Here is a 138,069-nt window from a genome sequence, read left to right as displayed (position 1 = left end):
TGCATTCAACCTGTTAATAATAAGAAATCAACTAATATTCTTTCATTTTATTGGTCTGGATTAGCACTGCTTTCAGAGAGCGCCAAAATTCAAACGAGCCAATCAGATTTAAATATTGCAAATCGCTACATCGAATGACATCATGATTCTTCATAAAAAAATGGCGCTTTTTGCAAAATCTAGGGATTTTTTAAGTATATTTGAGCAAATCTGGGGATTTAGGGATTTTTAGCGAAATCTAGGCATTTTTTTTCTTCCCCGCTAGGGATTTAATATCGGAAGACTGGCTTCCAGTATCGTAGCGTTGATCGTCGCTGATGTCGAAATGGAACCTAATGCCGGACTTACTGTAACACCTCCATTCCTCAATTCCGGTGAGGAATACGTCTCTACCCTTAACTCAATATAAATATACAAATTGATAAGTGAGTGCTTTAGTCTCCTGAAAACAGAATTGCGAAACTTAAAATTGGAGAAAAATGATGAGTAAATGAAAAAATGGAACCAATTGATGGGATATGTCGCATGCCATTCTGACACAAAATATGGCGTCTATCGAATCACCTTAACTAAATAAAATAACCAAATTTTCAACTCTCAAACTATCAACTATCAACTATCAAAATTCAAACTATCAAAATTTCCAACAATGACAAAAATGATTGTAATATACCTATAATGTAATGAAATATACACGCTCTAATCATTTAATTTGTATTACCTTTATGTTATGTACCTACATGTTATACTATTTTTATAATAAATTTTGCCAACATGCTTTTCAATTCAGTCTACAACATTTCATTCCGACGTGGCAATAATGATTTATAATGCCCCTAAACATTAAAATGAATTACAATAGTAATGCCGCATTATAATGTCGTATTATACATCGCAACGATTCATGTCCTACTGATTATTGATTATTGTAAGATGAATTCTGTTTTCTCTGATTGTATGTTTCATACGTGCGAAGCAAGTACGGGTCACTAGAAACGTGGTTCGTACAGGTGGCTGATGAAATTGATCTTCGAATACCTTTTGATGAGCTAGGGAAATGGAACCATCTGCATCTCATGGACAATAAATAGTTGCCGTAATTAAGGTCATCCCGTGATTAAGGTGCCGTGATTTAAGTCATAAATTCTTCATCTAATTCTTGATTCATCTCCAAAATGTCTGCTAAAGCTTTCATGCGCTTCTCCTTGTATGCATGAATGAGCAAATTGGGTATCGAACAAGCGGACACTTTTTGAAAATTTAGATGATTCTGGACAATATCGTACAGAAGTCCACGAGCTGCAGATAGAACCATTACGTCTAGCTCATCAAAAGTTATTCGAAGATCATTCAACAACCTCTTTGACAAGTTGCAAAAACTTTTTGTTAACAATAGTGTCACACGGTACTAGGAATATTTACTATTTAACGAACCTTATATTTCCCTGACTCAGTCCTAAATTATAGAAGTATGCGTTACTTTTCCAGCAATCCAAAAAAAACAATTATACAAAAAACCAATACCTACACTTTCAGATATAAAAATGCAAATTTTTTGCAGCCTCGCTAAACGACTTATCAACCAGAGATTTTTTAGGAAGCGGACCTCCAAAGAGCTTTCAAAATTAAAAGTATACAACAAGTGATAATGCCATGTATTCGCCATATCAAAGCCCAATACACATTTATACACCGGCTACGTAAATCTGCTAAGTTACAAAACATGAATCGACAGTTGTCGGATTGTACATCAATGACAAAATGTGTCTAGGCCCTCATTCTTGACTACAACTACTGCCCCCAGAGCCGCTCTCCGACGCCAATGCGTTGGAGCTTCCTGCTTGTTTTTTCTTCCTCACTCTATTTCCTTCTATTTTTCTTCTTCTTACCATTGTTATTGGGACATCTCGTGTACACAACAAATGTGCCACCGCAAAAACCATTTGACTACTGTTTAAGGGATGATACCACTATTCGATCACGTGGGAGCTCGTGTTGCCTGCACTAAAAATTGAAGGCAAACTTATACGGCGTTAAGTAACCTTTTCCGGTTTAATTAATAATATATTTTTTGGAGAATGTTCCAAGCGAGTGTGTCATTCTGCGAGGGGTTGACCACTTGTCGAATATGAATAATGAAGCAAAAATTGGTGATCATGCTTGCCAAAATTATTAAAACCGTGAAATTGCAGAAAATTTGGTGGTTTCATGGGCGAAGAGAAAGAAAAAAGTATGGGAGTCCAATCCCTAAAATTGAAACAAAAAGGTATCAATCCCTAAAAATTATTCAAATTCGCTGAAATTCGGGGTTCAGGTTTAATTAAATTGCTTTTTTTCTTTATTTTAGAGCTTAATCTCGTCTAATCTGGATGCAAATTCCATGGTAAATTTTTGCAAGGAACACTCTAACCGAGCTATTTCTGGCCGGAAGTCTAGAGACAAAAAGTTCCTCTTCCAGAAATTATTATCAGAATCCGTCGAAAAAAGATGGATTTCAAATATTGAGGGGAATATCTATTCATAACTACACGAAAAAAAGAAAGAAATAATAATCAATAACCTGAAAGCTGACAAGTTTTTACTCTCAGTACTATTCTTCCCACCATTTTACCGATCATCACGCATTCCACCCAAAGAGGTGGGAGCGGTTGATTCTATTTTTATTCCTTATCTGCAGCCTTACAGATCATTACTGCAACCCATTTATTTTCAGTCGAACGGTTCAGAACCACACGGGCGTCGAACTTTTAGTTCGAAGCATTAAATTCCTTGATTTGTATCATAACAAGCGACCAGAGCAGTCTCCTCTTCTTGGCCATTATTTCTACTTCGTTTGCACCAGAATTGACAACACTGCTTGAGGATTAATCAGGATTAATACAGGGTATTTTTAAATACGGGTCGGAAGTTCATATCGGTGCAGCCATCAAACGTTTTTAAGAGGAAAGTGTTGTGAATTCTTTCCTAGCAAAACATTTTTTTGAAGAACTAAGGCTCTTGCAGAATCCTGGGTTGAGATTTTGGATTTAACTGACCTAGCTAACAAAAATAGTCGCGAAACTGAGAGTAATTTCAGGAATGCGCGGCTGAGGGTGTCAACCTTAAGAAGCTATGTCTTACAGAGGAAACTTCCAGGAAAAGCAGGACCCTCAATGCTAGAGAGGATTTTAAAACCTGTCATACCTTGTATGAATGACCATTTTTACTGGACTTTACTTTTGCATAAGGAATCGCTGTTACTAGCTTTACTGTTAAAGCATCTAAATTCACATGAAACAAAAAATGAAAAAAAGGGAGGAAAACGGGAAACAAGCCTAAAAATACAGCACTAAAAACCCCAGACGTTTCAACTCGAAACTGAGTCATGCAGGTCACCAACATTTACGTCTCAGGTGTTTTCATCGATATTTTTCAAGTCTCAATTTATTTTCCGACTGAAAAGGACCCAGTTTTAAGTCGGAACATTTCGGGTTCTTAGTTTTGAATTTTAGTCTACACTGGAAAAAAAAGTAGCTTGGATCAAGCATGATGATTCTTGAATTTGCCGCCAAGAATTTTTTTTATCTTGCTTTAAGCTGACTTTTTCTTGATACAAGACAAATAAGGCTCGGGTTAAGCAAAAAAGTAGCTTATATTAAGTAGAAAAATTCTTGATTTAAGAAGAAATACTTCATGGCGGCAAATTTAAGATTCTTTTTTTTCCAGTGTAGAGTATGGTAAAATCGACCATACTTTTGATTTCAGTGACGGACCATTTCTTAACGATCCATTGGCCACCAGTTGCATGAGTTACGCATTCGCGTGTGAAGGCTTTACACGTGTCTCCAGTTTATCTGGGTCGAAGATTGGGACCGTCGGGAGGCATCCAATCAAAACCGAATGCAAATCGTAGCATGATGGCAATGTGAGTGCCACGTCACCAAGGGACCGTCGCTGCCCACTATTTAGGAGCCGTTTTCACGTTCAGCGTGACGCATGAGGGGTCAGCATGATTGCTTTTCACCCCCACTCGAAGCGAATACTTTATTTCTAAGAAGCAGGAAGTTGAGCGAAAACGGCTGCATAGTTGACAGATAGAGTGGTAGAATCCGTGTTAGGGCCAGTGGCCTGGCGTGCTTTGCGATATATCGATTGATCTGCCATTGAACCTGTGAAAAAGGATCGAAAAACAGGGTGTTCGCAACGAACACCTTAATAATCGATTCTCTACCGCAGTTCCAAATGGGGAAGTATCGATAATCTATCATGACTTCGCCACTGATAGGGCCGTATTTGTTTAGTAACTCCTGAAACAGCTACTCTCCATGGGAGGGGTACCCCTAGCAAGTTCACACGATAAGGATACCTTAAAAATATCATCTTATAGAGGGCACCTTCACGAACCTTCAGTAAAATTCGACAGTGCAAATTTTAAAGTAGGTAGATAATGAGGACACGCAAACTAATACAAAGGATAACAATGATTTGCCTCTACAAAAAATCTGAACTGTAAAATGAAAGAAAAGAAAAAATATTTCAAGTTTGACGAACTTTGAGGTAGGTACAGACCTACCCTCAATTTTTTAAGCCTGGAACAGTTTTTCTTTGGTGCTTTACATTTTCCTAAATGACAAATCATTGTAATCTCTTGCAAGGATTTATACCTAAATTGTATCGTCGAAATTTACTGGAAGTCTGTGAAAATGTTTCTCCGTATGATACAATGCGAGAGTCATCCTTCATCATACTGAACCTTTACGAACATTCAGTAAAATTTGACAAGTTTAACTTTTGAAGTAGATAACAAGGACTAATAAATTACTAACGTCGCACTATTTGGGATGTTTCAGGAACTGCGCTCAGTGTGCGAAAGCCTTGGGGAAATACTTCATGCCACAACCATGCGCTGAATACTGCGTCAGCTTCCCGTTCATCGAGAATAAATTCGACTGTTACAAACTCTCTTCCGTTGGCAGATACCTTCGGCGTCTCCTTGTTTTCTGATCCGATCAGGAGGACAGCGGTAATAACTCATCGGCTCTGACCTCTGACGATTAGAAGACGAATTTTTATCAATCATCTACTTTGTATTTATAGCATCACCCAAAAAGAATGATTGGATTGGAGTCAGACACAACAATAAAAATACTATAGATGGTGGCCTATGAGGATTGAGGAAGCGTATCTAAGATGGACAGGTCGTTCTCTAGTCAAAGTAAAAAGGCGAATTTTTGCGATAAGATTTGGTTTTTACTTCAGTGAGGCGTTTTTCATTTTTGGTTTGCAACCCTGGTTGAAACAGTCGATCAAATCAACTCGCGGAAATTCACCTAAAAACCTCTCGTCATTGGTAGATATGTGTGATGCGCTCCTCCAATAACAGCTCAAGAGACACATAAAGGAGGAGCTCCTTCATTCCATCGTATATGAAATACGCACAACCTTCGAGCCAAACCGTTCCTGAAACAATCTCACAGAACGCATAAAATCACCAAGATTTTATAAGGAGTCAGCTCAATATTACAGTTTAATTAGGAGCTTACGTTTCGTCAGGTCATTAGACTGATTAAATATTGACTTTCTAAAAGGCGTAAATTTTTCAAATGACATGAAGAGGGTTTATGAAAAAACCAATTATTAATACTTAGGATCTAAATAATTATGAGGGGTTTAAGAAAATTTTGAATTTGCATCGATAAAATTACACCTTATAGGGTGGCTGAAACTCTCCCACTTTTGAGTTTCGCTCACTCAAGAAAGAGACAGGGGAAAAAGGAGGAAGCCTAAGGGGTGGATAGGAGTGGGCGAAAGAGGGGAGAGAGACAGAAGTTTGTATTACAGCCCATGTATCAGAAACATTCTGTCTCATCGAAGATTTACTCTTTGTTCAAATTGTACGATTACCAAAATGTTTAGTTTTGCAAACACGTGACTCATTTTTTACGCGAGTGGTTCAGTTCAGAGTTTAATGTTCGGTTATAACATTCAGTTTTTTAAATCAACATGATACGCATTAATTAGATCTGCTCTGTATTTTTAGGGCATAGTTCTAACGGGTTGAAAAAAACAAACAAAAAGGTTTTGATGAAATAAGGGTACTAACCTCGTTTTCTGTCGACGCCGTGATACCGCACAGGAAAGTGATGTGTGATCACATTTGACCAGGTCTAGAGGAAAGTTTTAACAAAGTGTTCAAAAATGATTGAAATAATGTACACATAATCGATTATTCCCTAAAAAGAAACCATACAGTATTTTAACCAGTAATTAAGAAGATAAAATATAGTTTTGTTGCTTCTGAGTATGTATATAATTATATGTATATTTTTTTAAGCTTCCAGTAGGTATTGATATTTCCATTTATTTTTGTAATCCTATAAGTAAGGCATGAATTATTGTTATATTCCAGAAGTTTATTTGAAAGATTGGTGAAAAATTGCACTTACAGCACTCTTAAATTGTATTGATACTAGGAAAAAAAGTAATTACTACAATAATATTGGTGGCTAATGCATAAATCGATGAGACATCATGACCCATACGGATCAGTGGCGTGGCGTGCTTTGCGATTTATCAATTGTTATGCCATTTAAACCTATGGAAAAGGATCGATAATCAGGGTGTTCGCAGCGAACACCTTAATAATCGATTCTTCACCGTAGGTTTAAATGGCATAGCAATCGATATATCGCAATTCACGCCACGCCACTGATACGGATGGTGAAACTCCCAAACCTCGTATCTCGTTTGCGGTGTTTTAAGATCTCTGATTCAATTTCTTTGAGAGAGAACAGATCAACATCATTCCGTGAAGTTTTCACAGGATTATCATGCATAGAGAAGACAGACATGGTAGTTTCAAAGAATCAATGTTGAGAAATCTAATTAGTTTGATTATCGATATGTCATGTACTTAAAGGTATATTTTTGTAAAATTCATTTTAATTATTTCACTGTTGATCTTAAATTACAGAAAAACCACGGTAAAGCTTTATTCTCTTCAAAAATAAAAATTAACTAACCCTGTAAAGGGCTCATTTCAATGACGTCCATAAGTTGTGGGTGATTTATAGACACCGTTTGCGATGACTCAGAATGCAATTTATGTACTCAAGACAACTTCAAAAAGGCTGTCATGTATATTTTGAGTTATATTAAGGTAGTCGGGTAGAAAATTAAGAACAAGTCAAACGAATTTTTTTGCGACCAAGGAATGATGCCGTTTGGACGAAAATATTTTTCCATAATTTTGTTTTGATGTTTGTGGAAAATTAGAAAGTTATACCTTACACCACTTCTCTATTAACGATTGACAGTTGTCCATTTTTTTTTCACTAAACGCTCTTGAATTTGTAAATAAACATCGTTACTTACTCTGAATGTTTCCAACTTTAGACATACTTTACCTTATGCGACCGAATTATTCCCTTTCCGCGTTTAAGTTTTTGATGTAAGGTTTCTCAGTAAAGTTTTTCTTCATGCCTAGCTCACTAATGCAATTCTGAAAAATATCGTGACCTTAACTGCGGTACACTCCAAAATATAATGTCCAGTCAATGAACACTATGGATGGATAAAATATGTAAACAATGTCTTTTGTTGATTGTTAACCATATCATTTTGAAAATGGGATCGCAACTTCAAAAAGTATCAGCGTTATCGAGCATCAACTTTTATGATCTTTCTTGTACTTACATTTTGGCACGTTTTTAACCTTACATCATTATCTCCTAATCGCAAGGAAACTTTGCATCCCAAATTGAGAATCCCATGTTGTATTTTACTTATTTTATCCCCACAAACCTCTTCGTGATGCTTGGTCAGTGTTTTCAAAATTGAATGATGAAACGAGAAAAACTCAAGGTGTTGCATAAAAAACTAAAAAAAAATTTCATCAGTTCGTCTATATCTACACTTATACTTTGTAATAAAAAGTTTGATCAGTTTTTTAACACAATGTCCTGGTTTTTTCTCGTTAATCAATCATAATGGGTACCTGTAGTTCAGAGCCATTGGAATTTAAGAGTACCAATTTTGGAAAAATTGTGTACCTAGTTAACGTATATCTCGATGTACAAAAAAAAAAAAAAAAAGCTTTCGTATGATTTTTAACACCACAGCCGAGGTACTGAGTTTTTAAAGTTTGCAAAATACGCTGAAGCTATCACATGGATTCCCCCCGCGGAATCAGTAAAACTAGATTACGGTTTTCAGGCTCTTAACTACAAGTATACGGTGTCGTTTGACTTGCAACTATTTGAATTTTTAAATGTGGATTGCGGAGTGCACGAGAAAAGGATATTAAAACAGCTTTCTTTGGTAAATTCAACAATTTATTAACTTTATTTGAAATTTTACAAATCTTCATAACAGATTATTTAGTTGTTTTTTTTATCATGTTTTATTATTTTAAGTATATTTATTCTTTTATGAGACAACCAAATGTTCTACGACTTCAAAAAGAAGAAAATTACCATCCTTAACAACTGGAGAAACAAAGAGTCAATGGTCAGCGGTGCGATACTAAAATCAAGACAACACATGTTCATACTGCATTTTAGGAAATTTCTCTTAACTGGGGAAAAGCTGTATAAACGCCAACATTTCTTTCAATAGGTTTTTTTTGAATATTTTAAAGAGTGAAATAAATATATGTAGTTTCCAAAGATTACAAATCGTTGATTTTCCAGTGGCAAAATAAACTGCGCTAAGTTTACAAGTTACAAACTGGGTACATATTCTTTTAGTCCCACTACCGATGCAATGTGATTTTTAGGTCATATATTTTTATTTTAGACAGCTCGGACCATTTAAAGCTTCACGGAGAGATCTGGATTCATTCTTTTGATTTTGAGAAACACAGCGCCCATATGTCTTGGAATTTTGATGCAGTAGGCTATAAGGTGAAATTAAACAAATCCGCCGAGACGGCTTTTACTGAAAATGAATCTACTTTTTTTTACTAATTACGTCAACTTTGTTTCAACATTAATTTTTTAACACAGACATATGATTCCTTACGTGTCCCCTTCTATTATATGGCTATTTCTTAATACACGCTGTTCATTTCTTCAGGTAGGATCTTTGAGTAAGGCACAAGATTTCTAGCAGTTTTCTCAACTTGGGCAATTTTCAGCAAAACTCAGCTGAGTGACAAAATTATCGCAAGTTGATGGCAGTATTTTTTTTTTATGTTCAATTTGATTGTACATGCGTCTCTTGATGATGAATGGGACGAATTTCTCTCAAAATCGATTGTTATACATGCATGTGATGAAATAATGCACTGATGAAATCAACTCGCGCTAATCATCACATTGGTTGTAGCTGTTGATACATCATAAATCTAATTGAATCGCACCAACAGCGGGCTGATTTTTTAAATTGATAGACAGAGCTATGGACAAAGAAGACAAAACGAGTATGGAACGATCCTATTGGTTGAAATGGGTGGCTCCTACAGACTAACGGAAACATGGTGGACTAACTATAAAGCCTCTCGTGGGTTGCCGTTGGTTAGTCCATTACCTCCTTTTTTGTTTGTTGCAACCATCCAATTCCACCAATAGGATCCCTAAGAAGCCCTTTTGTCTTATTTGTCTATACCCTTGTCTATCAATTTCAATGATCAGTCCGTTGGGCTCTTTGGAAATACGGCCGAGCGTATCATTTTAGGAATCTCACTGCGTTATTAGACTCCTTACTTCGATGGTCCTCGCAATTTTTTTTGATGGATTCTGTTTTTGATAGTCTCCAAACGATGGTTATAGGGTTTAATTTGTGGTGCCTCTCAAATTCTTCCCTCTCAAGTGTCGATTGACGGAAACGAGAAACATGCATTACCAAAACACGAGAAGCATTTTTCATTCGAGAAAAACAGCCTGGTTTGGTTGCTTTAAATCCCTCTGTAGATCATTTGAGATCCATGAATCAGTTGCGAATTTATCATATACATGTATGAGTACGATTAAGTCCTACAGCTATAAATAGTGGGCTCTTCAAGCCTGACGTCACTGACGATTTTCTACTCTTCGAATACAGAATACATAATGATTTGGTCATTTGGTTTCAGGACATTTTGTCAACGATTTTTTGTCCGCGCACCTTTTTTGTCCAGTAGTTTACGCCTACACGTAAGATAAGCAACAGTGACTTGGTCCAAGCGTTATATTTTAGTCGGTATGTAAAATTATATTGACAATATGAAAATGAGAAATTGAGAGAGAAGGAGGTGTCATGGTTGCTCATTTTCTAAATGAAATGTTATTACTTTCTCCTTTTGATCATCTTTTTATATTGTCATTGGTGAATATTTGGTTTTATTTCTATCCTTAAAATATTCGATGTACAATATACCTTATATATGTATAGGTATTTCCCCCCCCCTTTTTTTTTAAATTTTTTCTTTACGAAATTATTACTTCATTTTGAAAACATTCATATTTTTAAAACGTGACAAATATTTGTAAAACCTTTTCCAAGCGACATCACTCTCAATGAGCCGCAGCTGTGCCGACAAAAACTGCAAAAATGAATAAAAGAGGAAAATAAAAACCAAGAAGCACGCAATCTTTAGTTTCATCCCATTTGTACATCGATCTTTTAAAGTCAAATACGTCAAATTTTGAGCGTTTGGTTGCGCGTACACCTCGCTGCAGCACAATAAAAGCACAACATGTAAAAGAAAAAATTATAGTACTTTGGAAATCATTAAATTTGACACGGAACCACCGATATTTAAAAAACACACATTATATTATTATTCTCGTTTGATAAATTGATACATGTTTTTTCCCATCAATTTAAATGAGAATAATCAATGCAGAGTGTGCAAACATTTCAAAATCATGAGTTAAAAAGAGCTGACTATGCGAGTAGAAATATTAAAGCCTAACAGAGCGGAGCGGCGTGCTGCCAGCGCGAGAGGCTCACTGTCGCCTACAAACCTAAGTGGATACTTCACGCATCGCACAATGCTTGTAGTATCCACTTAGGTTTGTAGGCGCCGATGCGCGGTTCGCGCTGACCGCCCGCCCGCCGTGCGGCGGCGCTTGAAGTTGCACAATATCATACGAAATTGAACGTATTAAGAATGACAGGCATCCTTTAAAAGTACAGATCTTTCCTCACAAAATAAATCAAGATACTTATCGCACACAGGAAAAATCTAAGAGCCTTTAGCTGAGGCAAATATAGAGGTTTATCCGGTTCAGGTATGACAAGGTGGGAATTTCTTGAAAGATAATGAAATCCTGTTACACCAAAGAGGTGTAGAGAGTTTTAGTAACTTTTGTCTCATGGAATTGACGCTCCCCCATTTTTACCAAAACACTCAACTATATGTTACTCTCCGTTGGACCAAACAGACAAAACAAAAAAACAAGCAAACTCTCATTCTTCCAAGACATTATACATTTTCATCCAAAAACTTCGTGAGCAATAATTTGTCGTTTGTATTTACATGTGGGCCAATTAACTTTGGGTCTCAACTGGCACGTGGACCAAAACTCCCGTGCCGAAAAAACGCGTGGACGTAAATTACTGGAAAAAACAGGTGCGCGGACAAAAAATCGTTGACGAAATGTTCTATAACCGGTCATTTCCAGTCTCTTATCGGGTCAAATACTGGCCTTAACACCGATTTGGGCGAAAAATGTGAATATGTCACCATTCGACCGGAAACCCGCATTTTTCAAAATCGGCCCTCAGAACCACTTTTAGGCCACTATTAGATAGTATATCGCAGGCAATTAGTCAAATCATCAAATGCCCAGGTAGATAGTCAAACTTTGACAGTCTATGAAATTATTTTAATTTATGGAGAGGAGTTCACGTCTCTTCAAAATTTTGGAAAAATAACTGATCAAATCTACGAGCTTTCCTTGTTCCTTCCTCCCCACACTCTTCTCATACATATACGTTTAAATGTTTAAGTGTCAAAAATTCCGTGTTTCATGACGAGCCGAATATTTCAAGATGAATGTTCGTTCAAGATCTAAAGGTCGTTAAAAATACAGTTAAACCATATGCACATTTTGACATAGAATTCTTTCTTACAAGAGTAATATATTATTTTGTCTGAAATTAGAAAAAAACCAGAATTTCAATCCAAGTTAGAGTAACTGACTATTTGCAGGAGCATTTGACAAAATGCCTAATTTTACAATTTGCCTGTGACGTACAGATTGTAAATAGGCAAAAAATCGTTAAGTTGAGGAAATTCAGCTTGAGTTGACCTTTATGGTTGGCCCTCCTTTCTAATGTAATCCTGTTCAATGGCCTATTCTGAAACGTCTGCATCTGACCCAAGGTAAGTGAATCGTAAGTATGCTTTCCCCGACCCTTTTGGCCACTCAACTTTTGTCTCCCGCCGCTAGAGCTGAGGCGCGAAAATTGAATTTCAACTACTTTGCAGCCTTGACCGAAAACAAGAATGACCGTCTACTATATAAATGAACAAATTCATACAAGTATATTCTGTAGGAGTAAAAATTCATTTGCTTTTGGTGACGTGGTTGTTTTTTTTTTTTTAATTTTTAGGAAAAACAGACAGTCATATTTATTTTCGGTCACGACTTCAAAGTTTATTGAAATTCAAATTTAAAGCCAAAGCTCTAGCGTTGGGAATCCAAATCCGAGTTCTAGTCGAAAGGGTCGGGGAGAGCATACTTACGTTTTACTTACGTTGCACCTGACCCATCATATACATATTGGATCAACAATTAGGACTGTTGAGCCCTCCGTGGTCCCTAATTACAAATATACAAGTTATAGAAATTCAGTCTTTAGTTCGAAGTGGCATTGGCGGTTGTGGTCGTGGCGGTGGCGTTGAGGATCGACTCCGTCGTGGTCCTTTGGTCGCGGACGACAGGGTTGATCGAGGTTTCGTTCTCTTCCAAGACCTGACTCTTCTTCGTCACCCGCACCCTCACCCGTCGGGCACCCCGACCGTTCCCTCTGGCTAGATCCCTACTCTCCGACGGCAACAAGCTCATCCGGTCCTTGCCGAAGAGGTCCCGCTTGAACCCTACCGGAGCTCCGTCTTTGTCGAAGAGGTCCCCGTCGAAAGCGTCCTGTTGGTTCGCTTCCTTGAACCCGAACCCGGAGTTCCCGTCCCCTTTCCAGCCGTGCTTCTTGCTGGAGTGAGAGTTCCCGCGGTTGTAGTTCGAGTTGGAATTGCCCGACGCGGAGTAAGAGTTCTTGTTCCGGTAGTTGTGCTTCTTGTTGTAGTTCCCTCTCGCGTTCTCCAATAGGTCCTTCACGTTCGAGGTGTAGCCCTTCTTCGCCTTCTTCCTGCCGAGGGAACTCGAGTACGGGTCGATGGAGGCGTCGAAGTGCGAGGAGTGGAGACCGGACGACAGGTCGGTTTTCAGCTCCGACTTGAGCCCACCGTCCTCGTTGTAAACGTGGCTCTTGACCTGGTCGAGGAAGGTCTGGAGCTCCTTGGAAGACAGCTCGTCGTTGGACGCGCTCGACTCGTACGGCTCCGGCTGCGAGAACTTGGACTTGCGGCCGGTAGATGGCACTCGGTGTCGTGTCTGCGCCTCGATCTCGAGATCAGGCTTCCCGTACGTCACGGACATGAATGACGTGGGCGTCTTGGTGTCTTCGAACCCGGAGTGGCTCGGTTTCGGGAACACGGGCCTGGGGTACTCCTTCGGGAAGTCCGAGGGGAATTCTGACTTCTGGAATTCGGGCTTCGGCAGTTCCCGGAAGGCGGGTTTCGAGTCGTCGAAGGCAGGCCGCGGTCGCTTGAGGTGACTTCTTGGTGGTTTGTAGGGTCGAGGAGGACTTTGGGGTCGTGGACTGGACGTGGCGGATTCTTCTTCGTCGTAGTGACCTACATCCGGGTTGTCGTTCGGGTAGTGGAACGTATACTCGTCGTCCTCCTCCGGCCGGTAGGAGTTCAAGAACTTGGTACCATGCAATTGATGGTACTCTTCCAGGGTCTTCGGCACCGGGATGAACTTATGAGGCGGCCTTGTTGGACTCTCGGGAGGGGGCTGGTAGTAGTGCCCGGTCGGGTACGGCTGTGAAGGCACGAAGCTTGGCTTCCTCGCTTTGTGGACCGGGGGTTCCTCTTCACCTTTATACCCTTCTGCACTGTCACGATCCTCGCCATCCTCTTGGCTGACGTCGTCCTCGGCGGATCTCTCGTAGTCCGGGTTCCGCTTCCGGTCGAAACTGTCTTGGTAGTCGAAGCCCTCTCCTCGGTCCGTCTCCTCATTGTAACTGGGGTTGTAAACTTTAGAAGACCCTTTTTTGTGCGGCTTCGTCAACTTTTTGTAGTAGTCGTAACCGTAGCTCGGTCCCTTCTGCCGGCCGCGCATGTATTTCGGCGGTTTCTTGGGCACCAGCTTTCCCTCGTGGTTGTAGTCCATCTCGACGTACTCGTACTGGGTGTCATGGTTGTCGTGCACGTCTATCAGCTTGGCCGGTAGCTTCTTGGCCTTACGCGGTTTTTCCGGGTAGAATTCCTGCGAGTAGGGGCTTCCGGAGTGAAAGGCAGGATCGGGCGGGAACCTGTACTGGGATCGAAATCTTGTCGGGCGGATAACGAGCTTGTTGTGCGGCATCCCGACGGATTGGGGATGGCGGGTGGAGGTGAGGCTGCTGTCGTAGGGGTACGAGACTCGTCCGTAAGAGAGCGCTCGTGGCGCGTGGACGATGTTGGTGACTATGTGTGCAACCCGCTCCAGCCGTGGGCCGCTCTCCTTGGCTTGGTCTCTCATGATGGCCTGCGTCATCAGATTTGAGTCGCTAGCGTCGATTTCTAGCGGTATGATTTCGATCTTGCCTCCGTCGAATTTGGTGAGCATGATTGGGTTGGAAGGTTTTTTAGGGACCACAGCGACCTCAGTTTTTCGCGGTGCCGATCGCTTCGTGCGGTTCGCTTGGCTCGTGATTTGCTCTGCGTCCTTGTAGAATAGACGCTTGCTCACTATTGACTGGACTTTGGTTGGGTCCTCTTCGATTTGACTTATCTCCATCGAAGTGAGAGGCTCACTCTCGAGGGTGGATTTTTTGCTCTCATCCCAAAGAGTAAAGTTTTGGACCGTGACAGGCGGTGGTTCTGGTCCACAGTTAGTGCATGAGGTCATTTCATTTTTTCCGCCCGTGCTGCTAGAGTTTCCCGTAACATTTACGTCACGAAAATTTCCCTGCAATTTAAAGAAAAAACACATGAAAGGCTATATATTTTACGTGCTGTGTAAAAATTTTCACAGTTGAAACTAAATAGACCCTATATACCCTATAGACCCTATATTGTATACCTCGCACATTGTCTCAAAATTTGCATTCATTTCTTACAACCACTTAGCATCACCGCCTAAAAGAAGATATGTTTATTCAATACTTAGAACGTTAAAAAAATGAGGGATTTTAAAATACATGTGTGTGATACCTCGTGGCGATTTAAAACTAGTGCAAGCGGTAATATCACACATGCACTAAGCTCTTTGACAAGCCGAAACGCCTGCAATATCACGCAAACGCAACATGCATATCCACTGAGTGCGAGTAGATTTCATCCAGGCGTTACCATTAAGATAAGCAGTGCGCCTTCTCTTTTTTGCATGTAACAGGCACAGTAATTTAATAGAATGGTCGCACCCGGATGATGTCATCAAAATGACACCATAACACACAGATTCCCTTAGTGTTCATAGAAAACTTCATGAAAGTGAGGATCAATCACTTCAACTGCACACGATTAAAACGGGGCAAAAACTGATATCTGTGTGATATCATATGACTGATTCCTCTTGATAATTTTAAAGTTAGCCGACTTTAAAAGTAACTTTAAAAAAGAGTCCGAATATTGGCATATTACTTAGAAATGTGATGGATAAATTTAAAAGGAAGCGCATACTTACTTTAGAAATGATGATTCCAAAACTCCAAGAAGCGCGGTTTTGCTGAAGCGTATAATTTACAATATCGATTAATTAGATGACCAAGCTCTACGCTACTTTGGTGGGAGACATGTTTTGTTGTACTCTGCCTATTCAAAGCACATGAATTGCCCATGCACTACCGTTCGTGCATCTGTTTACAGCCTTTGAATCTCAAAAAATATTTATGTACAACTTTGATAGATGGACGCAGGAGCATGCGGACAAAACCGTTTCAATAAATTAAGTAAAACATATAAATTTACACGAAAACGTTCTAAAATTTCTAATGCTTGGTTTTGACTGCCAAAGAGGAAAATAAACATAAGTATATCAATGGCTAAAATCGAAAAATTAGTACTTTACATTGTGCGACTTCACTCATGTCTTTTTTTTAAAATTGTATTTATGGAAAACCATGCAACAGTTTTTATTGACATTTTTTGTGAGTTTTTCCTTTCATTCTAAGGAAAAAGTTACAGATAATTGCAAGAAAATATGTGGATTAGTTTTCATGGAAGAAAATAAAACATAATCGGAGATACTTAACGTTGTACTTGAGGTATGTATTTTCCGCATTTAGCCATCGACATCCGAAAAGTTCATTTCCGCCAAAAAATTCAATATTCTTGATACATGCTAAAAGTTTTTGATAATTAATTCTTTCAACTTTAGATCCATCTGCATTGTGAAACTATAAGAGCGGCAGATATAAAGTGTAATACTTGGTCACAATGAAAAATGACCTTTCCCTTCAAACTTCCCTTGCTTTCTTTTTTCTCCTCATAAAGCGTTGTGCAATAATTCTCCCCGCCTCGATAAAGTTTAATTGAAGTCCAACTCTTGAATAAAATGAAGGAGGAGACGTTGCGTAAAGTGTAGGTAATTAAATTCAAGCGTTTCTTTTCTCACACCCACCTGTTTACAAAAATATCGACGGTGAAACTTCCAAACGACATATTATCTCGGCTCTAGACGTTGTAGACATTCTGTCATATTTTATTTTTTTCAAAGAAAAACTACTCAACGGCAATTCTTAAAAACTGCCGTGCTTTTCTTTCCAGTGCAAAGAAAATTTTGTGTTGATTTTTTCTCCCGAGACTTAAAAGCACCGCGAAGAGAGAGTGCGCTGCCTTGCTAAGGGAAAACGCCGTATGAACCTTCAGGCGTTGCCAAATTTCTTTTGATAAAGCGCGAATTTCCTGTTAAACTTTTAAATATTTTCCTCCAATTTTTCAGATAATTTTGTTCGCAACCTCACCTGAACATTCTGAAAATTTAAAGGAAAAATACTAATAACTTTCCTCATAAAGTAACATTTTATCGAAGGAAATTTGGCAACTCTCGAATGTTCATGCTGCGTTCTTCCTTAGCACGGCACGGTGGTTCGGGAGTTTCGCAGTCGATGTGCAATATCTTTTAGTGATAAAATGTCATTTGAGTATTCGCCAAAAAATTGAATTCGATCAATCATCCATGAAAAATGAGTCACCCTATGACTTATCTCTTCTCGTATAATTTTAGATACGGCCGACTTGTTCTTTTTGACGAAGTGAAAACTCACTCATATTTCAAGTAAGAATGAGTAGAAAGAAAATAAATAATATTAAAAAAAGTTTACAAAATGCTTGATATGGGGACAGGTACTTTTTTAAAGATCAAATCAAGTATTTGTTGTAAAAAAGAAATGCAAAATAAATTTATTCGGTATATTTTTTTAGCATGAACAATGACAAGTGACTTTTACGCAAATCTCAATAATGACAAAAAATATAGGTAACTTGAAACAAAATGATGTCGCGTATTCCATAAAATCACCGTCCACACATGTAAAATCGACAGCCTTATACATGACGCTGCTGAATGCGTCATGCACGATTTTTATTTATGGCTACATGCATTGTGGTTTGGTTTTATGCACTGTTAATCAAACTGAGAAGACATAATGATATGAACTTAGTACTGATACATTTGATCGTCGTGTGACAATGTGTGATAGATGAGCTCCTCAGCATTATTCTCCACACACGCTGTTTCTTGATTATTCGCACACTTCTACAATGCTAGCATAAATAGGGAAAACGATGAGTTCCAATCATTTACTATAGTGTGGATTGGATTACTAGCGCAGTATCATAATACCGTAGAAAATCCAAAAGTTGATAAAATTGGTTGAATAGTTTACATGGTGTTTAAATATTACGGTAAATGAGTTTGCTGAGTTCTTTATTTTGTGATTTTGAGGATGATGGGTTTAAAGTTAAAAAATTACGGCGACGTGTATGATTTAGAAAAATATAGGTACATAGGGGGTTCAAATTGAATATTGGTGCTCTATTTCGGGCAAGTCACGTTTTGAAACTCTTCCTGGAAATCACCAATACCTTCCCTATAATTTGTTTAAAACTGTTGCCCAACAAATTCACTTATCGGAAATTTTTACTAAATCCTTCAAGTGATGGTAAATCACAGTGAACAATTTGTTAAATACACGTATGACCTGTTGAAGTGTTGATATTTTACGTCCCGTTGGTGTAATTTCCAGGCTTTTAATCGGTCAGTCCGCGGACTGGCTGTCCAGTGTCCAGCTCACGGAATGGGCAAGAACATCAGCCAGCCAGTCCACGGTCAGGACAAAAAAGTTGTACGCAGTCTCCGGACTCTGGGAAATTTCACCAACGAAGTGTAACAGATGTATGACATTCATTCTTCGCTGAATTTTCCTTTCATACTTGAAGCAAAGAAAACATATAAAAGTACAAAATTTCCTACGAACGTCAGGACTCTACTGTATACAGCAAATAATAAAGCACTGCAGTCATTAAAATGGCGCAACAATCATGAGCATACAGCTATTGCATATTATGTATACGTCGCATGTGGCAGATCACAATAAACTCAAAGTTTGACTGTACAAAAATAGAGCCTCTGGGAAACATACAGGTAAGGGTGGTCAAAATTGGAACATTTTCAAATTTCAAAAAGAATTTATAATTAAAATGTTGCACTTTGCCCTAAAATTGAAGTCTTCAAAATTTGAGAAGCTTAAGACTCCTCGAATGCGAGTATCGACTAAATAATTCCTTGAGTTATTGCCACTTTTGAGCTTTAATTGAGTGTTTTTTTTCAAATTTTCGGGTGAGCTTTAACCTTCAAGTATCTAATAAATTGATATTTCTATGAACAAGAGCAAATAGGCTAATGTAAAAACACCCAAATGTTATTTTAAGCGTATTTCATATGGGCATAGAAACAGTGATTAGATGCCACAGGAAAAAAATTAACAATTCAACCCACAGTTCTTAAATCAAACCGATCAGCCTGCCTTAACACAATAAATTAAGCTCTCTTTCTATGTATGACAGAAAAACAATTTTTCCCTCGTACAGAATGAAATCATATTTTCTTTTTCTTGTTCTAAAGGCCTAGGATGTTTTAATCAGTCGATTTCACTCAATAATTTATTTCTTCACGACTTGAGCTACTAAAAAAGTTGATAAGATCTAAAAGATAGATATTAAAACATTAGGAAAAGAAATTGTCTAAAATGGTACATAAATGCAAATATGGCAACTAAAATTTCAAGATTCTCCGCCGCATTTTGATTTTAACTTATTGCACTGATACGCACAGGATTTTTGTAATTTTAAGCATAACCAGGTTTGATAAATAAAAAAAAGAAGGAAAAAAGAGCTTTTTGCTGAATCATATAGCTGCTATCCACCTTTCTGACAAAGCTGAGCGAAAAATATAGAAGGACTGTCGGGTCAATGCAAAAGTTATCTTTTATGGGAAGTCTGAGCAGATATTCCATGGTTCATGCAAACTCTTGTAGATGTCAAAACTTGTTAAAGCTCTTAAATGCTTTTCATAATTTTTCTCTGATAATTGATTGGGCGTCTGGAAATTTGTTCATTCAAATTGGTGACGGAATCAGGGAAGAAAAAAAAAAGCGGAGGGGTCAAATTGGTGCGAAAATTAGTTCTTTACATCGAGAAATTGTTTTTGCTTCGCTTTGTAGCGCAAAGTTTGAAAATAATTTTGAGCATTTTCCAAAATTCTAGCCAGCTTTTGACTTTTCGACGCGATCAAATTTTTGCTCCGAGCTAAATATGGTAAGGTCAAATTGTTACTCCGCAGCTTAATTTCCTTTCTACCCGACTCTGTCACGTTTTGATTGAACATTGGTGATCCTCGCAATGTATCGAGTCCTTGCTTTATTTGGCGAGTCAAAAAGCACAACTTTTGGGAAAAAGTTTACGCAGCGGAGAGTCTCACCCGCAAGGTTTATGGCTATAAAATCGTCGTGGTCGTTAATATTCGGACCGACAAAATAGAAATGAAAAAAAAAAAATCATGTGCGAGAGCAACGATATTTTGGCCAGGCAAGCGGAGATCTTGAGGCAGTATTTACAGTACTTAAAAACGACAGAGAAAACTACATAATTTGTACACAATTTCAAAGGTCTAAGGTAGCCACGAGTGAGATCTACTATTTGGCCAGGAATGGGTCGAAAGCAGACTGATCGAAGCTACTCACGAAATCGAAGTGGGAGGAAAGTGGTATCGAAGGGTTGCTAGGTGTGTCAGCCCACTTTGAGAGGTCGATACGTGGTATCATCGCACTTCTGCATGGAACTCGCGGATTTCTGTCAGGAAAGTAATGAAAAAACATTTAAAAAACTATGAAAAAGAAAAAAATATACTCCTAAACTACTTCTTCAGAATCAAAGTAATGTGGATTAAGGGTATAACTTTCCGAGAGAAAGGCGTGCAACATACACAGATTATGTTCTTCTACGTGCGATGCTTAGTATTAGGTATTCACTTACGTTAATTTTCTTGATTTCTTGAATGGGCTTTAAAACGATTACCTGATCTTCCTCTTCAATGAGGATTTTCCTCCGATATATTTTCTACAAATGGCGACAGGACGCAAACATTTTTTAGACGGAGCTAGATGGTTATTTTACTATTCTGCGTCTAATTTGATACGACACTTCGAGACTAAAATACTCGTAATAGAGGAAAATAGTTGCTTCGACCATAATTATTCTTTAGAAAGATCTGCTGTTCGCTGCATCACATAGTTACAACCAATGAAAGAAACAGTTGTAGAAACGTTCTGGGACTAATTTGTCTCGATCTCAGCCCAGTGCAAACTCCTGATTTTCCGTCTTCAAGCTTGGAAAGGTCATGAAAACCTTTTCAAAATCGAATTCACAAGCCACTTTTGTTTACCCGGCCGGGCGGATTAGAGTAGTTAAAATTTAAACAAATCGTATATTAATGTCATGGTGAGATATGTGATAAAGTCAAGGTATCGTGTAATTAGATGTTTGCGAAAAATTAAGTTTAAAGATCTCATACTTACATATCATGGTCTGGTAATACCATTGGGTAAATTTGTATGGTATCGATCAGATCAGTATTATCACAAATGACCCTAGAAAGTTTACTTTTTCTAATTTCATTTAATTGATCTGAAAAAAGAGTTAAAACAGATATTCTTAGTTCACGTGTTAGGAAAGTCATCTCTTCACTTAATAGTACATTTTGAGAGGAAATGTTTTTTTTAAAAAAATTCTTTTCTCAATAATGGAATGAATATTTCAAGGATTCATTGATCTTTTGAGTAAACTCACAGCTATTGCCATCTCGACTCACATTGCAAACAAGTGGTAAGTCCTGATATTCTTTTTTGGAACTTGGTTGATGCAACTTGAATTGCACTACTTAATTCGAATAGAAAATCTCCATTTTTTAATTTTTCTCTACGTTAGAATTTACTCAGAAAATTCGCTTTATTTCGATAAATTAATCAAATCACATGCGAATGAATACAAAAAATGCAAGTTGTATGACTTTTTTATTACGATGGCTATAATTATTTGGTGTCTAATAAACTGAGAGGTATCTTCTAAGAGTAAGGGAAGGAGTGATTACCTAAAGTAAAAGACGAGGGTTGATTTGGTAGCTCGTACCAAAAGCGGTCCCCCCTGCGAATGTAGTTGAGCTGTGTTGCAATGATACATGCAAAAGTAGGGCCCACCATGCTACCAGGCAAAGGCCGCTCTGAAACACCTCCGGACCAAAGATCTACATCTTCTGGGTGTCTGAAATGACGAAGTAAATCAAAGCGCGTGAGGTTACGCGAATGGCAAAGTTAAACTGTAAAGGTTATTTAAACTTGATGGCGATGATAATCTACCAACATGAATAACACATTAAAGTGGAGGTACATATTTTCATTCTAGAGTATAGCTGCGAAATACATTGTTGGTCGACCGTTCGAAAATAGAGAGGAACTTCCAAAATATATGTAGTATATCCTAGGTATATTCTGAACGGTATCCTCGAGAGCACTGTCAAAGTAGGGCTAAGAAAATGATTCCAAATTGAAAAAGTGTACGTTTCTTATGAAAGAAAACTTTAAAAATTTTACCTCGTCCGTCTCAAATTTGGAGACTCATACTGATGGGTGGCGGTAGCCACCTCCGGACAAAGACCGTTCTTTACCCCTTTAAATGTGAAAGCTTCCTAAGGGGGTTTTATGGTTTATTTTTATGCTATCGCTGATGAGAGATGATTTTGTATTTTTGTATAGAATGCTAAACATTTAGTGTTGTGTTATTCTATTGGAACTAGGAGGCTACAACCCCTGATTGCTCCGCGATCGAACCCCCCGAGACGATTCGCGCCTGAGGCGTTATGCGTCACGCGTTATTTCTATATTTCATATTATAGAGTGTGATACGTAATGCAAAAGCCGGTTATCTATATTTGATAGAGAACGGAATAAGTGCAAAATGTAAAACAACAGTTTGAGAGTATACTTACTCATAAATTGACTGATATCGATAGACAGTCGAATTAGACATTGTACCTAACAATTCCTCAAATGTGTTGGCATCTGGTAAACCGCAAAGTTTCCTGGAGAAAAAAGGAACTAATTTTATACAGCAGAAAAATAAAATTATAATCATTGGTCATATTGACCGTCCTAAAATTATCTTCGAAAAGTATTGCCAAAAACTGCTTTCCAGAAGTAAGTAGTTTTATAATCCTCGGTGTTGATAAAAACGGACATTTATCTATTTAGATTTCTCCATTCATTTAACAAAAAATTATCAAGGTCTGCTTTTTGCTTCGCAAAATCAATTACATCTGGTTTCAGTCTGAACACCAACTTTGCACTCAAGCTTGTGACATTTTTGAGTGTTAAAGAAACCTGAGAAATCAGCCATCATCCGACACGTATAAAAATGCTATAAGCGAAGGAATAATTTGCATGCACTGATGAAAGAAAATACGAAACTAAGATTTGATCGGCCTGTAAAAATATTGCATTTAACACGCACTGCCGTTATTTGGAATGGAAAGTCGGTTACAGTCGTTCAATTTTTCCTGACTTATTTTGCCAGAAGATCTTGTATGCGTTTTAACTTGTAGCTCTTACCTTGTATTGAATTTTAAGTGCCTCATACGAGGGTCATCCAAAAAGTAAGGTTCCCTACCTTGTATCTTCCGAACGAAAAGAGATAAATCAAATCGGTAAAAACGTACATATTAGGCATACTCTAAGCTTTAAAACAAGCGCAAGTTTTTGAAAATCGGTTGAGGACTTTGCGAGAAAACTCAATTTTACTGAGACGACCTCCCGTCGTCGCGTGCCCACCTCCGAGGTCAGGATGCGCGGAGACTCCCTTACTTCAGACTCGGCTTATCGCCTCTAAACATCAAATCGAAAAGGAATTTAAAAGATTTTATCAAGTAGGCCTTACCTTACTTTTTGAGATAGTCTCCGCATCTTTTTTGACATTTCTGGTATCATTACAGCAGCTCTTTCATGCCTTCCGCGTAAAAGGTCTCGTCTTGGCTCCAAAACCAGTCATTGCCAGCGATCTGCACCTCTAAATCGGTTGGAAATCGCTTTCCACAGTGGGAGTTTTTCATCTCAGGAATAGATGAAAGTCACCTGAGGCTAAATTAAGAGAGTACGGAGGATTGGGGAAAAATTTTATCACGGTAAGCAACTGATTTGGAAGTGGAGATCGCTGGCAATGACTGGTTTTGGAGCCAAGACGAGACCTTTTACGCGGAAGGCATGAAAGAGCTGCTGTAATGATACCAGAAATGTCAAAAAAGATGCGGAGACTATCTCAAAAAGTAAGGTAAGGCCTACTTGATAAAATCTTTTAAATTCCTTTTCGATTTGATGTTTAGAGGCGATAAGCCGAGTCTGAAGTAAGGGAGTCTCCGCGCATCCTGACCTCGGAGGTGGGCACGCGACGACGGGAGGTCGTCTCAGTAAAATTGAGTTTTCTCGCAAAGTCCTCAACCGATTTTCAAAAACTTGCGCTTGTTTTAAAGCTTAGAGTATGCCTAATATGTACGTTTTTACCGATTTGATTTATCTCTTTTCGTTCGGAAGATACAAGGTAGGGAACCTTACTTTTTGGATGACCCTCGTAGATTTCCGGAAGCACCTAAAACTTTAACTAGTTGAATGATTGATAAACATACAGAGAGGAACTGAGATAGTGTATTATTAACACCGACTTATGGTTTTCTAGTTAAGACCGTATTGCAGACTGGCGTATAAAAGAAACACAGCATGAACAATTTCCTTCGGTTCGTGTCGAAAAAATGGAAACAATTAAACGAAAAGATATGCACGCAATCGCATGACATTCAAAAACTACAGAGGTGCACTCACAGTAGTTTTACCGGTCATTGCCCTCAAGTTGCCCCCGTTTTTGCCCTCGTGCTTCAACATATACTTTATTGCATTCCTCACTCCTAAGGTCATTACCTAGGTTTAATTTTAATACACGATGGCATGGAGGAATCTTTTAATCACAGGAATCGATGCATTCCTGACTTGCGGACGAGCGAGTAGAGTAATTGAGTACTGGGACTCGACTTATTATTTACCTGAATTGCATGTAACCAGGAATGCCGAATTCTCGGCCTCTTTGCATATTGAATGCCACCAGATCCAATCCGAAGCGATTGCCTGGCTTTTTGAGCAAATGATTTGTCACCTGAGGGTAAAGATAATAACAGATTTAATTCACTGAGGTATCCGCATATGCAATGATTTGATGGGGAATCATAATTTGTGACTCAACGCGACACTTTTAAGATAGGTATTTGACTTGGAACTATGAGAACAGGCATTTAAAAAGTTTATAACCGACTTAATATGGTTTTGGAAACAACTGAGACCATTTGAAAATCTTCTTTTCTGAAAAAAAAGATGACCTATTTGACCCAAGTTACTTGACTTCCCATTTTTCATCCTACTCCTATTATCCACCTTTCTCTCAATTTCCGTGAAACTTTTCAACACCAAAATTCCTGTACACATACTATATGAAATGCACACTGGTTTCTGAAGTCTGGAGAACATTGATTGCATCAACCACCAGAATAAATTTTTCATAACCACGCATGTATTGTCAATCCGTGGCCTAACTACTTACACCTCTCACCGCACAATCTTCACCTGAAGAGACAGGTGCAGCTCGTTCCAGTTTTTTGTTTTTTTTTTTTTTTTTTTTTAAAGAAAACAAGGGAAGAATTTCATCCCTTGAAATTTTAAGAAATATATTAAATTTTTATAATTTGAAAAAGGTGACGTAAATAAAATGAAAATAAAGCAAAACATGAGGATTAGTGAATTAACATGTCATCCCATAGCAGTTTGCCTCCTCTGGCTGTAATGTGCCCTATTGCTTTTACTGTCAATGTTCGTTTACTTAAAGATTACCTCTTGTGTGATGGAATCATCCATTGCTTGAGCTACTTGGTTCATAAGTCCCATCAGGTATTCGTCCATGACACCTGCTCTGTAGAGATCGTATGGACGTCTGATCAAGTCTGATAACCGTTTTGACGCTACACAACGAGACAAAGAAATTGAGAGACACAATTAAGGCAAATTAGAGCTCTCAAAATAGGGTTTACAGCACGCTCCGAATTTATTTAGACTTTCCTCTTCGACTTTTCACCAGCATGCAGGTTAAGGTTACCTAAATAGTTTTTGACATTTTTTTTTTCTTTTTTTCTGTAATTAAAAGTAACCTACTTACCTCATGAAATCAAAACTGCCAAATAAGGTGAACAAAATGAAGGTAGATTCTCTTTAGTTGTATTTCAGATAGTAATGACAGAAAATAATCCCATTTTGGTTGATACCTAAACAGCGCTGGTTGCAATATAAGTCACGATCATATGGCCTTTGCGCTAAGTGTTGTGTTTGTTGCCCATCTACTGATTGAAGGGGCTCTTCTAACTGTTTGCTGCAGTTCTTGCGAGTCCGTTGTTACAAGCAGGTCAAGCATCGTCAGGTCATTTCTATATATTGATTAATTTCATTACGAATGCAATTTTTAGTTTTTATCAGTGATTTGCTCTCGGTTTTTTCCGTGTTCTAATTTTACTCTAATTTTTCAATTTTCAAGCGAGTGGGAGTGTATTTTTGACTTTGGCCAGTGGCCCATCAGTATTACTTATACCGGAAATAAAAACTGAAACAAATAAATATTTCTGATAATGTTATATTGCAAGTTATATTGTTTTACGTGCTCAATTATGTCGCAAGAGTACCTATAAATTTGTGTGCTTTGCTCCATCTCTCGACTGCAGTCGGAAGTAGAGAGTGCCCAAATCGGAAGGCGGCTGCTGAGAAGGCGTCCAGGATGTTTGGGTTAATTTCCGGGTCGTAGCCGTCCCAATAACCCTACGAATGAAACAAGTTAGAGTGATATTTTAGGGTAGAATTATTGAGTTTGACTTAATTTAAAATATTGATTCGCGTAGAAATTCTTTTCTTTCTAATTTCTACATGGGCCTCTCACTATAAATAAGTTGAATGAATGCTTATAGTCATGGGTCAGTTACATCTTACCGCCACTAAACCACGGATTATTTCAATGAACGAGTGGCATCTACTGCATTTGGATAATTCGTTCCTTGGCTGACAAAAGATTGTAAGTATACTTTGAGATGAACCCGGTAAAGCATTAAGATATAGGGTTGACAGGGTTAATCGCAAGGTGTACTTAGTTCTTTTTGCTAGGCAAGTAACAAATGTCCCGGAACATACACTGTATCTCTTTTTCATAGGTTTATCACAGTTCTCCCATAACATAAGCAATAAGATAAAATAACAGAATTTTAACGGAAATAATGAGTTTATGATCCTCCCCATAAAAAGGAAACACAGCAGAGAAAACCAGAACGCAGAATGAATTCCTCGCTAAGACTTTATATTAATTGATGGCCGACATGCACATAATAGAGGCGTTTAGTGCAGAGCAATTTCTGGATCATCATATTAATTGAGGACTAATAAGAATCTTTTCACTCTTATATTACTAGGAATGCAACTATTTGGCAAACAATAAAAAATCAGAACTGACAGGTTCGAGATCACAAAACTGAATTGTAAGAGAATGTAATGAATTGTAAAATTGAAAGAGAGACGCAAACTTTAAGTTTCTCAGCCATGAGTATTAAATGACGCTCGGTTCGCATTTCCATCAGTACTCCAGCTTACATTTCGGAAACTAAATTGCAATAGATTATGCAGTTAGCCAAGTACTTACCTCTTTCTCAGTAAGGAGATTGAATTTCTCCATCACTTCTTTTCCTAGGATTATTGGGAGGAATTCATTGTATGTGATGTGCTGGATTTCGGCAATCACAATCCTCCGCGCCTCCTGGAAAAATGAAGTAAAATAAATAATTAATTAGTAATAAGAAATAAGTAAGTAAGTAAGTAAGTAAGTAATAATAAGTAATAAAAGTAAATAATTAATGAGTAATCAAATAAGTTAGTTAAAATGAAGTAAAAGTATTATTTTAACAATCGACTGGAGAAAATGACCTACTTTATCAGGATGGGTTATACACCCTCAGCTGTTAATAGAGAAACTTTTTAAATAGTAGTCGTCCAATAACTTTTGTATGCTTATTTATTTATTTTTATTTTTCATCCTTTTTCCTCTCCTCATTCAACATATGTATCGAAAAATTACATTAATTTATGACGTGAATGCCCGAATTTGCTTCAACATCTAATAAAAAAAATTACAAGGAAACTTTCTTTTCCCCCGGTCTCTAATTGTTTTCTCTTTTCTACTGTTTTTACTTTGAAAAATAATCAAAAAATTTTTGGCTTCTTCTTGATTTAAGATTTGAAAAGGCGAGCCATGGAAAAAGAAGGTTAAAATTTATTTTATATTCTGATATTTTTGATTAACAATGAATTGGTGGTCTTGAGTACAGGGCCGGATTCACCCACTTGCCGTCCATGGGCCGCCTGTATTTTGCCGCCTCCTTCTCATTCGTTTTGAAACATCAATAAAAACCATCAAGTGAACGTGCCGGAGGAGGAGGGGTGCATAAGACGCGTTTACCTGCTTGTGTTGGATACATTTCAAAAGTTGCAAAATTTCACGGAGCTTGACGCGAAAGTTAAGTTCCGTAAACCTATCTGTGGACACGGTCCTCCATTTATAAGAAATGAGCCAAAAAATTATGAAAGAACAAACATAAATGTAGTTTAATAATTTTAACTTCCACCGCTGCGCCGCGCTGATCGCCCTGTGTTTGGCGCAATGCGCGAAGTATTCCTGCAGTCTTGTAGGCGCTATGCGTTTCACGCCAACCGCTCCTGACTGCACTGTGTTTGACGCGATGCGTGAAGTATTCATGCAGTCTTGTAGGCGCTAATATGTGTTACATGCCGACCGCCGCGCCGAGGGCTTGTCCTCTTCATCTCAAGTCCTCGTCATCATTCCTCTCCGCGCTGAGCTCCAGGCCAAATTGCGTGTTTAGTTTTCTCTTAACTCGACTAATTAAAGATACTGTCTTTTGCATCACCGAAAAACGACAAAATTAGAAATTCCTATACTCTCAGAAAAAGAGATTTTGTTTCCTTTTCTTATTGATAATTTTTTTTTTTCTGAATCCGATTTTTTTTATACCTACATTAAAAAAAAATTGCAAAATTTGCCGCCATGGGCCGCGGCCCATATGGCCACCCCCTTAATCCGGCCATGTTTGAGTGAAACCACGAAAAGTCATACCTGGTACAGAGTCTCGTCATCCCAGTGTGGATTAACATCTGCCAAGCCACGAGCAATCTTGTTGTGTTCCCTGGCCATTAGAGTATGCATGCATGTTAGCACAAGTTGCTCATTCACCCGAATTTCACCTGAAAGTAGAAGAAAAAAACCTTTTCAGCTAAACTGGCTTTAGATGGCTTTTAGAAAAGCTATAAGAAATTTATCTCAGATTCACGTTTAATATTTTAAGCTCTTTTAATTGGGATTCCTTTTCTTTATTTCACCTCAAGCCTGAGTTTAAAATGTTTTCCTTCTTCTCTACTTTTGCAGGTCTCATTTAAAATGAAAAACATATAATCTTTCCATTAGCAGTGTATCTTCTTCACAGAAGTCCGGAATGGAGTTTCAGGCATTCTGAAGTAGGGGGAATAAGGCAATAAGGGAGAGTATTCGATAGACAAACGGAGGAGCAAATTAAGTCTCTGAAGAGTCGTACATATTTCTACTGAAGGTAAAATCGGATTTAAGTTCTTGATTTAAACTTCTTGAAGAAAAACAAAATTCGGTCAGAGTTTTGCGAGAGTCATCTTGAAATTACCTAACGTAAGACGTTAACGTTATTAACGTTTTACGTAAGACATTGAGCGCTCTGTTTGTGCATATGAATCTCCATTTCTTCTGATGATCTGAAGGAGATTTGAAGTCAAGGCGGTTTGAGAGAGAGACCTTATTTGACCATGGACGGAACCTTCAAAAAATTAAAAAAAAATTTACTCCACATGGTCTAGAAATGCTCTTGCGCATGTTGGCTTGGCACTACCTGCTTGGACCGCGTAAGTATGTCCCGACCCCGTCGGTAGATTGATCCATTAAATATTAAATTAAACATTTACCGGCTTCGAAGCAAAATTGTGTACTATTCAGTCGGGTGCAGCCCTCGTCAGGATAATCAATCTTTGGCGGAAGAAGATCTTTGAGTCCAAATTCGTCAAATGCAGGGTTCATTCGCAACAGCCCTCCAACTCCCATTCGAAGATGCCTGTAATGAATTGTAATAGTCGTCATTATATCCTTGCCACAGAAAAGGAGTACATATCGATATTATAAAACAATGAAAATGATGTAATATTATAATATGTGTAATATATACGTCAGTGGCGTGGCGTGCTTAGCAATATATCGATTGATTTGCCATTTAAACCCATGAAAAAGGATCGATATGCAGGGTGTTCGCAACGAACATCTTAATAATCGATTATTTACCATTGCTTCAAATGGGGAAATATCGAAAATCGATCATTCACGCCTCGTCACTGATATACATATCATATTTATGTATATTCATGCTGTTTTGATTCATTTTTTAGTATAATATTCCCAAATTATCAAGGCGTTTTCTCCTAAATTACGCAGTAGTACAGTACTTTAAAGTGACTACTTAAGAATTTATTTGCAGATCTAAAACAATATTTTATTTTAGTATAATTGCATTGACAGATTTTTTTCATTACAAACACTGACCTGCCAAATTCTTCGGTAACACCATAAACTGTATTTCCATCGATAACTCCTGTCAAAGTATTGAATGGCACTCGAGAACCTAAAACAGAAAAGACGACAAAAACATTGGGATGAATTAATGTTCTTTCACAGGTATAAAACATCATGAAAATAAATGATTTTAGATTCAGCGAAGATTTTGATTTACTTTTTTTAACGTCAAATATAAGCCAAAGACTTAATCGGTAGAGTATCCATACATACGAGTCGCTGTTATAGCGCTCTTTGGCGCTTTGCGACACCTAATCGCCACAAAGCTCGGTCTTCCCACAGGTTATCAGGGAGTTGACACTCCCTCATCTCACTTAACACCCCCTGTCGCCAACCTCTCACTGGGCGTCCCCTACGCCTCCTCCCAGGAGGAACCCAATCAAGCATCTTTTTTGGCAGCCTCTCTTCCGTCATCCTATTGACATGACCATACCAAACAAGTTGTTTGGTCATGACGTCGAACACGATGTCATTTTCGACTTCCATTATCTGACGCACTCTATCATTACGGACCCGATCTCTCCTAGAAATTCCTGCTGACCTTCTCCAGAAATCCATCTCCGTTGCTCTTAGCATATCCTGTGTCCGTTTCTTCAGCTGCCAAACTTCACATCCGTATGTTAATATACTTTTGACTACAGCGTTGTATATCCTCCTCTTGTTATCTTTGGAAATCCGCTGATCCCAGAGGATTCCATTTAACATCGCTATAGCCTTCCTTGCTAAGGTGTTCCTTTCCCTGATAGCTTGATCCGTCCTTCCATCCTGGGTCAACCGCACTCCCAAGTACTTAAAGTGCTCGCAGCCTTTGATCTGCTGCCCATCCTCCAACTCAATGCTTTGCTGATCACCGCCAAAAGTCATCTTCTCAGATTTGGATATGCTGACTTCCAGACCCCACTTCCGATACTCTTCTACTAGCTTGCGCATCATGTATTCCGCGTCATCTTGATCTTGAGCAACCACCACCTGGTCATCAGCAAAGCACAGAGTAAACAGAGTTTCGAGATCACCCAAGGGGACACCCATACCAGAGCATTTCTTTTTCCATTCTTTCAGCACGCACTCGAGATAAATTTTAAATAATGTTGGCGACAAACAACATCCCTGTTTTAAACCCTTAGTCACATAAAATCCCGCTGACAACCCCCCATGATACTTAATTTTGGTAAAACTCCCTTTATAAAATCGCTTGACAGCATCAATCAACCCCCCGTTAAAATTCGATTTTTCCAAGGCCTCCCAAAGTTTCACCAACGGCACACTGTCATACGCTTTCTGGAGATCCACGAAAATTAAAAGCAGCAGGTAGAGTATCCAATGGCACAAATACTCGTACCACCACGGCCCTTAAGAATATCACATACGAACTTAAGAATGTATCAGTTTAGCACACAAACGAAAAAAGATACAACAGAATACAAAAAGTTAGTGTTACAAAACTACAAGAAAGTTGCAATTGCAAAGACATTCAATCCTCAAATACGGTATGAGGAGTCATGAGAAATATTTCTCAAAACGGAAGTAGTTGACATCAGATATTGCCAAATTCTATTGAAAAACTTATTTGGTTACAAGAGGTCTGTTGTATATACAAAGTCTCTTGAAAATTGTAGGAACTTTGCTTTAAGCCACAGAGATAATTATTTGAATTTTAAACGACAAATCGAGACAAAAAGTTTCTTGTAAAAAAATGTGGCAACAGTTGATGCCATTTTGGTTCTTTCCCGAGAAAAGTGGTCCACTGAAGGACAGCAAATTTGCACGTGCGAATACATAGAAAGTTGCCGTTGAAAAAATCTAGTTCCGCGCATTTTTCAGTATCATGCAGCGATTAATATCACATTAGTCGGTATGCATCTGCGTTGGGTAGGACTGAACTGTGACCCCTGGTCTTGTTGCAATTAGCGCCAGTTTCGTAAGTGCCATTAATCATAGGACAGATTGCAGTGACAACTCAAGTGGGCATCAAAGCTCTTAAGAGCAATGCATTGGCATTTGCACAAGATTCCGTCGAGGCTTCAAATTGAAGCATTTGCGTTTAACGACACGAGGGAACTTACTTTTTTAGTTTTTGAGATGGGCTAAATGGGGACAGAGGGCTGGAGGGGGGCGGGGGGTATAAATTCACCCCTACCCTCTCATGGCCAAGGAATTATCCCCAAAGAAGTCATTTTACGCCGTTCCCAAAAACAGAAACACACGCAATACTGCATTATTACACATCTTTCGTGATATCATAGTATCACTTTGATTGATCACTTTAAGCTTTTTATTGGTAAGTTTGAAATAATAAAAAAGAACTGCAGAGGAATTTCCCGTAAACTGGTGTGGAATAAAATTACAATGACATTTTTGGATTTTGTCACAAAAAGTGCATGAGATACATGTCTTGCGGCACCTCTCAAAATGTTATTCCCCTTTCATCTAGAGACGATACTATCGGATGGGTTTATTTTACATGATGATGAATGAACAACTTGAAAACGGGTCGTAATCTGCATTGTAAGAAAAAAAAAAGCCAAAACAGTTTCTAAGCACGCGCAGGAGAATTCTCGTGTATTTTTGCTGCCGTTGGTCCAAAAGTAACCTTGATTTTCCTGACGCGCATTATTTTTCTAAAACATTAAAATTTTCCATGGAAATTTATTTTTGCGGGAAAATTTCAATTTTCAGGAAAACCACGGTTATGGTAGAACAGTCAGCGGATATATTAAGAACCCAGCGCTAAGAAGGAGCGTAGTGAAACTTCAAAAAGTTGCTACCTTGTGTAACAAGTGAGAAAAATAATACTCAATGGTTTTTTTTTTTTTTCCTTCCCAAGTCACAAATATTCCATGAGTTTGCATCATGCCCACAGAAGCGTGTTACCTAAGTAATTGAAAATGATATGATTCCGGTATGTAAAGTAATCTCCAAGATTTCCGACAAGCAGCTAGGTGACAGTGACAGCCCTATGATACCATAAGATTTAACGTGTCTAAAAGATTGGGAAAACGCTCCGAACACGATTTTTGACGCAAATCACAATCCGCATTCAATATTTTCATCCATCCGAGAATTGAATTAAAACGTGAGTGACAACTGACCAGACACAATGTCCTAAGCCGAGGTGTTCCAAATGGTATTCAGTTTTGGGCATCTTGCCATTAAACCATGAAATACTTGCGCGTCAAAAACATCCGTTGAGGAGAAAATAGAGAATGGGATTTGATACCAACACGGATAATATCGTCACGCCATGAATCGAAACACAGTCAGGATTGCCGAATTATTTTCTCTATTTTATGAACATTCCTGCATGAATCATTTCCGGAAAAACCATGTTCGTTTGACATACGGATACGCAATACATGTAAATATCATGAAATCAGAGAAACGTCCGGTGTTTGAGCGAGTTAATAATTCTCAAGAACTGATTCTTTGTTTCAGCCAGAATTTTTGGTTTAAATAATCGAGTTTGTTTCAGTTGCGACAATGCCAGTCGCACTTGCAATACGCAAATAATTCCATAGCTTGGATCGGAAAGTAAAGTTCATTTTTCAAGAATGCACGAAAAAGCTCCATTGAATATTATATTATCAGTGACGGGCCTCTATGCAAGGTATGCATTAAATCTTCTTTTCCTTTAGGAGCGTAACTCGGCGTTTTCCATGGGAAAACAGTGTTATTTTGTCTAAAAACCTCAAATTTCAACCTGTGTCACTTAAGTCGTTTGAGCACCGGGTAAATATCGTTTTAATTTTTTTTCCTTGCACAAGGCTTCTAATCTATCCACACATCAACATTTAAGACCACGACCTCCTTCGAATTCGAAAATTTAAAAAATAAGAAACACCCTAACTACCATGCTTTGCGCGCAATTTTCATGCGTAAATATGTATCGTTGCGCTTCAGCTCTTATCCTGTGTAGTTGTCCATTCTCGAATTGAATCAGCGCAACAAACTCGGAGGATCAGTTTTTTGCTCGAGAGGCGGCAATGTTAAGACCAATCACTTGATGAATCGACTAATCGCAGTTAATCAATGAACTCTGCCAGCTGACAAACATCGTCGCTCCTGCTGGGTACGGACGTACCTCCATTTTTCTCGTGGGCTTCGGAAAGCATGAAGTTACATGGACTGCAAGGCTCACGTGAAAATAGAGTTACGCTATGACGTCAGAGGAGCAAGGACATGACCGTAGTACCAGCAGAAAAGGGCAAAGACACAAGAGGAAGATACACAGATTAGCTACGAGAGGAACGGACTCGGAGGAAATCAATTTGGAGTCTTTAACGGTCTCTCTCCTTCATCGGAAGCTGTTCGGACCGTCGCAAGCGCGTGATTCAATAGCATTCGGACGTTTCTTACGTCGATAAACTCCGAGCGTTCGCTCCTTATTACCCGGATTAAACTAAACATTGGTAGACAGTAGTCCTCCTCGACCAACCTGCCTGTGGCACAATGGGCTTGGTTGAATATCACATGACAAGAAAATCTCCGAATGTATCGACAGGTCAACTTTAACACGGAGAAAAAAAACTTCGTGCGAGAGGCCCGAAGGTGAGGCCATATGGATCTCTGAAGTTTTCGGATCACGCATCCGAAAACTGGAGGTCCAGCTGCCGAAGTTCGGGTCAGACATCTGAAGTACTTCGGTATGTACCGGAGTGCTTCAGATTCGTCTTCGAGCTGACCCGAACTTCGGCAGCTGGACTTCCAGTTTTCGGATGCGTGATCCGAAAACTTCAGAAATCCATATGACCTCAACTTCGGGTCTCATGCACGAAGTTTTTTTCTCCGTGAAGGGAAGACTATGCTAATTTTCACCTCTTACTTCATAATGTAAAATCATGAAGGTAACGCGTAACGCGTAACGCCTGAGGCATGAGGCGCTCCAGACGGTTAGACTGTGAAGCTGTCAGGGGCCTACACTCTGGTTACAATTTAATTCCTCTATGTATCAGATACGGTCGTCTTCTGGACAAAAGAGCAAACTGAATTTTAAAGTTGCAAAATTTTCGCCCGTTAAACTGAAAATTTCATCTATTTTTCTTCAAAATCAATAAAATTTTGGACAGCACATCGAACTGCACATCGAAACTCTTCAAACAGTCAAACGGTTTTTGGGAACATTTTCCGGTCATGAGTAGTCTAGAACCCCTGTGCAGCCCTCTTTAGGGTATACCACTGACCTATGCCAATAGTATACATGAATTTTCAGTCCATTCAGCTCGAGAACTTTACGTACGGAGAAAAAAACCTCGTGCGTGGGACCCGAAGTTTAGGTCATATGGATCTCTGAACTTTTCAGATTGAGCATCTGAACACTTAAGGTCCAGCTGCTGGGGTTTGGATCACACATCTGAAACTTCAGTTCTTACGTCTGAAGTACTTCGGTTTTCCATGCACATCTGAAGAACTTCGGTTCTCCTTAAGTACTTCAGATGTAGACTGGTTTAGATGCTGACAAAACCTTCAGCAGCTGGACCTTAAGTTTTCGGATGCTCAATCCGAAAACTTTAGAGATCCATATGACCTAAAGTTCGGGTCCCACGTTCGAAGTTTTTTTCTCCGTGTATTTTGGATCTTACACTTCAAATTAGTATGTCTATCACATTCGATCGCAAAAATTTGCGTATCGCTATCTTGGCGGTCTACTTGATCGGATCTAGAGCAAACATACGCTCCCAGTGAGAGAGTGACATTGGCGACCTCGTGGTCCAAGTGCCGACGATGACGGACGGACGAGGGGAGGAGGGGGGCGTGTTCCGGCCGGCGGCGCGGCGGCACGCGCTGCATCGCGTCTTCGGCGAGAGAGGAAGAATTGCCGACTGCCGATTGGCGCGGGTCCAGGCGCGTTGATTAAAGCGTTCGATTACCGGCTGGCGCTCTCGGTCGAGGGACGATTTAATCGGGAACCGGGTCACGGTGCCCCGGCCCGGCGCACCGACCGCCGTCTCAGACGCGGCGTGCGTAATTGTTACGGCCGACCCGGGCAAACCGGGTGCACGCATGCGCGCTCAAGGTCGGCAGCTCGTCGAAGATGCACTCCCGATCCATCGATGCAATAATCCGTGGGGGCTCTTTTAAAATTTCACCGGGATCTAAATGCGGTACTCGCATCCTCATTCTTATGAAGGAGAACAATAGAATTCTCCTGACAGCCAATGGAAGACTCGGATCATGGACTAGATGATGGTAGCACAAGAAGTTCACTGTCAGATAAGGTATTACTCAGCCACCCCCCCCCCCTTTCAAAAATCAGGATGTGACTAATGGACTACACTTTGAAATTCAAAAATACAATTTCTGGCTCATTGGTAAAAACATCATGCGAAAATGAGTCCTTTTCTAGAGGAAAAGATGGAACTGGAGAGCTTCTGCACTTCCATTTTTGAACCCTCTTGGAGCAAAGTATAACAACGTTGAATTTTTGCGTTATGCAAGACCTCCTCTCCTCTTGATTTTATTTATTTAAGGAATGAGAAAGAATAAGAAAAAGCATTTAGAAACTCCCAGTACGCCAACGCGGCGCGGCGATGAACGAGGATATACTTTCTTATCCTGTCGTTTAAGTCTCCGAAGAATTCCATGATCATCGTTTGAACTAGATCTAAATTATGTTCCCAAAACGATTTAATTAATAGCGAACCGTTCAATTGAATCGAAATGAAGAATACTGACTCTATAACTTCTAGATTTTTAGACATTTTTCAGAAACTTTTGAGAATCAGCGCGGTTGAAGAAATTTTTAACAAATAATAGGCGCAGTCTAGGTAATATTAACAAAACATTAAGGCAACTGCAGTAATTGTGTGCGAGCTGTCCTTCGTATCAAAGTCAAAGTATCGGCAAAAACAATACACTTCTCATACTTTTCATTCCCTGATACCGCACCGCGAATTCGAATGCCACGAGCAGTAAAAGGCCCGCCCGCGCGCACCATACATAGCGCCTTCAACATCCTAGAAATACTTCAGGCACTACACCGTTTTACATGCGTGTGCAAATTGCCTATACTGCGCCTGCCAGAGTGTACAGAAAGTGCGGAGTTAGCGAATTAAAATTATTAGAAGCGCATTTTTTCTGCTGAAAACTTTGCAAGTGCGCTTCGCTTTTCATGCAGAGTACTGCTCAAGCACTAATTTGAGGATCAAATTCTCAAATACAAAAGGTGTGGTTTACACAGTGTGGTGTAGCCAAACATTTTTCATGAGAGAGGGAGGGTCTACGGTCAAAATCTCTAAAGGGGGAGGGGGGGATATGCAAACGTAAAATATTCCTAAAAAAAAAAAAAAAGACGTTCTTTGGAAATATTTTCCCGATCCTGGAGGGGGGGAGAGTCTAAACCTTCGGACCCTTTTCTAGTTTTGCTGCACAAAATGCGTCTTAAATTGAAAATCATTAATTGAAGGATACTTTACATCAAATCATCTTTGTGAGAGCTACAGGACCTCCTTAAACGCTCGCATAATTTCATTTCACGGCAGATTGAGGACGCACCTCGACTGAGCGAGCAACGAGTTGACAATGACGTCTCTGTCGCAAGGCACGAATTTTCGGACAATGTGCCTCCGGTGGACGTGGGAGTCTAAACGTTCGATTGTGGAGAAATTAGAACGAGTGACAAAACTGCTACGCTAAGAAAGAACGCCTTATGAACTTTCAGACGTTGCTGAATTCTCCCTAATAAAATATGAATTTTAAGGAAAACTTGTAAATATTTTCCGTACGAGTTTTTAGCTCAGCTCAAGGAAGGACATTACCATATTTTCTCAAAAGTTTTAATATTTGATCATACTCACCGAGCTTGCAGCCGGGCTTGGGTGACGGGAAGGATCGGATGAAATCTTGACATTTGACTTTGTATTTTTGGTAGAAATAATCATCCTCCGGGACCTCGATCTCTAGGCAGTACGGGTGCTTTAGTTGTGGTGGCCGGTTGCAACACTCCTCTGGTTCGTTTTTATTTCGTGGATCTAAAAACAGGCATCGTTGACACTTTAGTCAAAAATAATGTGTCAACGGACCTAATTCCATCAATGAATATAATGGTTCAGAAAACAATTTGAATACAACAATTCAAACAAAATTTGAATACTTTCTACCCTGATCACTATACTCAAGATCACCTCGAAAATTGGATATGATTGGAAAATCGGCAACTACGCTCGGTAACTTCTGTGTTCGCGAATCTGATCTATGACTCTTGCGGCATGGAAAATGAGACAATATTTTGCGCGGGTATTCTGCGGTTCTTTTTTTTTCTCTCAAACTGGTGGTGGGGTCCAGTGATGGTATTTTACATAGTTTCGCACTATGAAATCGCGGCCAACTTCCGGTGGCCAAAATTTTGGTGACCAGTTCGTGGCTCTATAAACGAGAACAAAACGGGTTCACCGCGGGACACTCGGGAACCGTTGCCCGTTGCGCGGGACCGATGCACTCCAAGTATACGCAGTGTCGCAACATTTCACGTAAAAATTTTCAAATGAAATGTATGAATCAGGTCGAGTGCTGCATCATCAAAAATATCAGAGATAAATATCCACAAGAAAACAAAGAAAAAAACGAGTAAGAGGAGGGATGAGAGAGAACACGAGAGAATAATTAAATCGGAGATGTTTAAAAGTAGGTATTAGTAAGGAGTACGAATTATCTCCAAGCCCGAATGTGGATAAAATTTGAAAAATCTAGTTTTGTCTTTTTGTACTCATTGACTCGTCTAATTAAACAATTTTTTTTTAAAGTATGCCATTTTTCAAATAAAAAACGCCAATCGATTTACTTTCGTAGTTCATACTTTAGAGACTCAGAAATTGATAAAGTTATAGCATTTCGTGAAAATAATTTTTGGTATGGAGTGTAAAGTTTATAAACTAAATGTTTTACCTGAATGGGTACCTAAAACTGAAATTAATTTTTTTGAAGGCCAGTCCAATTTTCTTTCCATTTCTCTTTTTGAGAAAACGAATTGCTCTTAACGATGGAAAAAGAATCCTTGCTCCTACAATGATCATAGTAGATTACAAGTCCAACCTGCTTTCTTAGTGTCAGTTACAATGGTATATTTTTGTGGTAACAATGCTTTTTGTCCCGATACAACTTTTAGTGCGAACAATACAAATATTGTTATTCGGACTGAGATTGTATTATTTGGACCAAACGCTTAGTTACCACGAAAATGACATTGTACTTACAACTAGAAAAATATATAGAGACCTAGAATTCGTTAAATGCACTCTAAGGGCAACGACTCTTTCTTTCTCCGTGGAAGTCCTTTTACAAAAAAATGTCTTATCACTCTTTGTCTTTAGTCTAATTGGACGTGTTTATATTAAGTATGTGCCAATAAATTACGTGAAAAGGAACTATCAATGTATCACGCAAATCCTATGCATACACTTCTATTTGATTGATTCATTTTCACGCCATTTCATGTATCATAAATACATCTCTTTCATTATGTGCGACTCTCAGAATGACAAGTTTAAAACCCCAAAAATAGGGACTGTTAAAATACACTGGGAAAAAAACCACATTGGATCTAGAGTCCAGACTCTTAAAAACATCGACAAAAAAAAATACTCTTGATTCAATCGGATTTTTGCTTAGATCAAGAACCAACCAAGCCTCTTAATACGAGCGGATTTTCTTTTGATTTAAGGAAAATTCTGATTGAATCAATAGTATTTTTTCTTGTCAATGTTTTCAAGAGTTTGGACTGTAGATACAATGTGTTTTTTTCCAGTGTACCGCGTGATTCCGCGCAAAAATTCCAATGATTTTTCCGGTGCGATTTCACAGCGCGGCGTGGTGCCGACGTGATGCGTGAAAGCGAAATTCGAGCGCGAACCAGAATCATGCTGCGGCTGTAACACCTCCGTTCCGGCAGCAGCGGCGCGCAGGGCAGCAAATACAGTGTATTTTCTATGGATTTTCCCTGCACTTAGGTGGTTTTGGTTTCGGTACGCCGTCGAGGAGGACGAGACCGTAGTCGAGAGGCCGCGGCCGGTGACATAACGCACAGCTCATAGCGTCCCGGCACTCCTCATTCTTTCGTCGCTCTATTGGCAAAACAGCGTAATAGACCCGCGGTTTTCTCGTCAAAATTGTACGTGAAGCAAGAATTGTGCGGCAAAATTTATTGACAGAAACTCTTGACTAAAAGATAAACGTTTATCGGTGCATAAATTCAAACTTCCCGCTAATATGAAAATAATAAGCTACTTGAGTTGAATAGGCAACTTCAATCTTGACGCTTTGATTCAGCTGTTGCATGTTGTTGGCATTTGAACGATACAGGGCGGGAAAGGAACACTGCTGGATTGAAATGCCTACCAGAACCGTTTTAATGCGCAATGGAGAATTTATAGGTGTCTGAACTGTGTGAATGGGTGTTTAAGTGGAAATCACAGAGTGAACTGAATGCAAGGGGTGTCTTGTTTTATAACAATTATTTGTGAAGATGTGACAAAATGATCTGATCTGCTAAAATGCATGTGTTTAAATGGGAAATGCCGCCAGAGGAAGTCATTAGTCGGTGCATTTTCTCATTTAAAATGTATTCGCATACTATTCTCAAATCAGAAGAAAATCGTGAAAAGTGCTGCGAAATTAGCTCTTAAAGCACTCTTAGATGAAGCAAAAATGTGCGAATTCTCCATTATAGGTTTACATTGACTCTGTTTTTTTTCTTGTTAGCGGGAAATTCAAATTTATCGTAATCGGTTTATTCTAATACCGAGGACTGATTCTCATGACCACTCTAAAGAACGAGATTATTAGGATTTCTTACCTAGAGGCATTCCAAACAAGGTAAAGTCGTGGTCCATGAATTGCCCCCAGGCCACAACCATGACCGTACCAGCGTGGTCGTGGAATCCTTCATCGGGGTGGATGGTCCGCGAGACTACCCTGGCAGAGGGCAGAGGGTTGCCCGAGATCGATACCCGTGGGTCAGATATTCCGTCTGCAAACGCTGGGTATATTAACCTGGAAAGTAAAGTACAGACGTACATCAAACTGTCGAGAAAGAATGCAAAGTAAAATGAGCACATTAGTTCAATTAATGATGTGCATATCCAGAGACAATGTAATGTAGCGACTCCACACTTTTAATTAGAGCAAAATAATCAAGGAAGGCAAAAGTCAAGATGATTGGTAATTATTATTGCTTGGTAGCAGACTTATTGGGCATTTTATTGACCCAGTCAGAAATCTGAATCGAGACAGTCTGATTTAGTGACTCTACCATTCTCACAATATCTGAGATATCGATGTTTGGTTGTTCAAATCACAATAATAGAATATAATCTCAAATCTGAACTTTAAGTGAAATTAAATTTATTAGTTCATTAGGATTTTGCAATGAATAAATCAAATATCATCAATGATGCAAAAAAAATAAAACGTGAAATTTAGATTGCAATAAACACTCAAACGTATTCCATCAACCTGACATGAATACGATAAAGTTATGTGTCTGGTTAACATTGAAACAAGCAAGCAGGAATGTGCAACAGGTGTCGTAGCCATTAAATTGGTTTACTACGGTAGCGTCGTGGAAAGTATAGTACGAGCGCAATGAGAAACAGTTGGAATAGTGGCAAAAAGAAAACATTACCTGAAGAGATACAATTTCATTGAAGTATGTGTCTTACTTCGAGAACCGCGCCAATCACTCTCACCGTCACGATCTATGAAACTCTTCTCACACACGTATGATTTTATCAACGCTTTTTCCGATAATGGCTTAAAAAAACTTACGCTAGTACAACATAGAAAGGAAAACGTTTTCAATGACATCTTGAATTGCTCTAATTGACTGAACGTTTATTTGGGATGCTCCAGATCAAGCGTTCACTCACACGTTTTTAGTATCACGCACGTGACCCTTCACTCTTCAGCTCGAAGGTAAGAGAAGACCGTGGTACGCGGTGGAGAGGAGGAGGAAGAGACAGAAAATAAATTAAGAGATCAGAAGATCAGTTTATTCTCTGGAAGCTTGAATTTTTTTTCCTGGTGAAAAGACACAGTGGTGAAGGCCAAGTTGGCCCGGTGCCCAGCTCAAAGTCCGTGGTTTGAATTTTCGTAGGGGAGCGTTCATAAGTTACGTAACATTCTAAGGGGAGAGGAGGTATATAAGCCTATATGTAGCAATTAGTGGTTCGTATGGAACACCGCTAATAGTAGCAAAGGCAACATATAATAATAGCACATATATCTGAGTGATGGTACGAAATACCTTAGTATACTACGAGATACCTTAGTATGGTTCACAGACCGATCGAGGATCATTAGCTCATTTACCACAATGGAGATGTTGCATGTAAGAGGAATTTGCGATTTGACTGTTGATTCTAATGTAAAAGTTTGCGAGAAACACGATGATGCTACTGTTTTTCTCTGAAATCAACTCCCAAGCTCAAAAAAGCTCTCAAGTTGAGGCCAAAATGGAGGGGATATCCCACCCTACCTTGAGAGTCCACCTCTACATCAAGACAAACTCCCCATGCAAAGATAAGGAACAAATACATTAGCAGAGTTGCCGTGTTTTCAGTTGTGGAGTCCCCAATTAAAGTGGCAGCCCTGTCAATGTATTTGCTCCCTATCTTTGCGAGGTGAGTTTGTCTTGATGTAGAGGTGAACTCTCAGGGTGGATATCCCCTCCATTTTGGCCTCAACTTGAGAGCTTTTTTTGAGCTTGGGAGTTGATTTCAGAGAAAACCAGTATAGCATCATCGTGTTTCTCGCAAACTTTTACAGAAGAATCAACAGTCAAATCGCAAATTCCTCACAAATGCAACATCTCCATTATTAGTGGTGTTCCATATGAGCCACTAATTGGATTATGCCATAGATTTTTCCCCTAGAGCGTCGCTCCTTTTTACAGGGGGTTGGGGATCAGTGCCAGTGGACTTTAACGCAAAGTAAACCACCCTCTTTCCCGTACACCACAGTTTTCCCATATGGCTGAAGTTTTTTTCCTACATCACGTAGCGCCACGCCGCGCAGCATTTCCATCCACGGTCAGGAGACTTTAACGCAAGTTTAGGAGAGTAAGCCATCCTTTCATTCGTGCACCACGGTTTTCCCGTATGACTGCACTCACTCTTCCACATCCAAGCTACCCTGTAACCGATAAAAACAACCGACAACTAGTCAACGGAGGCTCATTCCAGCGAGCTGAGACCTTAACCTTTGTTAATCTCCCGAGCTAGATGTATTAGCCACCGGTACATACTCATCCATTTAGGGTCGCGAAACTCGGCGCCTACTAGTGTCGGTGTTCTCACGCCGGATTAGATTGAATGGCACGACTCACATGCTGAATGCACCGCGCACGGCTCTTAAATGGAGGCACTTCTGTCTGTGTGTTTGTGTTGTGCTTCGAAGGTGACACACGTAATTCGCGCCAGCCCCGCGCCCGCGTTCACCAACACGGGTGCAACTTGTTATAACATTTGAAAGTGAATGTAATTTGCAAATTTCACTCGCCATTTACGGCCTGCGAATTTGCATTGTATCGCCGCGAGTTGCGGGTGGTTAGTCCGTCGCGGGGTTCTGCAACCGGTGACGGTCGTCACTTTTGAATCGTGTAAACGAGACAGATCTCTTGAGGGCTTTTTAAACGGCTCGACCCAAGAGAAAAAAATACCTCATTCGGTCTTTAGGATCAATTTCGTTTTCAGTTTCATTTTACTTGATTTGTCATTAAATAATGTAAATGATTAAGGCGAAATAAAAGTTTTAAGGGACAGTTGATCAGAAAATATTTCCCCCTCTTGAAATGGTAAAAAAATGGTGTTGTTTATTTCAATTCAACATGATTCTCCATGGAAATACTTTGCAGGGAAAACCCAAAATGAAAACATTAAGGACAGTTGCATACACGGCTTTCTTTTTTTTTTAAATTTGGTAGAAAATTAAAAGCCCTCAATAACAGGTTTCCTGCGTAGCAAACCATTTTTTCATGATTATCTTATAAAAATTGGGTTCCGTTTGGAGATTGCATCGCATAATAAAAGTATAGTTCGATGTCCAAAGTTGATTTTCTTTCAGCTTTATCCAAAAGCAGTCAGACGAAGAGTTTTTTCGAGCACTTTCTTTTTTCGGTCCCACAAAGGCTTTCGTCATGGGCACCTGTTTTTCACCATACCATACACGTATTATTGTTCATTGTTTCAACGAAATCAGATTAAAGGGATCTTACAGTCAATGTACAAACCTGGTGTAAGGAGCATTGGTGGCGCCCCAAGTAGGATTGTTGACGTTGTTGCAGAGTCCGTCCAACCGCCTGTACTTCCCTGGTCGACACTCTACGGTGGAGAAAATCGGGGGACAGATCTCTTGGATGAGAGTCCGCGAAGTGTCGATTTGAGGCAGTCCTTTTTCTATGTCATCCCGACTCAGCCCGTACCTGAGAGCATTCATGGACAAAAATGTTGAGATCAAGTCTTAGACTTTGGCGAAGACCATGCAATAAAAGATCCTCAATTGAACTACATTTTGCAGAAAGGCACTATAATTTTATTTTTCTTTAGGAATTACATATCGACATGGTCAAAGAGACAACTCATCTCCGTTTGCAACATTGTAGACTTCCTTTTATAATTTTAGATTTCTTTCGAAAACTAGCCAACGCAATTTCTTGAAAACTCTTTTGGTTTTTCTCCTCTGTTGGCAGAATATTCTCTAAAAATTTCACGCTCTAAAAGTTCCACAAAAAATATCCACAAAAAGAATAGATTTAGTTTGGCACTCATGTCTACACTCGGGTTTTGTGGTGGAAAAATAGGGTCTGGTTTAAAATGCACTTTGGATTTCACTCAAATTTTTTTAACGGTCTAGGTCTTTGACATTCGCCATATCAGCATTCAAACAGGTGACACCATCAACCACGATTATAAGACAAGCCCAAATGATTGGTTAGCAAGATGAATAAACCCTCATTCAAAAAAAAAGAGAAAAAATAGGAGAATGAAAGTCTCTATTTATGTTGCCACACCATTCTCAATATAGACTTATTTCAGTAAACAAGCTCCCTAAAAAATTTGAATTATATTGCCGTAATTGGCAACTATTTTTAAGTCCATTTTATCTTCTTAATCTATACACGATGACCTGCGTAGCTATTGTAATACCCGTCACGTCAAAATTTGCTTCGTAACGGGCGCGACGCTTTCGCACAAGGGATGAGTCTGACAGTGCTAGTTCGCAATCTGCAAATTTTGAATTTTTTATACTTTGTAAATAGAGTAGACCTTTTGCTAGCCGATCTGAAAAAAGATGATTATCACACTAGGAATCAAATGAAACAGGACTGTATTTAAGAATCTTGTATACCTAATCCTTTAATTTAAAAAAGGAAACGCTGAGAAATAATAGTATTTTTGCTCTTAAATTCAGTTCCATTTTGAATTCATATTTGGCGATGAAAGATAAGCTGTCCGTTTGCATGGCATGTGCCCAAAAGTAACATTATATTTATGTTTATTATTTCAAATAATTACTGATGAATATGCTATATCCATGCGCAGTTGACTCCAAGAAATCATTTAGTCATTTCCCAGACTAACTACGAAGGTGCGTAACTACATCCCAAAATTACAAATTTGACTCAAACAGTTCACTTTTCTAATAAGGATATAAGTTTGTAGTCTCTGTCCAAAACTTTGCTGATTTTTGCGCGTAATTATTGTAAAGAGAAAATTCGTTGAAATTTTTGTCAATAATGCCTAAAATAGTTTCCTAATATAAGATACAATTAACAAATGGCGATTTGGCAATGTTGAGATGAAGTTACGTTCTTTTGTCGGGACCACGATGATTTATGAGTGACCCCTGATAAGAGAAGAGCTGATATTTTCAACGTTCAATAATTCCAATCTTGCAACGTTTGAAGGTCTGATTAAGCTGTTGTGAGAGGCAGGACTTGGACACGTAAGCCATCAAATCTGATCATGGAGCAAGGGCAAGGTTGCTAGGTCCAGCGATAATACGTGAAATTTTTCCATGGAATCATATGGGGAAAATTGCAAATTTTTTATTGATATTTGGCAACAATGGATAGGGGACATGGATCAAGCCACGAAGCCACCGAGAACGAAAGGAAGCGCAGGGAACAATCGATGCGAACCAGGACGGACCCGCCAAAAGAAATGCCTATTCATGTCAGTAAACCTATTTCCCTCCCACCATTTAATTTCATCGCTGAGTTCCAAATCAGCGTGTTGCTCAACGGATGAGCAAAGTTTCTTCATAGCGGCGCCAAACAAAAGCCCAAAAATTGGGAGGGAATGGGCTGACAGACAGGGTAAGAATCCATCACCATCAGCTTGAATTCCCGTCAAAATTTCATATGGGATACGGAGGGGACCATTAGAATTTTTACACCCAACTCACAAGTATAAAAAAATAATATGTTTTTGTCCACTTTCTAGGCTACAAAAAACAAAAACCTGAGTCTCCTTACGTCAAATGAACAGCTAAATTGATGGCTCTTTTAAATCATCTGCATGTAATGCCCGCCATTTTCCACCTTAAGGGTCTCATAGGGCATAAGATAAAAGAGCCAGTCAGAAGTGGATCCCCCGGTGCCATAACTGTCATACCAGAGACAAAGAGAGACCCTTCTCAAAACTCTTAACTACAAATGGAATTCTTTACTCTCGAAGATTCAACACTTCCTAATGGATTATCATAAGACATCATCAGTCATACCAGGTGGATGATGAGCCTTGGGTGATATTATGAGCTAAACAAGTTTTCCAAACTTTGGTATGCTTGCAAAACAAAATACCTAACAACGTTGCTCAACATTCACCTACTATATAGGTTCATAGTTGAATGTTGGAGTCCCGAAAGTAAAACTATAGACTGATTTAGTGACTACGTCATTCGATATAATATCGAATCCTTGGTTCCAATGCAAACAAATACAGAACCACGTTTCTGATTCGCACCCCTTGTCCCACGGTGGTAAAATGCGTCCAAGTGTTTCTCCATCACAATCGGAATTTCGCGTGTTTAATGAGTCTTTAATTGATTTATGACCAGTCAATGACTACATTTCGATAAATTAATACAATTTACTCATGAGGGTTTCGTTGTGTTAAGTTTGTTTTGTTTTGAACGAAGAGCACGATATCATATCGAATGACGCTAGTCTGTAGTCACTATAGTCTTTTGCTAAGATAGCAATGGAAGGTCTCTCCTTGTCTCTGGATGAATGTAATGTCTATCTACACAGCTGCTGTGCTAAGGAACAGCGCCGTATGAACATTTGAGAGTTTCTAAATTTCTCCTTTGAAAATATGTATTTTTGAAGAAAGTTATGAATATTTTTCTTTGAAATTTTCAGAATTTTCAAACCAAACTACGAACAAAACTCTGTAAAAATTGGAGGAAAAATATTCACAGATTTCCCTAATAATTCGTGATTTGTCGAAGGAAATTTGACAATGTCTGATGGCTCATACGGCGTTCTTCCTTAGCACGGCAGAGAGACACTCTGTGTTTACCTGTTGTCCAACTTCAGGATATGAAAGGAACGAAGAACTTGGAGAGGAGGAGGGAATTTACTTACGTCCTGGTGAGCTGGGCGGTGATGTCGAGGAGTATTTCTCCGACGGTGGCGATGTCGGGGTGCCGCCACTCCCCCACGGGCTCGGTGAAACCTGGACAGATAAACGGAACACGAATCAAACACGGCTCTTGGCTCTAGTTTAATTTTTACTAATTGCTCTCGCCCCCGCTTGGAGTTGGAGCTCGATGATAAGGCTCGGCGCGGCGCTTGTTAGCAGCCGTGTTTCGTTGAGTAAGTTTCGATACGGAAACATTCCGATTAAAAACCGGGCGCTGATTGTTATTTACAAGCCGCTTTGTGCAATCCTGCCCGAGCAGGGCTTGTTCTTGTGCCGTATTGTCTGCGCGTTGACGCGAGGATCTTGATTGCGACCCGAAATGAGCGCCACCGTTGCGAATTTCGCATTTTCGATTTTGAATCCTCGTCGAACGACCTTGGTCGATGTATCGATGACCAAAGTGCAAAACCACGTGCCTTCGTTTTCGACTTCCTGTTATAAAGTAGAGTCTCGATTTTCCGCGATAATTGGGACCGGAGATACCGCGGATAATCAAAAATCGCGGTTAATCCGAAATTACAAAAGACGGCCGGAAGAAGTCATCGGCAAGACTGTATTTTGAAGGAATCAGTAAAGACTTTTACCCATGCATAAGAAAAAAATATAATTATTAACTAAGATTCAATAAACGTAACCTATTAAACAAATTAAACTTTATTTCTTGAAGAATTTCTCCGTTCGGTCCCGGTCGCTTTCAAGAGAGAAAAAGTAAAAAAAAAATTCCGCTCCACAGACCGCGGATAATCCGAATCGCGGATAACCGAGGCGCGGATAACCGAGACTCTACTATACTCTCTTTTTTTCCTGGGAAAACTTATCAAAGTATTATTGCAATCACAAATCACACATTTTTTTACCTGAGCCGTCGGTATCCACATTTCGCCGTTTTAAAGCAAATAATATATGTATTTTCGAAAGTTCAGTAAGTGAAATGTTTTTCCCTTCGGCATTTTTTGTAGGCACGAACTAAGGATTTCCAAGGGGACATGATGCATTGTTCTTTGGTTCATTTGAACAAACTTTCTTCTGCACAATCAGTGCAGAGTGGGTCATTATTGCTGTCAATCTCCCCGTATCCTTAATGTGATTTGATGGACGCTACATTTTGTGTCAGAACTACATGCGAAAAATCGCATCGATTAGTTCCAGCTACTTGTCATTTTTTTATTAACACACAGGAGACATGGACAGGAGACTAAATAATTCATTTACCAATTTTGACAAACAAATTCAACTTAATAAAGGCATGGTTTTATATGGTTTTAGAAGAAAAAGATCGCATTCGATACTGATATCGAAACTGCGCTCGAATGCGATAGTTTTCCTCTGAACAAACCATGCATTCAATACGTTGAATTTATTTGTCAAAATTGGTAAGTGAATTCTTCAGTCTCTTGACAATAGAATTACGATCTCAAAATTCGAGAAAAATGACGAGTAGCCGAAAAAACGGAACTAATAGATGCAATATATCGCATGCCGTTCTGACACAAAATATGGCGTCTATCGAATCACCTTAATGTAATACCGCTTGTTAAGCTTTTCAAAGACAATTTTCTTCCGTCAAGTATGCGTCAATTCAACCGAAAGCCACGCAGCTGTGAAAAAGCGCATGGACTGGTAGGGAGATAGGAGATAGGTACTGACCGCTGCAATTAAGCGAAATGTAATAGGTGTTTAATGCACCAATAAAATAGACTGAAGTGGCTTCGTGACACTGCAGAAGAGGTGATTACTGATAATCAATGTTGTCATATGTCCATCGTTGGAGAGCGAAAACTGTATGTATGAACCGTTCACTTCAGGCTTTTTTTCAAAATTATTTTCCGAGAAAAAAATTGGATATCTCGGTCATGCATAACTTATGCTATGGACAAGACCTAACCATAAATCCAACCTTACCTAACATAATCTAACGCAACGAGGAAAGTAACGTGTGTTCCTTGCCGAGACACAGTAAAAGTGACAAAACTACTGCCACTGCGCGCAACTATATTCGTGCTCAAAAGCCACTCATTTTGCCATCATAGTTTTTGAAGGCATATTCGGTAGAATGAGCCACACGCAGTTAGCATAGGAACGTGTGTTCCTCCTTCCTTGCCAGGATAGAGCGGAAGTGTCAAAACTACTGTGCGCAACTATTCGTGCTCCAAAGCCTCTCATTTTGCCATCACAGTTTTTGAAGGCGAACCCGACAGAATGAAAAACTTATTTTAAGGAGAGTAATCAACACATGGCCAGAGTCTTCTTACGCATATTCGATTTTTTCATTTACACAGTATTATTATTTAGGAGTAATTAAAAAAAATAACTTCATGCAATTCTCGTGACTGAGCGCGTAAGGGTACGTAAACTGCCAGTCCCAATTGTAGCAGTGATCGTGATAAATAGCGATTTTATCGGTTGATTATCGCGATTATATTGGCAATTTATCGCAATATTATCGAATAAAAAATTGCGATTTATGGTGATTAAATGGCTATGCATCGCAATTTTTTGCTCAATAAAATCGCGATCAATTTTCGTCGATAAAATCGAGATTAAATCGCCATATATCGCGATTTTTGTTGCGATAATATCGCGATAAATTGCCGGGCGATAAAATCGCGATTTTATTGCAACAAGATCGAGGATAATCGCTCACATGTTGATGATCCTAGCGATTTTATCGCCGACAAAATCGCAACAAATCGCGATTTTTTTCCGTTGAAAAATGCTACTTGGGGTTACTTATGCCAAGCTCTTATGGGTTGCTATGCCATAGTTTCCGATAGACCTGTTTGTTCAAGCCCATTAACTGTTTAGATGCTCAAATAATCGCTGCTGGAGCACACCAGGTGAAACGAGTACACCGCAAAGAATCGAACCGCAAACACGTTGAATATTTATACGCTTTACCAGCGATTTAGCTACCTTCTCTCTGCCAGGCTGGTCCCTGGCACGCATACTTCCAAATACATACCATGGCTCATAGATTAATGCAGCGGCTTGATGTTATACAGAAATTGAAAACTTTTATTCAATTCCCAGTGACAGTGATCCCTCCAGGCCGTCTATAAGACTTCACCGTTGCCGTTTGAGTAGGTAAAAATATCTGGGGTCAAAGTTCTTCCAGAAGAACTCTCAACAAATGGTGTAGTCGTGGCCATTTATGGTTATATGTTTATGATATATGATTTATTATATATGATACGTTGGTAATTTTATTACCAGGCTAGTAAACATATTATTCAAAAATAAAAATACCACGATTAACGATGACGGTTACTTTTAAAACATATTACAAACGAGACCCCAATAATCTGCAAATTTTAACTTTAGTTTTTTTCTCAATGTAGCCCACGGATAAAAATTAGTTCCATCACGCCCTACCGGCTGTATAACAGCAAAACGTAATTAATGTATTTGCCCCAGATTAATTTATTATTATATTATAATAAATTATGACAGTTTTATCGAAAGATCATTGACCCTAAAAGAGAAAATTAATGAATATAAAACAATTCTCTGATCCCAGTCTATTAATATTTAAGCCATATCTAAAATCTTCGAGAGAAAAAACACACACAAAGCTCAAAAGCACGAAGGGAATTTTCATTTTTTTATAAAAAAAAGGAAAAAAAGGAGAAGATAAGGAAAACACTTTTTTTTTTTAAAATTATGGATTTGCAAATAATCATTACAGGCGAAAAAAATATATATTTGCTCATAATTTTAAACCACACTGGAAAAAAATACGTTGGATCTAGATTCCAGATTCTTGAAAATATTGACAAGAAAAAGGACTCTTGATTCAATCCGATTTAAGCTTAAATCAAAAGGAAATCTGCTCAAATTAAGAGGCTTGGTTCTTGATTTAAGCTTAAATCTGATTGAATCAAGAGTATTTTTTCTTGTCGATGTTTTTAAGAGTCTGGACTCTAGATCCAATGTTTTTTTTCCAGTGCAGTACGATTTATCCCCCATGGAAGTTTGAGGTCACAAACTTATCGGCACCATCGCTAAATGTATCCGCGATGATATTGATAGATAATGTCTGATCGTGTGGTTTGACTCTAAGGCGAGTGCACTTCCATGCAAAAGCACGTGCGTGGAGTTGCCGCACCGAGATAGAATGCCTTATTTTTAAAGCATTCAAATGAAATTGATTGGACAATGCGGCAAAGCTGACGTGCCCGTGGGTGGCGCATAAATCTGTACGCACGGGCCGATCGATTGGTGCATGGATTGATCATTATCTGGCGGTAGCGCCGCACATGCAAAGACACAGGTTATCCACTTCAGACTCGGAGCCTTTCTTGATTTTTAACCAGCTAATGAAAAACCACGTAACTCTGGTGAAAAACCCCCGTGGTTACGCGCAGGCCCGCCACAAGGGGGGGGATACTGGGTCCTCGATACCGGGGCCCGGGCCCTCGAGGGGCCCGTGACGCAGGTGACAAACCACTACGAATTCATGTGTAACCCTTGTCTCGTAGGGAAAAGTGAAAAAATTACCCTAAAAATTCCGCAAAAGGTGAATAAAGTTTCAAAAACACGCTAGGGCACTATACAATTTTTCTTACTTTTTTAGAGATTTTCAAGATTTTGAGTATATGTAGAATGATATTTTTAGTAACTGTGTTTCATTTTCTTCCGTTGTCGGATGCTAAGAGGCTCCTTTCTGGACATCCTCGACTTCAATGGCTTAACTCCCTTGCCATGGACGTACGAAAGGGGAGTCCAGGGGGGCCCGGCTCCCCATAGAATTGAAAATTATCATCTGCCCCCTCAAAAAAAAATTTATAGATGTTTTGAATGCAACAATTCGAAAGTTTTTGGTGCTGAAAGTAAACAAAAAGGCGTAATTATTCTGCAAAAATTGATGGAAAATCTCCATCATAAGAGCTTCTTAATGCGTCCAAATAGATTTAAAATTTCAAAAATTTCCCGGGGAGGCCCCCCGGACCCCCCCCCCCCCCCCCGTGCTAGGGGCCCGGGCCAGAAAATTGGTACCAGGGCCCGAGATGGGATGTGGCGGGCCTGGTTACGCGTTTTTTTCACTCGGCATGACAGCTTTCGATCAAACGCTCAGCGCCAGCAAGCATTGGTTTTGAGATGTACACCGGAAAAAAAAACACATGGAATCTAGAGTCCAGGCTCTTAAAAACATCGACAAGAAGAAGTAATCTTGATTCAATTGGATAAGAACCAAGCCTCTTAATTTAAGCGGATTTTGTTTTGATTCAAGCAAAAATCCGATTGAATCAAGAGTATTTTTTATTGTCAATGTTTTCAAGAGTCTGGACTCTAGATCCAATTGGTTTTTTTTTCTAGTGTACAGACATAATGGTGATGGAACGATACGATCCCATTAAGGAACGAAAAGGAATGTCAAGCTCCATTCAAAAAATTTAAGAATGTTTTCTCTATCTTTTCTCTGTGCCAAAGCCAATATATTTCAGAAACCGCGCACTAACAGTCCAAGCAATGTAATTGGGTGATACAAAAGTTAGGACAACGCCATTTTTTGATTAGCGATAACTGGTTTGTTTGCAACTTGTAGAGCATGAATTGCGCCAATTGACTGATGAATGTTGGGGTAAGCACTTCACCGGGTGAATTTTTAAAAATTAGACTAGATTTGCTAAAACAAGTGCTGGACTGGCCGATAATTAGACGATATTGAGCGTTGACCCCTGAATATTATACTTTCACACTGTGGTGAAGATAGCACTGTGGGGCCTCTAAAAGTAGTGTATAGTCTCTGGTGCATAGCAGGTATGTAGTCTCTGCATAGTGGGTATATAGTCTCTGGTATATGCTTAGTATATAGTTTCTGGTATAAAGTATAAAGTCTCTGATATATAGTATATAGTCTACAATCTCGTATAGAGTCTCTGAGTCTTGGAGCTTATCGTTGGCAAACCACTCTGCAAGTTGTGTTCATGAGACACTGTATCATCTATGAATTTGCTAAGGTATAAACATTATTTTACCATCCTTACCTATTCGTTTTCTGGCATCAAGATAGGCTTGATTTATTGCATCATATGTGATGCAGGTAGGTGGTGGCTGGTATCCCCTGAAACAGAAAATCACATTTAAATTATCCCTTTGTGTCAAATAAAACTGTTTGCGATTGTACTCTGACTAATCAGAATGAACTTTGTCAACGGCGTGTTACAACTAGAATGGCTACCTAGTTATACATCAACTAGATCCTTTTTAGATAAAACCAGTAAAAAACTTTTATGGTGAAGTATTTGAATGAAATTTTCGAAAGTCAGGCACACTATAAACACTGAAGTTCTGTGTCACTTATGGTTTATTATACTTATCGCATTGATTGCATTATGAACGATCGGGAAATTTTCTGCTTTTTTTTTCTTAAGTGATTTGACCAACGAGACTGAACTACGTCAACAGCATGTTAAATCTAGAGTGGCCTAATTGACCGCTTTCTTCCGAGTGGTGTAAGGTGTAATGCGCCGCACGCTCGCAATTGTGCACCCGGCAATCAGCGAATTGCCTGATCCGGCAAATTAAGCTGCTCATATCGGCGTGACATCCGTCTCGTTACTCTTGTCAGTTGAAGATCATGTGGACGTATTAGGGGTAAAAAGAGGTATAACCATTATGGAATGAGCTCTGTCATGCATGTATTCTTATGGGTCTCAGAGGTCAAGTCACAATGGAGACTGTTCCTTTTGATGTAAATACGTTCACGTCGGAAATGAGGATGTTATGGGAGTTACGGTTACTTCATCCGGAACAGACATATGATGACTCGATAGCAAATCAACGCGCTGGCAGCTAGGAAATCAGGACCTGTCCATAAAAATGACGTCAGATGCTTGGATGTTTGGGACCACCTTACGAACCCTGTTAAATTATTTTGGAGAGGGGGGGAACCAAACATGGGGGGAGAGGGGGGTCGGAAAATGGGACCCCGGTTTGCCCGGTGAACATCAGCTTCAGCATAGGGACCCCGGCTCGAGCCCGGTGCAGTTAGGAACCCCAGCTCAAGGGAGCTGAAGCCAGGCCCACGCGCTCTCGGTAGTTTTCAATCCAAGTAAGGAAAAGTAGGGACTAAGGCCCGAACATTAAGTTCTTGACAGTATCTGCAAAAGAATTCTGTAAAAAAATTATCCCAAGGTACCCAAGTTCTTCTGCTATGATACATTGCTTCCAAAAAATTTAAAATGGCGTTTACGGCGTTTTTGCGTTGCACGGCAGTATGAGACGCGTTTACTCGTGTTGGGCACATTTTTTATGAGAGCCCTGTCAACACTAACAAAAGTTCACGGAACTTTACGCGAAAGTTAAGTTCCGTAAACCCAACCCTGTTTGGACGAGGGCTTCCGTTCAAAACATACGAACGAAAAAATTATGAAACAACAAACATAAATGTGGTTTAATAATTTTAACTTCCGCCGGTGCGTCGACCGCACCGTGTTTGGCGCAATGCGTGAAGTATTCATGCAGTCTTGTAGGCGCTATGCGTTTCAAGCCGACTGCTGCTGACCGCAGTGTGTTTGACGCAATGCGTGAAGTATTCATGCAGTCTTGTAGGCGCTAATGTGTGTTACATGCCGACCACCGCGCCGATGGCTTCTCCTTATTTTCATCTCACGTCCTCGTAATCAATGCTCTCTGCGCCGCTCCGCTCAAGTTCAAAGTGCGTGTTTGGTTTCTCTCTTATTTCGGCTAATTAAAGGTTTTGTCTCTTATATCACCGAAAGACGACAAAATTAGAAATTATTGTACCCTCAGGAAATGAAAGATTTTGTCGCCTTTTTTCGTTTCTAATTTATTTTCTGAATCCGATTTTTCTTCTTTTTTTAGTACCTACAATCAAAAAGATTGCAAAATTTGCCGCCCCCTACATTTTGCCGCCATAGGCCGCGGCCCATGTGCCCATCCCCTAAATCCGGCCCTGCCTGTGCGAAGAAAATTCTGCGAAAATTTCAAGGGATGATGTTGATTTGCTCTCTTTTAAAAGAATAACATAGAGGCGGAGATTTTGAGACACCGTAAACGAGATATGTGATTGCGGACTTACGCCGTCGAAATGCTCTTTACCAAAGTTTCATGACGGTTGAAGTCGATAAAAGAAAGGATAATGAATCGGTACAAATTTCATGCGATTCCAGACTTTACCTGCCAGCAGCTTTGATTTTGACCTTGAATTGTTTCCAAGATCCGTTGGCCCTTGTCAGGAGGAATTGGCCTCCACTTCGCGCCAAACCGCAAAAGCGCTAGAAGCATGCTATTCTGCGACACGACGCAACGCCTCGCCTCGAGGAAACCCATGCATCCGCGGAAAACGACGCGATTCTGCAAACAGCGTTGCCATTTTGTGGAGAACCGTCCAACTTCCACCCGAAGAACCGTGTGGATCAGTCAAGTTCTAGCAACACTGGACGGGAATGAGCGAGTCTTGGAATTCGGTCACCCGCGCTTGTCCCCGATTAAATCGTAGCCGGTCGCGAAATTCAATAAACAGAAAAAAGTCCGCGCTATTGAACTCGAAACGCTATTCCTCGGGTTTTTTTCTATTTTCTTTTCAAAGCGCGATCGCGGTGGATTAAACGCAATGGTCGCGATTCGCAAGGGCTCCGGTAGGCATCGCTCGAGTGGGCCCGAACAGGAGGCACGGTCGGATATACGGGGTTGCCAGGTCTCATAAAGAAATCACTGAGGGGTGGAGTCAGAAATTAAGGATGCAGACCTACTAAAGTAACGTGGGCATTTATATGTACCTTCAAAAAAAAAAATTATAAAGGAAAACCAATAATCCCCAAACAGTCGTCGAGGATCACTGTGATCAATCACCCGTGCAATTCACCATGCAGTATGTCTCAAACTGCTCAACTGCAATATTAGATGCCGGAATTAATAGAGATGTCGGGGGTTTAACGGCGAAACGACTGCAAGAATATCAATGCTGGAGACTTTGGAATACCTTCACGGAGAAAAAAACCTCGTGCGTGGGACCCGAAGTTTAGGTCATATGGATCTTTGAAGTTTTCGGATTGAGCTCATACACACTTTAGGTCTAGCTGTCGAGGTTCGGATCACATATCTGAAACTCCAGTTCTTACATCTGAAGTACTTCAGATGTAAGAACCGAAGTTGTTTGGATGTGAAAACTGAAGTACTTCAGATGTAAGAACTGAAGTTTCAGATGTGTGATCCAAACCTCAGCAGCTGGACCTAAAGTGTTCAGATGCTCAATCCGAAAACTTCAGAGATCCATATGACCTAAACTTCGGGTCCCACGCACGAAGTTTTTTTCTCCGTGTTGTTGGGCTAAGAGAGCATATAAAGTATTGTAGAGTACCGCGAAACTCAGGAATATGAGCAATGTAAATGCGTGCGGCAAAAACTAAAGTCGAAGGTCAACACTACTTTTTGCCTCATGATGAGGCATCAACATCGAATGATCGATAGGCAACTTGTTGAGTGAAAATTTCGCCAAATGATGACTCATGAATATTGGAGTGGGCATTTTGCCAGGCGAGTTTTTCAAATTAGACCAGGATCGCTAAAACTATCACTCAACTCTGAACATCTATCATCCTAAGACGAATAAAGGCGTTGATTTCCAAGAGTACCTTCTACATTCTAGGGAAAGAAAACAGTGCGGGGCTCTAAAATATACTGACTCCGTTTTTGCCAGCAAAGTCGGGCACCGTCGTCGCCCGACTCCGAAGCCGGTACCAATGTCCGATACACATTCATGCTCCAGTGGCGTTTCCTGTCTAGATATTCTTATGCCATTCAATTAGAGTCCTGCGTCTGGCCTGGCCGATTATCAATGCACCTAGATTGACTTGTTTCGTTATTGACTTTGCGTTGACGCTCCGTCGACAGGCGTCTGATTTTCCACGACATTGGCTCCCGGTGCGCGGCCGCCTCTCGGCTCCCCCGTGCCGACCCCCACCCAGCCCCACACCCCCCCGCCGAACCCCTCGAACTGGAGCAAAACGCGGCTCGCGGAGTGAGGAGACAGAACATGACACGCTACAAGTCTCTGTAACATGTAATGAAGCCACGCAAAATGATAAAGTAAGTTACAGAGAGACGATGGATACGGCTAAGGGGTCGACGCGACTGGGTGGCAAGGCATGACGTCATTGCATTCCACTTGTTACACCCGTGACGATATACGTGAAAGGGAACCTCATAATTGGGCGAGCATTACGGCGATGAGCGGGGAGGATCATATTCGTTTGCACAATGCTCCCGTGTTAAGGCAAAACGCCGTATGAACATTCGATACTTGCCAAACTTCCGTCGATAAAACGTTAATTTTTGAGGAAAGCCATGAATAGTTCTCTTGTAAATCTTCAGATAGGATCAAACTGCGAAAAAATTCTTGGGAAAATGTGGAGGAAAATATTGATAAGTTTCCCCAAAAAATTTCGGTTTATTGAAGTAAATTTGGCAACGTATGAAGGTTCATTCGACGTTCTTCCTCATTACGGCAGAATGGGTCTGATTCGCTTGTCGTCGGATCGTGTATTGATAATTGGATCCTGTATAAGCGAATCTGCGGATTGAACGGACTTCCTCATGCAAAAATTTGTGGGGCTTTTCACTGAAAACAAAATTCTCGGCGTTTTTACGAAAGTCCGTTGGTACCTTTACCATCTCAATTTTTTTACCAATTATTGGTAATTTTATCAAGACAGACTGGTAAGCTTACCTAAAAACCTGTATTTTTACTGTTTTTTCCAAGTAAGAATACCACTTTTATTGGTAATCAATTCCCGGTAACTTTGCCATTTTATCTCGGTAGTACTACCACAGTCGATAAAAAATATTGGCGTTTTTACCAAGGTCCAGTAAAATTACCGAGAAGGTTCAATAATTTTACCGAGATTTCTCAGTAAAATTACCAATTTCATAAATGGTAATTTTACCAAGAAAAAACTGGGATCAAATAGAACCCTGAATTCTTGGTAATTTTACCCTTTTCTTAGTAAATACACCGAGATTTTTTTCCAGTGTTTGTAATATTTGGGGAGGAATGATTGTTTGTTAACATTTATGTAGTAACTAAGGTGTGCATATCTGTTGAGACGGAGTGTAACTTACCCAGGCTGCTGTAAAATATTTGCCGTGTAATCGAAAACGGATGATCTGGCAGTGAGGTCAAGCACGAGGGCACAATCCGAAATGTCATCCACCGGCGAATATTGTAGAGAATAGCTAAGGCTGAAGCACATCACCGTGATAAGACATCTCTGTAGTAGCCTGAAACAAAATGAAAAACTGCGTTATGCGTTATCTCGTGATAAACCTAGGTAAACATAAAACTAGCCGAGCGAGCCCGGAGACTAAACGCAGGGGTAGAAAAGTAAACCATCTCATTTTATGACGTGATATTGACTCCGTATTTGCCCAGTCTTGTTGGCCATGGTGAAGAATTTTCCTGTTCAAACACCTTTAATGAGTCAGGGAATACAGAAGAAAGCTTGGAGACTTAAACGCAGGGGTAGGAAAGTAAACAATTTCATGACATGACAACTCCTAATTCGTCCAGTCTATTTGGCCATGAAAGCCATATCGAAAGATTATATTTGCCGAACACCTTTAAAGACGTTTCATTTTCAACTGTAAAAGAAATCTTTTCAGTAAATAATTAAAACATCCTCTTCACTAATTTCAGTTGATAACCTGGGAATTTTTGAAAAATCAAGTTATAAAAACGCTTTTAAAGTGTAAAACAGATGTAATAATTATTTTATTTAATCCTTTCATGATTATTTTTATGGAACTTTTTAGACTGATTTTTGAAATGATTTAAAAATGACTTAAAAATTGTATAAGGACATTGAATTACATTTTAAACATGCTATTAAAATGATTCAACAATTACCTTAAAACATGTCAAAAATACATCCAAGTCAATCAAATTTACCCTCTTGAAGTTGTAAAGTCGTTTTTGAAACACTTTAGTTTATTAATTTGTTGCATAGAAACACTCTCCAGGTATTTTATTGTTTTAGAAATATTTCAAAAGCATCATTAAGCGTCATTGCGCTGTTATAGACCGTTCCTCTTTAAATCCTAGGCACATTTATGTTATAATGTTTATCAGAGGTGTAATGTAAATGACTCTTCTGTTAAGGTGCCTTTTTTGTTCAAAATTTCCGGTATTGATAGACATATTCTATTGGATCCATGTTCGGCCATCTGCAACCGGGCAGTGGTATGACGCACGGTCACGTTATTTCCCGTGTTCAGTGGCGGAAATATTTTCTCTTTTTGGCCGACAAATCAGCCACCTCCTCTTCTCCTGTCCGTCGCCCTTCCGTCAGAGGGCGCTATGCGGATGGCCAGAATGGCACTTTTCGCCGAGAGTTTCCGCGCCACGCCGTTAAATTACCGGCGTCGTAATGTCTCTACTCAAGCCGGACGGTGACCGAATGAGATGTTGAGCGACCAATATAAAAATCCGCGCTCGGCTGAGTGGAGGGCGTAACTCAATTTTCGAGCTAGCCCTAAAAAACACTGTGTTAGATGGACGCCAAGCCTCATCTCAAAGTAAAGTTGGACAACATTTCGCAATTGGAACTACAATTTCTGGCTCATTTTATAAACAACATGAGTGCTGTTAGTTTTTCTATGCATGTAGGTGTTTTTATGTATGTAAACAGAAATTGTGGCTCCTTATTTCAAAATGCGGTCCATTTAGAAAGTAGGAGCTACTATTTCTGGCTGATTATAGAGACAGTATGTGTGACATATATATCCATAGGCCGATACGAGCTTTTACGAATGAGCCAGAAATAGTGGTTCCTCATTGCAAAATGAAGTTCCCTACCTCAGTTGAGGCATAAAAATACCAAGAGTACTCGCGGACACAGTGCAGACAATATTAAACCGCCGACGCAAATGAATCTTCAGACAAACCAAAGCAAATTAAAGGAAAAATATTTGAATGGACTGAATGGACGTAACTAGTGTTGCACCAAACAGCATATCTCTTTGAGGGAAAACTGTGCTCGAATGAGCTTTTTCCCTCTGTATTGAGATTTTCAGCTTTATGCTGAATTTTCAACGCACGTTGGCAAAAAACTCCAACATATTGTTTTACGACCCGTGCGTCCACCGCAATCAGTTTGTGAAAAAGATTCTTTCTCGAATATTTAACACAAGTGAAATGCCAGATTTCATTCTGAAAGTTTTAACATTGCATCTCGGGAGCTTCGACGAGGACATCACCGTTAATGCAGTCTGTAATCATTCTTAGCCTAAAATAGCACTGGAGGCGGCGTCATCGCGAGGAAGAAGAACTTGAGAGGAAACAATCATTCTGCATAAAACGAGGGACCGGATTTGCCAATATCAATTCTGCAAGCGGAAGTTGCAAGTTGCGCAGCGTCGTATAATCATCCCGGAAAATCTCCCGAAGGACTGAAATTCGTCCAGGAACGCTCGCGACTTCACAACTCGGGACGCGGGGTTGCCAGATACCAGCCCGAAATCCGTCTTATCCGTGGGGTGGACGACTCCTATCGCTTCTTTCCGGCAACCCTGAGGGGAGAGTTGAATGGCACCGCTTCGAAGAGCAAGGATCAAAAGGCGTTTGACCTTCCCTGGGGCGGGGAGGGGAGGGGGACTCCGTAAGGTGAACCGTAAGGAATTCTGCACGGGAGACGGGCCCAAAGCCGCAGCCACCCGTTGAGGCTTCATTGAGCAAATGCTCACTCGGGCTGGGTGTCGCGAGCATGGTGACAGTCGTCGGGGAAAAAAATAAACATCGAGAAAAAAACCGAGCTCATCGACTATGAACGAAGGGAAAACAAAACAGCTACGACGCGCGAATCGAGAAACGCGCAATTGCGATGTAAACCCGATGTAGATACGCGGTTTTAGCCCGCGGTCTCCAGAAGATATGACTGTGGGCCCAACGCACCGACGATGACGACTGACATCAGGGTGTAATCGCACTTAGAGATGAGTTCTGACGTCCGAATGACTTTATGCTCTCCGAGGCTCGCGTGGTGATGAGTTACGTCTTTTTGTCGCAGAAACGACTCACCGCGCACGGAAAAATTGAAGCGAAACTGTCAGTTGAGATCGTTGACTATCTTCTTTGTTAGAGAGGTCTTTGTTCAGCTTCTCGAGATCTTCGTGGAAAATGAATCTGCAAGGTTTTCCTCCCCATGGAAAATGCACGTACACAAACTTTGATGAAAAATAAAGTATTTATGCAAGTGTAATGTAGGTAAGTTAGTATTTAAGTTACATAATATGTATAAATGTTTAATGAAGACTAGAAAAAACACTACAAAATGTGGCCCGAACTGTACGTAACAAGGCGGTAAAAAAGTGCTGGGTCCACACTATTTTTCAGGAAAAATTTGCAGGGTTTTTCGACTTTCTGGCATTGTTTTCCCCACAAAATAGTGTGGACCTAGCTCTGTTTTACGACCTTGTTTAGTGAAAATTTAACCAATTTAGATCATTTCACAAGAATGAAAATTAGTTCCCAAGAGAGTGGTAGTTTTTAATTGCCTCGGATTTTTTTTTGTAAAAACAGCTGTTATGTGAAGTCTCTGACTTTTAGGTATGCTTTAGCAGTCAGGTGGCTCCTTATGGGTTATGGGCGTATGTTCAGAGTGTCTAACCGTTTAATGTAGGTCGTGAAGGCCTCTTTTATTTTCAACTCTTAAGCTGTTTTGAAATCAGGAAAAAAGACAATTTTGGCGAAACCTCCTCGTCTTATAAGTTTTAAACTTTTACTTTGGGGGACTTAACTTTTTTCTAGGGATGACAGCGACTGTCGCTTAGCCTTCAGTTGACTGCTGAGTACCTCTTAGTTGAATAATGAACTTCGGAAGATGCAACATGCGAAACAAGTTTACGGAACTTACGAGCTTACTCACAAAACGCATTGCTTGACACATCTGTCAACAGCAAATTAAGAGGTAGGCGAATAGCTGAATGTGCATGGGAGTCGCCACTGGAAAGTGAAGTGCAGTCATAAGTACCATCAGCATTTCGGTTCACGTAAACCTCTCTGACAACCATACCCTTGGTTACATCAAACCGACCTTTTCTTCAATCGAATTATCAAAAACAAGCAGTAAGCTCCAACGCATTCGCGTCGGAAAGCGGCTCTGGCGACGGTAGTTGTAGTCAAGAATGAGGGCCTAGACACATTTTGTCATTGATGTACAATCCGACAACTGTCGATTGCCACGATAGTTGTTAAACGTTTACGGTTTCCTTGGTAACCTTTGTTTGCTATCAGCTGATATCGAGTAATATGCCTAGAAAGCTCCAACCACTGCATTCTTCCAAAAAACCGCGAAAACTTTAAAATTCAAAATTTCAAATTTTGAACGTAAAGTACATTTTTTCCATCACGAGATTAAAGCACAGACAAGTTTTGAATTATTGACTGTATCACCATGATTCCAAAAATACACTACACAACATAGCATTGGCTAACAATAAAACAATATGCAATAAAATAAAGTCATGACAAGGTACATAGTCGAAAATGGCGCCGATTCCCATCAACCAACGCGCGGTCTCTCCAATGTAACATGGTCCATTGATACTCCCCAGCTGGGACCGTCCGGAATAGCAGCTCTAGTGCAAGCACCAGAGCCGCTAAAAAACTCGGTTGAATGAATTGATACGGTCCCTAGAACGCAGAATGCAGTCCCTAGAACCAAGACCGATTTTTTCTCCCTCAATGTGGAAAGTTAAAACTTCCTTCATTGCCGAGGTATCAGGAGAGGGTCTTTATTTCCTTCTGACTAAATACCACGTTGTACATGTGTGTTCATTCAACTCGAGGCTGGACTCTGTTCAGCCATAGCTTTTGTTGTTAAGGCACCGAATTTACGTATCTCAGAATCAAAGTTTTAAATACGCATAACAGTGTGTTTGAATATTTTTTACTTTACAGCTGTTTCTCTGAGGAGGCTATTTGATTGAGAATCAAAGCACGCATGATCACAGACTGTGCCCGGCATCCGTGCGAGGCGCAATTGTCAGCCCGTTTCTCAGCGAGAGACTGGCGTTTTAGAAAGAGAATTTCACGCTTGCTTGAGCACGGACTCATAGTCGATGGGACACCTCGAGTGCTATTGGGTTAGTAAGAGCTTCATTTAGGCCGTTGGACGTTCACTCCATTAACTGCAATCGCAATCGGTGGCGCGGGACTGTCACTGCTCCGACGCCGAAGGAACAGAACCAGGTGACAAAATGCCGAAGAACCTCCAATGTCGAATGCCTATCGGAGCCAGCCGAGGTTTCAGTTCAAAATTTTAATTGAATTAAGCAATAGCTCCGTTCATACCTACGCAGTGTTACGAGACATTATCCGTCCACGTCTTGCAGCTCACAGTTGTGAATAAGCTTACGACTTCCACGTATGACTTTCTTCAACTGGTAGACGCACGATACATAGAGAAACTAGAAATACATATTTTACCATATTTTTAGCTACTCACCCCATTTGAATCTGGACGTGCGAAAACAGCTAATGTCCATTTTTCCAGCCGTAAGTTTTTTTGAGTTCATAATACTTTTGAAGAGTTGACACAACCATAAAAGTGATGAAAAGGCTCGTTTTGGGATTAAGGAAGCCCAGAGACGAGTTTTAACGCCAATTCCGTGGTTGCTACCAACTCCGAAAAGTTTTATGAACTCAAAAAAACTAAAGACTTGAAAAATGGACATAGCGGTTTTCGCACGTCCCGATTCATGTGAAAAGAATATGGTTGGACGGATCGGTTGTTTGTAAGAGCTGTGCTGAAAATTATTAGTTAATTGATGATAATGATACTTGTTTTTTGGCAACATACATCAGTAGAAATTCTGCATACATAATTAGAGTTTTCCACTGATATCCAAAAGCGAAATTCCGCTAATATCAGTATAGAGTTTCTTTTTCATTTCCTAAAATTTTGTTCCTGATCAGGAATCATCTAATTATTAGGTAACATTTGGAAAAAGTCATTATTCGTGCCTTAAAGTTTGATGCGGTGGTTAGATTATGAGATATCAGACGTTGTAGATTCGACGTCTGTCCTGATATCGGCCCGATCTGTACTAATATGAATTGGCTGAAAACGAATGGAGATTCTATACTGTTATTTCTATACTTTTCACTTGAAGCAGTAGAGATTCAAATGAAATCTTCAGAATCTGGTTCAAAAACACTTTCATGCGATGACATTGCGAGAGCAGTTCGGACGCTTATTTTCTTATTCAAATTGCAACAAGGAAGTTAAAAAAGCGAAAAAGTTTTCATTTAAAATGAATTTTGGATTCTTGGTGATTTCAAGAGTTGACTCAGCCAAAGTGTGATCGTATAAAAAATGAAAAATTTCAGGATCCTGATTTTTTTTCTTTTTACGAAATTTTGAAAATGAATTCGAGAAAATGTTTATCTACCAACCCTACTCAATTCGAATGCTCACTATTTAAAATGCAAAGTATGACTTAATAGTTCGACGCTTTCTTGAAGAAGATGACGGAAAGTTTTTCGTATGGAAATAAACTTAAAAATGATATTTCCCCCGTTTGTTTTCTTTTTTTTTTCTCTCTCTCTCTTTCTCTCTAAATTTTTACCTTATAAGCACGCTTTGCCTGAATCCATCATTTTTTTTCTTTTTTTCAACATGCATCAATTGCATCATCATTTCTTTTTCTGTTTTTTGTCCGGGAGGACGCCACTCATGACAAATGCAACGATTTCTCCCGTGCTCGTGCTCGCTATTGCTCGCCTGCCTCGCGCGCGGATTTGCGCGTACGAACGGCGTGTGAACAGATTATTGCCCTCCCGAGAATGCGACAATTTGAGACACCTCCCGGCGGTCCGCCCCGACAGAAATATTATTCAATTAGGTAAAGCGTGAAATCGCGCCAAATGCGTTTCGATTCCAAAGATCGTGCTCACTTTTCCGACGCCAGAGGTCACTCTTCTCGCCGTCTCTTTCGATCATACTCCATGCAATTCAACCGAGGAATTTATCTCATTTTTCAGGTCTCCGCCCGTTCACGGGAAAAGAGATCTTAGGGAAAAATCGGTCATTTGCCCCGTAGCACAGTGTTCATACAGGCCGTGCCATTCGATTCATGTAGCGATACTCTCAGTTCTGCTTCATAGAATACGTAATGCTGAAAATCATATTTTTTAATTCATCCCCACCCGCTGTGCTGTACCCGAGACAAAAACCCGCACCCTTTCTTTCTGTATAATACACTGAGTGGCTACGTCATTCGATATAATATCGAACCCTTGGTTCAAATGTACAAACACAGAATCTTGTTCCTGATTCACGCACTGGAAAAAAAAACCACATTGGATCTAGACCCCAGACTCTTAAAAACATCAACAAGAAAAAATACTCTTGATTCAATCAAATTTAAGCTTAAATCAAGAGCCAAGCTTCTTAATTTGAGCGGATTTCCTTTTGATTTAAGCTTAAATCTGATTGAATCAAGAGTATTTTTTCTTGTCAATGTTTTCAAGAGTCCAGACTCTCTAGATCCAATGTGTTTTTTTTTCCAGTGCGCCCTTTGCGCCATGGTGGTAAAATGCGTCCAATGGTTTCTTACAATCGAAATTTCTCGTGTTTAATGAGTCTTTAATAGATTTATGACCGGCCAATGACTAAATTTTAATAAATGAACATAATTAACTACATGAAGAATTCGTGCATGAGGTAATGTTAGGTACTTTGTTTTGGATTGAACCAAGAGCTCGAAATTGTATCGAATGGCGTAGTCACCAAATCAGTCTATTACATGACGCTTTGTTCGACCCCATCTCTCAAAATGATGCTTTATGATAAAGTTTGGGTAATAAAAATTGCTGTTTCGCGTCAATATTGTGATTTAAATTTTCCAAAAGTCGATGTGGCCTACGTGGCCCTGGAAACTCCTCTGCCTCCTTCAAACGTATTTGCAATTTGCTTTAAACGCCTTTCCCTGAATTAAGTCGTCGGAGCAAAAGTACAAAAGTATGGTCTACGAACAATTTGGAACTTTAAACGCCAAAAAATGTCAAATTGAAACTGAGCTGAAGCTAAGGCAATCGAAAGTTAAAAGGTCAAAAAACGCAGTTTCAAGAAGAAACTATTTGAAATTAGAATCGTGACATGTTCAGGCACCAAAATGCTAAATTATAATGCAATGTTACCCCTTTTTTGAGGTCACAGCTCATTCTCTGAGACATGGAAATGTTTTGAACGAAACCTCAAAAGTCACTTTTTCGAGCACACCTGCGACGATAATCGCTCTACTGAAAATATCGCCTCCGTGGAGTACTGTATCTTTACCTGTGGACGGTAAAAAGCAAAACAAAAGATACATATGATTAATTCGCTCGAGTCCCATTACACAGCAAGCTGCCACAACCTATAATTAGGATACCAAGAGACAATTGTACGTGTTTGTACATTGCATGCATGTAGAAGATGCTCTCTCCCTCCTCGGCAAGGAACATAATCGAGCATGAATAATGGATCGGCCTCATTCTTATGTTCCAATTAAAGGTGACATCACAACTTGGTCAACTAAGCCAACTGCAGATGCAACAAATAACTGTGAATGTCACGAAAAATGGGTTAAATCACACTCAAAGTAAGTAATGTCTGGTGTCTGGTGGAAACGGGCGACCAAAATTTCAGAGAGGTTCTCCGCATTAAATTATCTCCGGGTTAACCGAACCGAGTTTGGTGGAGAAGAATCAACTGTTTTGATAAATTGCAGAGACGACATATTTGACATTGAGTTTTCCACCAGGATAAGAGTTTTATTTCAAAAATGATCACATGTACTTGATATTACGTCTGATTATTTTGAGAGTCTACTTTGATAACAGCGTTAGCGAAAAGTTTCCCTCACTGTGTATAAGTAACTAACAAAAAGTTACTCGCACGAGAGGCCCAAAAGCGAGTCTTAGAGGGTGCGAAGCGTTTTTGGAGGGTTATTTTGTATAATTTTCCGAACATATGGTAACCTCTTTACACCTCTTAACTCTAATTGGTACACAGGTAAGTAAGCAGATTGGTTTGTGGAGTATAATTTAACGTTTTTTCTTGCGGCAGATTTTGATGTATACAATTTTTATTTCATTAAAAAAATTGCTTTTCATGGAATACCTAAATAACATACTTTGAGGTGAAACTCTGTCAGAGTGCTCACGGTGGAAAAATTTGTAAGAATACTTTTTTTTTTAAATTGAAAGGAAAATTTCGTTTAGTCAGAGGGAAATATTTTCCTGCTTTTAAGAAGTTTCAAACTTTAAGTTCTCTAATTTGGAAACTGTTTTATTTGTCTAAAAAGAGGATTTTTTTAAAATACAAATAAAATGTATTAAATTCATGCAAAAGTGAATAAGTCATCAATTACAGAGATAAAATTGCTTACATCAAAGAAATCTCACTCATCATTATCATTATTTCAGAGGAATGAACGCAATGAAGAATGCAAAGGAGGGAGAAGTAGGATTAAAAATCCTTAACCTAGCGAATATTTTTATTTTAATTTGTTCAATTGAGAAGATTTTTTCCCTTTCATAGAATATAAAATAGTTTTCCCAGTATTCTTTAGTGCATACCGACACAAAAGTGTTTATTACTGCCGCTCAGTACGGCAACTCCAGTGCTCAGATTTGCAAATGGATCATAGCGTCAAGCGTGCCTGCATCATGCACAACAGAGCCAGATGGACATTCTACCCTGATAATCAAGAGCCTCGTAACTCCTGTAAACGATCCTCCGAGTTAAAGTGTTTTTTGCTCGGCGCAAAAGAATTGTTCTTTATGCACTGCAGATGTATTTGCCTTCTCGAGTTGATATGCAAAACTCGCCATTTGAACTACGACGCGACGGCGAGCCACACTTAACTGGATCAAATTATTTGATCCGAATCGAAATTGCAATCATTCAAACGTTTGCCACGCCGCTAAAAAATGGGCCAATAGACAATGTCTGATCTACTGAAAAACCTCCTATGATCTTTCTTCCACACCTTACGTAGAAAACTATTTACACCGAGGGAAGGTCGAAAATAATTTCATGAACGGGGCTATTACAAGTATTTTTAACACAGATCAGATGGAAATCGGATCATACGAATAACGCCATTTGTTCGTTTTCCTTGTGAAATTTGAAGAAAAGTTACATTACGTAATGCCTCTATTCATATCTTCTCTACAGACTCATTAACAGACGTTAATATATTTTGCCTACTTATGCGTTCGAAGGGTAACTTTTTACACCATCAATTAACGAAAATAAATCATGTGCCCAAACAATTTGAGTTGCATGGTGCAGTCTATACATTCTCCTTAAATTCCTGTGTTTTCACGACTCATTCTTCCAATCAAAATTTCCCGCATATCACTGCGGGTATGTGAGAGATTATACACGGAGTATAAGTTCGTCTTCTATAATAAGTTCGAAAATCAGCGTAGGCAACACGAGCTCCCACATGGTCGAATAGTGGTATTGTCACGAAACGGGAAAATTATTTGAAAATCGCTCGCAAAGTAACTTTTTACCGAACCGGAAGAGGTTGCCTTAATATGTCAATGTCAGTTTGCTTTCAATTCATAGTGTCGGCAACAAGATCTCCCACATGGTCAAATAGTGTTATCGTCGTGGAATGGCAAGCGAAATAGAGACCCAGTCGAATAACAGCTTTTTACTAAACGAGAAGAATCACGTTAACATCCTGTCACTTCGCCTTCAATTTTTAGTGTAGGCATCACGAGCTCCCACGTAGTCAAATAGTGGTATGATCCCTCATATAATAGTCAGACGGTCTGTGTTGGCGGACTTGTAAATAACCCTAGTAGCATGATTCACTTTCCTCTTCCTAACAAACGTATAAGGAATTAATACCGGTTAAGCACCATTTTAACTAAAGTTTATGTATCGTGTATATAAGTTTTATATAAAATGTCCATGAAAATAATTATTCATATTTTCAGAAGATAACGTTTATATAAAATTTATATAATTGAGGAAGGGTTTTTATAAATTTTCTTTATACGCATAGTATCATTTTGCTTAATTTGCTTAATATAACTGTTATATAAATGACCTGAATGACTTTAACGTAAACCTATCTCATTTTCATGAATGATGATGATCTCATTTCAATGAACACCCTCGACTCTCAGACTGCGTGGGATAGGTATTATTAGAGGTATTAGTGGCTCCGAGACGAGTTAAAAGGGGATATTTCGGCACACAATCCGAGGAGCCCTGTTACCTCAGTTGGTAGCGTGTCTGGCTCATAACCCTGCCCAGTTAGACAGCAATATTTTAAAAATATTTTAAAAATATTGAAATTTAATATATTTTTAAAATGTTTTTCATGTATTTTTAAAATATTTTCAAAAGTACTTTTGAAATACAATCAATGAATATTTTTAAAACATTTTAAAAATATATAAAAAATAAAAAAATTAAAATTTTTAAAATAATATTTTATAATATTTTAAAGTATATCATAATTATTTTTGTTAATATTTTAAAAATATTATTAAATATTATTTTAAAAATTTTAATTTTTTTTAAAATGTTGAAATTAATATTATAAAAATTTAAAAGAAAAAAGGAAATGATAATAATAATAAATAAATAACATAAATACATCGACATAAATTCAAACTAGAAAAAGGCCCAAATAATTAAAACTGGAAAAAGACGCAATAATAAAGTTAAAAAAAATAGAGAGAGAGAGGGTTAAAAAAATGAGAGTTAAAAAAAAATAGAGAGAGTTAGAAAAAATGATAGTTAAAAAACATGATAGTTAAAAAAAACTGAGAGCTAAAAACAATGAGAGAGAGTTAAACAAAATGAAAATGAAAAAATTACATCATGAAATAAAAAACAATAAATAAATAAATAATAAATAATAAAGTCTGGTAAAATATCATAAGAATCCGTCAATAAACAAACATATTACGGACTCAGAGGCCTGCGATAGTTAAGAGATTGAATTTAGGGGCCCATCCATATCAAGCCTGGCTGGTCTGGTGGTAAAGTACTGGACTTCGGATTGCAACTCTATCCCGAGGCGTGGGTTCTAATCCCGACTAGGACGCCGCGGATTTAAGGTAAGTCACAACTCTACGATGATCCACCACCTGGTAGTAACGCATATGAAAACTTGCACACTTCAAAACTAGAGTGCGCTACCAGCCAGGAAGAATAATGAAAATTCATTTTATACACTGTTTGAATTTGGTTATATAACTTTTATACTAAGGGTTACATAAAAAGCTTATTAATAATGTAAACTTTTAACTAAAAAACTTTACATCCATTACATAAACAATGAATATTCTTTAGCTTGTGGTTATTTACGGTTTATACTTTTAAAAACAAATTTTTTATTTAACTCTGCTACTAGGGAAGATGTGAAATGAAAAAAAGATCAGAGAAGTAAGAAGGAGTCAAAAAGGAAAAAGAAGATAAGATGAGGTAAAAGAAAAGAGTGAGAGACGAGGAGACGAAGATGAATAATAAAAAAAGAGAAAAACAAGTACAGAGTTAGGAAAATAAGAAAAGAAAAATAATAAAATGAAAATATAAGTAAAAATAACAAGAGTCGAATAAAACAGATAAATATAAATCGATTGACATGGATTCGATCAAGAAATAATAGAAAATCAGGATTGTCTTTATGTTTCGATCGAAACAATCCCAGTCTAAATCTTCCGGTAAATTCGAGTAAAATATTCAACTCATGAAGTGAGTAATTATTATAGTTATAATTTTTGGTGAAGCATCTAAACCCGTGCCTTTGGTCACGAGCTATTCGCTAGTAATACAATAGATACATAATAGATTTCCTGGACTAAAATTAGAGTTGCCAAGTCGTGAAAGTCGCGGTTGTTATTTTTCGAGTTGGGTGGACTGGGGAGCAGAAAGCCCTGTCGGTACTCTCCGGGCGCCGGACCCGTTGCGACGGATGCGTGGGTTCGGCGTCACCCATTTTTTGCACTTTAAACCCACGTACTCATGTCCCGAGGAGTGTGCATTACCGTTTATTCCCGCGGAATCATGTTAATTGCTTTTTTCTCCGGCGGCCCGTAATGGACTTCGTGTGCAGCTTGCATCACGGCGCACGCGGGGTTGCCTACCCGCAAGGCTCGATCCCTCCCGCGCCTGGCGAAAAAACGGAGTTCCGCACATCCTGGAAACTCAGCGTCGGCGAAAATGTATCGCATCTGAATGTCAAAGCCGCGGATTGCCGGTTGGAGACTCAAATTTCCCGCTTTTACCGCTCGCGAACGGGGAGGTAAAGCTCCTTTTTTAAAGTTTGGTGAGGCTGGTCATCTCGATAACGTCGAGGGGAGGCTGCGGGCGTACGTTTCGGGGATGATGCATGGCATAATTCCGCCGGAGCGCACTTCGATTTTATGGGATCAGACATGGCCGCTAACATGTGCTCTGCGATTTTTTGCGCTCGGGAAGTGGCGGCGCCTCTCGTAACAATGGTTATGAATGGATCCTTGCCACGTTGCCGGCTCCTCGATTTTTGAACATTAGAACGGCTAGCACAGAGTGTTGTGCGGTAAGAAGCGCGTCCTGCGCTGTTGAAAATCCCATGAGTCGGAGGCGCAATGTTACGGTATGAGAGGAGTTAGGAGCTGTTGAGGACTAGCTAGGGTGTGATGGGTGCTGATCCATTCTCTGAAATATGGGTAACAATTCCTCAAAGTTCTTCAAAGTTGTCCGTCACGCTTTCAGGCATTGAAGGCTAAGACGAGCAGGCCCGCCACATCCCATCTCGGGCCCTGGTACCAATTTTCTGGCCCGGGCCCCTATCACAGGGGGAGGGGGTCCGGGGGGCCTTCCCCGGGAAATTTTTGAAATTTTAAATCTACTTGGACGCATTATGAAGCTCGTATGATGGAGATTTTCCATCAATTTCTGCAGAATAATTACGCCTTTTTGTTTACTTTCAGCACCAAAAATTTTCGAATTGTTGCATTCAAAACATCTATAAATTTTTTTTTGAGGGGGCAGATGATAATTTTCAATTCTATGGGGAGCCGGGCCCCCCTGTACTCCCCTTTCGTACGTCTATGGCAAGGGAGTTAAGCCATTGAAGTCGAGGATGCCCAGAAAGGAGCCTCTTAGCATCCGACAACGGAAGAAAATGAAACACAGTTACTAAAAATATCATTCTATATGTACATATACTCAAAATCTTGAAAATCTCTAAAAAAGTAAGAAAAATCTTATAGTGCCCTAGCGTGTTTTTGAAACTTTATTCACCTTTTGCGGAATTTTTAGGGTAATTTTTTCACTTTTCCCTACGAGACAAGGGTTACACATGAATTCGTAGTGGTTTGTCACCTGCGTCACGGGCCCCTCGAGGGCCCGGGCCCCGGTACCAGGGACCCAGTATCCCCCCCCCCCCCCCCCCCCTTGTGGCGGGCCTGAAGACGAGTAACAGGCTCATCCTGGAGTATATGAGTATTATCTGGCTACAAAATATGACACAAACCTTCGATTTTTCATCTTACTCTTTTACCTTTTTGACGAGGGCTAGAATCCTGTTTGTCCAACGTCCAGCCTCTATCTCACTCAAGAAATCTTCGATGTTCCAGGTATAAAAGGCAGCTCTGCGATCGGAAAATAATTGAAAGAGACTCAAATTCTCATTCTTACAATCTTTACAAAGACGAATCGGATGCAATATGGTCTCCATAGAAAGATAAGTCTCATCAATATTTTTCGGACAGCGTGGTCCATTCAAATTACGGCAGCCATGGAGACAATCACTGGAAAAAGTTTCTGCTCGCTCCAATCGACTGTCTTCCATAAAATAATTCCGATTGCCCCGAAATATTCCGGTTGCTTGAAAAAAAACATTATTTAGGGCAAGGAATCTCTTTTAAACAACTAGATTTTTTAATGTGAATTTTGTTTGAGTGATTTTCTATTTTCGATGATAAATCTCGATTTCCTTCATTGCCTTCGATTATAGATCAGTGTGAGATCACCCAAGCTGAAAGGCCTACAAAAGTCGCTGAAAAGAGACTCAGCATGGCTGCGCCGCCGGCCGAGGCGAACTGCCACCGGTGTCTGGTGCCATTTGCGGACGCCTCGGCCATAAAAAATTTCAGTGAGCTCCACCGATCGCGGAACGTGCACGGGCATTTAAAACGGACGACTTACTATCGGGATGCAAACATCATAAACCGCCGCGCCTGCGGGTCAGAGGGGGGGGGGGGGGGGTCTGGGGGGGCATTTTAAATTTATTGGCGTGCGAGGATGAAAACCTGTCAGCGGGTTCCCGTTGTCGATGCCGCGTCGCTCGTGGTGACCGATGATTTTCGGAACCGATGGCCAGCTAAAGAAATTTTACATTTTGAAATTCTGAAATTTCCTGAAATTTTACATCTTGAAATTACGCAATTTCCTGAAATTTTACATCTTGAAATTCCGCAATTTCCTGAAATTTTAAATTTTAATATTTCATGGTTTTGTGTTATTACAATGAGGCAGAATAACAACATCAAAAGAGGATTATTATCTGAAACAAGAGAATTCCATTATGGCGCAAAGGTGTACATTTTTATTGTACTTTTCTTTTCTTTTTTTGATATTTTGAAACTCCCATCCTGTAACCTTTTTTGTCTTTCTGTGTATTATTTCCGTTTGATTCTTTTCATTATCATTATCGTTAGCGAGCGAATTGCGCGGTGCAACCAATATACGGCCGAATACATTTTACATCATTTGTGATTGTTTTACATTTTCTAGAACCAATAACACTGTCAACAAGGAATGGCTGGTCAAAAAGTTTGAAATTGATTTTTGGTGATTTTTAGGGCTAACTTGAAAAACTACCCCCATTTTCCTGGATCCATTGGGTTTCCCCCGGAAAAATCTGAGTTTTCCCTAAAAAGTACGCTAATCCAGAGAAAATTGAATTTTCCGGGAAATCTGAGTGCACTGGAGAGAACCCAAAAGAGCTATTTTTGGATTTAACAGCTGAAAATACACAAGGCATTATACATTGAATGTTTGTTAAAATTTTCTGTCCGTTCCTAATATCGAGGTATCTCCGGTCAGATAGCCCCTTATGCTTAAATACCATCATGTAAAGCTCATCTCATTGTATCGCGACGGAGAAAATGTGGTAAATCCATTTTTCCGGGTTTTTGACGAGACCACTCATATCCAATTTTCGCCACTGAAGCTGAGAATTTCCTTAGTTTTCCTGCAACATCTTTGAAAAACAAGACTGAAAAAAGGGGGGCTTCCGAACTGAAAAAAACATTTTTTTAAAAATAGGAATGAGATTTTTTGGAAATCTAGTGGATGTTGGACTTAAAAATAAGATCAAGTTTGGTTTCAGCGGCAAAAATTGGGTGGAAAATATTGCATACTTAATAAATAAGTAATAATGAAAAAGTAATGAATATCAATGGTTATTAAAAATAACTCACTGGAAAGGAAAGCCGCTTGGATCTAGCGTCTACTCTTAAAAACATTGACAAAGAAAAAAAAAACTTTTGATTCAATCGGACTTTTTGCTTGAATCAAAAGGAAATCTGCCTAGATCAAGAGGTTCGGCTCTTCGATTCAAGGAAAAATATGATGAATCAGGAGTATTTTTTCTTGTCAATATCATTAAGATTCTAGACTCTAGATCCAAGCGACTTTTTTTCAGTGCACCTCAATTTTTTTTTCTTTTACAATGTTTTTCCTGGTCAGTTGCATTTGGTATTGTCTCCAATCCTTCCTGCGGCGGCTCCTTCGCCTAGGATGATTACTTCCTGAGTCGTTGTCCACCGGTCATAGACGTTAATAACCGGAGTGGGCGACCCGAGCTAATGGACTGATGGCAAGAACGGGGGTGGCCTTAGAGACAGTGGGTGCCGTTCTCGGTAGAAATCGCGTATCGACACGTGATCGATACATCGCGGTTGCGCGTTTATTTCCGTGCGCAGAGGAGTGAGTGGGTGCCGCGGGTGGTCAGGAGCTCGGCTCATAACTTAATTAAAGTGAAAGGTTCTGTCATCTCCGGACGAGAAAAGTCTCGCGACGTGATCCCAGACGCCGCGCCGCACAGTGGACCGAGTCAATCAGAGAGGTCGTACACGAAATTTTTTACTAAAAGTGCAAATTTTGATATTTATTTCGTCACATTTTAAATTTTAAGGGGTGGTTCTGAAAGATAATTTCACGAAAAATCCAATAGAACCGCTCTTAAGACCTCAAAGTTTTGTATGAACGGAGTTGTAAAGCTTTTAAATTGCCCAAATTTTGTCCAACTTCTCCCGTTGACTCGATCCACTGTGCGCCGCCGCATTCCGAGCAGGTGATCGCGGTTCAATTAAATTCCTCTGGTTTCTCGTGGTGAAGCGCGTGAAACATCGCAGGCATTTTCATAATCGAGATTCGACGATACATCAACGGTGACGCAATTATAATACAAGCACATCTCGGGTTGTGTAACTCACTTTTAGGGGAGAAGGGATAAAAGATTGCGCTACGAGCGGGATTTTACCGTATCGTGTTTTATCGTATCGTGTTTTATCGTATCGTGTTTTATCGTATCGTAGATTTTACCGTATAGTAGATTCTACCGCGCCGTAGCAGCGACGACTATTTAAAAGCGCTTTTCAAAGAGCCATAAAACTTACGAAGAAGGGAAACTCCCTTTGTTTTTTTTTCAACGCCTCGATGTTATTTTCGTAAAGAAAAGACAAACATCTCTGAAAACTGGTACTTTGTTCAACTATTTTTAAGAATTTTTAGCGTCCTTTTTTGCTTCATTCACATCTTTTGAGAATACTTAAAATACAAAAAAGCAATGCCTGCTTCGCTAATTTTAATTTTTTTTTTAAGTCGCCTCTTCCATATTTCTGAGCTTCATTGACTGTCGCTGCTATATCAGAATAATTTTCCAGTGCGATTCTGATTAAGGAATAATATTTGGTTTTTAGGGCAGATTGTTATGTTAATTGCATCGAAGTTTCTGATTATTGTTGAAAAAATCGTTTTTAATTGGTATATATACGCGGCTTAGAGTCCTGGTTGAAAATTTTAAAACTTGAACCAAATTTTTTATTAGAATTCTACAGAGACTTAAACGCTTGGATAAGAAAGTAGACTAATTCTGTTTGAAAAACCTAAGCGCCCTCTACAATCAGGTACTGAGCTAACCGAGCCTTCCCAAATATTTTATGACTATACTGCAAACTCATTGATTTCTCCTAGAAGTGCCCCTTTCGTGATCCATTTTTTGCAAAGGCCTTATTTTGTTTATATTTCATATATTTTATTTTATTTTTTTTTTCAAATTTAAAATAATGCTCAACCCACCATCCCCATGAAAGAAGACTCAAAGGCGGATTCAATATTTACAAACCGTTATTCTTTTGAAAGAAAAGCGCGAATACATTTCAAAGTTGTGTTGTTTTAGTTCTTAATTACTGGGCTACAAATGTCACTGATTTTTCCACTCATTGCAAGCAAACTTCAGCACAACTTTGGAAAGGAATTGCATAGTCATGCTGAGATAAAAAATTGAACTGTTTCAGTAAATTTTGCAACCTGGAAATGGAGTTGCGGTCCCTCGTCTGGGCTATGACGCACAGTGGATCGAGTCTATAGGAGAGGTCGGACAAAATTTGAAAACTTTAAACGCTTATAACTCCGTTTATACAAACTATAGGGTTTCAAAATTGGATTCATTGGTTTCCTTATGAAAGTTTCTTCCAAAAAGACTCCTTAAAATTTAAAATGTGACTAAATAAACATCAACATTTGCAGTTGGTCAAAACTGGTTTGGTCAAAAATTTCATGTCCGACCTCTCTAACTGACTCGATTCGCTGTGTGACGGCAGTATTAACCGAAGCTAAAAAGATCATTGCAACACGAGTACTCCGTGATCAATGGACAAAAGATGCTCAGCTCCAATAAACCGAATTACTTCAGTGCTTCCTCTGTTGTCCAGCCGCGGCTATGGCACGTTTTAAATTTTCACAATATTCCATCCAAATCCTCTCCTAATTGCAAAGTCACTAAAGACGGAAGCTTCTTCAAGTGGAGTGAAAAAGATGCGAAAAATAGTTAAAACTAGATTGATTAGAGCGGAGCAAAACAAACATTTGGCTGAGACGTTTCAGTTGGTTTCTTGGCCATAACCGATCGAGGAAAGAAAATCGAAGAGCCAAACGTAAAATAATAAGTTCTGAGCGAGAAAAACAAAAACAAGCTGCTGGTTCCAACACTACTGTGTTGGAGAGCTCGCCTTCGTGAAACTATTAACATGACAAATTTTTCACACCGCAATAAATAAACTGAATCATTAATAAAACAGAAGATAAGACTGAGATAAGACAAAATACAATAGAAAAATGGTACAACGAAATGGTGCATTTCAGAGTTTTCCGATGCGCTCATCGTGATTTTTGAGGCATTATCTATAGGAAACAACTCTTGTTTTGGCTCTAGCAAAAGTTTGCAACAGGCCCATTATTAGTCAATGTAACGCATATTTGCTCTGGTTATAAAATGTAAAACTCGGCAAAAAACGTACATCAACAAAAATTCTGTGACCAGCGCATTATCAGATCCAAAAATTTGGCAACATTGTTCTTTCCTCATTTAAACATATGTAAATGTATCGATTCCAGGAGGGGCCAGGTGCTCCGCCAAGAATCGATTATTCAACACAGGTTTAAATGGAAGGAAGGCAGTGTTGCCAAATTGCTGAATCCGCTTTTGAACTAGCCCATTAATATGAGTACATATTACCTTGTACAATCTAATTTTTCAACAAAACTCAACACGAGTCTTTCACATAACAAGTAAATTTGAATCTGTAAACTATAAACCTTCTTTTCCTGCGGACAATCATGTGTAAAATTCTATCACATTTATTCTTCGTCTTTCACAAAACTAGTAAGATTTATCTGGAAAGTAAGTATAGTACTTCGTAAAAAATAGGAAAAATTCAGGATGTCACTGTCTCATCGGAAAAGAAGGATTTTCCATTACACTCTGTAACCGAGGAAACTGGAAGATTCTCTAATAAGATAGCATAGAGATAGCAGTCAGCTGATAATTTTATCGCAACGGAACAGCAAAAAAATAGGACTTCAGTTTTTGAAAATGTGAACGGAAAATAATACATATAAATAATTTAGCATAAAGGTGAACACATACACAAACAAATTCGTGTTGGTGTGAGTCAAGTCTGCTCGGCCACCGGAAAGTGCTGCTCTCTAGTGTAGCAAACGAGGAACAATTAATCCTCAGTTGAATGAGGGAACGGAAATGTTCGACGGAGGAAAACTGTAACCCGCGAAAATTCAACTTTTAGACCTTGAAATCAATGGGATTTTGGCCGTTCCTCCGACGGCAACGAGAACCATCCATTTGTCGCCACGGACACTACCAATGCTAAAAGAAATCGATCGCAAAGAGCTCTCCCGAGTGGGCGAGCTCAAAATAACTAAAGTAGAGTGTGCAGCATCAATATGCTCATTTTTTTATTTTTTGTTTGTGACTAAAGCCTTTTTTCTTTTGCATGGTCACATTGCGTCGTTTCCGAGAGGAATGAAATTATTTTCATCCCAAGGTTGCAACATCTACTTACACAATTATTTTTTTCATACAAAAATGTCATCGCTAATTCTATTACATTTTTAGCGGATGTATGACCTGACCGTAGTCCAATCAAAAACCGGCGAAATAATAATACATTCCCATTTCCAAGCAAAAATAAAAATTGCGTGTGAAAGTATGGTCTTTTCGTTCGGAAAATGACAAATTAATTGAATTTACCACCAGAGAGGAAGCATATTTTTCCTTTTAATTCTAAACTGATAATGGATGGACGCTTACAAATCGAAGTAAGAACTGTTAGCAGTGAGCAACATCAGGTTAAATTTTAAGGGAGTTACGACGCACGGCAGTGGGGTCTAAGAGCGTCGCTCTTCTGACATAACGGCTTATCTCAATTTCCACGTGAGCCTAGAAATCATGCGTTCATATGTAAAATACGGCTCATGAGGAAATTAAGATACGCCCTCACGACAGAGGTGCGACGATAGGTGGCCGTAAATACGCCGATCGATGATGCCCTTTTAGGGTCAAAAGTCTACGGCCCGCAGCTAATTATGCCGGAGCGCGCTGCAACGCGCGGCCACCTTATCCGATCATTAGGTGCGATAATTTCTAGACTCTCGCTTTCCGAGGAGCCGAGAAACTCGCGCCCACTCTAATGGAGCTACTGTTCCATCCATGTTTTTCATCATACAAACGCGTTCATGGAGATGTAAAAAATGGATGACTTTTTCACGCGGACATTTTTTGCATTTAGTAGAGGCTCGTTGCATGATGCTACCACCTGACGAGGTAGTGTCAGGTTATCGATGCATCGTAGCGCTACAATATGTACAAATTTCTGGACAAAATGCAACCTTTGGACCTCTGAGGGTACATAAAATGAACTAAACCCCTCATGACCTATTTTTTAGCAAGAGGAACCAATATAATAGAATAAAGAATAGCGGTATATAATATAATATAACTTTACCTCCTTGAACTACGTTTCTTCACCATCGACAATCACAAATCGATGGTAAAATTTCCAAACCACGTATCTCAGTTTGCAATATTGCAGACTTCCTGCCATACTTTATTTTTCAAGTGGAAAACTTCTCTATCTTGAAACCTTCAGTGATTTTCCCTCTCGGTGTGAAGAGTCCTCCGGGAAAATTTTAAGCAATCAAGTTTGGCGGCTCTCTTGTAAGAAAATGAGAAAGGGCGGAGATTTTGAAACACCGCAAACGTGGTTTGAGAGTTTTAACGTCAAAATGAGGAGTCTAAGCGTCATTATTAAAAAAACTCAAACGTTCAGTTATTTTCCGAAAACCGAATCCAGATGCACCATGAAAATTAATACGCTTTAATTCCGTCTGATGCAATACGCCTTATAGAATCAAAACAAGAAAGCTCAGCAGCGTAATAAAACATGACACGAGTGTTCCACGTCATTCTCGTCACAATTTAATCCGCCTGGACCTCACTGACTCTTTATGCTGCTCTTGCGATGATGGTCACTGGATCGTGGCCGTATCTTTCTTTTCTTCCTTCTCAAAAATATGACATGATCCCCACCGATTCGTAAGTTATTACTTAAGTAGATGAGTGAGCTGTCTAGTTTTATACATGTAGCTACTGAAATATTACAAAATACTTGGAAAATGAAGTTGCGGTAGCTTTTGTCGACTAATTTACACTTGTACACTTGTTCTTGCGCTGCTTTGCCCTTTGTATTTTGGGACTCCAAAACTGAAAACACGGCAACCCTGCTAATGTAGGTACTTGCTCCCTATCTTTGCATGGAGAGTTTGTTTTGATGTAGAGGTGGACTCTCAGGATAGCGTGGGATATACCCTCCATTTTGGCCTCTACTTGAGAGCTTTTTTTGAGTTTGGGAGTTGATTTCAGAGAAAACCAGTGGCACCATCGTGTTTCTCGCGAACTTTTACACAAGAATCAAAAGTCAAATCGCAAATTCCTCACACATGCAACATCTCCATTGGTGATAAGGAATAATCAATATTATTTTGGTGACTGAATAAAAGGAGCTAATGCCTAAGTTCTTTTTTCTTCTTTTTTATTGTGATTTCAAGCTTAGAAGGTAGGCTTACGGGCTAGGTTAACTCTCCTTATCCAATAACAAACAAGTTACGCGGTTTGGTTTCATTACAAGGAGTAAGTGTATTCATTTCATCGAATAATTTGATCCAAGGCGCAGATTACATTTCTCTTTGAGCACAAAAGTTCAAACGTTCCTATTTAAACATTCAACATGAGCACTTGAGGATGTTATACTGTTACACTGACCCGCTTGAAATCCATCCTTCACCCATCTTTCACTGGGTGAAAACGAGAGGGTTTGACAGAAAGGGGGCTACAACGGTTACATATTGCACGTGCTTAAGTAACAACTCCGTGCAATGCCGATTTCAAAACCAGTGTAATCTTTGAATACTTGAAAAATGAATTCTAAATTTTAGAGTCTAAATATTGTAAAATAGGTTCAGAAATTAATTAATTGATCTATTATAACCTACGAAGAATCATTGATATTCCATCGGTGATAATGGAGTTGAAAATCTGATTTTGCCGTTATGTGCGCACAAATCATTCGACGGGGGTGATTATAGGTGATGATAATACCTATTTATTGATAGGTATGATATTTCACATTACAAACATTGCAAGCAGGTCCAAATTAACTACTAAAAGACCGTAAATATTCTCTTGTTCTATTTACATTCTCTTCAAATCAGTAGCCTTGCTTTTCTTACGTTTTCTTTTTTAATATAAATTTGGAATACATACACCCTTTATGTCTAATGAAATGCGAATGAATTTGAACAAAGAATGAATGGGAAAATGGTGAAATGATGGAGTTTATTGAGTATTTATTATTATTTGATATACCTCTTGTTTTTCTTTTTAAAGTAAATTTTGCACCCTCTAAAAGTCTCCTAATCACAAGGAGGTATACATGCAATAAATCAAAATGTTAAATTTCAGTCTGAGATTGAAATTTTTAAGAAAAGAAACTTCTATATTTTTTTGGAAAACTATGCAATTAGGACTGTAAACTTCCTCTTCACTCAAAAAATCAAATTGTTAAAAAAATTCGTGAAATATTCACATAGGCAAGTGTTGTTCCCGTTGTATGTCACGGACAAATCAAACAAGCAAGGATGTCATCGAGCATTTGATGATCAAGTCCAATTTTCTTTTTCCTCTTTTCCTTTCTTCTTTTCCCGCTATTTACTCCTCTCCTCCTTACTTAACTTCGCTACCCATAAAAAGTTGTCTAAAATGCCACCATTAACACATTCATTACACACGACCTTTTCCGTCAACGACAGTATCCAGTCTTGCAACAGTGGGAAGGACAACTACAATGACTCCGTTAATGGCAGCAGAAAGCACCCGGGACTTGGTTAAAGCAATTGAGGGGAAATGCGAAAAAAGTTATTTACAGTCCTCAAGACGGGTGCATCGTGACCATTCCGAGCTTGCGTGTACTATGTTGACATCCCGCACGGAAATCAGGTATTCTGAACTTTAAAGTCAGTACAGCTTGCTGAAATTTGACAACATTAAGGAGTAATTAAGTCATCCGAATAAATCACCAGTGGCCGTTTAAAACAATAATAGCAGGTATTTAGATTTGCAAATCCGGGTCAAAGGTTGGCAATAGACATAACCGACGAGGTATAGCTTCTGCTGTGTCTCTATGCAGGCCTGCACGCTTGATTTTATCGGACAACTGGGATACTTTAAGATTTCTCTATCTCTGCGCACGGAGTTAGCTACATACATTAGAAAAAAATTAGGATCAATAATCTTGGATTAGCAAAAAGTGTATACACAAGCTTTAATGAGATTCCTTTTTACCGCAATTTACATTGTTCTAAGACGAGAGATTGAGTGAGTACCAAGACCACTTTTGAAAAAATAAAGTTAAACAAGATTTCACTCAGCAATCATTCTACACATAGATAGGCGTAAAATGGACCAACCCGGATATTGATGGACAAAGAAGATTTAGAGTCCATCGAATGAGATCACGAGACTCTCTTTGTGACTTCATTTTCCCCATAGGCGGATCAAAGGGGGGGGGGGGGTTCGTAGAGGTCGTAGGTTTCCCCGAAAAAAGAGGAAGAAAAAGGGAAGAAAAAAGGAAGAATTAAATAAATAAAGAAAGAAAGAAAGGAGGAAGGAAGAAAGGAAAGAAGGGAGGGACGGAGGAAAGAAGACGGACTAAGGACGCTTATATTTGATAATTATTCATGACAAATTGACTCGAGCGTCGAGCTGTATCAGTGGCGTGGCGTGAATTGCGATATATCGATTGTTATGCTATTTAAACCTATGGAAAAGGATTGATGTACAGGGTGTTCGCAGCGAACACTCTAATAATCGATTATTTACCGTAGGTTTAAATGGCATTACATTCGATACATCGCAACTCACGCCACGCCACTGAGCTGTATATTAGATTATTTAAATTCTCAAAACTGCTCTGGGAGATGCCCCCCTCCCGAGCCCCTCTTTCTCCTCACCTCAAAGTGTCTGGACCTGGCTATGATTTTTCCACATGATACTTTGTCATAAGAAATAGAGAAATAGTATGACATGGTACTTGGGAAATATGGGGGAAAATTAATATAAACACTATGTGATAACTAAAACTGATGTTTGGTGGTGAAAAAAAAACCGTTTTATAGTTGCTTTACTTTGCCACAGCAAACGTGGACTCATAAGAAGATGCCCGTGGCTACGGTGTGTAGATCTCTATACAAATTGCCAAAATAAAAGGTCAGAATAAATACTTTACAAAATTCTAGGCAGGTTTAAGGAAGAATTACGAGCGAAGAGGAGTTATAAAATTTCAAGGTATTCAAACTTGGATTCCGTGACATTTGACGTGATTCATGAATCTAGCTGGGGCTCTCTGATGTGCTTGGCCTAATTAATCTATAATTATTTATTTTAAACGGTTGTCCATGGCAGCATTCAGTTCCTCAGCTTCAATTCTCATACATGTAATCCCCTCAGCGTTTGAATCGAGCGACACTCTACATAAACACGGCGATTAGGCAAAAAGGTTACGGAGTCGCTTACACTGCATTAATTCCTCAAAAATGTGTGCTAAAAATGTTTCGATAGTTTTGGTAATAATTGACGAAAAATGTCAGTTTTTTATGCGAAAAAATGGGGGGCGTCTTACAAAACCTGACGCAATTTCTCAGATTGACAGGTGCATAACGAGGAGGGAAGGGGCGTTCAATATTCTGGATTCCAGCATGACGCACTTTAAGAACAGCCCATTAAATCAGGAGACTTAGTGAAAGTTAGCAGTGACTTACTAGCCTACAGTAAAAGACGGTCATCTAGAATCTCATTCATATTCATTCTTGAAACAGCTCCTTCCCTCAGGAGGCCCCATATGATTAACGTTGTGATTAAGGAGTATTTAAGGAGATCTTCAAAATAGTATCATAAAAAAGACGATTTTTGCAAAACTCGAGTTAAATTCAGCAATATACTCGTAACTTTGGAAATTGATCTTCCCAAGGAATCACAAAGACTTGGTACTACAAAAAGAAAAAAAAAACCTAAAATAATATATCGCAAGTTTTGCAGATTTTTTCAAAATTATAGAATTTTTTCTTTCGTATTTTGTACTTTTTGCAACAGCAAATCGTTGTAAGCCCTCCGAGGGATCCACTCTAAGAGTTTTCTCCCTGAATTTTTCTCAAGATTGCCAAAAATTGTCCATTTTATAGTACTAATTAATAGTAATTAATAGTAATGTGATTAAGGAGAATAAATCTCCTTAATCACAATTTCAATCACATGAGGCCTCTTAAAAAAGGAGCACTTTAAGGAAATCGATGTAAAAAGTCTATTTTCTGATCGCCGTAAATAACTGACTCACTAAGTAACTATCTAAACAAATAAACGACTTACTGTTCAAACGAGTTCGTATATTTATTATCGATAGCTCTCAACTTTGAATATCTCACCAGAGGACCCTTCTCTTCGCGAAGAAGTCGGCGCCGAGAGCACGGGGCGTACAAAAATTAAAAGCCATCGATCTGAATGATAACCTTGACAACTGTTTAATCAGATCAACAATACGGCCGCCGAACTACGGAAGACAGCAGTAAGTGAATTGTGGTGTGAGCCTTAAAGCCAGTTTGAAACGCGGTGACTGCGTCTTACGTTGAGAGGCACTTACTGCCGTGTTCCACAACACATGCCTGGTCTGCTTCTAGTCAAGACAAAGTCGAGGAATCCCAGAATGGCACCTTTCTCTTCGGTATTAGACAATCCCGTCCGATAGAGGAAGGTAGTCTCAACACAGCTAGTCAATACTGTCTTAAGGAACAACGCCGTATGAACATTCGAGAGTTGCCGAATTCCCATCGATAAAATGTCTATTTTTGAGAAAGCGATAAATATTTTCCCACGAACTGATTGCGTATCTGTTTGAGGGAATATTGTGCTCGTATAAACTTTTTCCCTCTGTATTGAGATTTTCAGCTTTATGCTGATTTTTAACGCACGTTGGCTAAAAAATTCCAACTTACTGAATATTTTTCCTTTAATTTTTCAGAGGCGTCAGGTGAAATTGCAAACAAAATTATCTGAAAGATTGGAAGAAAAATGTTTACAAATTTTCCCGAAAATTCGTGATTTACTAAAAAAAAATTGGCAATGCCTGATGACGTTCATACCTCGTGTTTCCTTAGCACGGCAAAATATGATAATAAGCAAATGTGTGATGATTTTTGCCGTTAAAATTATCTGGGATCTTGGGTGCTCTCGTGTTCCAGGAAATTTTATTCTAAACCACTGAAAATGAAATTTTAGTTTCACTCCGTTCCTTTTTAAAGGCAACATTCTTGACGCCATTCCATCGATTTTTCACTTTTTTGAAAACCTCCTTGGTCCTTACTGATGCGCTACAGTCTTCATATAAAGATTATATGCTATCTATATTTTGGGTATATAATGTTACATGTTACATACTGTTTACAATAGTCTTCTAGCCACCATAACCAGGGACCGGTAACATTGTTTTTGACTTTTGTTTTTTAGATTTTTTAATTTTTTTTTAATTGACAGTTGATAATGACCGGGAGACCGGTCGAAACGTCCCGTGATTTTTAATAATTATTGTGTGCTTTTTTAACCTCGTCCTCACCTTTTCCTGTCTATTTTTATTCTATGTTCTCGGGCTGCCATAGTGTAAATTTATCTACATAGTGTTACATATTTTCCCAAATTTAATTTTTATATTACTCTATTTCATGGGTTCTGACCGCCCCGGGGAAGGGAGTGGGGCCCCCATTCGGCGGGGGTGGTCCCAAATGCTCCATCCTCAGCCTGTCTCTGAATCCGCTACTGAGGGCAAGGACAGTCACAGGCTTGGCCCGTAAGTCTGAAAAATGAAATATCTACGGCGGCGGATCGCCAGGGGGCGACGTAAATATTCAGACGTGCCTTGAATCGGCCCTCTTTTGCCCGCCTCAGTTTTCGCTTTCCGCTCAAGGTCGTCGTCCGTAATTTAAGCCCTCGTCAGTGGCAACTTTCACGTCACGTCGGAGCGTTGTTTTAATTTTTAACACCAGTGGCGCGCGCCCCAGATATAAATGTATCAACAGATGCCTTCGACGTACACATGAGGCTTATAATTATCCTTTTTCACGGTGCGGCAGTGTTTATTATTTACGGCCGCTAGTGTATCGGGCATAAATTCGCCCGGCCGGACAGGTAGAATGTGCATTTGTCCCCGGTGACAGTTTTATTGGTCGTCCAGTGTCTGAGCGTGAATCATCGAAAATCGATATTTTTCCATTTGAGGCTGCGGTAAAGAATCGATTTTAAGGGTATACTCTGACAATCGATCCTTTTCCGTAGGTTTAAATGGCAGATTTATCGATTCATTGCAATGAACGACATTCCGATGTACTTGTCTTAGTTATTGGCGAATTCTCGCCCTCTCTCTCCTTTCCGTCGTTTCGTGGCTAATCACTTAATTATTGTCATTCTACTCCGTGTTGAGGTCTTAGTTTGCTTTACCAGAAAAATATATAGTCGTCCATTCCCTCTTGTGCCTTCCTTTGTGCCATTTTCTTCATGCACGGATCGCCTATCAATCATACGAGATATACAACCGGTTATCCCTCCTATATTTTAACTATCATAAACTCGATATTGATGGAGATTTACAGGCATAATTTATTCACATTTTCAATGAGTCCGTCGCTTGCAAAGGATACAAATGAATGGAGATAATTTTTAGAATAAAATCGCACGGAAACCACTATGAGCACATCACACAAAAGCTTGGAGACTCAAACGCGGCGTTAGAAAAGTAAACCAATTTATGATGTCACAACTGCCTAGGCGTCCAGTCCAATTGGTGAAGATAGCCATGGTGAAAACAATGTTGATTTCCAGCATCTTAAAGTCGGAAAACACACAGGGAAGCATGGAGACTTAAACGACAGCGTAGAAAAGTAAACCATTATATAGGTTTACTTTAGGTACTATTTTTAACCTTACTGATCAATTTATCGAGCTCACACTTTATGCAAAATCTATTCTCAGTGCGAAACAATCCGAACGAATCAAAATAAAACTGCGTTTTCTCTCTCTCTCTCTCCCCCCTCTCTCTCTCTGTCTTACCTTCTCGTTTTCTTCGTCATTCTCTTCCAGCACTCTAATCAAATGGCCTTTGTCAGCAGGAACTGAGTGGGTGTTGATTTTGGTGCACCGAGGTGAGGCGAATCGCTGAAAGCATTGCACTTCCACTTCGATGGCCAAAGTTCGAAACCACGTATCTTAATTTGGTGATGTTGCAGACTTTCCGTCATACTTTATTTTATCTTTAGAAGACTAGTCAACATAATTATTTGAACTATTCCTTGATTTTTCTTCTCTGTCTTGTCTCATACTCTGTACACATTTCGAGCAATAAAGTTGGCTTGTTACTCTCTGAAAAATAAAGCAGAAGCTGATATTTTGAGACACCGCAATGGAGATACGTGGTTTCGCACTTTGGTCATCGACCTACTGCTCCTCCGATCAAAGTTTCGTAAAAGCGATCCCATAGTTGCCGGTACTAAAATGATAGACTGCAGCGTAAAGGAATAGCAATAAATAAATAAGCAAACGTCGTATCATTAAACAAATGAGCATCAAATATACGCGCCCGTCTTCAAGAAGGTCATATAAAACCACAAATTATTATATTATTTCCATCTTTCATCATAGTTAGTTTACTTGGAGCAATTTCGACTAAAAAAAGTCCTTTACTTTCTACATCGGCAACGTTGGGCGAATGAGATCTCTTTCTTCATGCTCACCGAGCTGCTGCAGTAAGGCGTCGATCGTTTGCGCGCGATTGGTTCGCGAGCGAATTTGCACGCAGTGAATTTCTAAATTATGCATGAATTCCTGCGCCTGCGTTCCCCCCTCCTCCCCCGCGCCACTACCCGGGCTAAATTATGAATGAATTCTAATGCCATCCGCGCGTGCTGCTTCGGAATTATGAATGAGCCCATACGCACAATGCATCTGCAAGCTGCGTGTTGTCGGATTTAGCAGCTTATCTTCCGGAATTCTCAGTAAAATTTTCATACAGGTTTTGTCATTTTTTCATTCCATCAAATGGATGAATTTAACCGGATCAACTCAATCATATCAGACGGTGGCTGTTCCTCTCTGTAATTTTCTATTTTTAAACAAAAATTTAAGCAACGTTGACACTTGAAATTATCTTTCAGACTTTATTATCGTAGGTAAATTTACGAGGAGATTAAAAAAGTCGAGGAGTTTAGTTCTCTCTTAAAAATGGAATATGAGAGAAAATTGTAATCAACACAAATTACCGTTAGGTTGATGCGCTCACATTACGGCTGTCCGCGAAAACATTGGTTCCGCAGCCAAAAAACTGCAATAATTGTAGATATTAGCTCCAATCAAAAATAGTGTCTCTTAAATATTTAATATAAAATGTAACTTTTTTAGGGGAAATAATAAAAATTATAAAATATTTATATTTTCTTCCACCCTCGAAAACTGTAGACTCATATGGCAACCTCACGGCTGCAATGTATAAAGAAAATAAATTATACCGCCTGAAATTTCCCTTTGTGAAATTATGGAGCTTCTTTTAGCTTGAAAAATGTTTCAATTTGCACCAAATGTAGCTGTTAATGGTCACAATTACGGGAAAAATTTAACGTATTTTGCATATGAGTCAACCTGCCTTGTTTTTTAACAAGAGCTCAATATAAGAGGTAAAAATGTTCAACCGGATCAGTGTTACCTGATAAGAACTCTTTAATACATAGTGAACACATATAATCACAATAGGTTGTGAGCTGGCAAAGTTTAAAGAAAGAAGAAAACTGAAAAGCATGTTTACATAAAGAATAAAGAAGAGAGCGTACAAACCATTAATATACCATCGAAGGAATGGAATTTCTATCTTTACTCCCTGAATATTTAAAAGGAAAAATGAATAAAGAATCTTTTTGAACATTACTGGACACACATCACATGGATTTATTCAGAATCAGCCCAACTGCTTTTCACGTTGGTTATAATTCCCTCGTAATCTCTTCAGTTTTGCACCGAGACAAAAAGCAAACAAACATCTCGTCTTGAGACTTTCTGTGACTCTCTCCAAGTTAAAAAAAAAACGCACGTGCAAAGTTTTAAGTCAGCATGCTGCTCGGTTCACTACGAGCAAAATTTAAAACGATGGAAGAGCTAGGCAACGTCTGGTAAAATTAAAATGCCTCTGGTCACACTTAAACCACCCATATCCTTCCATCGAATCTGAAAACGATTTTGCAATACTGTTGTCCATCCCGTTCGATAGTATACGATTTCAGGCAAAACCTAGTTGCCCCAATCATTTATTTAATTATTACTTTCAGTGTGATGATACTAAGTATCATCACAATCAGTAGCAAGAGCACTTGCGGGTGTTGCGATTTCTGTTTAGTTTAGAAATAGTCGATAAATCTAACGATAGAGATTAAATTAATTGAGTTTGAACACCGGTTTAGTGTGAAACATTGGTTTTCTTGAGGTGGCTAATTAAACCGGACGGACCACAATACCAGCATGTACTTACGAATTAATGATAATCTACTGAAATCTTTAACTCTGAGGCTAGGATCCATGGGGACTAACCAACATAGCCTCAATTAAAGCGAATCAAATCGCATTATCGTTGGTAAAACGATCTGCTTGGCCCCTTTTCTGTTTCGGTTGATTTGTGGGCGCCGAAAAAGAAACCTGTGTCAACCATTCCCCTCCTCCTCCCCACGATGAGCAAATTTGCAACTCTAGGTTGCCATGTCGCCAATTTTTTATTCTCTTAAGTTCAGGTTGGTTTTACATTAAAACCCCGTTATGCAAATTTTAAGTAATCATGTTTTGTTTCATATTGTTGTTTTATTATAAAACAAAGCATTTCCAACATTGCTTGAGCACCGATTTTAGGAATTAAAAACAACACCCTCTGTATTTTGAAAGCCTTTATAAACAAAAAAGTTCCTCGTTTTGTGCGATTTTTTATTTGGTGAAAGTAACCAATGATCTTTTTCAACGTGGATATGCTGTTATTTATTCATGATAAAACTATTATTAAATCATGTATCTTGATTTGCGACGTTGTAAATCCTCCTTCACAATTCACTTTTTTGACAGACATGCCTAGGAAATGTTGTGCCATAAACGTCCGGTAATATTATTTTAAAACATAAAAAGAGAGCGGACAATCTGAGATCTTCAAATATTGCTATATGACAAAAAAAAAAAAAAAAAAAAATCGGAGCGGCTCCAATAATTTACTGTATCTGCAACACATAAATCTGTTGAGCACAAATAGTTGCGTTCAGGCGTCTGAATGAACGTCGTGTCGGATTTTCGAATATTGCCAAGATAGTAAAGAAAAATCCAACGCCTTCGATTCACCGTGTCTGCAAAACGGGCATCTATTGAGTACAAATAGTTGCGTCCAGGCGTTAGGGTGAACGTCGCTTCGGATTTTCGCATACCGATGTGACAACGGAGAAAAACGAAGCGCCTTCGCCCTACTGCTTATGCAACACGGACATCCATCGAGTATGAATAGTTGCATTGCGGTACGGAAACCAAGGACCGGGATGGCTGGATATTCGGCACCACTGTGGTGGGATAATTAAAAACTGAATTTCTCGTAGTGATGTTCTTGCGCTTTGTAGTAGGCGAGCGCATAAACAACGAGTATGAATTACCCGATAATGAAGTTGTTGGAGTCCGAATCGCGGGCTGCGGCGCCGGCGCCGCGGAGCGGGCGTGCGCAATTATTCGGCGCCATCAGCATCGCTGCCAAATCGCAGATGCGCATTTATATTAGCTTGACCGTTAAGACAACCGCACTGCTGGAAGGAGGAAAAATGGCTAAGTTCTTAGAATTGAGTCTTCTCCAAAATTGAACTCTTCTACGTAGTATGGTATTATCATATATTTATGGATAAATTCAAAGGATAAACGGGCACATTTACACTCCGGTGTTTCAAAACCTCATCTTCTATTTTAATTTTTTGGGGGTCCCAACCAACCAACATTCTCGCTTGAAAGTTTGTGGAAACTACCATCAAATGGGAAACACAAAGTGCAATAATTTTTGAGTGGGGATGTTAGTTGGTTTTCCTCCAAAAAATTACAATGGTGGATACTATTTTCAAACACCTCAAATAGGAGACTATTTGCTTGACCTCATCCACCTAAGAATACAGAATTGATTGGTCCAACTAAAATTGATTTTTTCACTATTTTATCCATTTTTGCGAAAAACGATGGATGCAACCGCACTGATCACTCCCTGATTGTATATATGGAGTAGCAACAAGTTTTTGGACAGTTTACTTAAGTTTTGTAATTTTTAGTTATATTAGTTTAGGTTGAGTAAAAGGTGTTCAAAATTTTAGCTTATGCACACGTTTTTAGGGATAAGAAGGTCACTTTTATCAGGTAAAGAAATACTGTATCATACATTAAGGCAGTGTACCTTTTCAGTTATGTTTCCTTCTGGACTCCTGCTATTTAAAGTCGCTGTTATCTCTCAAGTATGAAATGTGCATAAAATTTAGAACGCTCTCTATGGTCTAAAAAATTTAAAAAAATTTAAAAAAAAAAAAAAAAAAAAAAAAAAAAAAAAAAAAAAAAACAGTAGCAGATTTTTGTCGAGAAAGTGTAGACGGTATCTTCACCTCTACCCTAATTGGGGCTTAAAACTTTGTAGTTTATTACTCTAAGGAGTGTTTCAAGGAGTAGTTCTGACTTGTTTTCAAAATTATACACATCGGAGAGGTGAGGTGAGAAACATATGAATCTGAGTCCACGGCGACGATGCTCTATTTATATTTTACTTTTTTTTTGAAAGGAGAAATACAAAAATTTAAAAAGTAAAATACAAACAATCCTTTTGTGAGAATATAACAATTTTTTTTTTTTTTTTATTCTGTTAAGTTTTAATTTTAATACTCACGTGTCTCCTTATTAGACTTCAACTTAATCCTAGACTTTGAACGGTAACTGGTGAAACTAGGGTTGTCGCATGGTTGTATAATAGCGATTTCAAAGGCGACTTTTAATCTCGCATATGAAATAATCTTCAAAGGTGGATGTCTTTTCCGTGTTTTGATGGCACGGTAACACACCTTCGGATACCGGAATCATGCCGAGAAGTTGGTATATATTTCATTACGACGAAAGGCTACGCCTCTTGACCGCTTCGCAGCCTTTGACCCGTGGATGCTCGTTGCTGACGCCAACTGGCCCGAGGGCGTTGCGTTCATCTAATCACCTCTCTTCCCGCATACGACTTCGGTGTTTGCTCAAGAGACTTATACGTATTCCATCTTGGCTTCTTCGTGATCATCAAAGGGTCACTAAACCATGAACAAATTTTGACTTGCGAACGGCTGAACCCCTGAAGGAAAATGACGCCTAGAACTCTATGTTCACATTAAATTTGCGAAAATGTAACTCGCGGTACACGCAGTTCGAAAAGCACAATTTTTCCGCATATTAAAACATCCCGGTTCTTGCCAAACTGAATGATGTCATCCGGCACTAATCAGAAGCGAGAACGGGGTTTCACGGCTTCCGTCAAATGTCTTTGTACTTCTCGTAAGAAATTCGATAGTATATCTTCAGAATCAAAGGATCGAATCTCATTCATGTTGTCTGTAATAAACAAGCAACAATTCCACGTTGAGAAACGTTTCATTTTGGCAAAAATTAGTGAAAATGAGAGGAGATAGCGATTGGGTTGCCCCAATACATAGATTCTATCATTTCTCGGCCATTCAAGCGCGTTTGAAATTCCTTCGAGGCTTTGAACTTTTTAAAGGCAAGCTCGCAAAGGGTTTCATCGTTTAGAATATTCTCGGGGGAAACTCCCTTAATGTTTCTGGAAACGACTCAGAGAAACATTATGACCCGAACTTATGAAGCAGCGGAATACTGCTCAGATTTGAGTTAAAGTGACAGCGAAAACTCAATCCAGTAAACCACGACGGCAGAGCTATCAACTGATGCATGAAAGAAATCGCCTGTTGAAGAGCAGTTCAGGAGGACGGTGAATCGTATGCGCCATTTGTCCATCTTGCAATAATCTCAGCTGCCGAATCGTATGATAGAGTGGAAAAGGTTCAAATTGCAGCAAGGAAAAAGCCAATTTTTCATCACTTCTCGAAAACTATGCAGTGATGGAGTTCCGAAGCTTGAAACATCGGCTGTCGAAATTCTCCCATTCGAAGCTGCGCTGAAGAATCGATTATTAAGGTTTTCGTTGCAAGCACCTTAATAATCGAACCTTTTCATGGTTTTAAAAGGCAGATCAATCGATTTATCGAAACCCATGCAAGAGCTGAAAGGAGCTCCTTCAATTTAAGTAGGTTTACGCACAAGCAGCCTTTTTCTACCAAATTTCCGAGTATTTACACACTTGGTTCAAGAAATATTCTGAATTTTTCTCAGTTTTATTGAGTCTGTGTCATTTGCAACCATCAAAGACTGAATTGCAGGCATGGTGGCGCGAGGGGTCTCGTGACAAGCGTATATTGAGCCGAGACTAAAATGCATCATGCGTCCGGGGGCAAGACTGCCATGCTTAGAAAAAAACCATTGTATAAAGATTCAAACTTGGCAAAATTTTCCAAATAAAACACTTATGATTGAGAAAATTTATGAAAATTTACCATTGAACTTCTTGAACGATTTAGATCGTACGAGTAAAACTACCCGAAAAATTAGGAGACAAAAATTCATTAGTTCCCCAGCGCTTTAATTTTTTAATGAGGGAAATTTGGTACCGCCAGAAGGCCCACACAGCATTCTTCCTTGGCACGGCAGGGGGTATTTCATCTCATTTGCTTCCGACTGGGAAATGCATTTTGTACACGGGTGTCTACGTCACGACGCGACACGATGCGATAGGACCTCTTCGAGATGCGAGTGCGACAATTTGATTAAAGCGAGTCCTAACGGAAGAGGACAGGCAAACCCGGCGGGAAAATGTCACCGTCATCCGTCGCCGGACCGTACGATTGGCGATCCCCGAACAGGAAAATCGCCGACTCGACCCGCTGATGGCAACGCGAAGTTGGCCACGCCACCGGGCGTAATAATTTTGAAACTTTCTGCTGTTACGACGCAGATTTCCTTATCATAGTTGTGAATTATGAAATAACTTTTTTCGATCACAAGAAAAAACTATTCAATTTTTGTGCAAAATTTTTGTGCTTATTTTAAACTTTTTTATCCAGTTGAAAATATTTTAAATAATCTACCTCTCCGAAAAGAGCTAGAATCCTGAATTGTATAAGCAATCATTTGAGGGACCTGAATCATAGCCTACGTGGATCTTTACCGCGTATTTTCAGGTCAATTTTCCCGAAATCCTTTCTTTTATAAATCGCTTATTTATTGTCAAGAACTAGACCTTTCTGCCTTCAAAAAGGAAATATGCATATAAATGAACAAAATTTTAAAAAATCGAGGGAAAAGAGGAAAAAATTGATAAAAAACAATAAGGAAAAATTCAGAGGGAGAGAGAAAAGCTTATACAGAGAAATTCAGAGAAATAAACAGAGGGAGAAGGAAAAAACAAATATAGAGAGGAAAGAAAGATAAATAGATTAAAATGAAGGAAAATGCCAAGAAAAGAACAAAGAACAATCAAGAAAATGAAAAGAAAAAATGAAAGAAAAAGAAAAAGGAAATAAAAAATGAAAGAAAAAATGAAAGAAAAAGAAAAAGGGAAGAAAAAATGAGAGAAAAAGAAAAAGTAATTAGAAAATGAAAGAAAAAAAGGAAAGACAAATTAAAGAAAAATAAATTGAAAACGAAACACAGAGCAAACAATATGGTACAACTAGAAGAAGGCGGTGCATTTCGATCTCCCCCCGGAAAAATGGACACGACATCCCTGGGCTCACTTCCGGTGATTTGCGCGGTGATCGGAAAGTGACGGAGGAAAGTGCCAGATGGGAAATACGATCCGTCGATTACGGCTTATGTGTGGCGTCGAGCCGAGTGACACGCAGCAGGACATTTCTTTCCACGGGCCGCGTTGCCACTTCTCCGAAAATTACGCCGTGAGCACGGCCGGTGATCCACGTGAATCGTGCCCACTTGGCAACTGAATCGAGCTTCTTAATTTGCGGTCGGAATTGCGGGGGGCGGGGGCCGCGGTACCCGGTAGTTTTCTCGGGACGATAGTTGCCGGCCGTCGTCCACTACGTTGCTAATTTAACTCTCGCTTGCGTAACGCATTCCGACGATACTTTTCCGACGGGCTCCTCATTCACAGTTCCTGAAGCCCCTCCCAGAGCTACCGAAAATAACATCTAGAGTCCCTTTTTACTTTATACCTGCGGTGCTGATTGTTGAAATTGATAGACAAAGCTATGGACAAAGAAGACACGAGGGATATGGAAGATCCTATTGGTGATAGCGGGTGGTTGAAATGGATAAAGAAGGAAGTAAAATAACATTTAGAGTCCCTTTATACTTTACAACTATTGGCTGATTCTTGAAACTGACAGATAAAGCTGTAGACAAAAAAGACAAAAGAGATATGGAGGGATCTTATATTGGTGGAAGTGGGTGGTTGAAATGGATGAAGATGGAAGGTATTGGACTAACTAACGTCAATCTACGAGAGACCCTTTAGTTAGTCCATCATTTTTCTCCTTAATTCATAAGAACCAACCATTTAAACCAATAGGATCGCTTTATACTCCCTATGTCCTCTTTGTCTATGGCTGTGTCTATCAATTTCAACAATGCAGTCTGCTTGAGCGGCTTAATGCGGAACCCATTTTTGGTTGGCTCCCGTTTTTAGGTTTCATGGATGTCACAAACCGGTAGAGAGATTGCACCCTCACCGGTTGCACATGAAGAAGAACACTCCGTGCATGGGACCTGCGAGGTCATATGGACTGCATTTTGCAATTTGGAACTATAAATTCTGGCTCATCTGAAAAAACACGTATGTGCATAGGAAAACTAATGGTACATATGTTGTTTTTAAACCGCGCCAGAATTTATAGTTCTAAATTGCAAAATACAGTCCATATGAATCTCCGAGGTTCATCGTAGCTGCCGTAGTTCGGGTCATAATCAGTTTCAACCGAAAGACCAAAGTACTTCAGGTGTGTGATCCGAACCTCGGCAGCTGGACCTCAAGTTTTTGGATGCACATTCCGAAGACTTCAGAGATCACCTGGACGTCAGGTTCCATGCACCAAGTTTTATACTTCTTTCCCTCGATTAAACATGACATTGGACCAGAGAAGCCGATTAAGAAGCCTGCCAAGACCGTTGCAGTGCGCGATTTGACTCACGTAGACTATTTTTTTGTTGTGACCGGGCGATTCCAATGTCTCGTAACCAGTGTAACGTAAAAACATTAATATCTTAGTTAGGAGTTTATTTTAGTCATTTTCGTTACGTGAGGTTTGTTCTCCGTAAAATTCTAGCTGAGAAACATGCATCTGAATGTTAATTTCGTACTTTGTCTACTGGTCCGCATTGGCGGATCCAGCGAATTGGCAACATTGTTTTTTCTCCATTTAAACCTACCGAAATGTATCGATTCCTGGAAGGGCCAGGTGCTCCGACAAAAATCGATTATTTAGCACAGGTTTAAATAGAAGAAATCCGGTGTTGCAAAATTTCTGGATCCGCCTCTGCTGGTCCGCAATACGAATTTCAAATTTTGAGTGCATTCCTAGGATTTTCAGAGCAAATATTAAGAGCAGTATGGCAGCTTCGGCCCGGTTCTTCTACAGCGCCCTATAATATGACACCATTTGCGACCCCGTCAGAATGTGAGCTTTTGAAAGTTTGATTTACAATCACGAGCAGTCAGCCGTCCACCCGCGTGAAACGGCTCACGACGTTTAAGGAGCAGTATTACCATGCCGAGGAAAAACGCCGTAAGAACATTCGAACGTTGTCAAGTTGCACGTCGATACATTTTTTGTTCCTGAGAAAAGCTATGAGTATTTTTTTGTGACGTTTTAAGATCTTTCGAATTACATTGCGAATGAAATGTTCTGAAAAATTTGGAGGCAAATTTTTACAAGTTCCTCTGAAAGTTCATATTTTATTACAGGGAGTTTGGCAACGTCTAGAATGCTCATGCGGCGTTCATCCTTAGTACGTTAGGACAGGCATCTATAATTTACATGGTTAACAGCACATTGTCATTCAACTATTTCTGGCGAAAAACCATTCATCTTTCTCATTTCATAAGCGTTTTATTCCCCGCGTGCCTCTTGACTTCTTTGCAAGACTTTAGTTATCTAAAAAATCCCCCAAGGAATAAAGTTCCTCGTTTCAAATTGCGAAAATCACTAAAAAATGTTCAAATTAGATCCTGTGAATGATGTTTAAGCTTGTATCTCTTCCCGATTTACTCTATAAATGGCCATGTCACAATGGGTATAATTATTTTTGATTTAAATGCGTCCATTTTAGAGTCGACTAGATCCATTTATAATTGGACGCAAATAAAGTGAAATATATGATCAAAGTTGACTCGGGAGTAGAGTCATATTCGACTCAATCTCATCCTCATCACGGGAGTAGAATATTAATATTTTTAACAATGTAAATGTCCGTCCAGGTTTAAGACGTGGAGGATGAGGGGGTGGTCGCTCATTATGAAGAAAAACTGGCGAATGCTTTACAAGCTTTACCACGGTAAATGTGGACGCTAACCACAAGTTAGTCTTGAGCTGGGCGCTTTCATGCGTGAGCTTTCACACCAACGCAGCTCCGCCAGAAGCTCCCCCCCCTCCTCCTCGCGGTACACTAGCAACCAGCCTGATTTATGGGAATGTAAAATGTAAGCTGCACTCGAATTAAAGTCGCACTACCAGTCCTTAAGCGCATTATCAATATTAGTGACTTATTCAAGTGACAGTAAGTGCAGGCTCATCACCCTAAACCGCTCGTGCGACCAGAAATTAGTTCCTATTCTTGTTATAGTCAAAAATGCTACATCGGGAATCCTCATTGAATTAACCGAAAATATAGTTAAAGCTACATAGTTTCTCTTGAATTCGTAGGGATGCAATTTGAAATGAGATTCTTGCTGTTTCAACGGGAGTTCCTGTCGAGACCTTATTTAGAGAATCAATAGACCATACTGTTCGTTATGCAGGTCAAACCATTACATAAATAGATACAGGAACAAACTTATAATTATTATTGATAACGAGACAATGCTCGAATGCTCCGATGATTCATTTGGAGACTTCAACGCTGCGAAAGAAAAAAAAAACCACCAACTGCGGCGTGCGTATTCGGATTTGGTCGATGTTTCTTGTGTCTTATCAACTCTTTAAATATAAAAAAAAAAAATTAATGGGTATTAAAATAACATTTATCTAAGTGTTTCGCTACTAAATCAATGTTCGTTTCACTCAAAGAGTTCCGTTAGACGATTTTTCTACGTCTCTTTGTTTTTTAGATATTCGTTGAAAATATTGAGGATACATACTTTCTTTCATGTTTTTCCGATTTAAAAAAAAAAAAAAAAAAAAAAAAAATCGTAGTTCGATCTAAATTGCCTATATGGGGATGGTACGGAGTACTGGGCTGTCAAAATAGGGAGCTTTAGGGCCCAAAAGGCAGCCAACCTTTTAGCACGAAAAACACCAGAAAGATACCTCTGCTAAACTACAGATTCCAATATCAAACCAAGATTGCCAAGAATGAACATAAATTATCATTCTTCCTTGAAACTGAGTAAATTTATATAAAAACTAAGTCAAATACGTGTTTTGCAAACGACGGGTTGTAACAATTTTAATGATGAATAATTCTGGATAATATCTTCGCCAGAAGTTGATTTCAGTAGTTATCTTTGCGCGAATCGTGTTCTACGTGAAATTCTGGTGAAGAATCATGTATCATAGTTATTAAATATCCACTTTGTTTAATAGTCCATTCAATTTAAAAAAGCGAACTTAGAGAACTTTCTTAACTGTTCTCAGGAAAAAAAAAAAAAAAAAAAAATAATCGGGAGAAACGAGGTAACGTTGAAATGCTCATACGGCGTCGAAACACAACATGGGCCTTTTAAGCCCCATTGTTCGATGCCGTGCATAAACTAACGCGAATTCGAATAATCGCACCAAACACGGTGCGGTCAGCGTCAAGCGTCAACGCGTCAGCGCCTGCAAGACTGCATGAATACTTCACGCATTGCGCCAAACAGTGCGGTCGACATCGGACGCATATGAGCGCCTATACAACTGCATGAATACTTCTCGCATTGCACCAAACGCAATGCTAGAGTTATTACAGAGTTATCACACAGTGCATCGTATGTATGCGATATTTTATTGCTCTGTGAAGAACTACGTTTATATAACTGTAAAAAATGGTCTCGTTCTGACAAATATTGTCTTCGAAACATTTTGTGTTGACTGCATGTCATTCTTAAACAAACAAAAATGACAGCATCTCGTTTGCGGTGTCTGAAAATCTCTGCCTCTATGTTATTTTTTGAAACCGAACAAATTGACATCATTCCTCGAAGTTTATGCAGAATTTTCTTCGCACTGAGAAGAAAAATCGCGTAGTCTTATAGAATTGCCGTTGAGTTGTTCTCCGTTTGAAAAATAAAGTATGACAGGAAGTCTGTGACGCATGACGTCGCAAACCAAGTTATGCGATTGCCGACTCACACCGTCGAAATGTGATTTCATTATTTGGACGTTTTTATGCTGAAAGGAACTATGTGCGTGGGACTTGCGTGCTACATAAGTGCTTTTAGCATAAACACGTCCATTTCGTGTGGGAAACGACAGAAGTGCTCTAACGAGTTTCGTTTGAGATGCAAGTGCTCTCGCAGTTCACTCTCAGAGAGCATGATCTCCCGCGGGATCCGGAGGCTCGCTCTGACAGCGGTAACTAGGTCTCAAACCAAGAACAGCGTATCTCTACAAAGTTCACAGCGCTTTTAGGTGGTTCTTGCTGAGCGGCGCGGCGCGAGTGTAACAATAGGTTAGGAGGCGTCTGCGGTGCGGCTCGGCGCACATGGGATCGAGTTGATAGGAGAGGTCGGACAAAATTTCGAAATTTTCTAACGCTTACAACTCCGTTTATACAAAATTTTGAGGTTCTCAAAGTGGTTTCAATGGTTTCCTCGTAAAATTTGCTTATAGTAGCACCCCTTGAACTTTAAAATGTGACGAGATAAACATCAAAATTCGCAGTTTTTGCCAGAAATTTCATGTTCGACGTCTCTAATTGACTCGATCCACTGTGCGGCGCGGTGCCCACGCGCGAATTCCACGCGGCGCGCGGGGCCCAGGCCCAGCCGCAGCATCTCTCAGTGTGAGGATTGGCGAAATGGACGGGAACCGCTACGAGCGCACCCACCCACCCACCAGTCCCACCACCTGTCCTACCGCGTGACTTGACATAACTCACGGCCTAGTGCCCAATATACGATCCCAACAGCCCTGCCTGAATACAACCGAAATCTGGGCTATGAGCTAGGATTGTTTTCCTTTGTCAAAAATTACAGCCATTTTTTTTTTTTTTTTTTTTTTTTTTTTTTTTTTTTTTTTTTAAATTTATTGAAAACAGAGAAGACCAAACAGTGCAAAGTATCAACCTCAATGCCAAAAATGTGCAGCGACTGCAATTATTTATTTATTTATTTGTAAAAAAAGATGAAATTAATCCTTGAAATTTTTGTGGATATCTGAACTGGGGGGAGGGGGATCACGGATTCAGCTAAAAACTTATTGTAACCGTACCCACACTGGAAAAAAAAAAAAAAAACACATTGGATCTAGAGTCCAGACTCTTCAAAACATCGATAAGAAAAAATACTCTTGATTCAATCGGATTTTTGCTTAAATCAAGAACCAAGCCTCCAAGATTTCGTTTTGATTCAAGCAAAAATCCGATTGAATCGAGAGTATTTTTTCTTGTCAATGTTTTCAAGAGTCTGGACTTGTCCAAATGTGTTTTCCAATGTGTTTTCTGTCCAGTGCAGATACGTGGCGACCCTAAGGTATTTTCAAGGCGGTAAAATAGTGCTGGCCCCACACTATTTTGCGGGAGAAGCAAGGCTAAAAACCTCAAACATTTCAATTAGAGTCAAACATTTTGGGTTCTAATGTCCCCTGCAAAATTCTGCGCATCCTTGCTCACTCTGCAAAATATTATCCACCCATCACTATTTTACCACCTTCTCTCATTCAGTTCAGGACTCATTTTTCAACTTGTTTCGTCGGTACTATCCTTGAAGCCCCTAAGTAATAATATTCTTCAGAACTTTAGACTTCTTCCAGAACGGGAGATTTCTTCGTGAAAATCTTAAAATCCGATTTGTTTACCGAACTGTCAAAAATCGTTCCTCTTCTCATTCCTCATAAGACCTGCAGGCCTTTTTTTCTTCAAGCTCTCTTCGTGTCATCATATAAAAATACCTTAAATGAGATATAAATTAACGTGTACCTAATCAATGAAAGCATAATTGCAAGTGAACCTTGAGCCAGGGGCTCATAATAACACGTCGCATGCATATGCATGTGTTAAAAAGGGTAAAAAATACAAAGCCCCTTCAATTTTTCCGTATGCAACATGGGCATCTAAAGAACAGTAATAGTTGCATCGAGGCGCCGTGAAGCTCGTTGCATGACACTTCGCCGAAATACTAACATAACATTATGGTCCCATTTTGATTTTATCGATTATAATTAAATATCGACTCCTCGGACCTGATCCGTAAAAAGATCGATATAAACTCTCTCTTCCCTTTTCCAGTCCGTGATCTTTTTATTCAAAAGTGAATGGGCGAGGGAATGAAGGAGGGTTGGGATAGGAAGGAGGACCACGGGCCTTCCAAAAATATACTTCCGTTTCTGTTGTATACAACTCTTATGATACTTTCACAACAAATCCGTCCCAAGAAAAGCTACATGATTCGAATATCACATCGACGTTTCAAAACCATGACCATATCCTCCGAAAATGGAGTGGTAAAAGGCAACTTTAACCAATCAGAGAAAACTTATATTCCAAACATGGTATGATATTGTATCGAATATATACATCGAATTTTATTCCGAAGTTCTAAGGGTTAACCAATCCTAGGACTTAAAAAATGAGATTAATAGGCATAGTAGACAGATAACGGGAGGAACAAGATTCTGAATTTGCTAGAATTTTGCACTCATTTTGTACAGCCTTGAATTAGAATAAAGAATTTTGTACCGGTGTCGTGAAGGGTGACCCTCAGCCACCCACGGGATAAATGAGATGGGCAAAAATAGGCATGACAGTCCAAAATGGGGAGAAAAATATCCTGAAGGTACCAGAATTTTGTAATGATTTTGTACCACCATGAAATATGAACAATTGATTTTCTGCCTGTGCCGCAAGGGGTGAGCCACCCTTTCACCAAAATGCATTGCCGGGTGTCAGGCATACAAGACGGGAAATGAGAGAAACAAGATTCCGAGGGAGCTAGAATTTTACACTAATTTTGAAATGCCATTAAATATGGACAAATAATTTTCTACCAATGTGCTAAGAGGCGATCTACCCCCTGGTTATAAGAAATTGTGGAAATAGCCAGAGTTTGCAGAAATTCCGAGAAATATTATTTTAGGAGTGCTAGAATTTCGCTCTAATTTTGTAGCGCCATGAAATATAAGCAATGAATTACGCACCGATGTTCTAAGGGGCCCTACCATCCCCTGGACTCCTGACAGTCAAGACAAATGACAACTCAGATTTCAGTATCTCATACATTAAAAAGCTTCCAACGATATAAAAGTACTTTTGGGAGTTAAATTGGAAAAAAAAATTAAATTTAGTGTATGTAGAGGAATAATTATTTTAAGGTGCTGCTTTTTTGATTAATTTATTCGTATTATTATTATTATTTATTTATTTTTTTAAAATATTTTTGACAATTTTGGAAGTACGGTACCTTAGAGAAAAAGGAAACTTAAACGGACTTACTTTATCAATTCACTATATGTATACTACATTCGTTTTATTTATGCAAAGTTTAATTTTTAATTTATTTTTATTTTTAATAGCAAGAAGTTTGATTTTCCTTATTGAAAGGTACTCATAAGCATTAATTTCTTATTCATACGTTGAATTCGGATAATTTCAACATCCCAGTAGCACACCGCATAACATTTTGGTTTAAAAATAATTCATTTTAATCCGCAAGGAACAATTTTTTAAGAATATGTTAAAACATATTTTATAAAAATTTTTGAAAACAATTTGGATAATCCTAGTTTTGGATATCTCTATCTATTATTTATTTTATTTTTTTGGTAAAAATAGTCTTCTAATTATGGTGTAAAGGACAAAAAATAAAATAATTTCTAAAATGTTTTCTAAAAACCCATTTTTAACACATACATAAAGTCGTTTTTATAGCGCCGCCTCGCGCTCTGCGACGCCCAATCGCCATTGCCCCCAATTTTAACAACTGTATGAAATATGAAAATAAAATGTAATAGTTCTTAAGAACATTTCAAAAATAAATTTTAAAACCTTTTGAGAATGTTTTAAAATTTTTAAAAAATGTTTTTAAGACTTTCGGTGTATTTTAATCACTTTCAACGAGGTACAAATAATTTTAAAATAATTATCAAGGAACGACCAAAACATTTTAGAAACGCGTCTATGTGCCATAATACCTCATCTTCTAATACGTTAAACAGTATTGTTTCAGACGATTTCGTGTATTGCTTGTTTTAAGGATACGTCTTCGAAACATTTTATTGGTTTCAGAGATATTTCAAAAATTTATGTAAAGCGCCATTGTGCTATTATAGGTGTTTTGAACGAACTTTCGACAGAAAACGACGTCTTTCGTTGCTTCGATTTTACCCCTATCATGAGATATGTTTGATGTTCTGTAGCCCGTGACAAGATATACAATAATAAAGAATTACACAGCAGGTAGCAAGGCTTTTCACAAAAATACCACCAAAGCTTTCTTGCTGAAAACTCAGCCTTCCTCAGTTGGATGAAACCAGTAAAAAATTGTAAAAATCTAATGACGTAGTACTTGGCTGTACCTTTCAAAGCGAGAAAAATGTTGTTATAAAAAAAATTTTGATAACACAGTCAACACAAAACATAGATTTTTACAATTTTAGATGTTAAACAAAAGAACTCAGAATTTTAGTTTAGATTTTTACAACTTCTTACGGTTTTTATTGAACTGAGGAAGGCTAAATTCTCAGCCGAAACGTTTTGGTGGTATTTATATGAAATTTAGCCTTGTTCCTCGCTGTGTAATTGAGGGGCTTGGAGGACAAGACGCATAAGTGCAGTTTTTGCTGTTTTGAGAAGAACGTATTTGAAGTTTCGAAATTACCTAGATCCTCATAGCGGAATGAAAGTTCAAACTGACTTTTTGATGCTTAAAAATTGGACTTTGAGATCGAATTTTTCACATAAAATGCGTTAAGACTAATTTTACTTGATATCATTAAGAACTCAATTTTTTCGAAAACTGCACTTCGGCGCCTTGTCCTCCAAGTCCCTCAATTGAATCGGCGAGAACGATTACACACCAACTCGAAAAAATTAAAGTGATAAAGACACACACAAAATCGCACTGGGGGTGGAGAAGTTAATCTGAGAAAAATATGTTTAGCGTCGAAAAACATGTACTTAAGGACACTTTATAAGTCCAAGTAAGAGCAGATATGCTAATTTTTCAATGACTTTCATAAAAATTGCCCATCTTCAATGACAATTGAGCATTTTCAAGCAATCGAGTTGGTGTGTTTTCGTTCTCACTGATTTAACTGTTATCATTGTTTACCCCTAAGGCCTTGTCTCCACGAGCCGTTTCTCGAGATTTGTCCCAGGGAAAAATCCCACTTACGAAGTTGGGAAAAATATTGAGTTAATCAATATTTTTCCCGGTACCAAGTATGGTACTTGTACCCCTAGGACCCACTGAGAGAAGAAGAAGAAGTGAAAACGAATCGTGCGATATTTTATTCATTACTGCATTGTTAATGTTTGTTTAGTTAAAATAATGAGTCTAATTGTCAATTGAGTGCAATTATTATTTTAATCCCGGTTAAATACTCGAATTTAACTACTTTATCTTCCCGCGCAAACTAGTCACAGGACTGTATGAGCCCCGTCCCGTGGAGACGGTAACTGGGAAAAATCCCAGAAGTTTCATTCCCGCGATTCGAACTTGGGACAAATCCCATGAAAACATCCCGTGGAGACAAGGCCTAAGAGAGGTTCATCAAATTTGTGAATTTTGCGAGGACGCCACTCACCCTGGCACAGCCATATTCCGAGCCGACGTGACGGAGGTCAAAGGGCACAAACCGTATCCGCAATGCGCATCGCACTCACCACCACTCGAGATCGCTCTTTTTCACCGGTCGACGGTGACGCGCGGGACACGGGGCGAAGTCGGAATCGGATCCACGCGGCAAGACCTGAGACACCTCGCGGTTGGAAAGCACTAACCGTTCGCGGTCCAGCTTCTGCGCCGCCGCGGGTCCCCGACCCCCCTCCCCCCTTCCCGCCCTGGGGGGCCGAGGGCGACTGGTCCAGAACCGAGGAGAGGGGGCGCAACACCCTCCGTTGACGACGCTCAGAAAGGGAGGGTCAAAAGGGCTCAAAATGCATTTCGTCGCCTTCCGGGCCGAACGTTGTTGATGGAATACTTTATGACGTCAGTGGAAAACAAAGAGTATGTAAAAGCAGCCCGAAACGGAAACGACGATCGGAAACACAGGAAAAAACGGAAACAAGGCTAAAATACAAAATATAAAGGCAGGACGTTTCGGTACCTTACGGCACCATTATCAACTGCAAATAATGAAAAAGAAAAAAGAAAAATTGTAAATGTTTTTATTTTAATTTCTTTTTTATTTTTAATTCTTTGCAGTTGATAATGGTGCCGTAAGGTACCGAAACGTCCTGCCTTTATATTTTGTATTTTAGCCTTGTTTCCGCTTTTTCCTGTGTTTTCGATTGTCGTTTACGACGTCATTATATGCTAAGAAGACGACAAATTTCTAAACCAAAATTTGGATAGAAAACAAACATACATAAATCCGGTTATGTGTAACTATGTCAATTTACGTGCATAATCAATGAGTCGATTTACAATCGACAGAGTGACAAAAGTATGTGTTTTTTTATATTCTTTTTTCTTTAAAAAAAAAATCGCTCCCGAAGAAAGCAAGTCCGTGGTCCATAAGTTCATACTATCTATACGTACATAAAAAACATTATTGAGCCCATCAAATCGTCACCCTCCGGCCAAAGTATCACAAGCGCCACACGACATTTCAAAATTTCCGCCGCCATTTTACATTTCAATAGAGAAATTGTTCAACGAAGCTGTCCGAGAATTTCACTGAATTTTCTTTGTGCTTCTTCTTCAAGGGGAATTCTATGATTACGGGCCAAATCTCTATCGACAATTTCAGCTGACTTTCTCCAGAAGTCTATTTCCGTTGCTTTTAGCATATCCTGCGTCCTTATCTCGTGCGCAGGAGTTCATATCCACGCGTTCAAATACTTTTTACTAACGCTATGAATGACTCGGCCAAATTTTATCCCTTTACGTTGAGCCCTCCTTATCTATTAAATTGAGTTTAGCCCTCTCCCATCCGCGTCAATCTTCCAAAAAAAAAGAAGAAAAAAATGTCATTTTGCGTAAAACCTGGAGAAAATTGTACTGTAAATAGATTTCCCGAGCATGGTTATTTTGATTATACTGCGTTTTTCCTTACCGCAGTTGAGCATTCGACCTCTTTACCTTCTTTACCTCTTTAGCCTCCTTTTCGCTTGGCCGCCGCAATTACGAGTTGGTCTTTTTTTGTATAGGTTCTATTATTAACATGATGGTTCTACAATCGTGTGTTGATAGTTTAATATTGAAGAAGTCAGCAAGTGCTAATGAGGTCCTACACATTTGTATTTTTAACGTCCATTGTTCTGTGGATAAGGCGTTTCGAAAAAATAAAAATTGTGTCTGACATCGTCGATTGCCGTGGTTCACTCAGCGTCTTTTCACCTCCGTTTTATGAGTAATGTGTGGCAAAATTATGTGCATCATTGAGAAATCCAAGGTGGGAAAAATTATAGGATGCACTCCCGCGGTGAAATGATATCAAGTAAATGTTTTGAAGGTCATTATCACTGTAAATATTGAAAACAGAAGCCCCGCATGTGGACAGATCTTACCATTTTAGTCGCAATAATCTATGAGCTGTATTTATCATTATATGATTCTTCGACACGCACAACCGCCCCATTAGTCAAGTCGAACTGCATCGAACTGTATACTTGAGTAGGTTGCCACCTTGTGATGAGACCTCAAGTTTCCAATTGGTAATACCTAAAAAGTCCTTTTGAATTTAACAAAAGGTAAATCAAGAAAAATTCAGCCCTTCTCATAATTTACAATTTTTTACATGAATGGCTTTTCATTATTCCTTCAATACTAAATGCATTACTCAAACATTTTTGGATTTTATTTTTAAATTTTTCCTAGGAAAATATTATTTTCTTGATTAAAGATTCAAATGGTAGAATACGTACGTACATATACTGCATTTGTATTTATTTCAATTTTGTCTCTAACCCAACAATTTTCCAATATTTTTTTAAATGTATTTTTTAGCCATGGGAGTGCCAACACTGGAAGATAATGACAGAATATCGACTGCATCGGGACGATTTCGCCTTTTTTCATGTCTGTCGATTGGAACTCGGTTTTTATTCCCATTTTGCGGGTGTTTCGCAAGCGCAGATCGAGCCTCTCACGTTTCCTTGGGAATATGAGTTCGTAAGTGGGTGCATTTCATTGAGGATTCACCGAGCTCTGCATACATTACCCGTTTTGCGGGACCTCTCGTCTATGCAGGGTTATCGAAGAACGAAAGAGACTCAGTCAACTCTCTACGTTGCAAATCATCCTTCCAGAGGGTATCGCTTCGTACTCAACCAAACCGCGTTCATTTGATGAATACTTCTTTCTGCATGTGGTTGCGGTAGTTAGTGGTTAACAATTCCTCATTTCTTACACCACGAAGAAAAATAGATATCGGTAAACGGGAGAGTGAAAAAAAAAAGTTGCGAGTTTGCTCTCCAGCTATGCAACAATAAAATTGGTTTTTTTGTACCAACCAGTACAGCTTTTCCACGCCACAGAGATTTACAATGTAAGTATTTTGTCCTACATAGAATTGAACACGGTAACACGGGTATTCTCTGAAATAAACTCAAGCTCAACATAAGCTTTCAAAGTTAGGGACGTAATATACTGCCGTTCTGAGGAATGAACGCCGTATGAGCATTTGAGAGTTGCCAAATTCCTTCCATAAAACATGTATTTTTGACAAAATTTATGCATATTTTCCCTTGAAACTGTCAGTCATTTCAATGCGATTAAATTGCGTAAAACATTGTGTGAAAATGTTTGAAACAAATATTCACAATTTTCTCAGTAATTTCAATTTTTATTTGAGGAAATTTGGCAACGTCTGAAGGTTCATACGGCGTTTTTCCTTAGCACGGCAATACAACACGGAGAAAAAAAACTCGTGCGTGAGACCCGAAGTTTAGGTCATATGGATCTCTGAAGCTTTCAGATTGAGCATCTGAACACTTTAGGTCTAGCTGCCGAGGTTCGGATCACACATCTGAAACTTCAGTTCTTACATCTGAAGTACTTCGGTTCTCACAACTGAAGTACTTCAGATGTAAGAACTGAAGTTTCAGATGTGTGATCCGAACCTCGGCAGCTGGATCTAAAGTGTTCAGATGCTCAATCTGAAAACTTCAGAGATCCATATGACCTAAACTTCGGGTCCCACGCACGAGTTTTTTTTCTCCGTGAAGGGATCCCGATCCCCTACGTTATGAAAAAGTCTACACAGACAGAGAGCAAATGTATTATGGTATATCTCGTATAACATGAAGCACATTTTAGATTATAATCGGGGATGCCTCCCCCTCCCCGAAACTATGGCTTATTTCCTTGTTTGAAGGTAACGTGTCATTGGTGGCTCCTCCACAACTGGTTCAACTGCAACACACTTCGCGACCGTTGATGAGGCACAATATCGTTACGTGCGATGATCAATGATTCAAGTAGATACTTTACTATTGAGATCTAACATATTTTTGGTAGAAATTAATGGTAGCGAAACTTAAGGATTCAGTTTAGTTGGCTTTGAATATACTGCTATCAGGTCTGTAGTCAATGCTGAATCGATAGCTCATCAAAGAACCTGATCGATAAATGATATATTATAAATAGGGTTCTATTGATAAAGGTAAGCAGATTGAGTTGTGCTGGATTTCAATAATATAACCTTGGGCACAAGTACATGCGAACAATTTCACATTTCCAGAGACTTAAACGCAAGGTTAGGAACATAAATGATATCGTAAAGTGGGGTTCTATCGGTAAAGGTTCGATTTACCTTCACCGATAGAACCCCTTTTTACATTTGGACTACATTTTGCAATAAGGAACTAATTTCTGGCTCAGTTTAGAAACAACATATGATCCATCAATCTCCCTATGCATATAAGTTGTTTTACGGATGGGCCACAATTTGCAGTCCCTAATTGCAAAATGAAGTACATTTCCAATGATTAACATTTGGGCTCGCCACGTTAATGCGTGCGAATACATATCCCGAGTGACTTAAACGCAAGGTTAGAAATATAGAAACTTCGCCACTCGGTATAAAGGTTGTAGTTGAGTTGTATATGTTTTCCTATAAATTATCATGACTCGACAACGCAAGTCACCATCTCCGTCACTATTTTTACCACATGTTGAACAAAAAAAATGTCTTTAAAACGACTTAAAAAGAAAACACAAAAATATGGCCCGAATACAGTACAAATGATGCGCATTGGATGGTTGGTTTTATTATTTTGCGGGGAAATTCAAACCAGGAATGACTAAAAATTACAGGTATAGTTGCAAAATGGACTCCAAGGAGTTTCATGCAAGACTTATCAGAGGAATATGCTCGAAGAGTTTGACTGTAAAAAGAGTTGGACTCTCTTGTAACCCAGGGGATCCACTCCTCTACGTTCAAAATTTGAGAGATTTCACTGAGCTTCGGAGTTCATTTTAGATAAGAAACCAATGACACTTTCGTGTTTCTTGCAAAATTGTACACCTGAAATATACTTAAACTAGGGGGCTACACCCCCTGGCCGCTACGCGGCCCAACCCCCTGAAGGCGCTCCGCGCCATCAATGGGCCGCTTCGCGGCCCTATTTTTACCCTCCTTTCAGTGTTAGTTTTATTTTTCCCCTAAAAAATTACGATATGAGGTATACTTTAATTTTAAACTTTACTTAAAATTACTTTAAAATTTTAAGGACACGTTTTGGAATGACTGCTTGATGAAATATTGCAGTAAAACAATGAACAATGATAGTCAAGTAATAATTATGCATTTATGAGTCGGGGATCGAACCCACACCGAGATCAAAGCGGACGCATTCTACGTCTTAGACAATTCGGCCACCGCTCGAAGTGAGATCTCTAGCACGAATCTTGTGTTGATAAGTGTAGAGCTGATGCGCAGGCTACACAGCTACTGCGCAACCTCCTCGACCACTGCGCATCCTCCCGCGCATAGCGGTAGCATTACCGGAGCATTCGTTAAACTCACTTACTTTTATAACGTTATTTTAAAAAAACCTGGGTCCTTTTTCCAAAATCTGATTACAGCGGGCTCATCTAGGGCCTATTACCTGTCGATTTACGCAAAAATCATGGAAATCGGCCCGGTAGAACGCTCAAACGAACTATGACAAAAAGTATAAATTTACATTGTTTAAATGGGAGAATTCGCAACTTTACCACATAATATAAAAAAACCTGGGCCATATTTTGAAAATCTGAAAAGAGTTGGCTTATTTAGAGACAATTGCCCGTCGATAGCCGCAAAAATCATGAAAATCGGCCTGGTAGAACGCTGGAACTAAGCGTTACCAGTTTCGCAAAATTAGGAGGTCTTGGAGCTTATAGTATAGATTGCGAATCTTCAGGGCATGCCAGGGTTCAATTTAAAGCAACCAAGCTCATACACTAACTCAAGTTTCTTTCCTCGCCTGTCTTCCCTTTGACTGCTTCTTTGAAGGTGTTAATGTAGTCTCGACCCGTACTGCTTGGTTCGGGTCCTCTCAAAGAGACTGTACCAGGGGCTACGTCATTCAATATATCGTCATTAAATCGTGCTGCCCCCAGAAAAGCGATCGATATGCGAACAGCTCGTCTATGTATTGGGTGGAACCATCGAATGTATCGAATATCGAATGACGTAGTCACTAAATCAGTCTTTTGGATCGCAGTTCTAGGATGGGTGTAAACGGCTGTCTGACGGCGAGACGACCATTGAAGCGCGCAACGCGCCAAATCTTCAGACAGATGTCATTCTCTCGAGGGTGACGGGGCAGATCTCTATTTGGCGCTGGCGATTACAGCACCGAATCCGTGCACGTTCTTATTTGATTACGCCGTTACATCGCTTTTGCGCGGACTGACGAAAGTCAAGGTCACTTTAACTCGGTCGCCTTTTGTCCGTCGGATGAGGAGGTTTAGGCCCGTTCGATTCGAGAGAGTCCCAAATGTAAAATGGACCTATTAAAATCAAAATGAAGTACCTGCAAACTTGGGCTTTAATACCTATAAAAACACTCGCACGTTCCACCCTGCTAAGGAAGAACAAAATCCTTCAACAAAGTCCTTTGACTAATCGCTAATTTGTATAGACAAATTTCTGAATATTTTTCTGTCAAATTCTCAGATAATTTTTTTCGCAATTTCTCCTGAAGTCCCTGAAAATTTCAAGGAAAACCCCACAAAACTTTCCTCAAAAATGAACATTTGATTGATGACACTTTGGCAACACTCGAATGTTCATACGGCGTTCTTCCTTGGCACGGCAGCGTTAGGGCCCAAGTCCCAGAGAGGTCCTTTGATGTAAATACGTCAACTTCAGAGTTGGGACTCTTTCGCATCGGCCGGACTTCCAGGTCATATTCATAGCCGTTTGAAACTATTTGAATCCTGACACTAAACATTTTCTTGGTCGTATTAATAATGATAATGTGATAATTATGAACAAATCTAATCATATAGTTCATTTTCAAATGGAATAAGAGAAAAGCAAGGTTTTCTAACAACTGTCTTGCAGGGCCGGATTAAGAGGGCAGCCACATGGGCCGCGGCCTATGGCGGCAGATCTATAGGGGGCGGCTTTTGCAATTTTTTTAAATGTAGGTATAGAAAAAAAATCGGATTTAGAAAAAAAAATTACAAACGAGAAAAGGCGACAAAATCTCTCATTTCCTGAGAGTAAAATAATTTCTAATTTTGTCGTCTTTCAGAGATAAAAGAGGCTGCACCTTTAATTACATTATTCAAATTAAGAGAGAAACCAAATAGTTAAAACACGCAATTTGGCCTGGAACGGCGCGACTTACAGAGAAATGATGACGAGGACTTGAGATGAAAAGGAGAAGCCCTCGGCGCGGCGATCGGCATGTAACACATATTAGCGCCTACAAGACTGCACGAATACTTCACGCATTGCGTCAAACACGGTGCGGATCTACTTCGAAAAAGTAAGATCAGGCCAAGGGTGCACAAATGTCTAACCTTTTACATTCCCACCCGTCCGCCCTGTAGCTTTGGACATTTTCTCGAAGATTGGTCGCAATGCAACTCTGCATTGATTCAGCGCAACATGCATTTGCAGCAAAGTAACATTCAGTTCATTCAAAATGAGTTTGCCTTAATGGAACTCAAATAATGTTTAATTGGGCTCTATTTGATTAACTGTTTTGAATAGCACGAGCAGCATTCTTTCAGCGCTATTTATTACCAATAAACAAGGATGATGAGAAAACAGACGTTTCTAGAGCAATGCTATAAAATTTCTCTCAAAACGGGCACGGGCAGGACAACCCTTCAGCCAAAAGATCATTCCAGTATGTGGCTCGTAGGTACGTAAGATCTAAATATACTGTAAGATAATATTACCTCAAGCTTTTTACAATGTTGCCTCTGGAAAGCGCCACCCATGTTTTGAGACTTCAGACTCCATAAAAGCATCACCCTAACGCTCTCTTTGCCTTTATGATCAGTAGGTGTTACACTGATAGCGGCACGTTTCTCCACCTCCGTTGTCCAACGAGCAGCATCAGACACCGGAAAAGAAACAACGAGCACCAGCAATCAACGACACCCGCAATGCGAGCAGTGCGGGGACCTCAGAAACTGACCTACCTCGATGCCGAATGTCTGTTACGCCGCATTTCCTACGTGTGCCACGGGTGATTTTCAGTAACAACTGACAACGTTGTTGACCAAGTGACCAAGTCGTGACTCGTTCATACTGTGTTTGTCAACTAAATCAATATAATGGGTGCGAAGTGTTGCCGCATTTATGAAGCAGCAGTCGTTATTTTTAAATTTTGAAAAATATTAAAATCATATAGCATACATAGTCGCGAGCCGCTCTCACAGCTCTTGCTCACTGGCTCTCTACAAAATTGCATGCCTGAAATGTGGTTGACGGAAACAAGCTGAAAGAGAAATTGTCTCTATAGTGGTTGTGTTTTAAAGTCAAATAATTCAATTTAAACTCTCGTGATGTGTTGATGATGGGATAAATGATATATCTTCTTATACTTTGCCTAGAATAAAAAGGAGAGGGAAAGGAAACCGGAGAAAAAAATCAGAAATTATAATCAAACCGGGAAGCATATGAGGCCTTATGGTAGAATCGAAAGGAAAAAGAATAGAGATAAAAGAGAGAAAAAAAGTGGTCAGAAAGTTCTACAGGAGGAATAGAAAGCCTTGACAGGATGCCGAACAAAATAATGCCAAAGATATACTTTCGGGTGATGCCGATTTAACTATTTTATATTTATATTATTTATTTATTTTTTTTCGGGGGGGGGGGGGGTTCCACAGATTAATCGGTGAAAAATACAGCACTTTTCGTTAAAAATTCACGGGACTCAAAAGTTCTTACTATAAAAACTAAAAGATTGAGATGAGAACTCAAAACAGCTCATGTTCATTTCTTTCATAAATTTTGCTTTAAGTCTGAACTCACTCGATAAAATTGGCATCGATGGAATATGAATTCGCTATTTCTCTACACTGAACCTCTATGATTTTAAATTGACTGAGATACGTTCCTCTGTTGTTCCTTTGGTGACCTGAAAGTAAAAGTATCCACACGCAAATAGACACACCGTGTCAAAAATTAGAGCATCCACCTTTGGCTATCAAAGAAAAAGAGTTTTTATTTTTTTGAAACAATTCAAATAAAACTGGAAACGCCATAAATCGAAATATGATGATGTGTCCTGAAAAAACTCTAAATTTAACCACAACTATCGAAACGAACACGGAAGCCGAATTTCGACCCTCGATTCCGTATTTTGGGGCAAGAGACCGTGGGAACGTATCGAATCGAAATCGAATCGACGAAGTCGTCGATGAACGAGGATCAGCGGAGCGAGACGCCTGATAAAATATTCCCCGTTGCGATTGATTTTTTGCTCCCCGCCGCACAGTGGATCGAGTCAACAGGAGAAGTCGGACATAATTTGGAAACTTTAAAAGCTTATAACTCCGTTTATACGAAACTTTGAGGTTTTAAAAGTGGTTCCATTGGTTTCCTCGTGAAAGTCTCATCTCGAGGCACCCTTATTATTTCAAATATGACGAAAAAACATCAAAATTTACAGCTTTCGTAAAAAATCTAATGTCCGACCACTCCAATTGACTCGATACACTGTGCGGCGTATGGCCGCTCCACTATTAATTTTACCGTTTAACGCGTTTTAAACGCTCGCGCGGGCGATCAGCGGCTCGACGCGCGGCAGTGATCAGTCGTATAGAGGTCACAAACACGGAGTATTGTGTCGGGAAAAAATCATGCAATTTGATCATGCGGTATTCATTGTTAACAATGCCCGTGTGTGTTGCAAAATTCCGTTACTACGACTAAAACCGATCTTTTCGCCCTGCCCGACAGCTCCGTTTTTAGCTTGTGTTGCCAGGTGAAGCGTCCGAATTGGAGCCCTTGTTTTCCAGATTATGATACTATTACTATGATTATCATGATACTGTTACCTACTATGATTATTATGATTATATCATAGGGTAGTATTCACAGTCGTTCCTTTAGGGTTAAGGCCTCCTTAATAATTACATCGGTGAAGGGGGCCTTAAAGCTTGAGGAACGACTACGAATATGACCCATAATGATATCAGCTTATTAGTATGATATTATGAAGTCAGCATGGTAACAGTATGATATCTTACTGATATCATATTGGTTTTTCCTGCCAACATATCATCATACTGATACCATGTTAAGCCAGCATGAAATCATATTGATTCACATTCTGACCAACTTTAACTGTTTATATAGCTAAAATGCCAGTGACTTTACTGCTAATTATGAAATTTGTACTAACAGAAACTGCATGCAAATTAATTTAATCAAAAGGAATCATACAACATGCATGATCGCCGGTCTCCGCTGCACAGCAGATCGAGTCAATCAGAGAGGTCGAACATGAAATTTTTGGCGAAAAACGCAAATTTTGATGCTTATTTCGTCACATTTTAAACTTTGAGGTGGGCTTCTAGAGGAAAATTTCCCTACAAACCAATGGAATCACTTTTAGAAACTCAAAATTTTGTAGAAAGCGTTTACAGTTTCCAAAATTTGTCCAACCTCTCCTACTGACTCGGTCCACTGTGCGACGGTGGCCTTCATTTTGGGAGGGGGTGGGGGGCTATATTTGTAGTTTCTTAGATATTTTTTTTGAAACCCCAAAAATGATTGAAAAATCTCTAAAAATGTGACACAGATACAGTTCATTTAGCCTACTTAGGTTGTGGAAGTGCGACCTACGAAAAAAGGAAACGGAGTTCCCCGGAAATGTGATCCGACGTTCTGTAAACTATAAAAAAAGATTATGTGACCAGCGCAACTGACTCATCAACAGAAACGTCTAAGCTGACCAAAAATCCCCGAGAATGAGCGGAGATAATGTTCATGAAGCTTTTCCGAGTAAATCTTGCATCTCGTGTCGATCGCCTAACTTCGGCCGAAATTGGTGTTGCGCCTCGTGCTGCGGCTGTAACTCACACGCTATTTTTTACGAGCAAGTCATCCACTCCGTTGAAAACAACCCTACTCCGGACTCCACCGAAAGAAAACAAGCTGCGAAGCGTGCAATAAACCGATTCTCAACGATCAACAATGCCACGCGACACCGATAAACCGATGCCGACCGTAGCCAACTCACCGATCGTGAGGCGCAACGTCGCAAATCAGTGCAGATCATGATTGCATCGATAAAGATCATGTTAGAGAGAGATGGTGAGTCTTGGAAATAGGAGAAGAGTAGAGAAAGAGCCTGCACTGCTCTTCGATTGACCTCACGTGAGGGAAGGAGACCATTGAATTGACATTTCGACGAACCTAACGAGCCCTTAAAGGCACATTAATAGACTGATTTAGTGACACCTTCTTCGATACATTGATATATTCGATGGTTCAGTCGTTAAAAACCACTCAAATCGATAGTTTTACACGCACTTACACGGAAGATGGTAGTTGGCCACATTGCAACGTGCGCCAACACGTGGTAGGCAACCGTCTTCCGTGTCAGTGGTCAAAACTTGTGTCCCGAGTTTGTCACAAAATATCGTCGGGCTCTCGTACTATAACATCCATCTATTATTTTTTTAGTTTTGCAGTTTTAATGGCTTATACCCCTTTTTAGGTGTCTATACAGCCAACTATGGACAGTATTTTATTGTCAGTAAACATCATGGGGATTTTGGCACATCCATGTTCCGGCTTTCAAATTTTTCTGGGATTAAGGTCGAGTAGAATCTGTTTCTGCAGATCCAGACGTCAGTTCCGTGGAAATTTGTAATTTTTTTTTGGTTTTTTTTTTTTGTTATTTGCAGTGGCAACTCCATTTAATCCTCAGCTGTAGGCGTTTATTTTTTCAAATCTATACTGCGTTGAAATCACTCGAGATTTCTGTATAAGTATTTTTGTTATGATGCTATGTTGAAATCTCCAAAACCTCCCTTAATCACGATTTGAAACATGAAGGGACTTTTACGGATGAGAAACGACGCAACGGCGAATAAGGGTCCTGGTGTCATCACTCGCAAGTTTCTGGAGATCCACAGTGTCCCCAGATCCAAGACAGGTGAGAAACATTTCTGGTTTCTGGTCTCGGATTAAACAATGAAACTCCGTCGAATTGGCACCTTCGTTGGAATGATCGCTATTAGGTAAATCAGGGTTCGAAATCGCGCAATTTGTTCGCAGCTCAGAAGAGGAGTTCAGCCACGGTATCTGCCGGATCAAAGTTGGCAGTGCAATACAAATTAGCCAGTACTTGATTCAAGCCTCCCCGCTTCAACAGCATATTTACATTGTATTCCTCACTGTGCTTCACGTGCGAATTCCTCAACTCACAAGCGTTGCCATAAGTAACAATCTTAATAATTCATTGTCACGATTTGTCTCTTGGTGCTGTACATTATTTTTCCTTCGCGAGTGTGTTAAGGATCACAAGGATTACCACGCCTGTGCTGGGTGCATTTAAATCTTCAAAAATCTCAAATTTTTCCATGTGCAAGAAATCAATGGTACTCTCAGAGAAGCGGTATAACCTAGAATCAAAGCGGGTATTCACATTCCCGTTTTACGCGAAGAAGCGATGGACCATCAAAAAAGTGACTATCCCTGGGATCGCCGTTTAAAAAATCACTGGGGACGGACGGTCCATTTTCCGATTGGTCAGCACGCGATTTGAAGCGCTCAAAAACACGCCCATGAGCGAAGCATTGAAGGGATTTTAGCGGATTTTATAGGTAAATTTCTCGAAAACCTACCAATATAAATAATCCCAAACTCCGAAATTTTAAAGATCAGAGCACCAAGATGCTGATTAAATCAATGAAACTTTGGAAAACTAACCAAAATTCTAGAAAAAGCAGATTAACAGAAACGGCACTGTCCATTTAAACACAGTTGCGAGTACCCGCTTTGACTCCAAGTTACCCTGGCGGTACCTATTTGACCACGCAGATGAGCCTTTGTTTATGTTCTCGCGTAAACTGAGGTATGTAATGATTATTAGAACTTCAATTTCTCTTACATTTAGCCCTCCCCCTCCCCCCCCCCCAAAAAAAAAAAAAAATCCGGGCTGGTTGGTTACTAATAAACAGGAACTTGCGAGTTCATTGGCGTTTGCTAAATGAATGCATTTCAAAAATACGCGCATGTTAAAAAATAGCAAAAACAGATAGTTACGGGATAAAAAAGGTGAAAAATTCGATACATTTCTCATGAACATCGTCGAGATTCGTTTGATCACAAACTGACTGATTGAGAAGTGATATACTTTCCGATCAGTAAGAGGGTAGGTCATTGTCTCGGGACTTTTTTTGTGTGATTCGCGGCTTCACACAACTATTTGCGGTTTCCTGCGTATGGTTACTATTGGCCAGTCGTAGTGCGTCTCAGAATTCCGCGAGTTTTCCGCTTAGATCGCAATTACTAATCGGCGAGTAACGGCCGTACGAAAAAAAATTCCGAATAAGAAAAACTTGAGACGAATAGTCATTTTGTTAGAAATGTCAACTAAGCCCTCAATGAACTCACGTCTGATTTGCATACGTTTTTCGTTTAAATTAAAGAGAGAGAGGAGGGGAGGGAGAGAGACGGAAAACCCTGACAAAAATTAAACTGAGGAACTTCACGAATTTGAATTGCGCTAAGTTCTGGACGATGAAGAAGCTGTAAGTGTGGCAACTTGGAAGGAAGGTCCCAGCTCCTGTCTTGAGAGGAGGATGTTTCGGACCCGATCTACCGATCGTCTGGCAGAGTGCCCAGCAGATGTTTCGACGCGAAATCGTGCATCGTTTGTCGTCGAACTGCGAACTCTCTCTGTATACTGAGTGTCTTGGCTTCTTCTTACTTTTTTGTGTGCGTGCTTGCATACCGCGCGAATTTTCACGACGGAATTTTCAATGAACCGAGCCACGTGTATCGCGGCACACAATGGATCGAGCTAATGGGATGGGTTGGACAAGAAAGTATGTACTCAAACTGCAAATTTTGATGTTTAATTCGTCACATTTTAAATTTTAAGGCGTGCCTCTAGAGGAAATTTTCACGAGGAAACCAATGGAATCACATTTAAAATCTCAAAGTTTTCTATGAACGGAGTTATGACCAAATTTTGTCCAACCTCTCCCATTGACTCGATCCACTGTGCGGCATAGAGAGGTGGACGCAGAAAGTGGACGAATTTCAATCACAAACAGCCTAACTACATTTCACACTACTTGATTTCCTCTTAGGTTTCATTTTTTTTAAACAGAGAAACATACGGCGTAGGTAGTGCCTTAAAACTTTTTTACCAACAATTTCACTTCCATTTTTAAAAATTATTCGACAAAGAATCCTGATTTGTCCAAGACCCTTCCTCCCATGTTGGACCTTTGTGCGGTGAAAATTGTTGGAACTGAACACAGTCGTATGCACGGGGGCCCAATGAGAACATTTAAAGCCATAACTCATCATAGGTGTGACTTTTTCGTCCATTTTTCCCGTCGTTTTTTCTGTAAAAATGTTGTCAAGATGATGGCGATGTGGCAATCTATCCCCCTCATTACTCAAAAACCGTTCGTATACTCAAGCTAAATTTTATACCAGAGTTTTAGGGTATCATTTAGGCTCGGTTCCAGAAAAATCCCCGCGGTCTGAAATTGTGCCATTCTTAGGGTTGCTCTTAGTAAATTCTTCGATTGGAGCATGTACTTTAGACGAAAGGCTCACTCATTAGGTGCTTGACAACTAAAACTCCAAGGATATGTTTGTAAAACTACGTATATCCCTGAAAAAACCATCAATTACCAAACCATAAAGGATACCATACATCATGGAATTTTGGGATGGCCCCCCTTACGGTATTGAACAGCAAGCCACTCAGCGTGTACCCCACCGTCAGCCCCTTCACTTCGGACCGTGTCAGAAACCTCGTTGTGCAATTGTGCGTTGGTTTTCAGTGGCGAGGCGTGAATCATCGTCTTTTAAGGTTCTACTATTTAAAACTATGGTTAAGAATCGATTATTAAGGTTTTCGATGTGAACATTCTGATAATCAATCTTTTTCCAAGGGTTTAAATTAATCGATTCATCCGAAAGCACGACACAACAATAATGGTTTTCTTTGAGAGTAACGCGGTTCTGGAATGAACGCGGCGCGGCGGCGGCGTGGCTCTCCCGGTTCCTTGATTGCACGGCCGATAAATCCATCAACCATTCATCGATTCGATCGATGCCATCGGGAACCTTGACTTTTGGTTATTGGTGCGGCCGGCGCGTGTACGCTGTCGCCGTGATTATGTTCACCATTCAAATCCGACCGCGTGCGCCGTCTTTCGGCATCGGATTCATTTATCCCTTCATCCCCTCCCTCACTAACCGGGCAGGGAGGGGGGGGGGGGCTACTTTCCTTTTCATTTTTCGATGTTTGTACAGTCGTGGGTGCGTTGCATTACAAGCTCTACTCGGTTTGCACAGTTGCCGCATTGTTCCCCCTTACTGCGAAAACAATTAATGATACTTTAAATAAATAAAAATGACTTCAATACGTTCCGGTAAAATTTAAAATTAATTCTGTCCTGTGACTTATGACCCACACACATTTGACCTACACTGCAATGGACTTCGATTTTAATCCTAAAAACGGTCGATTTTCAGTAGGTTATTCGCACTTTTTTTTGACCTAGATGGTTTTTAACTTTTAGTATGATGTTCCAATCTGAAGATTATAGGCGCAGGGAATGGGCAATGATGGAAAAAGCGTCTACATGAAGTTTGCTCAATCAATTTTTGATTTTGAATGAATCTTGAAGACTCAAATGGTGAAATAGGGAAAAGAAAAATTTTTCTATGACTCGCAGGATTTTTATGGAGTATGTAAATGTTTTCCAGGGATTTCCTACCTTTTCGATTAGTCACACTTCAAACGGACGTATTTAAATGAAAAGGAACAATGTGCATTGGGGCATGTGTCATGCGGTTTTTCATTAGTTTCGAGTTTCACTTCACATCATGCATTTTATTTTCGCACCCGGGGAAGGTATCTTTATTATGTATCGCACATTATAAGAGAATGGGAGATGAATGAAAAAAGGTTGCTTAGCTGAACGCGTAAGTTTTACGGTGGCCTAGATGTTCCCGAAGAAAATCTGAGAGGGGAGGAGGGGGATCAAAAATTGAAAAGAATGCTTACACAAATTTATAAATCGCCCCATGCAGAGTAATCTATACTTCGATTTCGAATGACGGACGTTTCCTCTCAATTGTGCTCCTTATTCGATCCACTTCGAGCAAATATTATGTACTAAGTCTAGAATTATTGGATGAACGGAAGTTTAACCCCTTAATTTTCATTGAAATTATAGTTAAACCTTTATGAAATGATTCTTTGGAGCATACCTTCAGAAGAGAGCTTAGTGTACGAACTGAGTTAAGCAGGCGCCTACTCGTATTTAGTTCCGAGATCTAAGCTTTCAATTAAGTGAACCGAAGATTCAGTTGAACGAACGGAATATTTGGTTCACATGGAATACGTCCAGTATTGACAAAAAAAATTCAGTCCGGTGAACTTACGGATCTTTTTTTCGATGCAATATGGCATCTGGGTGCCTTATTCAGTTGCTCGTGATTTACTGATTCCCAATTGGCTCGTGACGTGCGCCACACCAAATTAAGCCCAGTTCAGCAATTGGACCCGACAAGCCCGTTTCAAAATTTGCACGAAAAGGGAGAGCCCATGTCAAGGTTAAACTGTGCGGCGGGAGGGTGAGACATGGCGGTGGGGAGCAAAAGACAAATTCACTCGGTTCTGTTTGATTTGAGAGTCGGGAGATGAGGAGGCAGGCCGGCCCAAAATCCTTCAGCAAAATTGGATCAGCGGAGTTCGAATTTACAGGGCTGCATTCATATTCCCTCAAGAAACAGCCCATTATCTTCAGTCCTCCATTCAAAAAATACCTTCGATTATGGGCACTGAAGTTTGGTCTATGTTGAGCACTTAAGTTTTTGGTCATGGGAATCGAATTTTGGTTAACTGCACCAAGTTCGGTTTCTATGACTGAAAAACTCGGTTGCCTAAACTAAAATCTTTGGTTTTCAATATAAGCGAAGCTGAAATAAAACCAACACGGAAATCTTGGACGCGCAGTAATGAAACCACCGATGTAATTGCGTTCGTCCGCATGAAAGTTGTATTAGAAGACTGCTATCAACAGTGCGTCGCTGCGCGCTCACTCTGACCAGTTCGCCTTCAATACTAAAGTAGGCAATGTGCGCAACATAGGAGCAGTAGTAGTTGCTTGAAGTAATGTGAGCGGCATATACGGTAATGTGGCCACGGTTCTCCATTGATAAAGAAAACGAAAAAAAGAAAATTATGATAACGTGTTTCATCAAGATACGAAAGAATTTGCCCTGTATGCGCATAAGAATAACCAAACCATTAATCTATTTTTGGCTAGTTTTCCGAACTGTGGTTAAAATAATTAGCTATTACTCTATGTATAGCAGTGCTCTAGAGCCGAAAGGTACCTAACTCCATATTAGCCGGCATCCTTTTCGCGGCATCAGGGGAAAATCACGCGTCGGTCCCACTGATTCCAATGCAAATCGGAATTTTTGAAACTTTGTAGTTTATAACTGGCGCAATATAAAGCTACATAATTTTACACACTCCGGGAACCGTTTATGAAGATTTCGAAAACGTCACCAACTCGATTTTTCCAAAAATATGAGTTCGGTACCTTTTGGCTCTGCTATGCATGTTCATTTGAAATTGCCAAAGAAGTGCAAATTTCAAAGAGGATTTTCTGGTGGAGGATACTGTGTCGATGAAAAACATTTTACTTGACGGTATACGGTACCGACAAATAACGTATCACTTGATGAAACGGTATACTGACGACTAGGTACTTAGTTTTATTTTACTTCCCATTCGAGAAGAAATAAGATAAAAGATGAGGAAAAAAGAAAGAAGGAGACGAAGAAGCAGGAAAGAGGGACGCAAAACGCTTTCAACAATTTATATTATTTTTAATGTGTTTTTTCCTTTAATCAAATCTTTCAACTTTTTCTCATTAACCCTCTCCACATTTTAACCAAATTCAACACAAGATTGAAAGATAATAATTTTCACCGTTTGCACGTCTCGGCGTGCCTCAGCGGCGACATATGTTGTTTTTAAAAAATTTCAGATAGAATTATTATATCTTCGAAAATGACGAACGAGGGATGAGTGAAACTCCAAAAAATCTCCGAGAAAACCATTCCTCAAAAATCGCCGTGAACCCTTATTACTAACATCCTTCGCGTACCATCATTGCAGTTTGAAAATTTTCACAGAGCGAGGGAAGATAAATGTGTAGGACGTATGATTTTTTGAAATTTCACTTCCGAGGTGGACTTCTAGCCCCTTTGATTGTGTCTGACAATTTCTTTCAGGTTCCTGAACGACCCCCCGGGTCGAGCGACCTTTCATGTCGAAGAAGATTTAGAGATTCCAATCCTGTACAGAGGCTGCGGCGACTTAACGCGGTCAAGGGATTCCATCGGAAGGTGCAATAAAAGCTATCACAAAATAGAAAGAAACGCACCTCGTTCGTTCGCCAACACAATCAATGCACTTTTGATAAACGATCCATTTTCTGATCGGGCAATTGCACATTCCGCTCCGAAGGGAGCTACTGTCCCCGCCCGCTCCCGGGACAATCAATCAACTAGTGGAGTGTGGGTGAGTAGATTCCTGCGCAGACGAGGTTATGGTCCACGGTATGGTTGGAGAACACTTTCTCTGGCGGCCGCGGAGCAGGGGGGGGGGGGGGTGGTGGAGCGGGAACTGCCATAATAGTGCAGTGCAACCGATGGCATGAGACGGCATAATCCATCCTCAAGGGCGATTGGGCGCCAAGTTCAAGAAACTCAAAGCTGCTAAGGAGACTCACGCTCCTTACGTGCTCTTAGTCGAAAGTCATGAACAATTTTACTTAAGGTGATTCGATGGACGCCATATTTTGTGTCAGAACGGCATGCGATATATCGCATCAATTGGTTCCATTTTTTCAGCTACTCGTCATTTTTCTCCAATTTTTAAATCGCAATTCTGTTGTCAGGAGACTAAAGCACTCACTTACCAATTTTAACAAAGAAATTCAACGTAAGAAAGGCGTGGTTTTTTAGAGAGAAAACATCGCATTGGATACTGATATCGACACTGCACTCGAATGCGATATTTTCTCTCTCAAAAAACCACGCCTTTAGTACGTTGAATTTCTTTGTTAAAATTGGTAAGTGAGTGCTTTAGTCTCCTGACAACAGAATTGCGATCTCAAAATTGGAGAAAAATGACGAGTAGCTGAAAAAATGGAACCAATTGATGCGATATATCGCATGCCATTCTGACACAAAATATGGCGTCCATCGAATCACCTTAAAAAGCCACAGTATACAAGGTGACCCGGGATGGTTACACACAGTAGGATAGCCAATGGGAGGAGGGGGGGGGCAGGGAGCACCGGTGGCGTAGCAGGAATTCTGGAAGGGGGGGGGGGTCCATTAAAAAACGTGACGGTAAATTTACATTATTTTGTGTACGTCCCTGATAATATTTTATGCCTGCGCTCCAAAAGTAAAAAGAGGTACAATTAACGAAGCTATAAGGGGAGAGGGTTCAGACCCCGTGGACACCCCCCTCCCCCCTTGACTACGCCACTGGGAGACGCAGAGCGTCATTTTTCGTGATTTTTAGGAATTCCTTGTCGCCCGAACCCCCCTCCCCACCGATGAGACAGTGTTGACATGTGGGGGAGGGCGAGGGATGTTCCCCAAAGAATATCTAGCTAGGCAAATGGTTAAGGAGCTTGATTTCTAGGGTTGAAAATAAATATGTTTCCTCTATAAAATCCTCCCTCTCTAGTGTGACCGCAATCGCAACATTTTGGATGATTCAGTGTACAAAAACTGGTTTTTATGCCATTTTCTCCAATTTTGCGGAAACTGAGCTTTCGAGGTAAAAATTATCGCGGCCATTAGTGTCTTAAAATTAGCACTTTCAAAGGCAAAAAAAAGTGTTTCAAAGACTGAAAACCCTCAAATCTCCCTGGAGCTCCCTACAATTCCCTTCCAAGTTGAGCCTTTGGTATTTTTGAGGCCATAAATGAATTTCGTCGAAGCCATTTTTAATAAATATAAACTCATAACAGTCGCAAAAATTCAGAGAAAATGCTAATCCTCTGAGTTTAAGGGGAGGGGCCTGCACGGCTCCGTAAAAACACGCCCCTGTCAGTCTCTTCGTTTGACGTTGGGGCTGTGTGACCGTGTGTAAAATGGGGTCTTGGATGAAGGACTCGAGGTAATTTCTGTGAAGTATTCTGGAGAGAGACATGGAAGCGGAAACCCATTTTGAACTCGACATTTTTCTCCGCATTTATTGGGAGCTGGACCCCGAAATGACCAAAACCAAATAGTTCATGCTGATAGGGCTGAAGAAGAAACAATCCAGATTGGAAAAGTTTGAAATGTCGCGCTTGCAGTGCAACGTCATGGACCGCTTACGCAAGCGAGAGCGTGCAAGCAACGAAAGAGGCCCACTATCTTGGAGAGAGGCTTGACATTTTCCAGGCGGATTTAATTTGAGGCTAATAAGTGAGTTACCGCTGCAGCGAGAGAGCACTCCATGGGAAAGTAACTGTGACGTTTTTAAGCCTTATTCAATAGCTCCAACACTCTTTATGCCGACATTTACACAGAAATTTGAACCGTTGCTTCCTAGTTTAAGTGCCCATGTTATTTTCACGGGGCATTGAATTTCATTCACTGGATGCCCTTATATGTGTCTTCCTGGTATGCACTTTCATTGCGTGGGCGCACTTTAGGAAAAAAAAGGTAACGTGTCCACGTTTCAAATTTTATTCTATTGGCGGGTTCAAGGGAGTAATCCTGGTGGCATAGTCCCCCTTTTTTTATGAAAATGATGAAGAAGAAAGGAAGGAATGGTCGGCAAAAGAGAAAAAATACAATTATAATTCGGAGAGCAAACCACGAAATATTTTTTCAAAAGAGATAAAGTACAATTAATATAATTTCTGAGAGCGGACCACGATATTGATATTTCTATGATGATACCAATAAGTGAAATAACGTCGTCACAAAATTGTAGTTTTTTTTATCAGATATTTGCTCAAATAATTTCTGTTTTTTTTTTTCAATTTTTTTTTGCTTTCTTAGTGACTCATTTTCTTCGAAATGAATGATGTTGAAACACATGAGGTTAAATTTAAAATCCGTTGATTTTTACTCAAATACGTAATTTTAAAGTTTTAATTTTAATTTCATTTTAAATTGTCAAACTAGTCTGAGAAAATAATTTGAATCACGCCTAGTTTCGGAATCATTAATATCTCAATTTTTTTTCAAAAACGACGTGCATGCATCTTATCCTCCAAGTTCTTCATTTGTCTTTTTTATGGTGCTGTGCTGAAGGGCTCCTGAAACCCTCCTTAATCATGATCCTGAACTGTTCAAAGAACGACTTTGAATGCAGCCCTAGGACGACCATGAATACAGCCCGCAATGTAATACAAAGACATATCTCTCTTCCCACATGAGCTCAGGAAAGAATAAAGTTATATGTAAAACAGGGCTCACGTGGAAATCGATTTACGCCCTTACGTCAGAGGAGCGACGATATGTCACATAATAAGTGCCGCGCGTCAGTGCCCAGCCCATAAGGTAGAGTGGTCGTAATTTGATCGGGTCCCGATGATAAATGGTCAGTTCGGCGCGGGTCTGAATGGAGGTGATTTGGCACGTCGATGGCTCCGCGAAAGGGAAAAAAAACGGGTAGAGGGGCAGGGAAAAAAGAAACAAAAGTGTCTAATTAAAATATAATGGAGTCGCCCAACCGCCGCACGAAGGGACAAGTCAATGGGAGCAATAGATCGTATTCTGTACGTCAAATAGGCGTTCTATCGATGCAATATATTGATATCGATTGGCTCAAAACAATAATAATAACCTCAAAAGTCAATTGAGTAATTTAAGGGAACGAACTTCTTGTGGCAGATTTTTGGTTCTGATGAGTATAAAATGGCAATGAAAAGTGAAGTTGTTAGGAGTTTTCTCATTTTCAGCTTTTCTTACGTAAATCCTGAAATTTTTGTTTGAGGTTATGGTCTATCGTTTGGAACCAAAAGATCCATCGAACCACTATTGAATAGAATCCATCGGACTTTCTCGGGTAACTTTAAAATCTTTCATCTGAATCAATACAAAATGCAGAAGTTCAAAAGGTTCCGATGGTTTTTTGGTTGCAATTCCATTTTAAAAACATTCCCCCTAAAAATGTGTAATGTGGCGAAATCAAAATCCACAGTTTTAGTCGAAAATTTCATATTCCGCTTCTCTTTAAAGCTTACACTATTGTGCGCCGTGTTGCAAGCGTGTCCCGACAGCGGCGCCTAAAAAAGACCGACTTTTGATGTTTTCCCTTGAATTTCTTCTTCTCTATCCCCCCAGATTTACGCTAAAAGCTCTGATTTGTGTTGTCACCCGCCGTGTGACAAGCTTAGGAAGTGGACTCAAAGCTACGTTGCCAAATTTTGTCTGAGAGTTCTGCTGCTTATTGCTGACTTGATTGCGGTACGTACAAATTTGGTAGCGAGGCTGGCTAAGGTGCTATTGTCATCGACAATTACCCTTTTAATGTAAGATCGAAAACAAAAGTGCCGTGCTTGAATTAGCTTCCTTTGCGCGGCTCAAACTTGGATAGTTGTAGCAGCGGTCGGCAGTCGATCGGGCACTGTCCATTCGAAGTTGAAGGACAACTAGAATCTTTTTTACAAGCAACCGAAGGAGGTAATCTTGATAAGAGTAAGGAGTATGAAAGGAATATCTTTTGAAAAGAGTTAAATCTTTTAATTTCTGTAGAGTTTTTACAATAGTTACCTGCCACTTTAAACTATAACCTGAATATCAAAAATTACCAAGGACTCATCATTTCACATTCTGGTTTTTTTGTGCATTTTTCAGAAAATATTTTATGAGCTTTTGAATTCAAAGGGAGTTTGCCGAGTGGCATCACCAACTGCTGCATAGGGACCTGAGATGAAGTAATCGAGGCATGCACTAATAATGACAGCTGATCGGGTAATAATTTTCCTTATTTAATTGCCTGTTTCATTGTTCTTAAATTTAAAACAACCTACATTCTGCACAGTTGAATAAAAATAAGGGTCTCTTTTGATTTGAACAAACTGTCTCTCTGTCTACATCATACATTGAGAATGGGTCACAGCCAGAGTGTATTGTTGCAGATTTTAAGCTAGAAATGCATTCTGGTTTTACATGCCTGAAAATTTCACACGCAGGAGCAGGGTGGTTCGCTTTAAGTAGCATTAAATCGTGCAAATTAAATCGTAAAAGTAGCCAGTGAACGTAATGTTTCAGTTATACATCGTCTCTTTCCGGATATTGTTCTGCAAGAAATCCTCACGCAATGGAGAGTACCTAAATGATGATGCATTTCGTTTCAAGTATTTTCCCTCCGAGAACCAAACTTTGTTAATAAAGGGTCAAGCTTTCCGCCGCACGAATCCATCGGGATTCATTGTTGTGTAATAAGATCGGAATGGTTTGAATATGCCTGCACATCGGGATGTCAACACTTTTAACGGTGCGGTGGCGATTGCGGACGTAGCGTTTGCGGATTCTCATGTTTTGATGGTGGCGATTGCGGACGGAGAGGTAGGCACTTGCATATGCTGTCCCCCACCCCTGCACTGTATATTAAAGAAAAAAATTACCGGAGAGACTCTGGATTCCATTCCGTGGATGTAAAATGAAAAAAATATTAGTACTAAACATTAATATTATATTAGTATTAAAACATATATAGTATGTAGATATTATTTTTACACTAAATTTAAAAAAAAGGCATTCCAGAAATCAAGAAACTGAAAAATAGTCAGGTTCAGTCTATTTCTGCGATTAAAAACGGGATGTAGATTTCACTCTGCAATTACCGAAAGTCAAAGACACATGGAAATTAACCTGCTACGATAACATCTTTCCGATCAAGAAACTCAAAAAATCAAGAAAAAATTTAGTGTAAAAATAAAATCTACATACTATATATGTTTTAATACTAATATAATATTAATGTTTAGTACTAATATTTTTTTCATTTTACATCCACGGAATGGAATCCAGAGTCTCTCCGGTAATTTTTTTCTTTAATATACAGTGCAGGGGTGGGGGACAGCATATGCAAGTGCCTACCTCTCCGTCCGCAATCGCCACCATCAAAACATGAGAATCCGCAAACGCTACGTCCGCAATCGCCACCGCACCGTTAAAAGTGTTGACATCCCGATGTGCAGGCATATTCAAACCATTCCGATCTTATTACACAACAATGAATCCCGATGGATTCGTGCGGCGGAAAGCTTGACCCTTTATTAACAAAGTTTGGTTCTCGGAGGGAAAATACTTGAAACGAAATGCATCATCATTTAGGTACTCTCCATTGCGTGAGGATTTCTTGCAGAACAATGTCCGGAAACAGACGATGTATAACTGAAACATTACGTTCACTGGCTACTTTTACGATTTAATTTGCACGATTTAATGCTACTTAAAGCGAACCACCCTGCTCCTGCGTGTGAAATTTTCAGGCATGTAAAACCAGAATGCATTTCTAGCTTAAAATCTGCAACAATACACTCTGGCTGTGACCCATTCTCAATGTCTGATGTAGACAGAGAGACAGTTTGTTTATATTATTATAAGACCCTTATTTATATTCAACTGTGCAGAATGTCGGTTGTTTTAAATAGAACTTACTTTGAAAGAAAAAAAAAAACAATAAAAAAAACAGTTACTTCTTATTTTCCCCCAAAACAATGGATTGTTGCGAACTGCATTCGAATGACCGCGATCGATAAACATGCATTTCGTTTCATTTATTTTCTTTCCGAGAACCAAACTTTGTTAATTGGACGTATTTCTGTCAAACGGAACTAAGCGCCATAGGGAGAGGAAGTTAGAGGGGGGCTTGGACTGGCGACGGAAACGGGCGTTGGGCTCGTTCCGTCCTATACCCGCAATGCTTTTCCATGGCGCTAAGTTCCGTTGGACAGAACGCGCTATCCGGCATTCTAAATTCCTAAAAAAAATTGGCGCTTAGTTCCGTTTGACAGAAATACGTCCAATTGAGGGTCAAGCTTCCCGCCGCACGAATTCATCGGGATTCATTGTTATGAATAAGATCGGAATGGCTTGAATGTGCGTACACATCGGAATGTCAACACTTTTAACTGTGAGTATGTGTTGGGGAGGAGCGGGAGGCAGATTGCTAAACAAACGGGTTGAAGGAGACGTCCAGCTTTCAATTATTAATTAGAACCTGACTGGTCAAATTTCAGAACAATGAAACAGGTAATGAAAGACTACCCTCCGTGAGCTTTGAATTTCCTTCATGTAGTTTCCCACATGGTTAGTTTTTAGGTAGTTTATCCACGACCACTTTTTTACCATTACCGTCCTCCAAGTAAAAATCTGGGGATTCGATAGCGTTGATTTTCACATCCCTTAAGTTCCTTTTGAGCGGGCAGGTCGAGGAATTCGTGGTTGTTCCGTGCACAATGTACTTCATATAATCTTCAACACGACACAAAGATACTTTTGCGTAAGGGTACAACCTTCCTGACATTCTCTTCGCCAGAGCTACTCGCTTGGCTGAGCTCCATTTGGAGTCTGATTTGACTCCAATTAGTTTTACCTAGAACAAGTGCCAACAATTCAGCGGGTTAGTTTTCCATCCTTTCTTTGCCGGATTACCTTGTTCGAAGGTACTCTCTCTTGCAATGTAATCGGCCGAGAAAGATCAGCCGAGAGGAAAGCAATACAATTTTAATGATCAACTCTTAACGACAAAATATATCATGAATCTTAGGGTATAGTATATTCGGAGGTGGACCCAAAACCTGGAGACAGCTCGAGGTCGGCATGAATGAAAAACAACTTAATCAGCCAAAATACGCATAACAAAAGAACAACTTAATTTGGGGAAAAGGCTGCAAAAAAAGAACAAAGGATAAACAAAACCCAGAACGTTTCAAAATAGTTACAATTTCATTTCCAACCGGAAAATAAATTAAAAATAAAATCGAGCCGTCGCTACGCTGTTATTGCGAAGTACAAGATAAATCCTGTGTGAAAAATGGAATTTTTAGAGGTCACGTAAACATCTGAAAGTTTGCGGCAATGCCACGTTCGTTTAAGTGCGTGACCAAATTCAAATTTTTGAATCAAATATGTTTGCACATTGTTTTTTATGGGGCGGAATCAATTGTAAACGGGCTCGTTTAAGATTTCAGATCCACCCTCTTCCTCCTACCCACTCACAACGACTTCACTTCAGATTCTGAGATGTACATATGAGAAAGGAAAATGAATTACATTTTACTACATTTTAGAAGCGTCTACTACTTTTAACTCATTCAAAAAACACATATCTACATAGAAGAGCCAATGGGCCTTAGGTTGTTTCTTAAATAAGCCCGAAATAGTTCCTCATTGCACATTAAGTTCCATCATTTCGACTGTTAAGCTCATTAAATGGTAACTTATGTAATTCTATTGCGGTGTTTCCATTTGTCTTCCTTTGCTTTTTTCAGAGAATAAGCCTTTACTGGAAATTTTTGTATACGATTTTCAGAGAGTATTTTTGTATGGAGAACTTTTGTCTCACAGGTTTAGCAATCCTGCGGACTCCAGCAGGTAGCCCCTGCCTTCAAGAGGATAGTGGATATGGTCACCGGCTTCTGGGCGTAAGAACCGCCTATTGGAAGAGCAGACAGGGCTCTGAGCCACTGGAAACAAACGGACACGTTGACAAAAGTTTTAAAGGAAATGTGATTTCATATTGAAAATGGCTCAAAAATCAAGAAAAGTGTATCGAAATAGTCTGTTATACATTTATAACTTCACAATCTGCGTAAAAAAGATGCGTTTTTCAAGCTTTTCCTTTCTGTTCCGTTAATACGGCACAGGTAAGTATTTTGTAACAGGAGTCGCTCAAAACTGTGCCGTAAAATTGTTTTGAAGCAGGAAGCTCATAAAAAGTATTTTTATTACGCACACTGTGGTATTAGGTGCACTGTTAAAAATCAATGATTTACTCTGAGTGAATAGCCGGAGTGAAAAAAAAAAATCCAGCGCGGAATTCGCGCTGCATTACGAGTGAATAGGTCAGAGCGTGAATATCACCAACAACGGACGAATTAGTTTAGCTCCCTCAAGTAGCGTGAATTCAGTGCCATCTAATTTCAGCGTCGAGTGGCTAAGTGGTAACGCGCTCATCTCTCAGAGCCGCAACTCGCGTTCAAATCCGTGCTGCGACAGTTCCGTTTTACATTTGCCTGTCAGATTTTCACTCCGGCTAGAGCGCGAAATTCCCGCCGAACTTATTTCGCGCCGGATCCATGCACTCAGAGTATAACAGGTGGTCAAAATAGCAACTAAGCGTGCATTTCGCGCCGGGATTTTTAACAGTGTGTGTAATTCAGACTCTCTCGATGCATTCATCGTAATTTTTGAGACATTTGCTCTAAGAGCCTACTCTTCATTTTGCTCTGGCTGAAGTTTGCAACAAGCCCAACAATTTGACGAACCTTACCTCTGTGTGTGAATCGCTTTTGTTCGAAATGGATATGTCAACGTGATTTTTGCCACACTTTGTGGCCGATACATAGTGAGTATTATTGATTGCTATTAATAGGCGGTGATCTTGCGTCTCCAAGATGTTCCCTTCGCTAAGCTCTAGCATATTAAGTGGATGCCACTCCGCACCCGAATGATGCGACCCTCTCCCACTCACTACTTTTAGCGTTATGAGCAGGACGAGTAGTTGCAAAAAAACTGAAATTTGATGAAAAGTTAGTGAAAAAGCCGCACAAGTAAAAACTGTTGTTACTGTTTAATGGAGACAACTTTTATATTAAAACGTTCCACCCTTCACTGGTAAAAAAAACCTCTTGGACCAATGCCGCATTGCATTGACTTAAGAGTGCAGTTTCTTGTCGCCGGATTTAAGAGTCTTGAACTCTTGTTTCAAGCGGATTTTGCATTGAAACAAGAGTCCAGACTCATAAATCCGGCGACAAGAAACTGCACTCTTGAACCAAGAGGGTTTTTTTTACCAGTGTTCATTCTTTTTGACAGAGCATGTCCTCAACAGGAGCAAACAGATTTGATTTTTGAATGACCCGCGACAAACGCAAATTGCATTTGGGACAAGAATTATTTAGGTGATTCGATGGACGCTATATTTTGTGTCAGAACGACGTGCGACATATCGCATCGATCGATTAGTTCCGTTTTCTCAGTTACTTGTCATTTTTTCCGAATTTTGAGATATGGCAATTCTGTTGTCAGGAGACTAAAGAATTCACTTATCAATTTTGACAAACAAATCCAACCGATGGCGTGGTTTTTTTAGAGGAAAAATATCGCTTTCGATACTGATCTCGAGACTGCACTCAAATGCTATATTTTCCCTCTGAAAAAGCTACGCCTATATTGCGGTAAATTTGTTTGTCAAAATTGGGAAGTGAATTCTTTAGTCTCCTAACAACAGAAATGCGATCTCCAAATTCCAGAAAAACGATACGAGTAGCTGAAAAAATGGAACCAATCGATGCGATATATCGCGTGTCGTTTTGACACAAAATATGGCGTCCATCGAATCGTGTCAAGTAGAAAATCATGAATTTAATTTGTTTACTGTACCTGTAATTTAAAGAATCTTCATCACACACGGAAAGAAATCCCTTGAAAAATTCTTCAAACTTCGTAAGTTACGACCCTCACAGTTATCTTTAATATTCATTACCGAAAGGAGCAGGAGTAAACGCCGAAGCCTTTTTGGCTACATTAATCTCCAAATTTTGGTTAAATGGTAAACAAATAAAATATTCAGTGGAGCAAATCGAATCCTTTGGTATTTAAATCTGAAAGTCTGTGTGAGGCCATAGCTCAGGAAGTTCAAAGTTTACTCCAAAAAGTTTCTCTCTTTGTAGGAAACCGTTGGTTATTTGTCACGAACCAATATTATGGCTAATAACTCGTAAGTATCAATTATAATGCCAACAAACGAATACATTCCAATCTGGTCATTAATTTTCCATTAATATCAATCAAGCGTTTATGATTAATCTTCCACGTACCGTTGTTACTGTGACTGCCGATATATCCTTATCACCTTCCCTTCTTTTTATTAAAATAACTGTCGAGAGTTCGGGCGCACTCAATCCGGACATCTCGAAGAGTCAAAGTTTGCTGCCTTTCGCTTATGATCAGTATACAATTTTGAATGAAAGCCGTCAACTGACTGAAATCAGAAAAAACGTCTGGTTATCTAACATATTACAAATAATAAATGTTCCAATGTGACCAAGACAACTACTACGCAGTGGTGTCCAAAAAGAAGATACCGGAATATGAATATTACAAGCATACGATATGATCGTAGGATTGAATTTAATCATAAATGTAATGCAGAAAATATTTATAAAAAAGTGAGAGAGAAAAAGTCACACTCATTTCAGATTAACGAATGAATAAATTACGGACCAACCCTGATTTTGGACTAATTTTATTAGGTGCAGTTTGCTTTGGAAGTACTCCTGGGCAGTATAATTTTTGTAACCGTAATGGACCCGAAAAAAACTGATTATAAGTATAATCAGACCGTTACTGTGTGTTGAGGCATCAGGTATATGAGCGTGGGCGTGTGTCGGCTTTGTGGGCATTTCTAAGAATCATCTATGGAAAAATATCGTAGATAGAGTTTCTGAATCATGTCACAAGATGAGGGAAACCAGTCATTTAAATATTCAGCCGGAAGGAACGGACAAATGAAGCAGTCCTGAAAATGGTATAGTTTCATTGCGCTTTCTATTAACTCAGCAACCACTTGGATTTATTTTTGAGGGTACAAGGATATTTTTGTTAGATTTTTTGGTGAAGTATGTTTCTGCATGGTAGCGGAAAATCATGGAAATATTCTGATCATGCATATGTATTATTTATCTGTATTATCATGTGACCAAGTGGCGAGGTATGAATGGTCGATTATCGATATTTCTTCATTTTAAACTTTGGTAAAGAATCGATTATTAATTTTGGTGCTCGTTGCCAACACCCTGTTTATCGATCCTTTAATCGATATATCGCAAAGCACGTCACGCCACTGATATGACCAAAATTCTCGGGGTTCACCAATTCGCGCTCCTAACCATCAGGTTTAGCATCCAAGTGGCGGAAATTGTTGTTTGCGGTTGATCAACTTTGGCATGAAAATTTTTCTCTGTGAGTTTCTGTCCGTCACCCATTGTAGAACGAGGTTTTTAACCTAAAATATACGATCTTACCATTGGCCACCGTAAGGGAATTTTTTTGGCAAACTCTCTTAGTCCGTGATTCACTAAGTAGAAGAGCGTTCAAATGGTTTCAAAAATTTCTCGTGTATGACCCACTACATGACGAACAGTTTATCGTAAAACTCTCCGTCTGTGTAAGATCTCTCCACTGCCTGCTGAGAAGTTCATAGGAGCCTTATTGAAACGGCGAACCCATTTCGCTTGAATTCGATATTTAATCATTCTTGTAGGAGGAAATCACCACCAATAAACATTTGAGGTTTTTTTTTATTATTGTAACCTGAGGAATTGGGCGAAAGAGATTGCATCCACCCCATTTTCAGTAAGGCAAATTTACTATTTCCACCAATTTAAACATTTCTGTTTGAGAGCTCTTGTTTGTTACAGTGTTACTCCAACTCTTTACAGAGCGATTCGAAAGGCTGTCTTAAATTATACATATTTTTGTATGGGAACGGAGTCCATGATATTAACAATCGTTCCGTTGCTATCGCTATGGGATTCCTATGGCCTCTGCGACTTGAGCGTTTCGCCCCAGTCTTCGATTTTTGGTTATTTTCGAGTCTCAAAAACCGTTGTATTTTTTAGCCAATCATGTCTTACGTCAAGTTGTGTTGATTTCTAAAATTCGCTTTCAGCGAGTTTTTTTCACCTTGAGATGTCGTTGTCTGACTGGGTAAATCTGCGAGAACACGAAGGTTCCGATTTTGGGCAAATTCTTTTTTTTTTGGGAGGTTCCGATTGGTTTATTTTTCGCCATCAGTTTTCTGTTCGTTGGTGCAAAAGATCGCCTACTCGTTGCTCTTGATGACGCCGCCATTATCCACCTCAATTTTAACATAGATATAAAGAAATAATACCCATCGAACAAGGCGGAAATTGTTCTGGAGGACCGTAGGATATATGAGCCAAATCAGAACTCGGTTGATGGATTAATCCATGGAATACAGAAATATTGCCTCCAGTTTACTGCGCGATGAGCAATGGCAAGTGAGATGAACTTGTGAACATGAAGAGCATAAGGCAAAACAATGTCTCACAGTGAAATGCGTTAATTCGCTGTCTCTTAACAGCAGTGGCGGATTTGTCAAGGTCGTCTTTTGTGAAGCCCATCAGCGTCGAGATCACTTAAACTGTTAATCTTTTTCTAGCCG

The 138,069-nt window shown here is 39.5% G+C and overlaps 2 protein-coding genes and 1 long non-coding RNA gene across 3 annotated transcripts in view; 1 reads left to right on the top strand and 2 right to left on the bottom strand.

The window, feature by feature from the left end:
* Nucleotides 1–10,355, top strand: part of LOC109038818 (uncharacterized) — a 14,587-nt gene extending 4,232 nt beyond the window's left edge. The window contains exon 3 of the long non-coding RNA XR_002009641.2: nt 4,830–10,355. This is a non-coding gene — a long non-coding RNA (uncharacterized lncRNA). The remainder of the gene's footprint in view (nt 1–4,829) is intronic.
* A 7,190-nt stretch (nt 10,356–17,545) lies between these two features.
* Nucleotides 17,546–106,844, bottom strand: LOC109038926 (peroxidase). Its single transcript, XM_019054198.2, has 18 exons — nt 106,590–106,844; nt 59,224–59,382; nt 54,126–54,202; nt 48,081–48,171; nt 44,721–44,912; nt 41,289–41,485; nt 38,296–38,469; nt 30,476–30,554; nt 29,848–29,993; nt 28,976–29,103; nt 27,491–27,604; nt 26,490–26,622; nt 25,651–25,778; nt 24,813–24,922; nt 22,716–22,808; nt 21,822–21,991; nt 21,250–21,358; nt 17,546–20,524 (listed from the first exon to the last, which is right to left on the bottom strand). Exons 1-18 carry the CDS (start codon nt 106,601–106,603, stop codon nt 20,368–20,370), a joined length of 2,271 nt encoding a protein of 756 aa, XP_018909743.2. The 5' UTR covers nt 106,604–106,844; the 3' UTR covers nt 17,546–20,367.
* Nucleotides 106,845–129,365: 22,521 nt separating this feature from the next.
* Nucleotides 129,366–138,069, bottom strand: part of LOC109038927 (uncharacterized) — an 11,131-nt gene continuing 2,427 nt past the window's right edge. The window contains exons 2-4 of the mRNA XM_019054199.2: nt 135,701–135,864; nt 134,152–134,393; nt 129,366–132,252 (exon numbers count right to left, since the gene is read on the bottom strand). Coding sequence (XP_018909744.2) covers nt 131,968–132,252; nt 134,152–134,301 — 435 coding nt within the window. The 5' untranslated portion in view covers nt 134,302–134,393; nt 135,701–135,864 and the 3' untranslated portion in view covers nt 129,366–131,967. The remainder of the gene's footprint in view (nt 132,253–134,151; nt 134,394–135,700; nt 135,865–138,069) is intronic.

Source organism: Bemisia tabaci, chromosome 1, assembly GCF_918797505.1.
Source record: "Bemisia tabaci chromosome 1, PGI_BMITA_v3".
Lineage (NCBI taxonomy): Eukaryota > Metazoa > Arthropoda > Insecta > Hemiptera > Aleyrodidae > Bemisia > Bemisia tabaci.
Note: the sequence above shows the minus strand (reverse complement) of the source record. Positions and strands in the feature narration are given on the sequence as shown.

What these genes read in the sequence shown, in the direction of transcription:
- LOC109038926 (XM_019054198.2), bottom strand. An exon ending in AATATTTTACAGCAGCCTGG is followed by an intron (nt 54,203 to 59,223) that starts GTAAGTTACACT and finishes TTTCTGTTTCAG; the next exon opens with GGGATACCAGCCACCACCTA. An exon ending in ATGATTCCATCACACAAGAG is followed by an intron (nt 24,923 to 25,650) that starts GTAATCTTTAAG and finishes CTTTACCCTCAG; the next exon opens with GTGACAAATCATTTGCTCAA.